Below are 144179 nucleotides of genomic sequence, written 5' to 3' on the forward strand. Positions count from 1 at the left end.
AAGAGCTGTCGTGTTACATCAGAAAATCCAAGTGATCCAAAAGACAATTCACCAAAAATGCTTCCAAGTTTTTCCTCTGAGAACGCCAACTCCACTAAATGCAAACTTGGAACATACTTCAGTGAAATTTAGCAGAATGCTACACAGTTTACATGGAATAAAAATTAGCCAGAAAAATACCTTAGAAAATATTTTTTCCCCCTGTGGATTTCAAGAAACTTTAAAGATATTATGGAATTCTCAATTATTATGTTCAAAGTACAGAGCCAACATCTGCTAATACTTTTTCTAATTCTATCTTTCTTAAAAGGAAAGAAGGTAAAAACCTGATTTTGAAATATTGATAGGATCCTCCAAAGTTAAGTATTAACATCTTTTCATCTCTCTTATGAGAACTTTACTGTAAACGTACCTTACAGAAATGAGATAATTATTCAGTACATGTTACAAAATGTTAAAACAAATCTCTTCTTAATCCAGATTCTTCATCCACAAAAGTTTAATGACTAAAATAACACAACAGAATGAACAAATGTTTTATTGGCATGTTCATTGTTGTAAACAGCATCTGGCATGAAAAAATTTTACCAAAACCTTTTTATTGACTTTTATAAATTAGATGGCATTTTCAAAATTTATGTAGGATTGTGTTCATTGAAGTCCTATTTAGCAAAGCTAAAACTTGCCAATTCTAATAGACTTTGCAATGAAATCATGTTGACTGCATCAGCCTGTGCAGTGACCTGACTTACTAGCAAGTTTTTTCAACACGATGTTAAGACGCTTCCGCAAAGTTAAACTACATGTAACTACAAATCAACTCCAAAAATTAAAGTGGGACTTACAAGGGTTCTAGAAGATTCAAACTTGAAGTAAACCTTCAAAAATAAATGTACAAAGAAAAAAAAAACTGAAGCTGCTGAACAGAAAAACCTCATTAACAAGGGCAAATACAATCGTATGGGACCCAGCACTGAGGAACCTCACTGAGGATTACATTTACACAGACTGCTATACTCCTCAATGTACACAAATGTACATCATGAATGATATGTGAAAAGAATAACGATGGGAAATAGTTGAACTGCAATTATGATAACTCAATAGGATCAATTTTATTTACATGCTAAATGAACGAGTGAAACGTATTCTCTACATCCATAACTTAAGTACAATCAGTTATAATTACAATATTGCAGCAATTTGAGCTGCTACCTGCTGGGAGAGGTCTAAGGGAAATGTTTTGATGTTCCAGAATAATGTTCTTAATACTTTGCAAAAAACGAAACAAAATAAAAACACAACTTCACAATTCTTTACTGGGTTATGGCTGGTTCTAAGAATTTCTTTCTTCAGCTCCTATTTTTGCTGCTTTCCAAAGGTCAACATACGTTGCATTTACTTCCGAATTGTCAATGAGGTAATGTGTGTATCAGTGAAATAAACAGAAAATTCATTCATTCATGGCCTTTGCACAGCTTTTATTATGAAGCTATGAGCATCCTGTCTGAGGCTAGTTTTACTAGCGGCTAGGTGCACATTTGTCCGCGATAAAAGAAGTACTCATTCCCCTTCCCCCTTTTCTAGTAGCAGGTTTTGCTTTTTTTTTTGTTTTATTTTTTTGCACATCCCTTTTCACTTTACAGTACATTTGACTATAGTGCACAACATGATTCCAAGTCAAAACAGTGGCCCATCGGGCCCTGAGCTTCTGATTGGTCAAGGGCTGTCCAATCAGTGCTGGTGTCACTGGGTTACCCCTAACCATGTCCGGCCATAATGGCACTACACAGTAGCAGTGAACCATCTAATTAAAACCAAAAATCCCCCAGGGAAAATGCTATACTAGCAGAGTCAGTCTTGAGTCAGATCTTTATTTGGTGCTCCATCCAGATATATTTTTAGTGCTTTCTCTTTCCGAGGTGAGTACGTTACACGATGTCCCGTCTTCTGGAGTCGACTGCTTTCTTTTTTCATCAGTTCATTTCTTTGCTCATCTGTTAACTCCATTAATTCTTCTGTCTTATCCCTGTTTAAAATATTAATTACGTATTAGATCAGTACAGCCATCTGCCTTTATTGACTTATGCTTGAATGTTATAATGCTCCTTGGTGAGAAAATGAAATGTGATTGTCACTGGTGAAGTTAACTAATCTCACACCTTAAGATGTCCTGGATTTCTAATATGTTTATTAACACAGCACTCACTTCTAAAAATGGCATAGAATAACTTCCATGCTATTATTGGTATAATAATAGCTATCACTTATTGAACATTTATATATAACAGGTACTATGCCAGTTTTTTTAAATGCAATAGCTCTAGTTCTCATAAAATCCTGCAAGGTTGACATCATTGTCACCATTTTACAGATGAGGAGCTAGGTAAATAACAAAGCCTAATCTGAACTCATATCTGTCACAGGCTCCAATGACTATTCTTTTCCTCTGTATCTGTGTTGGCTCATACGGTAACCTCCTCCTCCATGTGCCTACCGAATGCTTGAAACCTACTAAAAGTGTAACACACACTATTTCTAGGACTTACTATAAGAAAAAAGATGTAAAACATCTCATGAATGACTTTTTATATTGATTACATGTAATGATTAACATTTTGGACACAGTGGGTTAAAATACTTTATTAAAATTAATTTCACCAGTTTCTTTTTAAAAAGCTTTTTAAAGTGTGGCTACAAGAAAAATTCAAAATGTAATGGGTGCCTCTTGTATTAACTACTACTGATTAGGGCCGCTCTATATCATAAACATAGTAAAGGAAAAAAAAAAACATAGTAAAGGCATTTACAGAGAACAAGATACTATGCACACAAAAAAAATGTGACATCACTGGGAGTAACAAATACATTGTAAATGTACCTATAAAATATGACTGCACCATCATCACAGATATAAAGAGGCCAGACATTCAGGGTAGAAACTTTAGGATTCCAGTCCAAATCCTGATGAATATCAAGGACAGAAATATCACAGGGAAAAGTTCCTCTACCCTAGGGAAAAAATGAATGAATGAATAAATCATGCTGTTAGCCATGTTTATTGAGCACTAGTATGCAAATGCAAACATTCTCAGGGCTTTACCTTGGCAAATTCAATATCTTCCAAAGGAATTCCACTGATTTCAGAAAGCTGTAAAAGGAAACATTTTATATGAGTTCATTTAAAAAACTAAATTTGTTAAAATAAGTCATCCTTTTTTTAAATTTTATTATGTTATGTTAATCACCATACATGACATCATTAGCTTTTGATGTAGTGTTCCGTGATTCATTGTTTGCGTATAATACCCAGTGCTCAACCATCAACCTTTTAACCCACACAGAAATAGCTTGATTTTTTTTTCAAAGATGTAAAGTTTGCTATAAAATATTGGGGAAAAAAAAGCAGAAAGATGAATTGTCTCCCTTCTCCCCTGCAAATGCCATGTCCCAGAAATACCAATTTAGTATATTCCTTCCAGACCCTTTCCTATGCATATATAAACTACATCACATATTTCTAAAATACATAAAATTACATTTATGAAACATCTCTATAGAATAATTTTATACAGCCTATTTATAAGAACAGGATACAGAGTAACCTCATTCTCTTCAACAGCTTAATATACTATTTTATTCCCTCCTGAGGGACATCAAATCTGTTTTTAATTTTTCCCAGTTACAACGCTATACTATATACCTTCATGAATATCCTTGCATATTTCTGCAAGTATTTCTTTTCGGTTGAATTCTTAGATGTGGAACTGCATATCTGAAATGTTGCTAATGCCAAACTGAAGCCTGAAAAAACTGTATCAATTTAACTACTTATCAATGTTGTATGATATTGCCTGTTTTCCCCAAACCTTGATGATTCTAGGTATTTTTGATGTTCTAAATTTTCACCACTTTAAGAGGTAAAGAATGCTATTACTGTTTTAACTTGTATTTCTTCTTCAACAAACTGCCTAATCAAGTTCTTTGCCTATTTTAAAATTAGATTGTTCATCTTTTTTTTATTAATGCGGTAGCTCCTTATAAATACGGATGATCGTGTTTCATATCTGTTTTAAATATTTTTCCCCTTTCTTGTTTTTTATCTTTGTTTATGGGTTGTTTAAAAAAAAATGGGGAGGAGGCTGTGTATGAAAGGTTTATGCTTTTATGTGATCTCTTCTTTTTTTAGTTTCTGGTATTATGTTTACAAATATCTTTCCCTTTCCAGGATATAAAAATATTTTCAATATTTTCATCCAGTACATTTGTCATTTTATTTTTATATAAATTTAATATATTTAGAATTTATTTTTGTGTTTGGTGTGAATTATGGAAATAAAATTTTTTTCTCAAGATGCTAATTGTCCTAGTACTGCTTAGGAATAATTCACCCAATCCCCATAGAACTGTAGAATTCCCACCTTTAAAATGAATAATGCAAAAGAGAACTTCATCTGGATTCTTTATTCAATTCCACATTATTTGGCTTTTTAAAATATATACAGCAATTTACTCTAATAACTTCTAACTAATCCTAATTACTGAGGAAAAACTTGATCCAAGTAACTAAAAGTGAGGGTCCACTTCTGGATGGCCAAAAGCCAGTATAATTTTTCAAAGCACCAGGAACCTAAAGAACAAGGAGTGCGTGACAAAGTGTCACAAGATATGAAAGAGACAAAGAAAGAAAGGTTGCCACATTAGTGTTTGGCACTCATTTCCTAGGCCCTCTCTTAAGTAACACAGAGAAAAACACATGTTAGTTGATTCTGCTTTAAAATGAACTTACCTTCTCTCGCAGCTCATCAACACTACTGCTTTCCAACACAACCTCCTGGAAAGGATCCAGCTTCATCTCTGACGGTCTCCACCTTCTTGACAGAACTGCAAGCTGGGACATGGATTTCATCTTCTCCACCCCTATGAAGATACAAGATTACGTCACCTTTCTCTTTTCTCTAGAGGTTCGTACTTTGACTTTTTCTGGATTGCCTGACTACCCAAAAAGATTTACTTCAAGTGTTATGCTGAGATAGTGGATATAAAATAACCCAGTTATCCCAAGGAGTTTTTGAGAATACAATACTTCCTCTCTTCCCTCCAGTCTCTGAGGAGAATTCCTTACTCTTTTGCAAGCTCTCCTTTCACCAGGACTCCGAATTCTCCTTCCCGAGTCCTGCTGGACACTGCTCTACCAACTACTCTCTTCTCCGGATTGCCAATCTTTGCCTCTGTGTTGGCTACTACCCCCACAAATCATCTTCACTTCATCTTTCTTCACTCAGACTATCATTAATCCCTCTTTTCATTTACTCAACGCTTACTGATTCTTCGAAACCCAGCTCAATTGTCTCCTTTCTCTCTGACGTATACAAGAGCAAATGACTGATTTGGTCCTCAGGAACTAGGATTTGGGAATTACAGGTTTGCAGTTCTGGTTCTCTTATAGACTATGTATCTATAAGGGCAATCACTGGTTCTTATTCATTTCTGTAGCAACAGAGATTAGCAGTGTCTGGCAATTTACAGGTTAATAAATGTTTGAGATGTAATCACGTGATTTATTTCTTACTCAACTATTTTGATGCTAAAATATATACTGAAATGATACTGATGCAGGCACCCACCATCCAGTAACATCTCGCAGCTAATCCATCTCAATCCCTCCTAACAAGGGGAACTTCTATGTTCTTCATCATCTCTTCCTGGCCTACCAGACAAAGTGATTATTTTCTAAGGCCCGAGACACTCAGAGAAGGAATCACAGTCTGGAGCACCTGCCTACAGAGCATGGTAGACAGTGTCCTAGTTGTTCCTTGTCTCTCCCGTTTACCTGTCAATTAATCAGAGCTTTAACAACTGAAATTTAAAACTGGACCCAAAATATCCTGAAATAGGTGAGGTGTTAGTATTATTGAACCCTCTGAAAACTGTCACAATCTTATGATATTTTAATTTCTATGGGGGGGGGGGAAGGAAAATCGAAATCTTTCTAGGCGACAGCACTCACCAAAGAACACAGAACTAGTTGTTTCCTTGATATGATCTCCCCAAAGTCAACTTTTCTCCCATTACCTCCTCCAAAAAACCAGTACTTTAAATGTTTCAATGTTGAACATTAAAACCAGGAGGTGTGACAAACACAAGTCCTCTTCTAGGTTACTGTTACAGGTTGAACGTGTCTCCTCCAAGAGACATTTAAAGTCCTATACCCTAGTACCTCAGATTATGACCTACTTTGGAAATAAGGTTGTTATAGTGGTAATCAGGTTAAAATGAGGTCATTAGGGTGGGCCTTAATCCAGCATGACCGGGGGGGGGTCATGGGGAAATATGGGGGAAATTTGGAAACAGACACACAAGCCCACAGGGAGGACATTATGTGCAGATGAAAGCAGAGATCAGGAGATGCATTTCCAAACCAACAAACACCAAAGACTGCCAACCAACCACGAGAAGCTAGGAGAGGGACATGGAACAAATTTTCCCTCACAGCTCTCAGAAGAAACCAACCCTGCTGACACCTTGATCTCAGACTTCCAGCCTCCAAAACAGTGAAACAATTTCTGTTGTTTAAACCATCCAGTTTGTGGTACTTTGTTATGGCAGCCTAGGAAACTAATACAGTTATTGTTCTCAAAATCTCCGATCAATTATCAATACTACACCCTCTAACAAAAATAAGCCATAATGAAGAAAGAAACTAAATAACAAACCCAGGTAAGAAAACGTTAGCAGAATTTTCTTTAAAAAGTACTTAAAAATGCAACTTTGAAACTGCAACTTCCCTGTAAGGAGAAATTAATATTTTCAAAATTAGAGAAGAGAAATATTTAAAAGGTAACTGCAACCCAGACTAAAGACAGAAGAAAACTTGCTATGTGATAAAAAAAAAACAAACTATAGGCTTCTATTAGTGCCAGAGCATTTCTAACTGATATTTCCCCACAAAAACATAGATAATACCATCAAGAACTTCAAGGAAAACCTCCCAGTTGCTGGAGATATTAATATCTTCTTCATAAATATGATAATCCAAAAAGACAGTGCCAGGATTCTTCCATGTTTTTTTCCTTAGACGAAATCTACAAATGTGATAAGACATTTTAAATTACTGTATTTTGAGATTCTTAAAAAAATGACATGAATCTGACATCAAGGAAAAATGAACTATGTTTAAATACAAATGTCAAGTGGTTATTAATTAAAATTTTGGAAAAATATGAGATGCTGCTCAAACTTCAAATTTAGGGTCCTACAGAGGAAGTTCAAACAAATTCTAATAGTTTTGCTTAGTTCTACTAAAAATTAATCTGTAGTACTAAAATTCTGAATAGGACAGGAATTTTTAATTCTAGTTTGAGAAAATTATACCAATCCATATCAACTGACCACACAGTCTTTCTTCCTTCCAATTGCTGATGACACTGTAATTTTACTTTACCTGTCAATACTGAGCTCTAAACCACACTGCTCCCTGAGTTGAGGAATTAATTCCTCTTTTGATTGCCGTACAGTCATTCCTTTAGCAAACACAGCATCTAGCAGAAACTTGCATGGCTAGGAATATAAACATCATCAGAGAATTCAATTACACATTCAAATAGGGATATACGAGACATTTTATTTGCACTTTATAGTGTGACAATTACAGGCCTGAGTTTAGGAATCTATCTTCCTAGGTTCAAGTCTTGGCTCTACTACTGACTAACTCTGCTATCTTGAGCAAGTTTACTTAACACTTCTGTGCCCTTTTTTCATCTGTAAACTGGGGACAGTAAGTCTTCCTCACAGAGTCACTGTGGAGATTAAATAACATTTATATTTCTCTTCTTATAACAAAATGATCACAATTTTTAAAGTAAAAAGAATCCCTTTTATGGACTAAGATGAGGGATATGCATACTAATTCTCCAAATACATTTATTCATTGTCTCAGAAGGGACACTGTCTCTGCAAACCCCAACGCTGGAAGAAACATTCACATATAAGAGATATGACAGATGCTCAATAAAATACCTGTTGAACAAATGAAGGCATTTTAGGAAAAAATTATCCCCTTCCAGTAGTCTCTCTTTACCCATGGCTTCCCTTTCTGCATCTTTAGTTACTTGTAGCCACTTGGGGTCTGGAAGCAAATAATCCTCCTTCTGACAACTCGCCAGAAGGCCCGTAATAGCCCAATGGTACACTGTAATAATCAGTGCCTACGCCATGTACCTTCACTGCGCCTCATCACACAAGCATTTCATCATTTCATCACAAGAAGGTGACAGGAAATATAGCACAATAAGATATTATGAGAGACCACATTCACATACCTTTTATTATAGTATACTGTTAAAACTGTACTATTTAATTGGTAATTGTTAATCTCTTACTCTGCCTAATTTGGTAAATTAAACTTTATCAAGGTATGCAAGGAAAAAGCATAGTTTATGTAGGTGTGGTACTATCCGCGGTTTCAGGCATCCATGGGGGGGGGCGGGGTCTGGGAACATATCCCCTGTGGATAAGGGGGGAGCACTATTACATTTGCTGTTTGGTTTTCACACTTGTCTAGGTCTTCAATAAGATGTTATAAACACCCTGAAAACAGGGACTTTGCCTTTTTCTTCTGGCTTTTTTCCATTGCTTGGCATCTGTTGTATGACCTTGGGCAAATTGCATAATTTCTTTTTGCCTCAGTTTCTTTATCTATAAAATGGGAATAATAAATAGTACTCATATCATAGCTAACTGATGAGGATTACAGGAGTTAATATCTGCGAGCATATGGTAAATGCTACTAGGTCAATGCTTGCTAAAAACTAAAATGACTCTCTGAACACAAAAAGTCCGATATAAGGACTCTACAGATCAACTGCTGTCCTGTACTTCATGATCCTGCACTACACGATCATTTCTAGAAAACAAGCACAAACAATGCCCCTTTTAAATGCAGGAAATTTCTGCCTCACTCCAGCATTGGTATCAACACTTTAAAGCAGAGGGATGACAAAAAAAAAAGGCCTGAGAGCCACTTCATCTGCTGCCTGTTTTTGTAAATAAAATTTTACTGGGACATAGCTAATCCCACTGGTTTGTGTATCGTCTACGTCTGCTTTTGTGCTACAGTGGCAAAAATGAGCAGCTGCAACAGAGGCAGTATGGTCTACACAACTAAAATATTTTCTGGAAATAGTGTGCTGGCCTCTGCTTTAAAGAGATAAAAAGAAATGACTAGTCATAAAATCTCTGCACTCCATGTTTTCATTAACTGCCAAAAGTGACCTTACATTGCTCTGAAGGGTATTACTTACCTCTTGTTCATTGACCAGAAGCTGGTACACTTTAACTCTGTATTCTCCTTTTTTAAGTGCTCTCCCCAGTCTAATTGTAATCTATAAATTAAAACATTTTTTTTAGATGTATTATCTCAGCAGAATAAATAACCCATTCTCCCCACATTGTTTAGTTTGGTCTTCAAAAATTCTCTAGATTATGGACTCTTTGAGAACAGGTATATCTTTTACCTCTGATTCCCAGCACCTAGAATAGTAACTGACACAGAGTGAACATTTAACAAAGCTTTGTTAGATGAATGAAGAAAAACAACAACAACAACAAAAACAACCACTAAACATAAAAATAAAATTACCCTTTTAGGGTTATCTATTTCACCTTACTTGGAAACAGGGCAAGATGTTCTCAAATCTATCACTTAAAACAGACTCTAATTATTCAAAATTATTTTAATCAACCTTATTGTCATCTGAAAATGATGAAAGTGTCTCATTCAGTCGGACGCTCTCAAACTCTTGATTGCTGGCATACACTCGAAAGACCTTGAAGTGAGAGGACAAAACTCCAACAAAGGGCTCTAAATGTTGTTTGAAAGCGGCCAGAGTAATTCTTTTATCAACATGCACCATCAACCCTAAGTACAAAAAAACCAAAACAAAACAGAAACAAAAATGTAAAAGAAACCTCTTAGAATATAAATAAAACAGATCATATGCTTTTTATTATACTGTAAGCAGGAAAAAAGTACCCCCTTTCAGTTATTTGACTTTTAGCTCATACACAACATTGAATGGACAAAAAACATGGACACTGAGCATATGATAGACTCCAACAGCTTCAAATGTTCAGAGATATTTAAGTGCTTATTTATTTATTTAGGCTGCTGAATTCCAAACCAAGCTTCCAGGAATTCTTTTCCATTACATACATTTCTAGTTCTACACAGTAATAATGTGGCTCTGGCTGGGCTCCACCCCTATCTCTTCTGCTTCCTGACTAGCCATGTGACATGGAGCAAGCCCCCAGCCTCTGTATATCCACTTCTTCATTTAAACAATGGAGAGAATAGCACCTACCTCATGGGATTGCAGTGGGAATTCAATGGGGTTAATAGGTTTATCATGCTCTTAGCACAGTGCCAAATATCTAGTACTTATTTCAGAAAGTGTTAGTAAATCTAGTTCTGGGATTTCTACTAGAATAAAAATGTCAAGACTAGCATATGAAGATGTCTGTTTATCATGTGGTTGGACTGGAATAGGAAGAGTATCTAAATGGATCAGAAACTCCCACCATCCTCCAAACTTCTATAAAAGCTCTCTTGGCATTGTAATAGGATTATTTTTGGTGAGCTTTATTTTTTTTTAATACTTATTACTCTTTTGTCCTTTATAAGCCACTCATGAGCATACTTCTGGAATATTTCTATTTACTCGAGTCTTCATATTAAAAGAGCAACAACTACACTTTTTTCTCTTTCTCTTACAATAGGCAGTACAGAATACATGAGCTGCATGCTGTCGTAGGCCCATGAGGCCTCTGGAGCCATAGCCATAAGCCTCTCTCTAGGGTAGGCTTTGGTTTTCTGTGAAATTTACAACACTAGTCAAGGATGAGACCCTAAAACACGCCTGGTTTATGTTCTCAGGTCACCCCAACTTTTGGGTTGATGAATTTTTGAGTGGACTTCTTCAAATAAATTAATGTTCATTTACTGTTTTCCTGGTTATAAGATTCAGATAGACTACAGAAAAGGTGACAAGTATGAATTAGAATAGAAACATGGTGATGAACTTTTTTGTTATATATACCTTTTCAGGCGGCATTTAATTTCTTTAAAATGTCCATTTCTAAACTTTAAGGAGTGTCCCTAAATGTTAATAATCCAGCTTTTGGCAAATAAGCCTCTATTTATACTATCCAGGAGGTACATTTCTTGAGAAGGATATAACGAAAAAATTACTTGATTAGAAATCAGACGTCAATGACTAGATTTCAGCTTTGCTGCTGTTGCCTAGTAAATGACTATCAGTAAGTCATCCAATGTCTCTGAGCCTCAGTTTTCTCATGGGATCATTACACCAGTCTCGTTGATTGCTGTTACGACAAATGCAGCAAATTCTAAATCATTACTAAATAATAAGCTATTACTGCCATTTTGGTTTCTGTGATAACCTGTGGTAATGTATCACAGGAAGACACAAGTGTTCGTTGTTGCAGTGAAACAGCCTGGCCTGAATGAATTCCTGCCCCCTCCTTGTACATTACCATCATACCATTTTTCCTATTTACCTCTTCAAACAGAAGAGTTCAGTCTCTTCAGTGCAACCTCAAAATATCTTTAAAAAGGTTTTTCTTTTTCTTTCCTTTATGTATTTCTTGAATGAGGTGGTAACCAAAATTGTACAAAGAAATTTTCAGTGCAAACACACTGCCATTTTTATTACCTTGACCTCGCTGTCTATACCTGAATGCCTGCAGACTGCAACTAGGTCACAGTGGAACAGTATTTTCAGAGAAAGGTCTATAATTACTCCCTGAAACAATTCCTGGATTTTAACAAATAGCTTAAAGACCATCTCTTTAAGTGTATTTCAGTTATTACCTAAGTTAATTCCTATACTGTACATATAATGTCATTCTCCAGGTATCAAGTTGTCTATTATACCTTGCCATTTCATCCCTCTGCAGAATCTGTATTATATTATCTACGTTACCCAGGCACCTACGTTCAGATCACTGAGGAACTGTGATGAACCAGCCTTACTTAGTACAGACTCCTGAAACACCTGGCTGCTGGCTATCATCCCCACTCCTCTCCCTCTAAGCCAGTTTCCATGGTTTTCACTTTTTCTTTTCAAACACAAACAAGCTTTCTGTGTGGCTTCTGAAAGCTGAAATAAACTGTAGTATTTAAATGGGTCCTCTTGATCATGTTTACTATTTCAATAAATGCTAGTAAATTAGTCCACTATGAATTTCCAAAAAGGTGGAATGAGACTCTGCAGACTATAATTCTAAGTATTCCCATTAAATTCTTAAGGTTGAGACTCTCATGCAGTCAAATATCCAGCACATCATTACAAAACAAACCACTTAAATTTCTAACCCTCTTCCTAAGAGGAGCTACTTTTAATTTTTCCAATGCCCTAGAAGGGTTGAGGATGGTAAGAAACCAAGTAACCATAGCTACTAGCTATTTTTCCTTTACTATGATGTGAGGAAAGTAAGGGACAGTGGTACAAGTTAAGAAATAGAGAAATACATACCAGGCTTATAATCAGAATATATGAGTTTGATCCCAGCAATGTGACCCACTAGCTGTGTGACCTCTGGCAAATTATTTTAGCCAGTTTGAACCAGTTTCTTCATCAGTGAAAAGTGTCTAACAACGTCAATTTCACACAGTTGTTGAGAACTAAATGAAATAAAGTAAGTTACTGAGCCTTATGAAATAAAAACTCCATAGGAAGTTAAAGCATTAGTATAGAGTTTCTGTCTCCACTGTGGCTCACCATTCCGTATTTTCCCACTTGAGGTTTCTGCAAGATATGCATATGGATGTCACATGGTTTCAGTGTTATTTGGAACTAGTTAAAAACACAAATTTATGTATTTTTACACTGATTCCATAATTTCTACCACTTTTAAAAGACTAAATTTGAGACTATGAGCATCATAGCACTTAACTTTTATACTGGTTGTTTGTGTCTTCTCCCACCAGATGAAACATAAGGCCGCATCTTTGTCATCTCTACTTCTAAAATCTACGTAGGGCCTGGCATCTTGAATGGATCCAGGAATATTAATTGGGTGGGTGGATCAACGGATGGATAAAGAGTGGGACTCCCTCCCCATTATTACAAAGGTAACGGAGCAAAGGCATTCAATTCAGACTTAAATTCTAGTAATGGTTCCGCTACTTACTAGCTATACATGTACTTTTGGGCAAGTCATTCATCCTCTATGAGCTTCAGTTTTCTTATCAGTCAAATGAGAATATCAATATTTGCTTTATTAATCTCAGACAAGCTTCAAGTGAGAACAAACAAGTGTTTTGAAAACTAAAATATAAAAATATAAGGGGTAGTATTAATATTTGCATTGTTAAAGACTAATGCAAAGTATTTAGGTTTTTGAGCTATCCCTTATAAACCTGAAGAAAATTTTGTATATTGAACCTGGTTGTCCTGCTAATTCTCTGGCCTGTTTTTAGTCTGATGTTTTATAAAAAGTTGTTTTATTTTTTTTATTTTTTTAATTTTTTTAAGATTTTTTTTTTTTTTAATTTGAGAGAGAGAGAATGAGAGACAGAGAGCATGAGAGGGAGGAGGGTCAGAGGGAGAAGCAGACTCCCTGCCGAGCAGGGAGCCCGATGCGGGATTTGATCCCGGGACTCCAGGATCATGACCTGAGCCGAAGGCAGTCGCTTAACCAACTGAGCCACCCAGGCGCCCAAAAAAAGTTGTTTTATTTTAATATTGGTGTGTTTTTGTTGTTGTTGCTTATCCCAAAGGCCCGAACTGACAGATCTCTTCAATCTTTTTGTGATTATGCAATTGAGAATTTCTAGTTTATACTTTGCCTGGAGCTTACTTCATAGTATCAATTTTTTTTTCATAATATCAACTAAAAAAAAAAAAAAAAGCCCGTTTCCCTTTTTTGACTTTCCCAGTTAATTATGGACTATTTAAGGGGTGTGGGGAGGGAGTTCTCTGCATTGTGGGATAAAGAAAAGAGAGGGGATGCACAAATAAACAATTGTCTTGGGCAGTGAATATCAAATTTTCTTGTCTAGCCCTTTCTTTTTGGTGTATTATTTACTTTTTAAGCTATTCCTTAATTTTTTTACTTAGTACTTTTATCATAATTCTTTCCTTTACAAAATTCTTAATTCTTTTCTCTTTTTCACTTATCTTCCCCAAAGCTGTGGTATCACTGCTGTCACAGGTCTGATGTGTTGCAGAGGTCCAAGAACACTTGCTACTACAACTGCACCGAAAATGAGAGCAAACGCAACAGAAGACATTCTTACAATCTAGGAAGTTACAGGTGGTCTTAGAACAAAGTACCTAACTCTTAGCTGATTCTTTTCTTAACTAAAAATTTAAATAAACTGAGAAAACAAATGGTGCCGTTTCAAGGAGCCTTTTCTTTCTAAGTACATACATTTATGTCCTTCCCCAGAACCTTCGTCTGCAGCATAGGGTTCTGCTTTGAAATACATGTACTGTATTTCTCCCCTGCTCTTGCCACTCTCATCGTATTCACTATCAGTTCCAGAGTCTTCTTCTGCTGTATCCCATGTCTCTTTTTTCCCTTCATTTGCTTTAGTTCTTCTACTACTTGTGATGCTATGAGAGTCAAGTCCATTAGCCAAAGGAATCTGAGCATTATCTGCATTGCACAAAGTGTCACTGCTATGACTGGAGCTAAGAATGTCACTGTCCACTGAACTTGTACTCCTGTCATTATTCACATCTGAGTCTGACCGTTCTTCAGACTGAAAATTTTCAGGATCAGAAGTCTGAATGTGCTGTTCAAGTTCTCTATTGTCCACTGATGCTGAAGAGTCCCTCTCATTGAGAGGCGATTCTATGTTTTCAAAGTCACTTGTCTCAGTACTTTTGCTGCTGTCCCCATTATCACCATCTTGCTGCTGCTGTAGTGACAAGCTTTTGAGTTTTTCAGTGCTTTCTTCTAGAATAGCTTCCACAGACTTCAGGCTCCCCACAGGTCCTTTAACTCTTTCACAGTCATCATCCACATTACCAGAATCGCCCCCAGCTTTCTGGCCTGCTGTCCTTTTGGAGTAAGATCCTGGGGACTGTTCAGGTAACAAAACAAATAATCTGATCGTATTTGCATGACGATCCAGGAGTTTCCACAAATGAGAGTCTGTAAAGGCCATCTGGTAATCCAAAGTCTCAGAACTTTCAACAAACACCTACATAGTAAGCCAAAGAGTTACATTACATCATTAATTTTAGTGACATTCATTCTCGTTCATCATATCACCTCAATACAAAAAAGTGCATAGTAAGTTGTAAAATTTGGGATAATAACATTTCTAAAGGGAATGTGTACTGTTTTTGGAGACTAAATAAAATTGATATTATGTTCATATGTCTTTGTAATTAGCCATAAAACTGCTAAGACAGAAGGGACACACAGATGCACACACGCATACACAGATATCTTGTTTATTGGGTTGCCCATTTTCAGAATGTTTTTGTACTCCATTATCTTGCCCATTAGGAAAACGAGTTTAGCACGAATACAGATAGAGGAACATGTATAGACATGTTGGGAATGCAATACCAAAATCCAGATTATAGAAAAAAAATCCAATGGACAAATGACTTGATTCTAGAGCAAATAAATGGCAAGGAAATAAACACACATGGGGGAGCTTTAGATTAAAATAAACTTGAGAGGTATATCCTGGACTTTATTTGGATCCTATTTGAACAAACAAATCTTATCAGAAAAAAATTTTACAAGATAATCAGGGAAATGTGAATACTGACTAGATATCAGTTGATATTAAAGCATCTCTGTTAATTTTCTAGATGTAATAATATAATTATAGTTATTTTTTTTTAAAAGTTCTCACCTTTTAGAGATATATATTCAGATTATTTATAGATGAAATAATATTTCATCTGGGGATGTTTTTCAAATAATCTGAGGGAAGTAGGTGGTTAAATATAAATCAAACGAGAGCTGATAACTTTCAATAAATGTTACAATCAGGACTATTAGCTGACCATTTAAAGAAAAAAATAAAGTGTGATCCCTCCCACTTTTCACCCTACAACGGCATTAGGATGCATTAGAGATTTTAATGACACACACACAAGCACCGTGCAAAAGTATCCAAAGAAAACAGAGGTGAATAAAAATTACACATTGGGATTAGTATGACAAGAGCAAAAAAGGTTAAATGAGATAAAAGACTCGAGACTGCATTAAGATGAATGAGACTGGAAAAGGCAATAAATAAAACATGGCAAACAAGGAACATTTTGGATACAATTTATCTAGAGTAAACTGATGGCATTAGGAATAAACACACAGGAAAAATGATAAATGAATGATAGAACACATAATGGTATCAAGAGGTGAAACAAACAGATTAATGAGAGCTTTCTCTTTTCTATCAGAGATAACTAAGTAGAGAAAGGGAATAATGTTGGGTGAACCCAAAATGACAACCTTCTCTAGAGTAGGCATGTCTTTGACTTTCACCATGAAGTACTGCTTTATGGGAGAAGCTCAATAATGAACATAACATAATTCACAGAATCATAATTCAAGAATTCAGAGGACATGACTGTTGTGGATAGAAACAGTCATAAGGCTTCACCAGAGGCAGGACTAATCTGGGGCTTGAAAAATAAATGTAGGGAGAGGGGGAAGAACACTGCAGGTGAACAAGACATAAAGGAGAACCAGCAGGACTGACTGAGAAAAACGGAAAGAAGCCTGATCTGACCGATTACAAAGGAAGATAATTATTGAGAGAATGGGAGAATTCACAAGGTAAATTAAAGACAAATGGTGGAGAGCTCTAGAGGCCAGCCTTAAAATATAAAACTTAATTTACTATAACCAGCATAGAAAATAGTAATGAACAATTAAAAGACGTACCTTGTTACTTCTAAAAAACCCTTCAGCTTTCAGGGTCTTACTGGGCACAGTGAGAAGGCGGAGGTCATTGTAGCAGCGTTCCAGCACTATCCGCATTGTTTCAGCAGGTAAGTGGATGGCCTATAAGGGAAATGATTTGATAAAAAAAGGACTTGCAAGGATAATTCTTCTTGACTTGGAAATGTGGACAATGAGACACTGCTGAGTTCTTCTTAAAAACAGCAGAAAGAAAATTCAGAGAAAATTTTTGTAGAGGTTTACAAAATTTTTAGGGATCTGTGGAAAAATTTTAGTCTTATCCATTAATTATGTTCTAAATTAGGTGAACAAAGTATCACTTAACAAATGTATGCTCTGAAACTATTTTTAAGGTAACGATTTTTTACTAAAACTTCTATTCCTCTCATACTTGCAAAGTAAATGAGGTGATCTGGTTCCAACGAAACAGAATAACTGACTCTTTGAGAGTGGATGTCAAACCAATACCTGTTTAACTTCTGAACTTTTGATGGGTTATTTTGTATTCTGTGAACAGTTGTTAATACTTTTCTAAATCATTCTTCTTCTATGTAAAATGATATTAATTAATAAGTAAAATTTAAAGTTATTCTAAAATTACACATCCTTAATTTGAAGTGTCATTATAGGAATTTCAAGAAATGAACAAAAAAATTTGCATTTTAAAAAATACGATTTGTTTTCAATACAACTAATGATAACTAATTCTTAGGCAGTCTAGTTATACATTAACCACTGCATTTCTTGGCAAAATATTTTGTAACTGCCTTTATTCTCTACAGACATATTTTTCCCCAACAAAATTACTAGCTTTTTCAGGGAAAGGAACATCATGTGTTTCTTTTGTATTCTACCTCAGTGTTCATACTCTAGATTAAACTGTAATACAGAGCAAGTACACTAATGCAGTCCTTTTATGAACAATTTAATTGTAAAATATAACTCCAAAACGTGATTTGTCTCCTCCAGTTATTACTCAGGCAGAAGTGTTAGAAGTTGTTGCTTTGTTAATGTAGTAAGGAAACCCAACTTTTATGTAATACTTAACAATTTTTTTCCCCCACAAAGCATTTATTTATTCCATTAACATTCACAACAACCCTGTTAAAGTAGGCATTAAAAGACCCCAGATGAGATAAAAGCCAATACTGCCTTAAGATGAATGACTGGAAAGTAGATCAACTTCTTGCTTTGCTATTACTGAACAATTTCCAGTACACCAAGGCATCTGAACCTAGGGCTTAAGAACCCTGAACAATTTTACCTATGTTTGTGTGCTCAATGTTCTACAGAGTACGGTATAACAGTTTTATTTGGAGTGGACTAGCTTTTTGTCCAAGGAAATTTGAATGTTTTCATCATACTTTTCCAGCTCAAAAATTCTGAATGAGTTTGTTCTTTATCACTAACTCACCGAATGTGGTCAACATTTAATTCATCACCTTCCCTGTCAAATCTGCTCCCCCACCCTGCTCTTCTATTTCTTTTTTTCTTTTTTTAAGATTTTATTTATTTATTTGAGACAGAGAGAATGAGAGACAGAGAGCATGAGAGGGAGGAGGGTCAGAGGGAGAAGCAGACTCCCTGCCGAGCAGGGAGCCCGATGCGGGACTCGATCCCGGGACTCCAGGATCATGACCTGAGCCGAAGGCAGTCGCTTAACCAACTGAGCCACCCAGGCGCCCTGCTCTTCTATTTCTATCACTAGATCACTACACCTTTGTGGTTACCCAAGTTTGCAAGTCCTCAGGTCATCTGTGCTCCTTCCTGCCTTACTCCAACCAATCACAAGTCTGGCAGATTCTATTTATAGAATCATTCTAACAATCTACACCTCTCATTTCTGGTCCTATGCCATCACCTGCGTTATTTCAACAGCCTCCCCATGTACATTCCTGTCTCCCCCTCCATCCGTGTGGAACACTAGTCTAGTGTCACCAGACTTAACCATTCTACAGCACAGCTCTCAACATACCACTGCTGTTCTTAGGAAAACAAACAAATATCCTACTTCCTATTGCCTACATCAAGTAGAGCCCATCCTTTTGTGTTTACTACTTAAAGACCCTCCATGAAATAAACTACTTTCTATTTCTAGGCAGGTACTTGACAGAGATCCAGCCAAACACATGTGCTGTTGCTGTGTGCACTCGCCTCATCCTTCCTGACCTCCATACTTTGGTCAATTGGTGTCTTCCACTCAAAGTGTCCTTCTCTTCTAAATATACTTACCTCCTGCCAGGAAATATCAGTTTCTATACCTTACTCGTAACTATCACATAATGCTTTATATGGAGCAGGCACTCAAAAATACTCACTGACCAATTTTAAAACTTACCTTTGAAATAAGTTGTTTGAACTCTGTGACTGTTTGATTTAAGTAAGCACGAACTGTGACAGGAGCAGCTACAGATTCTGCCTTAAGATCAACAACGTGAACTTTCACCATCACTTCTGTCCCATTTGAAAAACATAAAAACATAACTGGAGGTTATTTTTAAGAATATATTTCACATGAGCACTGCACTTTTCATGTGTTTCCAATAGATGGCAAAGATAACATTTTTCTAATTATTAAGATGATAAACATACAATGTTATACACTGTATATAATAAAAGTCATAACTTCTCTTTCACAATTTATCACATTACAAACATCTACAAAGAAATGGAAATGAAGCTAATGAAAACGTTCTTGTACATCTCTTTAAAACAATGACAACAGTCAAAATATGATTTTTTTAAAATACATGCTTTGTTTCCTTATAAAACGTAACACACTGTCAAATTTATCAAGCATGTTAAAAATATCCAAAGTTCCAAAATACAGACCCAAACCACAACACTAAATAAATATAAATAACTACAGAATGCAAAGCAAATTCTAAAGGGGACACAGCAGCCCTACTTCATTTTATCACTCAAGACCTTGTTCATAACCAAACACTTCCTCTCTTCAAAATATTCTCTACATCCGGGGCACCTGGGTGGCTCAGTTGGTTAAAGCGACTGCCTTCGGCTCAGGTCATGATCCTGGAGTCCCTGGATCGAGTCCCGCATCGGGCTCCCTGCTCGGCGGGGAGTCTGCCTCTCCCTCTGACCCTCCCCCCTCTCATGTGCTCTCTCTCATTCTCTCTCTCTCAAATAAATAAATAAAATCTTTAAAATATATATATATATATATATATTCTCTACATCCTACAGAAAATTCTCCTGCTTTGGTTTACAAGGTTTGTTTTTTCTTCGCTTAAGTTCTTCATATTATAATTTAACCCTATGTCCTCCTCTTCTGTTTTCAGATTATATATAACTAAACTTTTAGTCACTAGAAAAGCAAATGATCTTCGAACACTACGATTAGTTATTCTCTGCCCTGTTTTAATTTCTTTTATGAAGTATACATAAATCCTCAGTTTTTGCCCTAAGTTGCTAATTTAAATCTAACAAAATATTCTGCTAAAATTATTAATGAACAAAGAGTACTTTATCTGTTAAGTTTTACAATCCACACTCACATTTAGAGTTCTCTTGTTAAAAAGTGGTTTTATTCTTGACTCATGTTACACTTTAATCATAATTTTTGCTATCTAGCCCAAAAATAATCTGCAAGGAAATACTCCAAAGGAACTCTTTACAAATAGAGCAGAGTCTGACTGATGGAGCCCTTTAAAGAATGCCATACTTAATCTACTTTGAATAGAGGAGCCTTGATTAAAAATAAATAAATAAATAAAAAGAGAGGTATATAGGATCCACAGAGGAAAAGAATTTGGAAGAGTAGAAGAAGGTTTTGTAAGTTAAATTTTTAGGAATAAAAGTAGAAAACGTAAGTCTGAATTCCGATTAACAACCGACGCAAGGGATTTAGGGTCACAACAACAGTAAGAATTCTCCAAGATTATTTAAACATTTTGACTGTCCCCTATTTGTTACAGTTTACATATAGTGATTACTAGAAGACTTTGGACATTAACTGTCTTTAGGGACCACCCTGGGTACAGGTGGGGCATGGTATTTTGCTTTCCAGATCAGTCTCAAACAAAGAAAGAAACTCCCAAGATATTGAGGAATGTGATGGATTTAATGAAAACAGAAAAAGCTAAAGTCCCTGGGATCTGTAGAAATGGAGAGGATGAAGAAAAAGTGTTGGCAGTGACGGTTTATGAAACCACCTCTTCAAGGAGACTCTGAAAAATACACTCTACTTCTGAGACTTTATGGGAATATATTTTTTTTGGACCAGGGTCTCCTCTCTAAGTAGAGGGAGCAGGGAACAGGAGGAGAGAAAGGAGGATGATTCAGTACTGAAAGAAAAATCCCACTGAAAACTACAAGCTAAAAAAACCAATTTTTAAAAAATTTTGTGTATAGCTCTTTAAAAGTAATCTAGAATTTTTTTTTTTTAAGATTTTATTTATTTATTTGAGACAGAGAGAATGAGAGACAGAGAGCATGAGAGGGAGGAGGGTCAGAGGGAGAAGCAGACTCCCTGCCGAGCAGGGAGCCCGATGCAGGACTCGATCCAGGGACTCCAGGATCATGACCTGAGCCGAAGGCAGTCGCTTAACCAACTGAGCCACCCAGGCGCCTGAAAGTAATCTAGAATTTAATCACAAGCTTGTTGCTGACTACTTCTTAACCTATCAAAACTATGTTGCATCTTGAGAATATATAAAAATTTAAAATTAAATTCATTTCTATTAACAAAAAACCTTCTCATGAAAATTTTAAGTTCCGTACAACTCAAAATACCATAAAATTCTTTACCTCCAGGTTTATAAGACTGGAAAACTTGATCAGGCTTTCTCGTCTCCAACAGCAGATCAAACATATATGTTGACTTGACTCCTCCTAGTAGAAGTCCCATTGGTGTATCTTCTTCTCCTTCATACGATCGCTCAAGATAATCATGAAACTCGTCATATTTAACAAGGCGACAGCAATCCAGGGGTATGACCTCTTCTAAATCCATCATCTAAACGAAAATGACGCCCAAGAAAAAAGAAAAAAATATATGTGGTATTTTAGTCTGATGTGTAATTGCACTACCAATATGTCCTAACAAACAATAAAAGCCATATATTTATGATTTGCATCAGAGCTCAAAGACATCAAAGTTAAAGGCGTAACTTCAATGCTACTTTTAAATAACCATTATTTCATTATCCCCAAATCATACAATTTATGCACCAACAAATTTTAAAGACAATTCTGCTTTTAAAGAAAGTTAACACTCTAAACTTCAGATGGACTCAAAATCAATGTCTTCTAAGCTGTGCTCTATAATCACTAAGTGGAACACCAGGGAGAATGACCAGTGAGAAGATGTGACTTCTGTTTATGAATTCAGTCTGGAGAAGAACTGGTGACTCACAAGCACAGGGGACAGCAAGCCTCGCGGAGTCACCACAGAGACCACAGCTTGTGTGTCTCCCATGCGCCACCCTGCAGCTAGCTCCCTTCCCAGATGAGCCTCCAGAGTACCTACAGCTCAGGGCACAGGAATTTCGATCATAAATTTCCCTCTAGCTCACGTCACTGGGGATGGCATACTCGGGATGCAACATCTCTTAAGTGAAAAATGAACTGCCTGGAGACACACAGGATTACTTCAAAGTATTTCATACTTATTTAAAGTTTGTGATTATGACTTTCAAGAAGAACAGTAAACCTGACCTCTACTTACCCCCCAGCCCTCCCCAAAGACAGAGCTCTCTTTCTGGTACATAAGACTGATTTATTTCTCTCTTCTCCTTGTCTGATTCTTTATATTTATGAACTTTTACTTTCTGTTTTTAAGACATTTTTTTTTTCCTTCCTGCATTAAAAACTGATGGAATATAAACGACCATTACTGCTATCACTAACTGTACAACTATTTAGGTAAGATGTTTTCTCCATTTCAGTCTCATTTGGTTTCACTACTGTTTGCAAAGATGATGCTTGGAGTCCACCACTGTGTTTAAAGGATTTTTACTTTTAGTGAGGTAAATCCAGAACCATCCATCCATTTTACTGTTTGGTCATTCATTTATTCATCCACATACCTATCCAAATTTGATTCTCCTGCATACCAGGTAAAGTACAGGAAATGCGATTATGAGCCACACCAGAACACTCTTTGCCTTTTTAAGTACTTACGGTTTAGTGAGGACCAGTGGCATTAATTAGAATAGTCACACAATCAAATATAGATCACACTTTGAGAAACAACGTCAGCCATTTTTAGTTCTCTCATTGGTTCTATATAAAAATTATAAATGAAATGACGCAGGATGCAATTTTTTCTCTAATGACTTTAAGTTTAGTTCAATGATATTAATATTTACATAGAAAGGGCAAAAATATTTTGTCAAGCGTTACAGATGACATTTAGAACAATCTGATTAAAGAATGCTTCCCTTTTCAATTTGCCTTTCAAAACCCACTAATAACTTTCCATTATTCTCAGAATTGCAAACTTCTACTCAAAGTCTCTAATTTTATTTTATGCTACTCTATTCTCTCTTTTTTTTTTTAAGATTTTATTTATTTGACAGAGAGACAGCGAGAGAGGGAACACAAGCAGGGGGAGTGGGAGAGGGTTTAAAAGCAGGCTTCCCTCGGAGCAGGAAGCCTGATGCAGGGCTCGACCCCAGGACCCTGGGATCATGGCCTGAGCCGAAGGCAGACACTTAACAACTGAGCCACTCAGGTGCCCCTATGCTACTCTACTCTCATTCAAGACAATCTGAACACAATGTTCCTTTTGTCAGTTTTCTGATCATGCCAGCCATGTCTTCATCTCAGTTTTTATATATGTTGTCATCTCTACTAAAATATTCTCCCCCAACTTTCTGCATAGCTGTCTCCTTCTCATGGTTAACATCTCAGGAGAAATAATCTCAACATATTACTGATTTACTTTATAGCATCTAAACAATAACATATTTGCAAATTGAGGAAGGCTCTCAATACATATCTGCTAAATAAATGAATAGAACAAATATTTTTGTTTCTAATTTTTTTTTTTTTAAGATTTTATTTGTTCATTTTGACAGAGAGAGAGAGACAGTGAGAGAGGGAACACAAGCGGGTGGAGTGGGAGAGGGAGAAGCAGGCTTCCCGCGGAGCAGGGAGCCCGACACGGGGCTCGATCACAGGACCCTGGGATCATGACCTGAACCAAAGACAGACAATTAACGACTGAGCCACCCAAGCGCCCCTTTTGTTTCTAATTCTAATTCTTGTTCTACAAAACTGAACTGGCTCTCAGAATGAGCAATTTCTCAAACTCAACTGAGTATGTTCCATAGGAGAGGTGTAAACTACACCCTTAAGAGAGACAGATGCTGTAAATGGACTATCAACATGACTGCAAGTGCTTGTATTATTACTGACTCTAATCACAATTTTGAAAGAGATGTTAATACTGTTACCTGAGATACTGATATTGTCCAACAGTGCAATTAAACGTACCTTATAAGCCATTTCTACTGCTTCCTTTAATGCCTTATCCTTATGAACCTCCAATTTATTTTCCATCATTACTTGTTTCACAGGATGCAAACAGAATAATTTTATCTAGAAAATGTAAAATATCATCATCACCTCAGCAGGTCATGAATCAAAACATAATTCTTTTGTAGACAGCATTTTTTTCCTAATAGTCAAAATACTGCAATTTTTAAAAGATTTATTTTAGAGAGAGTCAGAGGGCGAGAGAGAAAGTAAGCAGGAGAAAGAGAAGAGCAAGCAGGGGAGGGGCAGAGGGAGAGAGAGCACCTCCAGCAGACTCCCAGCTCAGAGCCCGACATGGAGCTTGATCCCACGACCCTGAATCAGAACCTGAGCTGAAATCAAGAGTCGGCTCAACAGACTGAGCCACCCAGGCACCACAAAATATTGTAAATTTTTTTAAAGATTTTATTTGAGAGTGAGTGAGAAAGAAAGAGAGAGAGACAGAGAAGGAGCAGGGGGAGGAGCAGAGGGAGAGGGAGAAGCAGACACCCCACTGAGCAGGGAGCCTGATATGGGGCTCGTTCCCGGAACTCTGGGATCATGACCTAAGCCAAAGGCAGACGCTTAACTGATTGAGCCACCCAGGTGCCCCAAATATTGTAATTTTTTAAAAAAACATAACTGAGATCATTCTCTCCCGTGTCTATTTTTCTCAGTAACTGATAGTGACTATGTCTCATAAAAAAAAATAATTCAAAAACATTAATTTTAACAACTGTACATTTCTTGATAAGCATGTATCACAATTTAAATAATCATTCTCCTACTGATATACATTCAGGTTGTTTCAAATTTTTTTCTAGTTTGGAAAATACCATGAATGTCCTTGTGATCAAAATTTTTATAGCATGTGTGGTTATCTCTAGGTATTTCCTTAAGAGAATTATATAAAAATACATAAATTTGCTTAAGGCTCTTGATAAATTCTACTCAATTTCTATGCAATAAGGTCTTTACCAGTTTATTATTCTTGTAGCAAAATGGACAATGTTAATATCACTGTAAACTTACCAGCACTAAGTATTATCACTACATGTTAGTGTTTTGTTTTGTTTTTTTTAAAGATTTTATTTATTTAACAGAGAGAGACATAGCAAGAGCAGGAACACAAGCAGGGGGAGTGGGAGAGGGAGAAGCAGGCTTCCCGCAGAGCGGGAAGCCCAATGTGGGACTCGATCCCAGGACCCTGGGATCATGACCTCAGCCGAAGGCAGACGCTTAACGACTGAGCCACCCAGGCGCCCGTTAGTGTTTTTTAATGCATAAAATAAAACCCTATCTTCCCTCAGTAATATAGTTGGTTACATTGCTTAACGATCATGATAGCATTAACTCTCTACAGAATCAACCCAATGAGTACGTTATGAGAACTGCAGTCAAGCAAACTTCAATAGCACTTTTTAATTAAAAGTACAATTATGAAATCTAACCTTGCATGTGTTGCGCTCAATTTCTCGTTGCCTTTTTTCTTGTTCTTCCAATTCTCTTTCTCTCTGTACCAAGTTTTTAATATGTTCTGGATATTCATCTACTTCTAGAAATTCTATTGTAATAAAAACAGGGTAAGACAGAGTCATTGGAAATTGGTCTTCCTTTACTTAATTTTGTTCCATTATGTGCCCATAGTATATACTTCTACAACAGCTCTCGTCAAAATGTATCTCAATTACATCACTCTCTCAACTTGGAACATCAACTTCTTCCAGACAAGGGTGAAGAGGTAGCTGATAATGGCATATGGTTAGGCCTCATATTTTAAAAAGCCATATATTTAATCCATAATATCTCTTGGCTCCAGGAAAACTCTAGTATGTAGATTAAGACTTCTAGAATTAAAAAGCCTCTCTGAAACTTGGAAATAAAATCATTTCTGATTTCAAACTGTGCTATCACCATCAAACCATATGACCCAGGGCAAGTTTACTTGTCCGGGCCTCAATTTCTTCAGCTTATTAGCAGCGCTTCCCCACAGAGTAATTACCTGGGATATAATAAAATGTAATAAATGCTGTTGGTGCTACTACTTATTATTGCCCACTAATACACTCATCTTTCCTTTGTTCTCAAAGCAATCTTTTAGCTACCTTCTATTTACAGAATTTTATATGTAACTCAAAGTATTAAAAGTGACAGTATGAAATTATGACACTATTTAGTAAACCAATGATTAGCAGGCATTAAATAGGGAGAACAACTTATATATATATAAAAATCACATCCCTGTGGAAGGTCAAAATCCACTATTTCTAGAAATGAGCTCTAATTGCAAAAATATTCCGTATCATACACAGAGCGCCCTCTGGTGCTTCATCACAAAACTACAGTTTAGGGAGTAGATAAAGGAAAACTGAGTTAATGCCCTAATGGAAACATCTGGAATGCTGGGTACCACAGAGGATACACGAACTACAAACCTGGCTCTGCCTCCAGGAAGCTATGACCTTGGACAAGTTAATCTTTGGGGTATCGTTCCTTTATCTGTAAAGTCAGAATGACTACTCTGAAATCTCTGTTCTGAAATGACTTCTTGTTACAATTTCCTTTCACTCCCATTAATTCTATGGAAAATTATTGAACAGCCACTATATGACAGACTCTGGACTCTGGATTATCAAAGATAAAAGTTTTAAGCCTTGTACCAACTGAATTCACAATTTAATGAGGGTTTCCAAAAATGTACACTATCCAAAACAGATTTTACAGTATGATAGTTGCTAAACAAAGGAAATATGTTGAAATCAAGGACAATGATTATAACAATTATGAAAAGAATGTGAGCAACATATCGGTTGTGTATATATCTATAGGTACACTCACACACCCCTACTTATTTGCAATACTGCTTCAGTCAGAGTCAGCATTAAGAAAAAAGGGGAACTGCAATTTTTTAAATTAATAATAAAAAAGAGAAAAAAAGACAAACTCGCATGCTTTGTATACAGGATTATTTTGGGGGTTCTCAATATAATGAGAACATAATAAAGGATGCAAACTAGAATCATAAAACTTTATTTGCTTTTTAAGCAAATAAGCAAAGATAATTAATTCTAGTTCTTAGAAACATTTCTGGAGTGGTAAGTCAGAAGTTTACTTCATTTAGGGTCCCTAGTCATAGCATTTAGATACTAAAAATACTCCAAAAACTTACAATAAAAAAAAGCAATAATAGCTAAATTTGAGTTTTTACTATGTGCTAGACATGATGGTAAATGCTAAAAATATGTTATCTTATTTAACTTTTCATTACAATCCTATAAAATACTGTAATTATCCCCATTTTACAGATGTGGAAAGTAAGATTTCAAAAAGTTAAATAAATTGCTCTAGGCCATCTAGATGGCGAGTTAGGACCGTTACACAGGTCTGGGGGTTATCACTGAATACAATCTCACTGCAAATAAATATCCAATCTTTTTATGTAGAGTAAATTTTGTCTTAGTGTATTAAAAAACATTTCAACTTTTTTCCAAGTGTTACCTCTTAGTATTATCTCATAACAGTCTTTATAATTAATTTTTCGGCATAAAAAAACTTAAGCATCCTATCATTTAAAAGTAGTTATCTGGGTTTGCAAAACTTGCAAAAGAAATTAGTACAGATTAAAATCAAATAACTACATGCTAACATACTTGCATTCCGTGCTGGATCCTTCAGTCTATATATCAGCATATATGCATTTGTGGAGCTAGGAGAAATATAAAAAAGATTAATGTCAACAAAAAGGAGATTGTAAAGGTTCCATTTCCTAGCACCAAATTTTTTTTTTTTTTATTTGACAGAGAGAGACATCGCGAGAGAGGGAACACAAGCAGGGGGAGTGGGAGAGGGAGAAGCAGGCTTCCCGCGGAGCAGGGAGCCCGATGCGGGGCTCGATCCCAGGACCCTGGGACCATGACCTGAGCCGAAGGCAGACGCTCAACGACTGAGCCACCCAGGCACCCCGAAATATTTTTTTTTAAATAGTTTTTTGTTGCTTCAAACAACTAGAAGACCACATAACTGTTCTTAGGTTCAAACTTAAAGTATTCTAGAAAATAAAAGGAGAATCTACTTTGCTCCTCCCAATGGATTTCTGAGAAAATTCCACATTTCCTCTTGGTAACACAGTTAAGTCTTCAAAAAACCTGTGTCCTAGAACAATTACTACAGTTAAGTCAGGAGTCAGCTCATTTTTTCTGGGCCATATTGTCTGTGTTTCAGTTACTTACCTGTTGTTAAGGGAAAAGATCAACACACAATACTTAAACAAATGAGTATAGTGGTGTTCCGATAAAGCTTTATTTCCAAAAACTGGAGGTGGGCAGGGTTTGATCCATGGGTTATAGTTTGCTGACCGCTGGGTTAAATCTCTTTAATGGTAAAAAAATGTTGAGAAGCTGTAATTGATTCTAATTTATAAACAGTACAAATTAGGAAGTTATTTACCTTGCAAAAGCACTTGAGTAATATCCTCTGCTTCCTGAAGATCCACCATGTGTTTTCTTAATGTCCTCTTGGGTTATCTAAAAAGTTGTTACATTATTTACCTTTTTGTAAAATCTGTAATACCATTACCTCTTTGTCAACAAGTAAGCCTGTTTTTAACCTCATAGGTAAATGGGCCATACAATTACCAATTCATAAAATTTAATCAGAGTCAGTGGCTGCTACTGGCCAATCAGTTCTAGTGCTCCTCAACAGACAGGCTGCATGATGGCTCAGGGTAAGAAAAAAACAAAAAAATTGGGAATCTGTCTCTGGAAACACTCAGCAAGCCTCAAACAAAACAAAACAAGTAACAAGGAAAACAAACTAGGAAGTTTACTGAAAGCAAAAACAAAAGACTGACTTAGCATGTGTCTTAAAATGCTTCACTGGACAAACTAAGTCTCCCATTTTTAATAAACTCTGCTGTTGATTAGAAACATCTCTACTCCTGTCTTTGAGAATAATCTTAACCCCTCCTTACCCTGCTGACATGTTGATCATTGAAGCTGTACCACTGTTCATCACTGAATGACTTTATACAAGCATAGTAATGGCCACCAGCAGCACTCCCTGAATGAACCATAACGGAGAAGAGCTCATAGATCAAGGAATTCTAAGGGGGAAAAATAAAAGTAACTCAGAGAAGAGGAAAAATAAAAAAGCCCCTTTTTGTATATTTCCTATTCTCTATTAATACAGAATAAAATAACATGTTAGTTGTCCTAGATAGTTATTGTAGGTACACTTTCCTCCAAGATAATTAAAATGGCAAGTCACCACATAGTTTTATATATCACAGTTTTGTTCAGTACATTCCTTCACATTTTAATTATGTTCTAACCTCTGGAACTATGCATATCTGAAATACAATGTTATTTATGTAAGAAAATAACAGTCTGAAATTTTAGAAGCAGGTGCTAAACAGAAGACTGTTCTGATATGCATAGGCAAGATCAAGAAGTCCCAAAAAACATAGTGGTTTTCATTCAAGTACAATTATTCTATTTCCTTTACAAAAGAGCTGAGGGATATAATGATTTGGAACATCTTCTAATGTATTTATATAGTATCTGTGATACAGTGATCTCCTGATTTGACATCTCTCAAGTATGCAAAGACGGTTCAACATTAGAAAATCAATCTATGTGATACAGGCTAAAAAAGAAAAATTGCATGATCCTATCAACTGATTCAGAAAAAGCATGTCATGAAATCCAATACTCATTCATGATAAAAACTCTCAACAAACTAGGAAGAGGGAGACCTCCTCAACTTGATAAAGAACACCTACAAAAAACCCCTAGAACCAACATCATACTAAATGGTGAGAAATAGAACACTTTCCTCCTGAGACTGGGAACAAGGCAAGAATGTCCTTTCTTACCACTCTTACTCAACCCTGTGTAAGAAGTCCTACTTAGTGTAGTAAGACCAAAAAAAAAAAAAAAAAAAATTGTTTATGTAGGAAAACAGGCAGGGAACCCTTTGCCAACCCATGCCTGAATCCAATGTTCTTTAGACTAAGTTATAATGTATCCACTACATTATTCATTACATAGCAATTCATGATCATCTATCTGCCCTGAAACAGGTAATTTTAAAAGGTAAAGGATAATGATGATAGTGATTAGAATAACGGTCTTGGCCTAAAAATTGATTCATGCAAGAGAAACTCCATTCTTAAATACGGTCTAAAAAAACTCTGTATTTAATATGACTCTGCAAGACTTGAATTACTGATTAGTCTTCAGGCTAGTGACTCATAACTCACACATGCTGAAGCCATTTGACCTATAATTCTCCCCTCAATAAAGCAGATTATATGAATGTGGAAGAAACAGTTTGATAAAATCTTAAAAACTACTGACACAGTGACATAAAAGATTTTATGATAGAAATTATCAAAGCCAGTAGTTGTCAAATTATAACCCTTGAAACTATATCATTTTTTTAAGTGCCTTAAGGGCTTCATGGTGAGGGGAGGGGGAGGCTGAGGGCTCTGGCTTTCCCCTATCTCTAACAGATTGGTTCTATAACTATTTCATAAAGTTCACAGCCAAAATTTTTTAAATCAACAGATCTAGCCGAAAACTTTCATTTTGCTATATGAGAAAACTATGATATAAGATTTAGGGGCCTGGTGCAACTTTAAAGGCAGAAGTGGTTTCCTGACCACTAGGCACCCTTTCCACACCACCACCCAGCTTGGTTACATAGCTACAGCAGTTCAGCCTCCCAGCAATTCATGTTCCTGTCTAAAAGTACCTTCTCCTAAAGTTTAATTATGATCACATATATGCATAAAAACGGCTTTAAAAAAGTCTTTACTTTTCAAAAATCACTTCTCCTAAAGAGAATTTACTGGTCACAATAGCTACAGAATTATATAGCAGCTCGGAGATTATTTTATTCTTTATATTTATATTTATTATTTATTATTATTTATTTATTTATTTATTTATTTATTTAATTCTTTCAACTAAACCCCACAAACTTTATAGGTACCTTCTCAAGTCCAGGTTTTGAAATCTTTTCAGTTCCACTATTACTTTCAAGGCAGATCCCTTCATCAACACCATCATCATTCGAGAAATCATTGCTCATCTGATCACTGTGACAACTGCCTTCATTTTCTGCCCCGCTGTCAGTGCAACTTTCAGTCTGAGGGGATTTCTTAATAAAACATAATTATCTTACAATTACAAGCTAAATAAAACGAAAACATATACTCTAAAATTTTTTATCTAGTGATGTTCCGATAAAAGTGTTAATTCTTTCACATTAAGTTCAGATATTATTAATAAAAGTATTTATTTTAAATAAATTTACTTTTTAGTGAGTCCTTAAATAAAATTAAACCAGTGTATTTAAAAGTATCTCTATTAATTTCCTTAAAATTCAAATACAATTAATTAGTGATTCAGAATTCAAATTAAACCCCAATTATGTTTATAGTTGCAAAGTAATATAAATTACCATTTCTTTCACCAAGATCTATAAAAGCAGAGAACCTAAGTGCCAAAATGAGCTTTTGTTCTCAAATCCCAAAAGAGTATCATTTCTTTTCTTGAACAAAAAAGTTCAATTTAATTTATCATTGTGCTAGGTATTATAGACAATTAGAAAGAAAAACAACATTGTATCTATCCTCAAGAACTTTACATTCTAGTGCACAAGAGGTGGAATTATAACAAAAAAATCATACTCTTTCATGCTTTTAAGATTTTTAAATCCCTCTCATGCAAATTTTATTTGAAGGAATCTACTTCTTAGAAATCCCCAACTTCTTGCCCCCTTTTCCTTTAATATTTAATACACGTACCTAAAAATATTTTTATTTAAATAGTTTGAGAATTCTTCTCTAAGATGCAGGCTCTTGTAAGTTGTACAGAAGTTCCTAAATTAATTAAGCAATATATAATAATAAGCACCAACATTTGCCAAGAACTTTGTTGTAGGGACTGCATCTTCATCCCTCAAGAAAGTTCAGTTCAAAGTGAAAACCAACTCTAGAACTCTACACTAAGTTCAAAAAGGTCATTCCTGACATTCCTTTAGGTTGGAACATCTCTTCTCCCAACAAATGGACCTAGAACTTCCTAAAAGTTCCTGTCAAATTATATCTAGGTTTTCTTTATTTGTAAAAGATCTGCTTTTACAAGAAATATATTAGGTATATACAGAAAACCAATCCAATACTGACTGATCTCTGTTTGTGTAGGACTCTTGTAAAGACTATGTCCACTTTGTTTTTTTTTTTAAGATTTTATTTATTTATTTGAGAGAGAGAGAGAGAGAGCATGAGCTGGGGGAGAGGCAGATGGAGAGGGAGAGACAGACTCCCCGCTGAGCAGGGGACCCGATGTGGCATTCAATCCCAGGACCCTGGGATCACGACCTGAGCCGAAGACAGACGCTTAACTGACTAAGCCACCCAGGCACCCCCGAAAATACTATTTTAAATTAAACCTTTTAAAATGTAACCTGGGGCGCCTGGGTGGCTCAGATGGTTAAGCGTCTGCCTTCGGCTCAGGTCATGATCTCAGGGTCCTGGGATCGAGTCCCGCATCGGGTTCCCTGCTCAGTGCAAAGCCTGCTTCTCCCTCTCCCTCTGCCACTCCCTCTGCTTGTGCTCTTCTGTCTATCTCTCTGTCAAATAAATAAATAAAATCTTAAAAAAAATAAATAAATAAATAAATAAAATGTAACCTGGTCATAGGTACCATTCCATGAACATCTACTTTATCTAAAACGCTTTTTATAAAAGCCATAAAAAGCAATTATTGCCCTTACTGAACAGAGAAAGTAAGGCTCAGAAAAGCTGCTCTTCTATACCACATTCTCTCTTAATACTTAAGAGCACTAACTAAAACCTACTGTTTAAAATCATTTTTGAGCTTTTGAGAAAAGGCATTTTTATAACTACAGTGATGAGTTCCAATCAGAAAAAAATGATTCATGGTAGTTTTGAAAAAAAATAAAGATCTATCACTCTCTAATAACTATGTCCAGTGATTATAAATAACCCCTATAATGAAATCAGAAGTTTCCAAAAGAAAAGAGTGGGACATTAAGAATTCCTAACTGAATCAAGGTTAGGAGAACCAGAGAATTTGAAGGGGGGTCAATGAGTGGAAAAAAATGATAAGCATTGCTGGTGTCCTTCAAAGTCCCATTCTCAAACTATTTAAATAAAGTTTTAACTAAAAAACTAACTTAAAAAGGGAAAACAGATAAAATGCCTTTATTTTCTAGCTTTCTAGCCTCGCCTATTTTAAAGGTGCTAAATTTTAACTGAGAATAACCCAGAAACCTTAATCCTTGAAAAAGAGACTAAGACAAATACAAAAAATTAAGGCCATACTACCCAATTTGCTCATTTTTTCACTTAACATATTTGTTCTGTGTTTATTATGTACCAGAAACACAATGCAGCCCACCTCTAGATTGGTTTGTTTTGCTAAGAAAGTTATGAAACATAAGATTATTGCTCAAATTAAAGAAATAATTCCAGAGTCTGAGATTCTTTTTGTTTTTTTCAAAGAATATCATAAGTTATTCCGATCAAAAAAGAATATCTGAAATACAATTTACGGTGGACAAAAAAAGCTTATACAAATCTAGATCTTTTAATAGAACTTGGCATTACAAAATACGGGAAGAAAGGAATACCTTCTATCACAAAGACAGTCTAAAAACCACCAGTGTTGTTACCCCAAATAGCTGTCTTAAACACATGACCAAAATGAATTGACTAGTATCTTTTAACAAAAAAATATGAATAAATATTTTACCTCATCTTCAACATCAATAAATGTACTCATATCTAGCTCTTCAGGAAATGTCATCCGATCATTCAATTTAATCCTGTGCATTGTTGTATAATCAAAATCAAACCTTTTCAACTGTAAGGTCAGCAGATAAGGGAAATGCAAAAACCGAAGACCCTAAAAAGAAAGGGACCTATTGAATATGGAATATAATCTCAGATAATTTAGTATTAATTTCTACATGGCATCTACCTTTCGTGCATCACATTTCTTCTTACAACGTTCACAAAAATATTGATTTGGGCCATCCAGGATCTCTGGCTGAATAAACGCATGCAATGCTTCTTCCTAGTAGGAAAAAAAATAATTGTTTTATAATTACTTAAAGATGTTATAATGTTAATGACAAAGCCCTGAATATAAAAACTTTGCAATTACCAAAACAGGAGTAGAATGGCTATAAAATGAGGAACTCAAAATGCAAAGAGAAAAAAAAAATTATCAACAGCAATATAATGTCATTATAAAAACTGAGGGACAAAATAATTGTTTTAATTCTGCATGAAATCTGGCTTTCCTAGTATTGCACATCACAGTTAGTCACTTCTACCTAATTTTTACACTGACTTTACATTGTGGAATTCGGCTAAATAATCTAATAAAAATCCTGTCTTTAAAAATTCCATATTTCTTAGAAAAGTACATGCATCACTTCAATCTTCTTGTAAAAGGAGACATTCATAAACTGTACAGTAAATAACAGAACTCTGAAGAATTCGCACTATCCATACACTAAAGAATCTAGTAACCATCATTTACCACTATATTTAGCGTCAATCCTTAATTCGCCACTGCACTAAAGATTGGAGAGCACTGGGCAACTTTCTCCCTGCATGTCAGATACTGCTCCATCTGAAAATGTATGAGAGCTCCTGGAGTGTTCACCTAGTGGAACCATATGGTTCTCTTTTCTCCATACAGCCTTAAGACAGAAGCAAGAAACTTAGTATGAATATTCGTGAAGAATCAGGGGACATAAAATTTTTAATTTTTAATCACCGATTTTTTACAATAAAAAATAAATTGTAGTTAATACAACATATAAGATTGGACGGCATAATCTCAAGTTTCTTTTGTTGTGATCTCTTCACACATGGTCTAATCAGAACTACTGATCATATTTACTATATGCAAAGAAAAAATTTGTACCATTAAGACAAAATATCTTCAAACATTTTTCTTTTAATTCAGAACATGTTGTTGCTCAAAAGATAAAGGGGCTTGATCTGGCAAAATGTAAAACAGTTGACAACAAACTACTATCCACATACTGTTTCGTATAGCTCATTTTGGGATAAGAATAAAAAATAAAAAGATTTAAAATGCCTCTAACCTCATCCATCTCCTATTTTGTTCTCAGAAACCCAAGAAAGCAAGGGAGCTGAGGGTGGGGCGGAGAACCAAATAGTGGGTTTTTTCCCACATGACCAAGCATTTTACTGGACGTCACGGAAAGGGGCACATTCAGAATTTTTTTTTTCTTTAAAGTATATTTTAAGCATGAAAAAGGCAAATCCTGTAAAAGCATAACACAGAAAAAGGAGCCATATATATTAGCTTAGCATAGGCTGATATTAGTCAAGCTTTCCAAATAGAAACTGAACTGTAAAACACTCAATACTTTAACAAAAAAAGGGAAGGTACGTAGAGTGAGAAAATGATATAACTCAAATTCTACTTTACTAAACCATGTCTCTGGCTAGAGTTCATAGCTAGCGCTATCTTTTTCTATTTTTTTAAGTTAAAACTCAGAGAAAAGTTTAAAGCACAGAAGAGTCCCATAATTTATTCAGACTCACCAACTTTTAGTATTTTGCTACCCCTGCTTTATCATTCTCCCACCCTCACACACATTATGTATTTTTCTGAAGCATCTGAGTGTAAGTTTACATATCATGCTTTCCCTCTTAATAGTTTTATGTGACTTTTTTTAAGAATAACAATATTCTTACATAAACAAGAGTTCTCAAACTCAGGAAAATTTAAGACTGATAAAGTACGTTCACCATATTCCAATTTTGTCAATTGTCCCAATCCTAAAAATGCATTTCTCCCCATCCAGTACAGAATTGAATCCAGATCATAGATTACATTTGGCTGTCTCTTCAGATTCATTTTGTCTGGAACAGTTCCAAAGCCTTTCTTCCTTTCAGGACATAAATGGTTTTTGAAGGAGGCTGGTTATTTTATAAAATGTCTGCAATTTGGGTTTGTCTGATGTTCCTTATCATTAGGTTCCAGTTCTAGGTATTCTTTACTAGACTACCACTTAAGTTATGAAGTGTCCTAAGGATATCACGGTCACAGGCCATGATATTGCCAACCTCCCTACTGGTGAAATGAACTTTAATTACCTGGTCAAAGTGTTATCCAGCTTCTCCACTACATAGTTACTGTTTTATCCCCTTGCAGCTAATATGTAATCTGTAAGGAGATACTTGGAGACCATGCAAAGCGCCTGTATCTTATTAAACTTTCCACCCTGGATTTAACATCCACTACTGGATTCTTGCTTAAACCAAATTATAAAATGTTTATGAGCCAACTTAAAAATCTTTTTTTAGTAGGCAACTTAAGTCCATTCATATTTGATATGACAATGTTTTGTTTCATCTAAATTAGTTTAATTACTGTGTGTACTAGTAGTATTTACTGTGTTCTCTCCAAGTGGCGTGTTTTGCTATCTTTTACATTTTCCTTTGGTATTTAGGAAGGTAATTTTGTTTTAGTGCATTTAGACGTTTGTTAATGCCCTTAATCTCCCTTTTTCTTACTTAAGCCTTTCATGTCTTGTTTGCTAGTTTTATGTTATCCTTTGTCTCCTACCCATTCAGCCATCTATGATCTCATTCTACTTTCCCTTATTTCTCCCTTCCCCTTTTTTGAGTGGTATTCCTTTTACTCCATCTAACATATAATATGCTATTCTTCTACCTATGTCCCCACCCTTGTTTCATTTAGTCCTTATTTCTATAATTTAATATATTAAGTGCTCATAATCCTTTTGCTGAAGCTGCCCTGGGCTGGGGATCTCTTCATTGGATAGAGCTTATCCCCTAATAAACTCAAGAAGGGCTCATGGATACAATATTCAGTAATTTCTTCAATGTTCAAGAATGGAATTACTCACTGCCATCATAACAGAAGAAAAACTTGGCTAGATGTCAAATCTTTGGCCTGTACTTTCTTTCCTTGAGTTTTTGGAAATTGCTATTCTGTTGCCATGATTTGCATGCTGCTCTTCATAAGTATGATGCCAGCTCAATTTACCTTAAAGTTTAACAGTTTACCAAAATATGTCTGAGTTGATTATTCTAGGTCAGTTTTTCCAAGTACATGGTAGGTCCTTCAAAAGTAGACTTAAATTTCCCTGACTCCCAGAAAGTTTTCTTGGCTTGTAGTTCCTAAGTTTTGTTCTACTGTGTTGTTTTTATTCTTCACAGACTCCCAGTTATGTTGGACATCCTTTGCCAGTCTTTCATTTTCTCTGAGATCCTTTTTACTTCCTTTCATTTTCATTCTCCGTCCCTCTTTAGATTTCCATTCCATTCTATTCTCTTGCACATTTTATAGTTTATTCTTTACTTTGAACATAGTTTGGTCTTTTTCTTCAATTTCTTTCCTGAGTTTTATCAATTCATATTACATTTCCTGTTGTGTTTTGTTTTTTAAATTCATTTCTCTCCTTTAATTCTTGGATACCAGGTTTTTGAGAATATTTCATTTAGCCTGGGGTACTGTGTTACAGCATTCTACCGTGTGGTTATTTTCCTGAGGGCTTTTTTTTGGCAGGGTGGATTTTCATCAGCTGAAATGCTTTAATACATATTTTCTGTTTTCTTCTAACAGTGGTGCTGTGTAAATTTGATTCCCAACCCCCACCCACCCACCCCATCATTCTGTGGACAGCATTCTTTAGTTTGAGAGTACCTCAAACTTAGCTTTGCGCAGTGGCAGTATCGTAGCCAATGAGGTTTATCCGAGGCGCGATTATTGCTAATTGAGAGTACCTCAAACTTTTGTCAACTTAGTGAAGTGCAGTTTCTTAAACGGGTGATGGGAGTGCAGAGCTTGAGGTCGTCTTTCATTCTGCAGGACACTTAATTTCTCTCTTTCTCCTTGTTTTCTCTTCTCTTCACTACTAGGTCAGATGCATCATGCTTCTCTATTTCTCTCCCAGAGGCAAAATTCTTCTAAGGATGCCACTTCTCACTCTAGAATTCCTTCCCTGTGGTGCTATAAACTACTCAAGTCCTATTCGGCACTCTCTCTTTTGGCACGTACTGTTGTACTTTCTCCTTCTGAGGGTGACTTTTGTCTTTATTTTGTTACATCTTTCAATCTCTTCTCTGTTTCATAGCCTTGAAGGCTTTCCACTGCATCCTCTCCACACATACAGACTTGTAGCGCAGTAGAAGCTCTGTTGGAATTTGGTGATTATTTTGCTACTTTCAAGTAATTTGAGGTTTAGGGTGTTCGGTCTCCTAGTAATGCAGAATTTATGGGTTACCTGGGTTCTACCTGTGTTCCTTTTAGTCTATGGTTTTGGGGGAGAATGTGTAGAGATAAACAGAATCTGGCGGCTACCATTATCCTCCAAACTCAGAAACCAGTTAAAACTATATTATAATAATTTTCTATAGCTTCCGTATTCACTTTTTAACAAGTTGTCTCCAGGTTAATCATAAATAAGATTAGACAATTATAAAAATTAGCTTCATCTATCTACTGAAGAAATAAATTATGTAAATGATGGGCTAATGGGGCTATATACAATTATCTTCACCTTAATGTGATGTAGATTATGAAAAATCATGCCAAACTGTATTTTACATATTAAAAAATAAGCTATGGATCATAAAAATGGAACAAAATACTACAAATACTGTACCATTATTAATACACACAAAAAATTTTGCTCTGGTTACCAACAGCTGTCCTCTTTAAGTATGTTAAATTACTCATGTATCATGCTTCTAAACTAGCTTTGGGTTGACTATGGTTGTTTTTCATCACCCCAGAGTGAATATAATAGATTTATTTTCTAGAGCTTAACCCTCACTGTTATACAAAATATAATTTGCACATTTTTTAGATTGTAATTTTCAGAGTTCAGAACAGGAGAATTCTTACATCATTAGTTATTACAATTTTATAGTTAATGCAGAAAATCTAGGCACAATGCAATTATAAGGTATATCCAAGGAATGACACTGCCTATGAATTCTCTCATTTCTTTTTACTCTTACCCTATATATAAAATTCTTTTCTCATCATTCAATGTCTATTTTATTTTGAATGAAGAAATGGGTGCCAAAATAGGATACTTTATTTTTCAGATCGAGCAAAAAAAGATAAATCTGAACTACCACTTGGTAACTATTTCCTAAGATTTTAATGTACTTAGCAATCCTGTGCTACTGATATATAGTGACATGTCTTCCTTACAGATATATTCAACTATCTTTCCCAGGATATATACTTTGTTTTTGTTTTGTTTTGACTAGGAAAAGAACTTTCTCCTAAGCCACCCACTTTTTCTAACTGCAATTTTTGAGATAATTGTAGATTCACAATGATAAGAAGTAATACAACAGAGTCCCTTGTACACCAGTTTCCTTCAACAGTAACATTTTGCAAAACTATAGTATGATATTACAATGAGGATATTGACACTGATACAATCTACATAACTTATTCAGGTTTTCCCAGTTTTAGTGTCTACATGTGTGTATTAAGTTCTATACAATTTTATCACCCGTATAGGTTCATTATCCACCACCATAGTCAAGAGACTGAACACAGATCCTATACAAGGAGCCCTCATTGTTGCCCTTTTATAGTAATCACCTTCCCATCCTTCCCCTGGCCCCACCAAACTTATAAGCTTTGATTAATCTGCCCCCAATTCTAAAATTTTGTCCATCAAAAATGTTATATAAATGGAGTCATATCACATGAAACCTTTGGGACTGGCTTTTTTTCACTCAGCATAATTCCCTAGAGATTCATTCCGGTTTTAGTGTGTATCAATAGTTTGTTTCTTTTTGTTGCTGAGTAGTATTCTATGGTTTGTATGTATCACAGTTTGTGGAAGTACTCGCTAAAGGGCATCTAGGCTGATTCCAGTTTGTCGATATTAAAAATAAAGGTGCTATGGACATTCGTTTACATATTTTTATGTGAACATAAATTTACATAAGTTATCATGACTCTGACGTAAGTAACCAAGAGTACAATTGCTGGGGTTTACAGTAATTGTATAGTTTTACAAAAAATTTCCTGTAACATCTCACATTTTCATCAAGAATTTATGAGTGATCCATTTTCTTCACATTGTTACCAGCTTTCTGTGCTGTCATTATTTTTTATTTTAGACATTCTGTAGGTAGAGTATTACCTTCATTGTGGCTTGATTTTGTGACTAGTGATACTGAACACATTTTCTTTTTTTGACATCTGTATATCCTCTTTGATGAAATGTTGTCTTTTGCCAGCTGTCTAAATGGAATTTTTTTTTTTTTTACACTATTCTATTTTGGGGCTTCTTTATATATTCTAGATATCAGTCCCTTGTCAGATACGTGGTTTGCAGGTATGTTCTCCCAGTCTGTAGCTTCCCTTTTCTCCTCTTTGCCTGGGCTTTCAGAGAGTAAATGTTTTAATTTTGATGAGATGCAACTTATCAATTACTCCCTTTGTGGACTATTTTTGGTATCAAATCTAAGAACTCACTGCTTAACCCTCGATCTGGAAGATTTTTTTCCTATTTTTTTAAATAAAAGTTTATAACTTTACATTTTACATTTAAATCTATGATCCATTTTGAGCAAATTTTTGTACAAGGTGTAAGGTTTAAGTAGAGGTTCATTTTTATGTGTATGGATGCCCAATTATTCCATCACCATTTGTTGAAAAGGCCATCCTTCCTCCACTGAAACACTTCTGTGCCTTTCTCAAAAATCAGTTGGGAAAAAAAAAAATCAGTTGGGGCATACTAGTGCAAATCTATTTCTGGGTTTTCTGTTCTGTCCCATTTATCTGTGTGTCTATCCCTCCACCAACACCACCCAGTCTTGGTTACTGTAACTCTATAATAAGTCTTATCAGGTAGACTGATTTCTCCGGCTTTATTCTTATTTTCCCAAAACTCTCTTAAGTCTAGCTATTTTTATTCCTTTACCTTCTACATAAATTTTAGAATGAGCTTGTCTATATCATCAAAAAATCTTGCAGATTTTGAGAAGAAGGCTTATTAAATGATAATCTTGGAGAAAACTGACATTTTTACTATGTTGAATCTTGTAATTAATGAGCACATTATCTATTTATTGAAATATTTTTTTCAGAATTAGTAGTTTCTTGTACATAGGTCCTGTACATATTTTGTTGGATTTACACCTAAGGCGTTTTTTCCCCATGTTTGTAAATGGTATTGTATTTGAATTCCACTTTCTACATGTTATTTGCTAGTATCCTGAAGTACAACTGATTTTTGAATGTTTATCTCATACCCTGCTATCTTGCAAAACTCACCTATTAGTTCTACAGGTTTTTGGTAGGTGCCTTGGGATGTTCTACATTAAAAAATCATGTTGGGGCGCCTGGGTGGCTCAGCTGGTTAAGCGACTGCCTTCAGCTGAGGTCTTGATCCTGGAGTCCCTGGATCGGGTCCCGCATCGAGCTCCCTGCTTGGCGGGGAGTCTGCTTCTCCCTCTGACCCTCCCCCCTCTCATGTGCTCTCTCTCATTCTCTCTCTCAAAAAAAAAAAAAAAAAAATCATGTTACCTAAAAAGGGGTGGGGGGGCAAATTTACTTCTTCCTTTAATTGGAATGCTTTTTTATTCCCACTTCTTGCCTTATTGTCTGACTAGGACTTCCAGTACTACACTGAGTAAGAGTGGTGAAAGCAGACAGACATCCTCACTTAGAAACAACCTTGACATTCTAGGGGGAAAGCATTCAGTTTTTCATCATGAAATATTACGTTAGCTGTAAGGTTTTTTTTTTTTTACCATGTTCTTTACTAAGTTGAGAAAATTACCCTCTATTCCCAGTTTTGTGAGTTTTTTTATTGTGAGTAGATACTGAATTTTTTCAAGTGTTTTTCCTGAGTCAAATGATGTGATGGTGTGAATTTTCTTCTTTTGCCTATTAATATGGTAGATTACTCTAATTGATTTTTAAATATTGACCAGTTCTGAATCCCTGAAATGAACCCTACTTGGTCATAGTATCTAATTCTTTTTACATATTGCTTAATTCTACCTACTAATATTTTGGTAAGAATTTTCTTACCTATATGAATTAAGCATACTGGCTTGAAGTTTTGCTTTGTTTTAACTTTGGTTTAGTATCAGGATAAGACTAACTTCATAAAATAAATTGGGAAGGGTTCCTTCCATTTCTTTTTATTGAAAGAGATTGTGTACACTTGGTGCTCACTGTTCTAAAATGTTTGATACAAGGCTCCAGTGAAACCATCTCAACTTGGGAGACTTCATTTTTGAGAAATTTTTAATTATGTGTTTAATACCTTAACAGGGCTATTTAAATTATCTAACTCATACTGGATTAATTATAGCTTGTGCTTTTTGAAGTACTGATTCATCTAAGTTATCAAATTTATGCGTGCAGAATGGTTTGTTGTAGTCCCTTATTATCCTCTTGACACATGCACGATCTGTAGTGGTACTCATTTCATTCCTAATACTGTAAATTTTTGTCTTTTTTTTTTTTCCTGTCAGTCTTACTACAGGTATGTCCACTGTATTGATCTTTCCAAAACATTAGCTCTGTGTTTCATGATTTTCTCGTTTTTCTGTTTTCAGTTTCACGGATTCTGCTCTTTTCTTTATTATGTCCTTCCCTCTGCTTGCTTTACGTTACTTTTTTCTTCTTTTTCCAGGTTAGCTGGAAGCTCAGATTACTGATTCAAAACTTCTCTTTTTTACCAACACAAGCATTTTACTAAAGGTGACCATTTAATGCTGTTAAGTTTCCCTCTCAGTACTGTTTTAGAGCTGTGTCTCAAAATTTTTTATATATTTTCATTTTAATTCCTTTCAAAGTGTTTTGTTATTATTTTTATTAATTTTCCTTGACGTCTCCTCTTAGACTCTTGGATTATTTAAGTGTGCTGTGTATTTTGCAAGTGTTTGGTGGTTTTCCAGTTATGTTACTGTTACTGATTTCCAACTTGATTCTATCATTGTTGAAAAACACACAATGATTTTAATTTAAATTTGTTGAGATTTGTTTCATGGTCTGAGGTATAGTCTTTCTTGATATATAGTCCATTAAAAAGAGTATACTCTGCTGTTGTTGAGTGCAACGTTTTATGTTTATTAGATCCTGTTGTTGATGGCACTGTTATCTGCTAATTTTCTGTCTAGAGGTTCTACCTATTAATTACTGACAGAGAAGCATTAAAGTCTCCAACTATAATTATAGATTTGTCAATTTCTCTTTTCTTTTTGGACAATTTTTCCTCATATATTTTCAGCTCTGTTATTTGGTAAATACACATTTAGCATTGCTGTCTTCTTGATGAACTAACCCTTTTATTTTTTAAAGATTTTATTTATTTATTTGACGGAGAGAGACACAGCGAGAGAGGGAACACAAGCAGGGGGAGTGGGAGAGGGAGCAGGCTCTCCACTGAGCAGGGAGCCCGATGCGGGGCTCGATCCCAGGACCCTGGGATCATGACCCGAGCTGAAGGCAGACGCTTATTGACTGAGCCACCCAGGCGCCCCTGAACTAATAACCTTTTATTATAATGACCCTATTTCTAGTAATTTTCTTTGCTCTAATGTCTACCTTATCTGATATTAATATGGCCACTTGCCTCGATTAATGTTTACATGATATAACATTTTTTTCATCCTTTTACATTTCAGCCTGTTTATGCCAATATATTTTAAAGGGAGTTTTTTGTAGCAAGCATACACAATTGGGTCATGTTTTTAAATCTGATATGCGAACTCTACCTTTTATTTGGTACAATTAGACCATTTACATGTAACTAAGCCTGCTATTTTAGTTTTTTGTGTCTCTCTCCTGCTTTCCTGTGGATTACCTGAACATATTTGTTTAAATTCTATTTTATCTAGTTTTTTGGAGTGTTTCGGTGGCTGCTCTAGGTATATTATATACACATAACTTATCATTCTACTGGTGTCATCCTTTTACCAGTTCAAGTGAAGTACAGACTTTACCTCCCTTTATGTCCTTTTACCATCTCCTGTTTATAAAGTAATTGTCTTAAATATTTCTTCTGCATACATTTACAACCACATCAAACAATGTTATGGTTTTGGCTCAACCATCAAATATAATTTTGGAAACTTAGGAGGAGAAGGAAAGCCTATTTAGTAGTTACCCAGATTTTGAGCGGTATGTTCTTTCTTCATTCCTACCATTCCTAGATGCCTTCTTTTTTATTATTTCCTTTCTGTTTAGAGAATTTTCTTTAGCCATTTTTTAAGGTGGGTCTACTGGTGGCAAATTCCCTTAGTGTTCCCTCACCCAGGGTGGGTCTTGATTTCCTCTTCATTTCTGAAGAGTATTTTCACTGGGTATAAGACTCTAGTTGACAGTGCTTTTTTCTTTCAACACTTGAAAAATGTGCCACTTTCTTCTGGTCTCCATAGTTTTTGACAACAAATTTGCTTATGAGAAATCAGAGTAATTTTACCCTGTAAGAAAATGTATCTTTCTCACTTGCTGCTTTTAAGATATTTCTTTGTCTTCAGTTTTCAGAAGCTTGACTATAATTGGATGTAGAGTGATTCTGGCTTATCCTGTTTGAGATGTACTCAGCTTCTTGGATCTATAGCTTTATACCTTCTGCCAGATTTGGGAAATTTCTAGCATTATTTCTTCAAGTATTTTTCCAGCTCTGCCTTCCTTTTCCTCTCCTTCCAGGACTCCAATGACATACATCTTAGGTCTTTTATTATAGTTCCAAAGGTCCTGAGAACTTTTTAAAAACTTCCTCCAGTCTATTTTCTCTCTGCTGCTTACAGTGGGCAATTTCTATTATTCTACCTTCAAGTTCACGGATTCTTTCTGCTGTCTCCTCGGTTCCACTATTGAGTCTATCCATCAGGTTTTTCACTTTGGTATTCCATTTTTCAGTTCTAAATTCCCATTTCACTTTCCTTTTTATCTGTTATTTCTTCCCTGAGAATTTCTATTTTCTCATTTGTTTCGAATGGGCTTAGGATCTCCCACTGAAGTATTTCTATGATGACTGCTTTAAAATATTTGTCATAAATTCTAAGTGGTCACTTTGGTGTTTATATCTGTTGATTGTCTCTTCTTTCATTCAAAATAAGACTTTCCTGGTTCTTAATATAGAGAGCGGTTTTTTTCTTTTTTTCTATTGAAACCTGGACATTTCAGGTATTATGAGATTCTGGACCCTATTTGAATCTTCTGGTTTACTGGCTTCCTTTGACACTGCTCCAGGGAGAGAAAAGATTCCTGCTTCATTACTGCCAGTGGGAGGAAAAGTCCAAGTCTCCCACTCGGCCTTTGCTGGCACCTGGGATGAGGAGCTCTTCATTACTGTTGGGCAAGGGCTGACGTTCTGGCTGCTCAGTAAGCCTCTGCTGATATCTTGGTTGTGAGGGGCAGAAATGTTTCCTAAGAGCTCCCCTGATAGCCTCCATTGACACCATAGGTAGGTGGGGGCTAGTCTCCTTACTGTTCAAAGATGGCAAAAATCCTGACTCTTCACTAGGTCTCTTCTGACATCAATGGGGACAGAAAGAAGCATTTCCTTCCTATGGAGGTGGGAGTGAAGGCTAGGCTCCCCGTGTGTCTCTAATGACAGTGAACCAGGAGAACAGGAGAGAAGTAGTGGGAAGGTTTGTTACTGCCCAGCAGGGATGAAACTCCTGGCTATCTACTCAGTCTTCTCTTTCTAACCACCCAGGCAGGGGGCTAGAAAGCCTAGTTATAACTTCATGAGAATAGAAGTCTAGGCTCCCCACTCAGCCTCGGCTGGTATGGGTTGAGACAGGGGCCACAGTCTTTCTGTGGTCTTTGGCTAGAACAGAATGGGTACCATCTAAAAGTTTTCTGCCTTGCTAGGCTGTCCCTTTCCTGGTCTTTTGGCTGGAGACAGCAGGCTTTTCAGTCTATGCCTGTTGCTGTTTCCAGGATGCCAGCTTCTTCAGCTCCAAGTTTGGGCTATATTAGGCAAAAAGAAAACCCAGGGAACTCACCCCATGTCATTCCTTGAGTCCTGAGGTCCCTAGTCTTTATGCCTTTTCTCCACCTTTCAGAGTCTTCTTATGTTTTATTTTATATATAATGTTCAAGACTTTTAGTTGTTTTAGCAGGAGAAATAGGGCAATGTACATCTACTCCATCTTCCTGAAAGCAGAAGTCCCCACTTTTTAAACTGGTTCCCACTATGTCCAACCACACAAATTCCTGGAAAAATGAGGGTAGAGTCTGTGGAAGAGATTTTTCTTTATGTGATGCTTACATATTTGGACAAATATGGACCACTCCACCATCCAAATGAGTTATGTGGCTAAGCCAGACATTTAAGAATGTCCAAATCATCTGTTAATTCAGGGAAGAACCTATGATACAAACTTGTGCATACCAAACACTTGAAATGCTTATGATTTTATAAATACTTATGAATTTAACAATTTTTCATTCAGAACTTTAAAATAATCATTAAGCCATGTTTACTTAGGGAACAGAAGTCTTTCACATACTCTGGTTTTTCCAAAGACACTAAATGGAACGATACAGCTAAACTCAATTTCAGACTTTTGAACACATTTTGTGATAATAAAGATATTTAAGTGTACTTACCTAATAGGATTAAAAATATACAAAGAAAAAATGGCCTATTACAGTGCCCACTGCACAGAGAAGGCAACTCAATAAATGTTATATGACAAAAGATACCAATAAAAAGATAGTGTCTAAAATTTACTGTTAAATAGAAATGCTCCTCCCTAGTTAATGTCAAACATGAGATCCTATCATTTTTAATTTGTGAAATATAATTTCATAGTTAACTGATAAAAATTATACTTCCAATTTTTATGTATCACTAGCATGTATTTAGGACTATCTCATTATAAAAATATATACTCAAATGTGCTCGGCAATAAGCAGATTCAAGGTTTCTTTGATTATGAAATTCAGAGAGACTGGTTTAGACAGCTCTAATCAATGAAAATAAAAGGTTCCAGTTACCTCACAAGTCACTAGGAACAAATTTTTTTAAAAGGTTAGTAAAAGGAATTTTTCAGCTGATATTATTTTTTCAGGATTAAGGAGATATGTAAAACAAAAGTAAATTATAACACATATTTCAGTATTCTCACTCCCCCTCAACATCCCAAGGACATAAACAGTGATGTAACAAAGTAGAGATAATCCTTAAATCACCTTATTCTAGTGCAGAGCTTCCCAAATACATTCCTCAGAATCCTAGGATCCCTTAAAATATTCACAAATATCCCACAGAGAAAGAAAATGTTAGGTTAAGCAAAGTTAAGCAAATTTCTCTACTACAGGAATCCTCAGGGCATTTAAAATAAAATATGCACAGTGAACTTCCAAAGAGGATTACAGTTGCACCATTTCCCAAATTTAATCAAGGAAGCCTTCTCCTAACCTTTTATTAAATCCTGTTGGAGATGAGTGTTAAACAGAACTCAGTCTGAGAGGTAAGAGAGTGGCAAAAGAGCCCTTAAATGTGGCCAGGTAAAATGAAGGCCAGAAATTTACTAAATAGCATAGCTGTAATGACTAAAAAATAATTCAATGAACAAATTATGAAAAGTTTTAAAAACTGTAGGCAATTCCTAGCACTCATTAAAAAAGTAGTCTATCAATCATGCTGAAAGATGACCCTAAACATTTATTATGTCATAATGACAAATTAGCTAAATGCTATTTCCATTCATATTTTTATCTTAAATATTACTCTCAAGTTAATTTATTTGAACACAGAGATAAAATAACTCTAGGAATCGGATGTCTCAGACGAAGGTTAATAAAAACTTTAATTTTTAATAGAACCTTGCACTTAACTGCCTGAAATTAAGCATCACTTGTTAACCTCACTGTATACACATATCTATTATACTGTAGCTCACTGAAAGAATGTACAGTAAACAGAACAAAGAATTATCAATGTTGTGTATGTACGTACATGTGTTTATGTGTGTGCATATATCCAATAAGACAAATATACCAGAGTCCGTGAATAAAAGTAGGAAAATAAATTTAAAAAGAGTTCAATTCAAATTAAGCCAAATATTATATAAGTCTGAATGAGACTCAACTAGATTTTTACAATTCACATTTATACCTAATTCTTTTTAAAACACATAGAATTAACAAAATACACAATGGCAAACAGTGATATAAAACTAATTTTAGATGCTGTGTGATGATTTCTATAGATTAAGAAATGTAGGTTATAGGTTTTGAATTCAGAAAATAATGGGAATTTACTTACCTCTAACCAAAGTTCTCTGAAGGTAGTATCCTCCTTAGAACCCCTATCTTGGGTAGTTCACCTGCTGTAATTTCCCTAAAGAGATTCCAGCAAAGTCTAGCAAGTTTTAAGTTCCCTTCTGCAAGCCCTATTAGCGCATGTGTGTTATATAAACTTGCTCACATACTGCTTCATAGCTGTAGCCTCCAATTCCCACTGAATCACCACCACCACCACTACCACCACTATCCATGTATCAATGGAGGACACTACCTTTGGAGAATTCCATTTGGAAATGTGTCTTTTTTCACTTCTCCAAAAGTATCCTCCAAAGTGCCCCACTGCTGAATCTATAATGTACTTGAGGAGTGGTGGTAATCAGCAGGCAAGAAAATGAGGACACAAAGATTTAGCTAAGCAATTGGACTTGCTGACTACTCAAATACAATATTCCAACATAACAAAACAAATAACACTAGCTTCCTCAACACTCAATTAATATGTAAAAACACTGAACTGTGCAAAAGCTTTCATAAAAAATACTTTTCATAACCAAAGCAGAAAACGTCGTCTTTATCACCTGGGACTACCAAATATTTCCCTAGTGTATTTTACTAAAGAAGTGCCAATATTTAAAAATGAGTTAGGAAATAAGTCATTGAAAGACAAATGTTCAAAATTTTTTAGTATGCCACTCCTACCTTAAACTACAAGGAAAAAAAAAAAGAGAGAGAGAGAGAAAGTAAAAATTGTTCAACCAAAAATGGAAAACAAAACGAGCCACTCACATGAAGGCCAATCTCATATACTTAGGATGGCAGTTTACAAAGGGTACTATTAACAAAATTTTTCAAATCTATTCAGGAAACTGACTGAAACATAGTACAGGAAAGAAGACTCGATCTTATACTATCCAGAAAAGGTCTTCTACTTGGATTCCCACCGATTGATTCTGTAACTTCTTATCGATTATTTCTTGATAGCCATATGAGAGTAGGAGAAAAAAGCAAAGGGAAACAACTGTCCTAGAGGCCAGAGGACCCAACCATATTTGAAGCACTATTTTAGAGGATAAAGTATGGAGTAGCTTTAAAAACACTGATTTTAGGGGCGCCTGGGTAGCTCAGTCATTAAGCATCTGCCTTCGGCTCAGGTCATGATCCCAGGGTCCTGGGATCGAGCCCCGCATTGGGCTCCCTGCTCCGCGGGAGGCCTGCTTCTCTCTCTCCCACTCCCCCGCTTGTGTTCCTGCTCTCGCTATCTCTCTGTCAAATGAATAAATAAAATCTTAAAAATAAATAAATAAAAACACTGATTTTAGCTACAAGCCACCATCAGCTTGGTAGCAACATAAATAAGGCCCAAAACAATATAGCTCTTAAAGTTTCCCCTGGCTCATAACAGGTTCAGAATAAATCTTTCTGAACACTCTAATTTTAAAAATCAACTTAACTCGCCATGGCTCTCCTTTTGTATCAGTAAACACAATAAAATGCAATAATAAAATTATCAAAAAGCAATTGAAAAATGGATAAGACCTTAGAAACAGATGAAAAATGAGAAAACCTTAGAAAATCTCCCAGTTGGATTCTCAGTATATAAATAATTAAGCTAACTTTTAATTAATCAATTAACTAATTTATATCAGATTCTTCAAACTCCTCTGCTTCTACGATGCATGGTTTTTAAATTAAATTTTAGAATAAGGATGTTCCTTTAAAAAATGTAGCCTCTATTTATCATAAAAACCAGGGGTTATTTTTCCAATTTTGAAAATATATGGAACAGGGGCATCTGGGTGGCTTAGTCGGTTAAGCATCTGCCTTTAGCTCAGGGCATGATCTCAGGGTTCTGGTATCAAGCCCCTCATTGGGATCCTTGCTCAGCGGGGAGTTTGCTTCTCCCTCTCCCCACCTCCACCCCCCCTCCACGTGTGCTCTTTCTAATAAATAAAATCTTAAAAAGATATATATATATATATATGGAACAATGTACACAAAAGAAAAAGTACTTTCTGATACAAAAAATGGTCACAAAAAGAACATTTATAAAACAGACTGTTTAGAGGTAAAAAAAGGATAAAGTGAAATAATCTAGTCATCGATCAGAAGAATAAAATACTGAACCATGAGGCAGCACATTTGAATTCACTTTTCCCTTTTATACATGCACTATTAGGACTCACTGAAGGGTCAAAAATCTTCTAGATCTTGCTAGTTTAAGAGCAGGAATTACTAACAACCCAAGAAGGTGTATCTAGGATGATACTTACCTTACAACAGATTATACCACTGTGCTATTATGTATTCTGTGTATGGATACACAAGCAGTCAGCTGAAAGGTACACACCACACTAGCAAATGCTTGACTGGACCCATAAGGCCGGATCACCAATGGAATATCAAGATATGTGTCGATTCTCCAGCCCTCATAACCACATTCCAGACACCTCACGTAGTCCTTCAGCTTGCCTTGATATAGTTCGTTTATAAGATCAGCCTGAAAATAAGAACATTAAAAAGTATTCCTTAAAATTTATTTTTAAAATACACAAAAATTCCTGCTTTTAAAAATAAGCTTCAAAGGATATTCATTCTTTACTGCTGAAGTTTTAGAAAGCTTTAAGATTTATCTAAAATTCTATTAAAAAAATGAAGGCTTGACAAAAATTAACTAAAAATCAATAAAATTAGATTAACACTAATTTAAGAATCAATGTGCAAAAATTAACTAGTTCAATTCTCTTATCACTAAAAGCTCTACTACTAAGATGTTTTGTTGAAATCAGTTACCAATTTATTATACGATTAAGCTTCATATTATCTTTTCATTAGGTTGAGAATACACCTAATCTATCACTTTAGGCATGTTGATAATTACATAACTAAACAGCCAGCTAGTTTTATAGCTTTACATATGTATACCACCACTCTCACAATACTATATTCTGATTCCTAAAATCCTATCTTCTAGCTCAAGGTGCAAATAAAACTTTTTAACTTTCAGTAATATACATAAAACAATTTTAAGGGGAAACATATGGCAAATTTCCTTTAAAAATGTATAGAATTTTTAAAAAATTCCATCTCCATCAAAATATCCTCATTTAAAAGAATGGATCTCTCACTAAGTCCCCAAACTTAGCCAACTGGGGCTTCTGTCCCAAAAAAGGCAGGTAATTCCTTTAGTAAGGACCCTCCAAATGAATGTCTTGCCTCAAAATTCTCATACCAAAATTTAGGTATGCAGCAGGAATGCCTCAGTTGATCTCTTAGTGGAAGCATTGACCCAAAGAGGGATATAAAAAGGGGAAGAGTAACTTCAGACCTATGAAGAAGAAACAGCCCCTAACACCATATAAATGAAGTTACTAAAATACAATAGGACTAGGTAGAGAAACTGGATCACTAAGTAAACTTAATTTTTTTTTCAGTATCTCTTAAGGAAGAATGGAAAAGAAGGAAAGTGTATTACAATTTATCTCTTTCATAAATTTGTATCTCTTCAAATGTCTAGGGCTTATAAGCCTTCAAACTAGGACCCATCATCATTGTCTATACTAACGCCATTTATTTAATGAAGCCTTCTTCATTCACCTGCCTCAGTCATAACTGATATATATCTTCTGCATCTGAGAGGGCATTTCTAAATGCTTCAAACCAGTGTTTTTCAAACAGTTTTGATAACAACCCACAGTAAGAAAATAATGTATATCTCAACCCAGTACATCCAACTATAACAAAATTTGCACAAAATAATACCCTTACTTTTGTGCTACTCTCTTACACTTTTCTATACTAGTCCATTTTTTTAAGTGCGGATGTAGATTCACTAAACTGATTTTATAACACACGAATAGATCACAACCTACAGTCTGAAAACTCTGGCCCAAGCCATCATCATAATTCCAGTCAGACAGCAGACTCTCCAGGCTATCTTCCAGAATCTTCCTCCTTTTTCATCCCTGTGATCCCTCCCCAACCACCCCCCCTCCCCACCCCCACCATTAGAGTTCTCTTTCCTGAGTTCTGAGCCCCACCCAATTCAGCCTTACCATCCCACAATGATATATCGAATGCTCTTCCCACCTCTAACCTGTTCTTTTTCTACTGGAAGAAGAACAGAGTCAGATTAAGAGGAATCCTAAGTGTTAAAAGCATACCTCCTTGGTCAAAATGAAGGTAATACTCAACTATACTTTAATCTGCTATAGATTATAATACATGTAATTTACTTAGTAAATATCTGAAAATACTGTTCAAATATCATCCCCAAAAAACTACACATACACATGTATGTATTTATATATGAATTATACAGTTTTCAGTTAAAAAGAGACCATCTAGATCATAGAAACTAACTTCCTTATTTTAAAGATGAGGAAACTGAGGTCTAGCATGGTTTAATGAGGATCTGTATGACTCAGTTAATGGCCAAATGAGAACCTAGTACTTTCAATTCCCCATTTAATACTTTAACAACTGAACTAATGCCAGAGTTTTAAAACATTTCAATAGAATAGAAGTCACTTATGAATGATTTATTATAAAACATTCCTTTCAACCTGAGATGAATTACCTGTTCTGTTTGTTTCCATTTCTGTTCCAATGCATCAAACATGACTCTGCACAGTTCTTGTACATCATGCTGCTGCCAAGCTATTTTAAGATAAAATTTAATTAAAAACAGCAATAAATTTAGTGTAATGAAACATTAATTTGTTGTTTAAAAGCAAACTGTTAAAAGTATGGAAAAGTCTACACAAAATAATTCTAAATTTAAAAAAGAACAAAAACTATACATTACAGTTAAGTCATGAAAAGGTAATCACAAGGAAAAGAATCAAGCGAACTTTAAGTAACATATGCTTTACGGTATGATATTTGCTATTTTTGCTATGTTTCACTGTAGAGTTAAGAAATATGTTAAGAAAAATCTAGAACAAACTAAAAATTTTAGTTTAAGTACATAAAAACAGAGTTTAATCAAACTTACTTTACAAGAAAATTTTAATTGATCAAAATTTATGCCTAGTGCTTAAATTCTAAAAATAAGTTTTGTTTTGGGTTTTTTAAAAGATTTTATTTATTTATTTGACAGAGAGAGACACAGCAAGAGAGGGAACACAAGCAGGGGGAGTGGGAGAGGGAGAAGCAGGCTTACCGCCGGGCAGGGAGCCCGATGCGGGGCTCGATCCCAGGACCCTGGGATCATGACCTGAGCCGAAGGCAGACGCTTAACGACTGAGCCACCCAGGCGCCCCAAAAATAAACCCCAGCAAAAGGCAATGAGAAGACTTATCATAAAGTCAATTAAGCTATTAACATATTTTGTTTATAATATTGTCTCCCAGAATTCCTTTGAATATTAGAAACACTTATCATTACAAGAGAATTAATACCCTCACTACTATCCCATCCAAAGCTCCTTGTAACATCTGTGGTTTCAATTGCTCTCTTTTTGCTGGTCTGTAACAAAACAAAAAGCCTTTGAAGTTGGTATGGAATACTTGTCACTGGATCTTCTTCAGATTCTTCAAATTCCCACCTATTGAAATAAAATATTTGAAAATCATTTACAAAATATTTTTATTCTTTAAAGCATCATTAATATTAACATAATAATATAAGACTGTAACTCTTGGGGTATACAGAATTTGGATATTAACTGAAGCTATTATTATCTAATGAAATAGTAGCCTTTCCCTAATTCATAAATTCAGAAGAAATTTAGACTTTAACAAGAAAAGACATAAGAAGGCAACACTAATGAAAGGCAAAGCTCATCTAAAAGTAATCATAGAATCTGAATCTGATCAAGACTCTTGTCCTAATTATTAATTCAAAAAAATACAGAGAACAGAACAATATTAAATGACACTATGGCATTTAACTATCAAAATCCAAACTGTGGAAAACTACAGGAGAAAGGACATCAGTTTTCAATATATGGAATAAACTGCAAGGGGAAAAAAAGGTGGAAGGGAATTAAAAATAGATTAAATAGATTAATAATCTTATCAGTCAGTTGCACTGTATGGCTCTTGTTTGGATCCTGATTTGAACAGATTGTTAAAAAAAAATTATGAGCTATCAGGGAAACCTTATTAGCACTGACCGGTGATATGTTTACAGATGACACAATGGGAGTGTGCTTCCAAATAATGAGAATAGAGGGTATTAGATAAAAAAGACTGATCATGAGTTGATAATATTCAAAGCTGGGTGACGGGTACAAAGGGATTCATTACAATGTCTACGTTCAGAAGTAAATTCAGATGATGAGCTTCCATATGAATGGAATGATAATGTTTGAGCAACACAACCAATATTAAAAGTTCCAAAAATACTTTACATATTTACAGTAATTTCAAAGATGTTATTCAAGAGTAACACACAAGGAAAAATCAGTTAATCTGTACTTTAAAATGTCTTAAAAAAATAAGTTATGCATACCTTAAAGAAAATATACAAGAGTATATTAAATGTATTACAATAAGATATTCATAAAAATAACTTTCTGACTTTTAGGGTTTATTTAAATATGGATTTCCTTCATAGAGCATTTTAAAGTACCGGTGGTATATATACCATCTTTTACACACTTAGACACTTACACACACACACACACACACACACCCCCCAAAAGGACAGCTGCAGTATATTTTAATTAGAAACAAAGTTCGAAAGTTTAAAAAGACAACTTTGTTTCTTAAATTGAGAAGTAAAAGGAAAGAATATGGTTTACATATTCAGATTATCTCAAAAAGCAGATAACATATTTCTTTATAAAGATGTTAAAGCTGTAAGTGAGGGAAAGCTTTAATACAGTAATTTATCCCAAATGTAAATCTTCTTAATTTTATCTTTTGCTGGTCTACACACTTCTGGTTCTCTCTCTCCACAAATTTTTCATACGTCAATCTCTCATAAGATCTTTTTCTTATATACTATTCAAGACATCTTATGAAGTGAGAAATACCCCAAAATACAAGAAGGTAAATTAGATTTTATTAGTTAAAACCTATACTTTCATTCTTAAATCAGTTTTATTTATAAATTTTTTTTGAATACTCACTTATATAATGCATTCCTAAATTCAGGAGTCATAAAAAGTGTCTGCAAAAGGCTATTCAAATAGCAAGTCATTGCTTGGTTTACTAATCCCACATATCCTTTAAAAAGAAAACACAAATATACATAAATCAGCATCTACATTAAAAATAACAAAAAGAAAACTTAGTAAGAATTTACTGCACAGTAAAAATTGAGAGGTTAAGGTTACTTGGAAATTATTTTAGTTTTTTCAACAGCAATAAGAAAGACCCCTTTTTCTAAAATGTTCACTATGTAAACCTTGTTTCTCAGAAAAAGGGAGGATATCTTGTTAAGTGTCCAGAGATATGCATGGATGTTACATAGCATTTAATAAAATTTAAATAATACTTCAGTACAGTATGTTTACTTGATATAAAAATAATCTTTGTTCCCCAAGTTGATAAGTTGTTGATTAAAATGGAAAAGTATAAACATATTTACTTATCACAGACCCAAAATAGGAAGACTGAACTGAACCAGCTATCCATGCTATCAGGCTCTATAAACCAATTTGTGCCAAGAATTAATAATATATGAGATAAATTCATTATATAAAACTCAGAATGACTTCCTCTATTTTAACAAGCCCATTAAGTATGAGATTCTATAATACATTAGCACACTATGCAAAGACTATAAAGTAAGAAGAGAAGTCAGAAATAGGAAAGAATAGAGAGAGGGAGTGGGGAAGGGAGGAAGGAAAAAAGAAGCTTATAGGAACTTAAAATTCAAGTGAATGATTAAAATTACTTAGCTTTATATATCTGATTGGATATGGCTACCATTGTTGAGAACATTTTTGGAATTCCTCTTTTGAAGTAGGCTTCAGGCCCCATTTATGAGATACACATACACCAAAAAAATCAGTCTCATCGTATTAGTTATACCTCATTACATGAGCAAAATGTGGTAAACACTTTGCTTAATAATTAAACTTATTTACTCCCACTTAATACTGAATGACTTGGGTGTTTCCAAAAAAAAAACACTTAAATCTTTTCTCAGCAGACACTGAAGGTGTTCACTGAAGCTTTTCAAAATACTTTTTCAATTCCCCAATTATCAAAATGTCTTGAGAAATGGTAGGCTCTGCAGATAATTATACTGCCAAAAGTGATGAAAGGACAAACAAATATGCATGATAAGCCTTGGTCAGTTGTGGAAGAGAGGAACAAACTCCACATTATCTATGGTTCTAAGAAGAGATCAAGTAGCTACCCACTTTTCACTCTGGACTAAGGTTCAAGTTTTAATTTCTAATGCCTTTCATATTTAAGAATACTGTGTTTATAGGGGCGCCTGGGTGGCTCAGTCAGTTAGGTGTCCGACTTTTGCTTTTGGCACAGGTCATGATCTCAGGGTTGTGAGATGAAACCCTGCATCGGGCTCCACGCTAGACGTGGAGCCTGCTTAAGATTCTCTCTCCCTGGGGCACCTCGGTGGCTCAGTCATTAAGCGTCTGCCTTCGGCTCAGGCCATGATCTCAGGGTCCTGGGATAGAGCCCCACATCGGGCTCTCTGCCCAACGGGGAGCCTGCTTCTCCCTCTCCCACTCCCCCTGCTTGTGTTCCCTCTCCTGCTGTGTCTCTCTCTGTCAAATAAATAAAATCTTAAAAAAAAAAAAAGATTCTTTCTCCCTCTCTCTCTCAAAAAAAAAAAAGTACTGTGTATATTCTGCTGTACATTGTTATAGAATTATAAACTATGTCAATTCCTAACCATCCCTCACCTGAGCTGTTCTCATAGCACCCTGTCTTTAATCCACATTGGAGCCTTCAGCTCACTGTTCTGTAATAACCTATTATATGTCTTCCCCATCAGCTGTGAGGGGAGGGGTCAAATCTGACTTAGCTCTCTATCACATAGAAAAAACTATGGTCATGTGTACTTGATTTGGCACCATATCTGCACAGAATGAACAGTGTCTTACATAAAGATACTATTTGCCAAAACTATGAAGATTTCAGTGATACTAATAAAAGTGCTACTGAATAACAGAAATCTTTTGTCATTAAGCGTTGTCTAAATCAAAAAAACTTCAAAAGACAACTGTTATCAAATGGGTACTATATCTGAAATAGCTGTGAACCAATACTGTAAGTGTGAGCCTCTAAGGGAGAAGAAGGTGAAAACATGTCATTCTGTGAGGGGCACATGTGGAAAGAAATCCTGAACGGAACCACCAGGTAATGAAGTAAAAGCATCAAATAGGCCAAATGAAGAATGCAGAATGCAACAGGCCAACTCCTGGGGCTGGTAAAATAAAAGAATTTTTTTTTTTTTTTAAGACTTTATTTACTAGGGGCGCCTGGGTGGCTCAGTCGTTTAAGTGTCTGCCTTCGGTTCACTTCGCCTCACAATAAATAAAACCTTTTTTTTTTTTTTTTTAAAGATTTTATTTATTTGACAGAGAGAGAGGGAACACAAGCAGGGGAAATGGGAGAGGGAGAAGCAGGCTTCCCGCCAAGCAAAGAGCCCGATGTGGGGCTCGATCCCAGTCATGACCTGAGCCGAAGGCAGCCGTTTAATGACTGAGCCACCCAGGTGCCCCAAATAAAAGAATTGTTAAAGAAACTGGCCAAGGACAGTTATCATGGATTCAGATAATGGAAACACCCTAGTTACATACTTTCTAATCACTTACAAGTCCACATTAGCCTTCAATCTGCTCCTTATCCCTTAGTGTTCACATACACAATACCCCACCCCTACCCGCCCCCACCACCTCTTATCAACAGTGGCTGGCTACCCCAGGGGGTGTTGGTACTCAAGGGAGACAGGAAAGAAATCCCCAAACCTCGCGCATTATAGAGAAATGTGTTCCTAGAGCCCTGAGTCTAAATCATGATAGCATCTTCCAATAAAAACATTCTGTATATGGTGCCAAGATTTACAATAATTTAAGGAAAATGCAAATTCAACAGTCACTAACAAAATTATGCTTAAACTACAACTCCTTTGGATGCTTATAGACTATTTTAAATTCAGAAAGGCAGTACCCCTAGAAAACTGGAGGAAAACGTACAGGTAAGAAAAAGGAGTGGAGTAGAGGTGTATAAGAAACAATAATTGGGAATGAAGGCTGCGATTACATGGCAATTTAGAACAAAGGCCTCTAAAAATTGTTTTAAATAAACTTCAACTTAGTAATTCAATTTGAGAACTTATCCTAAGGAAATAGTTAAAGATAAAAAATAAAAACTTATATACAAGAATGTTCATAATATCAGTAATTATTTGCTTAAATATCTGAACTATACAATGAAATACTGTTTTCAGTCATTCAAAACCTTATATTAAAATACTATTTAATAGCATTGAAAAATGCTTATCATATAGTATTAAGGAAAAAACACATAGTAAAAAATGCTTAAAACATGTGATACCCCCATTTTCTTAAAAACATACCTATGGAGGAAAGATAAAACAGAAATAAGCCAAATCACTATTAAGTAGTTTCTGCTAGTAGTACTGCCAGTGATTTTCACTTTCTTCATTTTAAAGTATGACAATGAGCATGTATTAAATACTTTTTTTAAAGTATGAGTCAGTCTCTAGGAATTTATAGGCATCATAGAGCCATAGAGTATATAGTACAAAGTAGGAGTTTTATAAATACCCCTACATAAAGGACTGAATTGGTCGTCAGAATACAAAGCAAATAGTTCAAGAATCCTGATTTGTTAAAACTGGAACTTTCTCAAAGTATTCCAACTATCTCAGAATAATCTAGGGTGCTTATTTAAAACAAAATGCAATTTATCCAACCAGTATTTTGGGAAGTAATGCCTCAGAACCCGTATTTTTAACAAGTATCCCCAAATGACTTTTTTTTTTTTTTTTAAGATTTTATTTATTTATTTGACAGAGACACAGCGAGAAAGGGAACACAAGCAGGGGGAGAGTGAGAGGGAGAAGCAGAGTTCCCCACTGAGCAGGGAGCCCGATGCGGGGCTCAATCCCAGGACCCTGGGATCATGACCTGAGCTGAAGGCAGATGATTAACGACTGAGCCACCCACGTGCCCCCACCAAATGACTTTTAAAGAAATAAAAATTTGAGAATCACTACTCTAGACAGATAGTGTAATGATGAGCAGCTTTAGGGCGCCTGGGTGGCTCAGTTGGTTAAGCGACTGCCTTTGGCTCAGGTCATGATCCTGGAGTCCTGGGATCGAGTCCCGCATCGGGCTCCCTGCTCGGCAGGGAGCCTGCTTCTCCCTCTGACCCTCCCCCCTCTCATGTGCTCTCTCTCTCTCTCATTCTCTCTGTCTCAAATAAATAAATAAAATCTTTAAAAAAAAAAATGATGAGCAGCTTTATTATCTCCTATTATCTGAAATAGAAGATAATTTTGCATTCTCTTTTATTTCTGGTACTTGACTGCCAAAAGTTCTATTAATATAAATGATCCTAAATACCAAACATGACCAGCTTTTACTGGTATTTCCAAAACAAACACACTGGTAAGCCTGTACAAATGTTCAACTATGAGGAAATTATCTACATTTTAATTACAAAATATAGTAAATAGAATATTACAGATCACATTACGACAAAATTTGCAATGTAATGTTATAGTTTTCTTTTTATACTAAATACCTGCATATAATATTTAAAACCATCTCTATTTTGAAGTTCTAAAAGCAGAGGTTCTGTAGTCGCACCTAGAAGTACCAGCTGTGCAACTGAAGGCTTCTCAGAACCCAGGTTCCACTTCTTTTAACATGAATAAAACACTATCGACTGCAAACGTTTGCTGTGAGATCAAATGTTATATACAAGTATCCAGATTATATTTAGGCAAGTAACCAATCTTACATGTAAAGAAATAAACCTTTACATAAATAAAGCAATTTCACTGCTCAATAAATTGAAAAAATTCAAGCATCTAAGTTTAATAATGTTCAGAAAAAAGTTAACAGGAATATTAAAATCACATGATTAGTTTCAAACATATGATTAGATTAAACTAAAAGATGACACAGTAGGTGTCTGTTTCAAAATGGAAGTATCCCTCACAGTCTATCCTAATCCAAAAACATATAATGGAAACATTCCTTTCCAAACAAAGTCAACTTCAGAAATTTAAGAATAAATTCAAAATAGAAAATTACCAAAGAGAAAAGTCTTCCTTCAAAATACAATAGTCAATATTTTTTACTTTATTATGAAATAGTGGCAGTAACAATATAGTGAAAACAACGACTTGAGGGAAAGAAAAACCACATTATTGTCCTATTTCTGTTAACTAGTGACCTTGCTCTGGGTCTCCGTTTTCTAATCCATAAAATGAGGTGATTAGGCTTGAGATCTCTCAGATTACTCAGGGTCTAACACCCTGTGATTTTATGAAAATACAACCACCACAGTAATAATAATAAATCTTACCTGTTTCTGATTTATTCAAAATAGATGAATAGGAGTAGTTTTGGCTGACATAATCACTGGTAGAGCCCACAGAACCTTCTCTTGGAAGTGGACCTATAAATCGGTCATGGGCACTATCATCCCCGGCACTGGAATCCTCCTAAAATGCAGCATAACCAATATTTACTGGTTGCTGAAACAATGGGGGAAAAAAAAAACAAAACCAAAACACATACTAATTGCTGAGGCAATGAAAAAAACAAGGCATTACTATTACCACCAAGACATTTAAAGGAATGTACACCCTCACCATTTCCTATAGGAAGGCTCAAAAGATGCCCAATGTAAAACACTTTGGAGAGGTGCTCATGTCTCCTTTCAAAGTTCTTACTTTTGCAATTTCCCTTAATTCTCTTTCAAATTTTGTTTATATGAGAGAAGGAGAAAGTTCCATTGTGAACTCTTTGATGACAGGGTCTGTCATTCATTTTTACACCATCCTTGCCAAGTAGACGTGGCAGGTAGGGCACACTTAAGTATTGGATAAAATGGATCGTTTCCTACTGTCTCTAATAAGAAACTTCCTATTAATGAGGAAGATGTCAAAAAGGATTCAGGGATATAAAATTAGCTTAAGCAATTAAGACCGAGCTGAAGAGTAATTACTATGCATTTTAAAACATGAATTCCCAAACCACAGATCTAGAGTTCCCTAAATTAATAACTAATTTATATTTCAATGTCATTCAGATTAATCAAGATCTTCTCATGATGTCATAAAAAAATGATGAGATGGAGCATCTTCTAGTACTGCTTCAGTATGGATGTTCTGTGTTTAATTATTGTCTACTGTCCAGACAGCTATTCTAATTCACAAGAGACTTCTACATGAAAAGCATCAAATAGAAGAATTTCTGTGAGTGAAGTTACATTGAAAGAAGGATTCTGAAAAAGTCCCTAACCTCTGTGAGCCTTAGTCTCCTCAGCCTGTAAAACAACAAGGTAAAGCAGACCAGGTTTTCTCGATCTTTTTTAGGAAGGACCCTCAAATTGGGAGTTACTGGATTAGACGATCTCTAGGGCCACTGGACCAGACAGGAAAGCCTACTGAAATATGAACTTAGGCAAATACTACAAGAATAGAAATAAAGCACGTAACTTGAAAAACTGGAATAGTTATTCCAGAAAGAGGGGGGTGGGAGCAAAAATGTCAGAATAGAGAATTCTGGGGGTCTGTGCCTACCCTAAAATACAGAAAAATCTAGGCATAACTGCCAAGGACTTACAACAACCAAGCAAATGCTTAACCAAAGGAAGGCCACTGAAACGCAGTAGATCTCTCCGGTGTTTTAACTTATCCTAGATCTACCCCATCCCTGTCATGGTGATAGTTTTGAAGATGGCAACCCCTATTTCCAGCGCAGCAACAGACTATATACACAAGCAACAGTGCTATGGATGCCCACTGTTACCATGTTAACATATACACTTATAAAAAGCCAACATAAAATAGAAAAATAATTTATTATACATAAATCACAAATTATATCTCTCCTCCTTCCTTTGGAATACTGCTTCCCAACAGTGACAGTACACAAAAATTATGAATACAAGGCTTCTAAACAGTTTACCAGCAGTATTTGAGGCTGTTCACCATCTTTATCTGTCAAATGCAGAAAGTTCTTCTTTCCTGGCTCAAAATTAGCATCAAGAAGTGACTTGTCACTGGTATGGTCCAGTGGAGCCTATGGGCATAAAATAAAATATCTCAGATTATGAGAAACATTAATTATAATAATAAAATAAAACAAGTAATACATAAATGAATCTACAATTCTCAGGCTCAAACACTATTTTTTTTAAATAAAGATTCTGGTAAATTCTGTTAATCTAGACTTGGAATTAACTCATTTACTCATGTATTAGGATGGCTAAGCCCAGTGACAGTGCATATACTGACAGTTATCCCAGATGTGCACATTTCCCAACATCTAAAAAAAAAAAAACTGGAGAGAAAAAAGGTGAAGAAGTAATGTTAAGTACTACGCAAAAAAATAATTATAAACATCTGGGTTTCTATGTCCTCTAAAATGTATTTGCTAACAATCATTTCACATAAATAACTGTAAAAACATGTTTTGATATATGAATGAGAGTTCCCTGATAAGCAACACACTAAGCAGCCCAACCAAACCAATTATGTAATATACCAAAATGGTCACTTTCAGAAAGACTCCTTGAGGAACAGCCTGCCCTAGGTAAATGATAAGCTATTTAAAGTCAACTGCCAGGATCCAGAGGACTCTAGAGACAGAAGTCATCACTCCTCTGAGAATCAAACATCTCAGATACGTAGTCTCTACCTAACTCTTTGATTTGGTAAGGCAATTTCTTTCTGCTCCACTCCTGGTGGTGGATGAGAGATGGAGCCCTATGTGCTCCAAGTCTACTGCAGGGACTCACCCACACGCTAGTCCACTGCTGAGAAAAACGAGAGATGAAATGAACACCCCATTCTTTTGCTTTAAAATCATTCTGTTATACTAAAGAATGTTTTAATGCTTCCGAGATATGAGGAATGCCTCCTTCGGGGACTTATTTTATGGAAATGCCTTTCTTAGGAACTTAACATTATATATTAAAAAAACGTGTAAATACTAACAACAAAAAAACAAAAAAAACCCTAACTGTAAAAAATGTTGCCACTTGCTATTTGTGTGACTTTGGGCAAGTTAACTCCATTTCCCCATGACTCAGTTTCTTTACCTATGACATGAGGCTGTACTAGAACCTACCTCGTACAGTGGTTATTAAGGACTAAATGAAGTTATACTTGTATAGAACCTCATACCAGAACAATACTAAGCACATAGTAAGTTTAAACTAAGTGTTAAGTAAATAAAATAACAAACACATGATCCCTCTTAACTGGCTCACATCTAGAAATCCATGAGAAAAATGGGATATAGAAAATGAGAAGCTGGGAGGTGGGGGAGGGGGCAACTGGATGATGGACATTAAGGAGGGCACATGATGTAATGAGCACTGGGTATTATACAGGACTGATGAATCACTGAAATCTAATAATATACTATATTGTAATTAATTGAATTTAAATTAAAAAAGAAAATCAGAAGTGAAGAGAAGTCACATGAGAGGAAAGGTATGTTTGGGTCCTTTACATTCTGATAAGAAATCAGATAATATAGCAGGAATACATAGGTGTTTTACCTCAACAAATGTATGTATCTATGTGTATGAGGTGGTGGGTAGCTAAATGGGTTAGGTTTTCACAAAGCATACATGCAGCACTGTGCAGTAAGCAGGTGAAAGAGTATACTTACAGAAATGTACAATAAGCAAATAAATATACAGAAGTCAAGTACTTGAGAACAGTCATAGCTAAAGAAAGAGAAATAGGTAATCCTGATATAGAGCTATTCTTTTTAAAGATTTTATTTATTTGAGCATGAGTGGGGAGAGAGGCAGAGGGAGAGGGAGAAGCAGACTCCCCGCTGAGCAGGGAGCTCGATGTGGGGCTCGATCCCAGGACCCTGGGATCATGACCTGAGACGAAGGCAGATATTAACCGACTGAGCTACCCAGGCGCACCATGACATAGATCTATTATCCATAAATGTTAATTTATTTATTTTTTATTTTTTATTTTTTAAATTTTATTTTATTTTTTATTTATTTGCGAGAAAGAGAATGAGAGACAGAGAGCATGAGAGGGGAGTGCGTCAGAGGGAGAAACAGACTCCCTGCTGAGCAGGGAGCCTGATGTGGGACTCGATCCCGGGACTCCAGGATCATGACCTGAGCCGAAGGCAGTCGCTTAACCAACTGAGCCACCCAGGCGCCCCATAAATGTTAATTTAAAACACATCTTTGAAGTGCCTAGGGAGACTATCTATGGAGGATGCAAAATTAATACTATGAGGTCCCAGCCACCAAAATACACGCATTCAACCACATGGAAAAGACACAAATGAGTAACTATAATAAAAGAATGCTATGATAAGTGGCACAGCAGAAGAAACAGTACCACTGGGGGACAAAGAGATTACTTTTAAAGTGGCATGAAGAAACATCATGTAAGGTTTCTTAAAAGTAAAAAATAAATAAGACTCGGGGAGACATACATGACAATATAGAACTATCCTTTAAAAAAGAGGCAGGGGTGCCTGGGTGACTCAGTCGTTAAGCGCCTGCCTTCAGCTCAGGTCATGATCCCGGGGTCCTGGGATCAAGCCCTGCATCGGGCTCCCTGCTCACCGAGAAGCCTGCTTCTCCCTCTTCCACTCCCCCTGCTTGTGTTCCCTCTCTCGCTGTCTCTCTCTCTGTCAATAAATAAAATCTTTAAAAAAAAAAAAAAAAGAGGCAACATTAGAAGTTACATGGTGATGTAACAGGGAGTATTCAAAGTTTGAGATTAAATATTATTTCTCTTTGCATATTCTGTTGGACTACCAATTTTACTAATCAATTTCAGAGGGGGGAAAAGTTGGTTAATGTAAAGCATTAGTTCCACATTTTAAAAATGTAAATATATTATGGAATAGAAAGCAAAATGTCATGGATTTTAAGGGCAAATCATGCAACATCAAACATCTGTGATTCTTCCCTAGACCCAATTAAAACTCTGCCCTCTAAATATCACAGAGGTAATACACATTCAATTTCATTTCCCATCAGAGGTATTTTCCTGGAAAACTTACGAGTAGCAATGACATAGGACAGAAAAAGGTAATATAAGCAAAAACATGGAGATAGAAAAGCATGGAAATTTGTGTTAAGAAAATAAGTTAGTCCAGTATCTGTGAGTTGAGATTACAAAAGTCTTAAAGGACCCACTGTAGTTTGTCTACAAGCTTGCTAACCTAAGGAATCTGATTTTTAATTTCTGGGTAGTGAGTACTCATGAAAGGCTTTTGAACTGGAAGGTGACCTAAGAGCTACAATTTAAGATGACTGGGAACAATTCCAACAGTAATATGCAGGGTAATTTGGACAGAGAGACAGGAAATAAAAAATACTCTTTCCAGTACTATTCTAATAGTGCAGATGAGATCCAACTCAATGGTGTCCTTTGCCACTCTCCCATGCAAAAGTGATCAATGCCTTCTCTTTGCACTCAGAACAAACTTACAATATAGTATTTCAAACATATTAATGAAATTATTTGTCAGTACAATCGTTTCTACAACAGGACTGTGAGATCTCTGACACAAAAGTCATGATACCACCAACCTTCTTGATCATGTGCCTACCACTGTATCTGGTACATAATCTCTATTAACATGACTGTATATCCTTCCTTTCCTTTTTCTTTCTATATAAATTTTTCTCTTTTCTAAAAATTAGATTATAAAATACACATGATTCCATATCCTGCTTTTTCTGCTTAAAAATATAAGATGAACAGGGGCACCTGGGTAGCTCAGTCGGTTAACCGTGTAACTCTTGATTTCGGCTCAGGTTATGATCTCAGGGTCAAGAGATCAAGCCCCATGAATGGCTCCGCACTGAGTCTGCTTGAGATTCTCTCCCTGTCTGCCTTTCCCTCCACTCATGCACGTGCTCTCCCACTCTCTCTCCCAAATAAATAAATCTTAAAATATACATATATTATACATTTACATATATCACATATATGATGAATAACATTCCATGCAGTAAATGTTGGAAAATTTTCCATAGTTGACACAATATGCTAGTCCTCTTACATGAGCAAAAAAACTGATAAAATGTCCTTATACGAACTTTAGGATAAGCAAATGCTGAATCTGGAATGAAGGCAAAGGGATGAAGAAGGATCCAATTATTGAGTTGCACCTAGGCTCTTAAATTATTCATTATAGTTTTGCTTATGATATTAAAAAAGTTTCCAGGATTTAATATATTCGTTAATAACAACAATAATAATGACTATCATATTATTAGCAGCTTAAGAGAACATGCTTTAAGTCTAAGGTTTTACCATATCAGCAGTATTGATTCCATTTCCCCACACTAAATCAAAGGTTCCATTTATGTAGCCTACTTTGTTGGCCACATCTTCAAAGAGCTTCCTGAGTGGAGTAGAAGCTGGTAAATTTAAAGTGATCCGTTCATTCACTGTCTTTGAATTAGTAGTATCCTGTATTATACATAAAACTCTAGGTTCTTCAGCAGCATTTTCTATCTGAAATTAAAACAAACATTATTTATCTTTAAAGAAAAACAAAACAATTACAATTAGCCATATTTTCTATGATTAAATATAAAAATATCCCTCAAAATATTATTTTCTCCTAGCTAGTATTACTGTTTGGTTATGTCTGAAATACACTGGATGTATTTTGACATGGATATGTCAAACACAGAAAGTACCATATGTGCTTGTTTTGGAAAAACAGTGGCGTATTTAAGAATCAACATTCTTGTGGGTATTTGCTTTCACTGTACATCAATGGTCAACAAGCCATGAAGACAGTATACTTGAGTCATTTTCAGCTGAAAATAATAAAATCTGATCCTTAAAAATGTATCATTACCACACTAGCACAGTCAAATCAAGCACTTCTGGATTTCCTGAAGAAACAGAAAGGGAACTGAGAGGATTATCTCAACTTGCAAATCCCTAACTAAGGGACACAGGCAACCAGGCCTCCTGATCTTTATGCTACCGTACCTATAGACATGTCTAAAGGCCCCATTTATCAATGTGTTGGGAGCTGACAAGCTTATTTAAACAGATCAGTCAGCAGAGGCAGGTAAGGAAAAGCAAGGGAAAAAAACTTTTCAATTACCAATGTAGAAGGAAGTTAGGGTCACAAACTCTCCTTCCTTCTTTTTCATCTAGCAGTAACTCAGTAATTATCAAGACAAAAAGTTCTCAAAGGGACTTTCTCAGAGAGGCTCTGCCCTCCCTTCCAAGCTGTTGAAGGACACTGCTTTTCTTTTCAACTTTCCACAGTGGTAGCAGGCTGCATCAGATACTTGAATGCAAAAAATTCTTTCCCTCTTTCTCCTTAATGTCAAACTCTATGAATGGCACCATTATCCACTGACTTTTGCTGAAACTAAAGTTCTGAGCATCTTCCTCATCTCCTTCCTCTTCTTCACCTCACACAATCACCAAAATTCTATCAATTCCACCTTTCTTGAATATTTCTTGAGCCATCCCCTTTCTCTTTATTCCTGCCCGCAGCAATCAAAATCTTACACAAGATTATGGCAATAGCTTCATGAGAAGTTTAACATTTTCTAATCTTATCTTCCTTCAGTCCAGAATAACACACAAATCTGATTACATAAATCTCTCGCTTTCCCTCAAAAATCAAGTGCAGCAGTCATTTAACTGGGGTTATGTCTCACCATCCCCATAATAGGCTTTACAGAAATATGAACTGTACAACCTGTGCTGTATACAATAATTTATTTCTTTCCTTCTCTTTTACAATAATATCAACTCCAGCCTTTTGTTGCTTCTATATAACCCATTTTTAAATATAATTATCATTGACTAGTGCTGAAGACAGGATAGCCCCAAGGTTTTTTTGTTTGGTGGAGTAATACAATTATAATTTGTTTCTGCTATATATAATTTTGGGTTTGTAAGAGATTATTTAAATTAAGATTAATCCAAGTAGTTTAGGACAGAAATAAATTTCTATAAAAGAAGTATAATGTTTAAAACAGATTGGCTACCATGATATTTCAGATAAATCAAAATATTTAATTACAAATAATAATCATTTAAAAATGAAAAGAAGGAAAATACATTTCTATAAAATAAACAGGATAACAAAAAAGAGCATTACTAATATGCTTCTCAGGAGAAAAAAAGCCTTCACCTAAAAACTTAAGGTGTTATATCAACACATGTAATTAATTGTTTTACACCTTTTAATCCCAAACTGAGAAACATAAAGTGGACCTTTTTAAACTCTGGTTTATAGTAAAAGAATGAACAATTCAAAATAAATTTCAAATACAAAAGATCCACTTTCATAGTTTCAACAGTATACTTCAAAAGTAGATTCAAATTTTCCAGATATAAAATACCAAAGGGCCAGATTTTAAACCCTCGGATGGCTGGAATTGATGGTGCAAGGAAGATTACCTCACCAAAGAACTCAGAAATCTGAAGTGTTGATTTACATCAGAATACATCAGTATACATCAGAATGGTGATGTAGCAACATCATATGGCCAGATATTAGCTGTTCCTCGTTCTTTCCCCAAATATATCAGCACAAAGTATAGGCACTCCTATACCTCCTCTCTTTCCACCCAAAAATGTGGGGAAATTATCCCCAAAGAAATCTCATCTGAAAACTAAATGTACCACAGTAAACACAAAATTTAATCTCATGTGTGCCTTTTATTCTTTTGAATGAAAATGGCTTTCTTTTCTGTATACTGCATATAAATAATTTTTTAATAGGAGGTGTAAAAGGAAAAAGTGGAAACCATCTGTAATGCCCTAACACACAGATACAATTAACATTGTGGAGCACATCCTTCCAAATATTTTGCCCACATACACACACACGCGCACATATACATGCACACTCTCGAACACACACACTGGGTTAGAATATACATGCTGTTTTGTCATTTCTTTCTTTACTTATAAATATATCATGTAATCTTTTCCTGTCAAAGTTGTTCTAACTTTTCATTTTTAACAGCTGAATGGTATTTTATTACATGGATTAATAATAATTTGTTCTATCAGTTCCATTTTATTGGCTCAAGCAGACTTTATTACACTTTGGTAATAATACTGTGATGAACACCTACATACAACTTTGTGCACTTTTCCACTTCCTTAAAATTCCTATAAGCAGAATTTCTGGGCCAATCACATTTTATTCTTGAATTCAATTCTAAAATAACTGAAACAAACAAAAAGCTCTGCTCTTCTTTAAGGCTCTAAGCTAGCCACTTACAAATCTTAATTACTTAAGATTACTTAAATTACTTAAGTTACTTAAATACTCTACATTCTGGCCCATTATTTCAAATTTAATCTAATATATGGCTATCATCCATGGGCTACATTTAAATTTTTCATAGCACTACTGCCAACACTAATCCCACACTCATATGTAGTCTCTCTCCTCCCCCGCCATGTCCCCCCAATCTGGGAACTAATAAGAAAAAAATTTTTCTTTCAATTCTCAGATATCAATAAGTATAACAATAACTTTACAACAGTTTTCCAAGAAAGAAGAAAAAAAAAACTCTACAAGGTTATATTAAACATGCAGATTTACAAAACATTTAAATGTAAAAGGTGTTTCTTAGAATTAGGAAAATAGGGTAGCTACCTTTCTTCTTTTCTTTGGAGCTCTGCCCCTGGCTGATCCCACTTACGCCCAAAGGAAAAAGCAGTATCACCTTGAGGTAAATGATAAATGGCTACAAATTCCTTGCCACTCAATTTCTTTTTCCTTTTCCCATGAATCTGGACGGGCCTAGTGACCAGCCAGGACCAACAGAATGTACTACAAGTGACACTGTGTGATTTAAGGCAGGACCTTAAAAAATCAGCAGCTTCTGCTTTTGTACCTCTTGGAAGATTCCCTCTTATGAGTTAAAAAAAAAAAAAAATCCACTTACCCTGGGACCACCATGCTACAGGGAAGCCCTAACAATCCACACAGAGAGAAATCGGCCACTTAGTGGAGCACTGGAATGCCTAATAATGGAGAAAAGCCTTCTTGGACATTCTATCCAAAGCCACCCACCAGCTAAATGCAGCCAAGTAATGATCCTCAATGATGCCACATGGAGCACAGAAACTAACCAGCTGAGCCCTTGCCCAAATCCCATCCCTCTGAATTATGAACAAATAAACTAGTTGTCCTAAGCCACTAAGTTTTCGTGTAGGCTGTTCCAAAGCAAAAGATAATAAAAATACAGTTAGGCACATTGAAACATACTTGAGCACTAGCTGGAAAGGATGTTGTAATGGTAGTGTTGGTAGTAGGAGGGAGGGTGTCCATTTAAATACTACACCCGACATTAAGGTAAGGCATCTGAGGATATGTCATAATTTAGGGAACAGAGCACAATTTTTGAGTTCAAAGAGCTTTATGATGAATAAGGGAAAATGAGAGGAAATAAATGCAGAGTTTTAGAAAAGCCCAAAGCATGTTCCACTTGGGAAAATATTTAATATATCTTAGGTGTGCTATTACAGGGGCACAAAGTTCCCTACACAGAAAATCTAGCCAGTTAAAAAAAAGACATAAAATATAAAATTAAAACTATTTATTTTATGGACAACTCATAGCAATATTACACTTGTGAGAATAAGGGGAAAGTCAACAGCAGTTACAATAACACTGTGCATGCTGAGAGAGTGTTCTGTCTGTGCCTATCTATGCTCACTGCAGAAACAAAGCTAGATTTCCTAACAAAGTCTGAAGAAAGAATCCCTGAAAAGAGTAAAAAAAATTACACCACAGTCTTATTTATAAAAGATAAAACATAGTGGGATAAAAACACTCTAAACATATTTTCTTCCAAAGATAGGTTCGCTGCTAGGGACATCCTGTAGAGGTCGACATGAGATAGTTCTGAGGGGTCGCAGAGCCTGCTTGAAGGCATGTTCACCTCTTAAGTCATGTCATCTCCTTTTCTTGACATTCCTAATAGTTCTAAATTCAATCTGCGTTCTCTGAAATTAACACCATAATTTTTGTTTCATAAAAGACACTTCCTAGGTAGGCGTTTCTTATTTAAAAGGCAAGGTGTATAATTGATGGCATATATTCAGAATGGTATTAGCATGTAGAAAACAATATCAACCCAAATTCAAAGTTACCAAGATTCAGATTTTTTTAAGAAAAAAAATTAATATAAAAACTTTTAAAACATTACAAAGCGACCTCTTTACCTCTAAATTTAATAGTCAACCCATTTTCTTTTAAGACCGCCTTCTTTTCAATGTTATTACAAAGATTAACATTATGGTTGCAAACTTACACGTACGCACAAAGGTCTATCTGCTTCTTGTACAGGAGCTGCTATGAGCTAAAAAGACAGGCCTTACTTATTAGCACATTACCCTTCTGGGCATCCACAGTTAATACTGGCATAGGTTAAAAAAGAGAACTAAAGAATGTGAATATTTTTGCTGAATGAAATTTGTTAAATTTATCAACGCCATTCAGATTTGCATTTTTACTTTAACAAGTGACAATAACTGGGGCAGTGATGGAGGCCCTAACTTATATTTTTTAAAAATTTATTTTTAAGATCCTCCCTCCACTCCATTCTACTACCTCCCCCCGCCCAGCAAACTCCACAATGTTATATGATGTTTTCCTAAGTGGTCTCTTGCCACAGATCACTTAGAGAAGGCAAGAGATTAAAGGAAGCACCCTGAAGAAAGAACTATAGAGTTCAAGGGACCCGAGGAAAATGAGGTATTAAGTAAAAGTTAGAATGGGATGGTACATCACAAGAAAGTTTAGGTTTATAGTGCATTCAGGCTGCTGGAAAAGTAATAGTTTTAATTATTCAAATAAGATTTCTGGGATTTGACTCTGTAAATTATTAAATGATTTCGTCCCAGCACTATTAATACTTCAGAAAATGAAATATATCTGTATAAAAAACAGACAACCATACCATAAAGTCAAAACAAAGGGTTCTATAGTTGTTATATGTTTTCCCCCTCACTCACATGTTAAAAACAAGGGACTATCTAGACACATATTCAGTTAAGGTGGCTTTCTTCTTATTAAAACCAGGTAGAAATAAGATAAGCCAAACAAGCACAAAACTTAAGACATGCCTTGTTATTAAATAAAAATGCTAACATGCTGTTACTTGTTCTGCTGATTATCATACTAAAGCAATTACATCAGCAGTCTACCTGTAAAAATTTCTTCTTCATTTCATCAAAGATATTTTGTCTGCATCTCCAAAACACATCCTATGGTATATAAGAACAAAATGAATTACAAATTATTTCTTTAAAATAAAGAAGACCGTGAAATGAGAACAATGAAGCTAAAGACATTTTTGCAACAAAATACGTATTAAAGTAGTACACCAGCTAGGATTTCATTCATAAATTGCATTCGTAATTTTTACCTTAGTCCTCAATTACTCTTGTAAGGTTACTGAAAACCTGTGCCACAGTGATAAAGATTAACATTAGCACGGAAAAATACCAACCACATTTTAACAAAGAGTAGTAGCTTTAGAATTAGGTGTAAATCAAATGTTCTAAGCCACATAATATTTTTTCCAGTTTTACTGAGATATAATTAACATCTAACATTGTAATAATTTAAAGTGTACAACATAAGGATCTGATCTATGCATACACTGCAAAATGATTACCCAATTAGTTTAGTTAACACCCATCATTCCACACAGTGACAATGTTTTTCTCCTAGTGATGACAACTTTTAAGATCTACTCTCTTGGCAGCTTTCAAACACACAGTGCAGTAATGCTACTGTAGTCACACGCTGCACAAGACATCCCCAGCACTTGCTTATCTCACAACTGGGAGTCTGTGCATTTGGACCACCTTCACCTATTTCCTCTACCCTCTTCCTCTGACAACCACCAATTTGTTTCCATGAGCTCTTTTTTTTAGATTCCACATGTAAGTGAGATCAGACAGTATTTGTCTTCCTCTTCCTAAGTCACATAATATTTAGAGTCCATTAAAGGAATTTTGTGGGGAAACCTAGAAATCTCTGATTTAGGTGGTTTATAAATTTGGATTTTTTCACATGATAAATAATCTTCAAGTAAGGCTGCTTAACACTACTACCTACAGCTATTTTCTTTCAATGTAAATCTTTTCCTTATTATGAGACAAGCTTATTTTTCCAATTAAGGAAATATAGAAATATGCAAAAGGAAAAAAAAGATGAAGAGATAATCTCCTGAAAAATCTCGGTTTTACATCATTTCACACTTTTTCTGTACAAATCTTGTTTTCCCTCACCTTAATTAATAAAAAGACAGACCAATGTATTATTTCAAAGGGTGGTTTTTATTACTCACAGTGACTTGTACGCTATTCTCTATCAATAAAAAAATTTACATTATTTGCTTTTATAATAGAAATACATTATAATAGCAGTACATAATTTTTAACAAGCAACTCTAAAATAACCCCTATAGCAACTGTTAACAATTTGATATACATCCTATCAGATCCCTCTCCATTCTATGCAAATATTATGGAGATTGTTAATTATTAACCAAATAAGATCATTCTGTACACCAACATTTGAATTCTGCTCCAAAAGTGTTTTTAGTAAATGAAATGTTTAGTTTTTAGTTTCTACATAGTCTTCCACTACAAAGGAAACCATAATTTATTTAATCAATTGGCTATTAATGGGCATTTAGACACCTTCACATTTCCACTACAGCTTTGCTTATCTGTACAATTTTTTTCCTAAAGATAATTTTCCAAAGAAAGAATTATTAGATCAAAAGCGATATACTTGTTTTTAGGATTTTTAATACATGGTGTCAAAAGGCTATCTCTTCCACAAATAAAAACTGAACTACAACTATCTGTCAACTACTAGGTGCTCAGAAAATAGCAGTAAACAAAGCCCTGCCCTCAAGGAGCTGCCATTTTACAGTGGGAACTCAACCATAAACAAATCTAAGCCATCAGGTATCCACCAACCTCAGAGTCTGCATTTCTGTCCATTCTACCTGGAATGTTCTTCCTTACTTCCTTTGCTCAAATACCATTGTGGTGGCTTCAAAGTATGTCCACAGATTCTTTGACATGCCTCCCAGCAAGAACAGGAGTCTAATTCCAGTCCCTTAATTATGGGTCAGCCTTAGTGACTTCCTGTGATATACAACATGACTTTCAAGACCAGGGTAGAAAGGGCAATACAGTTTCTTCCTGGCTCTCTCTCAGATGCTTGCCCTTGGAACACAGCCACTATGCTGTGTGAGAGCCAAGCAGCCACACAGAAAGGTCATGTGTAGATGTTCTAGCCACAGCCCAAATGAGATCCCAGCTGGCAACCAGCATGAACCATCATACATGTGAGGAAATACTCAGATGATTCCAGTCCCCAGCCTTTCAGCTGCCCAGGTGATGCCTAGCTGAGCAGAAATGAGCTGTCCCAGCCCAGCCTTTCCTAAATTGCGTATCCATGAACAAAAGTCACTAAGTTTGGGGGCAGGCTGTTATAGAGCAAAAGATAATCAGAACAGTCAATTTCTCAATCTGGTCTTTTTTTCATCATCCTTTTAAAATTACAATCCTCTTGATAGTTTACATCTCCCTTCCTTTCTCCAGGTTTCCCCACAGTACTTTTGGCCACTTGATATATTTGTTTATATTTTACTTGTTTATTGTCTATCTCCAGGAAACTTCTACTATGAGCCAAGATGAAGTAACAGACTGGATTTACCCTCCCCATCTTAAACAACTAAAAAACTACACAAAATATATGAAAAAAATAACTTTCGATAGTATTAAACAACAAGCAATGCAGGACAGTGATCACTGTGAAGGTGAAACAAACATGATGAGCTACCTTCCAGACTACAGTGCAGGGAGGGAGAATCCAGGTAGAGTCCAGCAATTTCCTGAGTTGAAGAGATGAGGTGGGAGTTTGAGGGGGCCCATTCAGCTAAAATTTACAGAGCAGAATACTGAAGGAAGGAAAGCTGTGCAAACAGTAAGCTCCAGAGGTCTATAGCAGGGCCTTCCTTGAGTATTTGCCTGAGCACTCATCAGCAAGTAGGAGCCATAGGAAAGAACCCTTACAGCTCGTTTCAGTGCCAACCAGCCAGAATGAAAAAACTATAATACACAAGGCATCAGATAAGAGTACTCAAGGAGTATTGTCTCAGTAGTCGGACCAAATTTGACTTAGTCTAAAGGCTACTCTGACCCAGTCTTACAAAGCTGAAAGGCAAGCCTCAAAAAGATCAAACTGTTCACAAGTAAATTAAGTGCATTCAAGAACAAAGCTCAAGAACACTTATGGGAATAAAAAATACCCAGCACCCATCAAGGTCTAATTCACAATGTCTGATATCCAATCAAACATAAACAGGCATGTAAAAAAGCAGGAAACTATGACCCATAATAATAAGAAAAATCAATCAATGAAAACCAACCCAGAAATGATACAGATGATAGAACTGGTAGACAAGGATATAAAAAGTTTATAACTATATTCTGTATTTCAAGATGGCAGATAAGGGGGACGCCTGGCTGGCTCAGTCAGTAGAGCAAGTGACTCTTGATCTCAGGGTCATGAGTTCAAGCCCACATTGGGTGGTTATTTAAAATAAATCTTTAAAAAAAAAAAAAGGTAGATGAGTATCTTAAGAAAAAAGATGGAAGCTATTAAAAAGAGCCAACTCAAATTCCTGAAAAGTACAAAATCTGAGATGAACTATATAAGGGATAGGATTAACAGATTAGGTACACTGAATAAAAAATTAATAAACTTGAAGACAACAATAGAAACTATCAAAAATGAGACCCAGATTTCATCTTTTTTATGGTTTCATAATATTCCTGTATACACACACACACGCACGCACACACACCCCCCACATCTTCCTTATCCATTCATCTACTGATGGGCACTTATGTTGCTTCCATACCTTGGCTAATGTAAATAATGCTGCAATAAACATAGGGATGCACATATCTTTTTGAATTAGTGTCTTGTTTTCTTTGGGTAAATAAAGAAGATATTGCATCATTTGAGACAACATGCATAAATCTAGAGCATTATGCTAAGTGAAATAAGTCAAACTAAGAAAGACAAAGTGGAATCTTAAAAAATAAACAAGCAAAAAGCAGAATCAGACCTAAAAATACAGAGAACTAACTGATGGTTGACAGAGGGGAGGGTGGGAGAGTAGGCAAAATGGGTAAAGGGGAGTGGAAGATACAGGCTTCCAGTTATGGAATGAGTAAATCACAGGAATACAAAGCACAGCATAAGGAATACAGTCAATGATATCGTAACAGCAATGCATGGGGACAGATGGTAGCTACACTTCTGGTGATACAGCATAATGCATCAACTTGTCAAAATCACTATGTTGTACACCTGGAACTAAAGTAACACTGTGTGTCAACTACACTTAAATTAAAAAAAAAAAAAAGAGAGAGAGAGAAAGAGAAACACAAAGGGGAAAAAAATCACACACACACACACACACACGTGTGGAACAGAAACCATAAAGGCCAGAAGGAAGTTGCACAATATTTTTCAGGTGTTTATAGAAAATAATGGTTAACCCAGAATCTTAAAATGAAAAAAAAAATGTCCTTCAGGAATGACCCAGAAATGGCTTCAGTAATCAATCAGAATTCAAGACACTCTTAAAAGGAAAACTAAAAGAATTCGTCTCCAGTAAAACTACTCTAAAGGAATGGATAAAGGAATTTCTCTAAACAAAAAGGAAATGATCAAAGAAAGAACCTTAGAACATCAGGTAGGAAGAAAGGAGATAGTATGCAAAATAAGGCTAACTACAATACACTTTCCTTCTCCTCTTGAGTTTTATTAAATGTTTGAAAGTTGACATAAAAATGAAAAAACTGCTTGATATGCTTACAGATGTGTAGAAGAAATATCTGACACCATTATATTATAAACAAGGAAATGTAAAGGGACATAAAGGAGTAAGGATTCTGCATTTCAACTGAACTGATAAAATAATGACACCAGTAGACTGTGATAAGTTGGAATATATAAAGTAATAACCAGAGGAATCACTAAAAAAGCTCATGAATGATACAATCAAAATCACTATAGATAAATCAAAATGGAATTTTAAAAAATGTTCAAACAATGCATAGGAATCTAAGTAAAAGACAACAGGAAAAAAAAAGAAAAGACAACAGAAAAACGAAACCCAGAGAACAGAAAACACAAAATAAAATGGGTGACTTAAGCTCTAACATATTAATCATTACATTAAATATAAATTATCTAGGGGCACCTGGGTGGGTCAGTTGTTGGGTGTCTGCCTATGGCTTGGGTTGTGGTCCCAGAGTCCTGGGATCGAGCCCCGCATCGGGGTCCCTGCTCCGCAGGAAGCCTGCTTCCCCCTCTCCCACTCCCCCTGCTTGTGTTCCTGCTCTTGCTATCTCTCTGTCAAATAAATAAATAAAATCTCTAAAAATAAATAAATAAATAAATATTATCTAAATACATCAACTAAAAGATAGATATTGGCAGAGTGGATTAAAAAACATGACCCAACAATATGCTATCTCTAAAAACTCACTATCCCTACACACACATATATATACACATATATGTAATACATATTATGTCAAACATATGATATATAAAATATTTTTAAATACTTATATATGATATAAATTTCATATAAAATACTTTAGATGAAAGTGAAAGAATAGAAACCACATACCATACAATCATTAATCGAAAGCAGGAGTTAATTTTAAAAGTTAATATCAGATAAAGTAGACTTCAGAACAAAGAAAATTATCAGAGACAGAAAAAAAATTACATAATTATGATAAAAGGGTCTGTGCACCAAGAAGACATAGCAATCCTAAATGTGTATGAACTAAACAACAGAGCAGCAAAATGTGTGAAGCCAAAACCGGTAAAAGTGAAAGAAGAATTAAGTAAATCTACAATTATAGTTAGGAGACTTCAACACCTCTCTCTTAACAATTGCTAGAACTACACAGAAAATCAGCAAAGACATAGAAAAAAATAATACCATCAACAAGATCTAATCAACATTTATAAACTATTCCAACTAACAAGGACAGAATATACTTTCTCTTCAGATGTACATGGGATACATACCAAGACAGACCACATTCTGGACCATAAAACAAACTTAAATGTAAAAGAACTGAAATCCTATAGAGTGTGTTCTCTGCTCACAATGGGATTAACAGAAAATCTGAATATAAATAGAGACATAGAATGTCTTCTTAAATTAGAAGATTCAACATACTAAAAATTTCAATTCTCCCCAAACAGATAAACAGTTTCAAAACAAGTCCTATCAAAATGCCAGTAAGAGTGTTTGAAGATACAGACAAGATTATTCTAAAATTTACGTGGAAAGGCAAAGAAACTAAAATAGCCAAAAGAATAAAGTGGGAGAAATCAGTCTACCCAATTTCAATACTCATTATATAACTATAGTACTATAGATCAATAGAACACAATAGAGATCGATACAAATATGCCCAGCTGATTTCTGAGTAGATACAAAAACGACTCAATGGAGGAAAGATAGTCTTTTTAATTAGCTTTTTTTTTTTTTTTAAAGATTTTATTTATTTTTTAGAGAGCGAGCGAGAGAGAAACAGCATGAGAGGGGAGAGGGTCAGAGGGAGAAGCAGGCTCCCCGCTGAGCCAGGAGCCCGATGTGGGATCTGATCCCAGGACCCTGGGATCATGACCTGAGCCGAAGGCAGACGCTTAACCATCTGAGCCACCCAGGCGCCCGGAAAGATGGTCTTTTTAATAAATGGTACTGGAACAACTGGACATCCATATGCAAAAAATAATAACAACAATCCTCAACCTGTCTCTTACCTTATACAAAAATTAACTGAGTATGGATCATAAACTTAAATGAAAAATATAAAACTATAAAACTTTTAGGGGGGAAAAAAAAAACGAGAAAATCTTCCAGAGCTAAGGTTAGGCAGAGTTCTCAGATGACATCAAAAGCGTGATCTATAAAAGGAAAATTTGATAAATTAAATTTCATCAAAATTGAAAAAGTCTATTTTACAAAGACCCTGTAAGGATGAAAAGACAAGTTACAGACTGGGAAGAAATATTTCAAACAACATAATTGACAAAGAACTAGTATCTAGACTATAAAGGACGCTGAGCACCTAACAAAAAAAAAAATCTAACTGGAACCTAAGCAAAAATCATGAGACATTTCAACAAAGGGCATAAGCAGATGACAAGTAAGCACGTGAAAAGATGGTCAATATCACTAGCCATTAGGGAAATGCAAATTAAAATAATGAGGTATTACCACACACTTACCAGAATGGCTAAAATTAAAAATAGTCACTAGGATGCAGAAAAACTGGATCTTGCATACTTTTCCTGGTGGGAATATAAAATTGTATAGCTACTCTAGAAAAGTTTGGTAATTTCTTAAAAACTAATGATGGAACTACTATACAACCAGCAATTGCCCTCCTCAACAATTATCACAGAGAAATGAAGAATTACATTCAAACAAAAACCTATACATCAGTTTTTACAGCAGTTTTATTCATCATAGCCAAAAACTGCGAACAATCCAGAAGTCCTTTAACAGCTACATGGCTAAACAAACTGTGGTACATCCATACCATGGATATTACTAAACAATTAAAAGGAATAAACTATCGATACATGCAATAATCTGGATGAAACTCCTGAGAAAATATTAAGTCTAAAAAGCCAAGTCCAAAGGTTTGTATACAGTAAGATTTCATTTATACAACATTTTTTAAATGACCAAGTACAAAATGGAGAACAAATTACAGACTGCACAAGATTAAAGAAAGGTTGGCAGTGGGAAAGAAGTGGGTGAGGTTATAAAAGGGCAACATGAGAGATCCTTATGAAGATGAAAATGTTCTGTATCTTGGCTGTATCAATGTCAATGTCTTAGTTGTGATATTGTACTATAGTTTTATAAGATGCTACTAATGGGGGAAATGGGTTAAAGAGAACAGTTATCTCAATTATCTATAATTGAGTCTACAATTATCTCAAAATTAAAAGTTTAATTTAAAAAATAATTAAGTCTTACTTATTAGTAGTAGTATACCACTACTCTCTCTTCTAGAGACTAAGAGAGAATTGCCTATTTTAAACCTTGAAGCTGAATGGAGGTGGAATGTGGAGTGGGTACTCCAGAGAATGTGTAGCCACAAGTTGGCCTTCGTGCTGATTTGCAGTTCCAATTCACACTGCCTCGGTGGTACGAAAAACCCCAAGCCATGAATTACATTGAAAATGGTTCTAGAATAGTAGTATTCCCAAATACATAACAGAAACAATCACATTTCTTTTTTCTGGAGAACCGACCTGGTTCCCAAAGCTCAAATAATTTCATAAAAATTATTTTCATAATTCTAAAAAAAGAACAGCTCAAAATTTTTTTTAAAAAATCACTAATTACATGAGGAAAAATGCACCATGAGTGAGAGTCAGCAAAGAATAAACTACAGCAGATGACACACATAAAAGTTTCAATATTGAAACTATCACATTATATAAGATTATGTTTAATATGCTTCAAGAAATAAGAGAGCTTTGAAATTTTAAGTAAATGTTAGCAATTAGCAGGCTTTTAAAAGTACTGAACAAGATTCCTAGAAAAGAATAGATATTAAAAACACAAAGTCTAACAGTGTATTTAAAATATTTGAAAAAACAATTAATGAACTCTACAATAGAACTAAAATTTCCTAAACTTCTATTGACATAGAGATGTAAAACACTAGGGCATTAAGAGACATGAAGGATATAGTAAGAAGATCTAATATACATTCAGGAGAAAAAAGAATGTAAGTAGAGGAAATATTTAATTAGATAATGGCTAAGAACTTACAAGAACTGATCACCAAATCAGACTGAAGAAACCCAACAAATGTCAAGCAAAATAAATAAAATAGTTTAAATGCAGCCAGAAAAATGGCAGATTATCTTAAAATAAACAGTAATGAGACTGACAGCTGAATTCTCAACAGAAGAAATGGAAACCAGAACTTAAGCATACCTTTACTGTTCTGGAGGAGAAAAACAAAGACAGAACTGTTAGTCCAGAATGCTATATATAGCAAAAGTGTCTGTCAGGAATGCAAAAGCAGAGATTTTTGTGACCAGTAGATCCTTGTTAAAGAAACTTTAAAAAAGGTATTCTCTTCTTTCTTCACTAGTTGCTTTGCCAAAGTAATCAATGTTTTTTTCTCACCCAAGAATCTTTTCTAAGGGCTAAAATCCCAGTGAACATCTGACTGCAACCACATTAGAGACCCCCAGTGAGAATCACTCACTTGAGGCAGGTCAATTCAAAGACGCTTAGATCCTCATCATCACAAAAGGCTATAAAAGCCTGAGGCATCATATACTTTTAGAATTTTATTGAAAGACATGAAGAAAGACAAGATGTTTCCTCTCTTTCTATTTATAATACGGAGAATTACATTTCACAGTAACCTCTCAAAAAAAAAAAAAAATGTAAACAACTACCGTAGTGCCATAATCTAATGTGGCACCATAATCATGTTCATCATGAAAACAATTTTCTGGAAAAACCACCACAAACTCAATAAATATACAATGCTAAACAGTTAGCTCATATATTGCCAGCAAATCACAGGCATGGAGAGACTTTGCTTATCTAATATGGGATACAAACTATTCATGGATTTTAGCCTTAAAAAACCTGCCATTTTCACTCTCCTAAGCAAGCCTTGAGTCTTATCCTCACTCCCACCTCCTATACTGGATCTGGTTCCCTTCTGGGCAGTACAATTTTTACTCAATGTTTACACTTTGGTCCCAGAGTTATTTTCTCTTTAACAAAGGAGTAAAATATAAAAAGAAATGAATACCTACCAAAATTAACTCAAAATGGATCAAAGAACCAAATGTAAGAACTAAAACTATAAAACTCTTATAAGAAAACAACAGAAAAGCTTCATAACTTTGGAGTTGGCAATGATTTGTTGGCTATGATACCAAAAGCAGAGACAACAACAAAAATAGATAAACTGGACTTCATCAAAATTTAACTTTTGTGTATCAAAGGACAACAGAGCGAAAAGTCAATGCATGGAATAGTAGAAAATATATGCAAATCAACATATCTGAAAACATAATAAAATGGATAAATTCCCTGAAATGAAGAAAACCTCAATAGTCCTAAGCCATTAAACACATTGAATCAGTAGTTAAGACTCTCTTAATAACAACAAAAAAATTCCAGACCTGGATATTTCCCAAATACTCAAAGATAATTCAACTTTTACAGAAAATGTTCATAGTTACAGAAGATGAGGGATGCTCCCTAAATCATATGAGGCTAGAATGACAGTAAACTTTAAAAAGACTAATATAAGAAAGAAAAATTATAAACCATATCACTCATGAAAACTACAAAAAGTCTGAAACAAAGTTTTAGGAAATTAAATCCAGCAACATATTAAAGCTTAATATATCATAACTATGGTCCTTTAACATTGGAAATATCAAATTACAGAATGCCACAGAGTAAAAGATTGAGAGAAAATCATGTAAATACATACAATACAGAAAAGCCATTTAAAAAAAATTAACCATCTTTCATGGACATCTTTTCATGATAATGCATAACAAGAGAGAAGGAGAATCTTCTTGATAAAGTGCATCTACAAAATTTTACAGCAAACATATTTAATTATGAAATGCTGAAAGCTTTCAGTTTAGGAGGAAAACAAGGTTGCACACTGGTCACTACTTCTGATCAACATTGTACTGGAGGGACAGTACAATTAAGCAAGAAAATGAAAAACAACCTAAATGGATTAGAAAGAAAGAATATGGTCATTATACACCTAGAAAACCCAAAGAATTTACATATAAATTATTACTATCAATAATAGCTTATGAAAGTTTCTGTCATTAAAAAAACAGTATGTCAGCAATAAATTTAAAATCCAATAAAAGTATCATTTACAATAGCATCTTAAAATACAAAGTCCTCAGAAATAGAGGTAACCAAAACTTTTAAAGATTTTTATGGAAAAAATATAAAATCTCTTTGTAAGAAATTAATAAGATCTGAATAAATGGTAAGATTAATGAAACATGTATCATGTTTATCAATTGGAAGACTCAATATTGTAAAGAATTCAACTTTCCCTAAACTGATCTATAGGTTCAATGTAATTCCAATCAAAATTCCAACTCTGTGTGTGTGTTTACTGGAGGTGTAGGGGTGACTAAGTCTGAAATCTATATGAATGTGCAAAGTTACAAGAATAGCCAAGACACTCCTGTACAACAAGGTTGGGGTACTTGTCCAACCAGATACTAAAAATTAAAAATTACTAAGAAACTATAGGAATGAGGATAGTGGTATTGGTGCAGCATGTTATCTCTGAAACAGAGCCATATACATGTATGTATGTGTATGTGTGTGTGTATAAACTTGACTAAAGAAAGAATAACCTTTTCAGTCAATGATCTTGGGATACATAGGTATACACAGAAAAAGGAACCCACAGAAATCTGATGCATACCTCACATCACACATTTAAAAAAATAATTGCATGTGAATTAAAAGCCCAAATAAGAAAGCCAAAACTATAAATCCTTTATTTACTTATTTGGGGGGGGTATGGGGGGGGAGGAGGATGAGGGAGAAAGAGAGAATCCCAAGCAGGCTCCATGCCCAACGTGGAGCCCAACAGGGGACTCAATCTCACGATCCTGAGATTATGACCTGAGCTGAAATCAAGAGATGCTTAACCGACTAAGCCAGTCAGGCACCCCACGATACATCCTTTAAAAGGTAATATTATTTTTAAAAACTTAGGATAGGAAAGAAAATTTTTAAGTATATAAAAAGCACAAAAAGAATAAGACTGATTAAAATCAATTATGGACTTAATGATTTTAAAAAATTAAAAGGGCGAAAAAATAAACAACCACTTGGGAAAGGACATTTATAACAAATATAACAAGAATTGGTATCCCAGGATAATAATAAATTCCACAAATCAATACGGAAAGACAATCCAATAGAAAAATGGCCAAAGACACAAACAGATTCTCAGAAAAGAATTAGCTCACAAAGAAATTTTTTCAATGCACAATATTATTAGTAAGTAAAAGAGACTATGAACTAAGAACTCTCACTCACTCTTAGTGGGGATGTAAACTGATATAACCCTTTGGGAAAACAGTTTTGACATTACTTATAAATCTGAAAATATGTTTATCCTACAATCCATCAATCTCATCACTAGGAGCATCTATCTATCTATCTATCTGGCCCACCACCAGCCAGCCAGCCATCATCTATCTCCTAAAAAAAACTCTTGCCCCAAGTAACAGGAGCTATGTGCAGAAATGTTTATAGTACCATTTCTCACAATAGCACAAAACTGTAAACATCCTAAATGTCCTTCAATGATAAACTGTAGTATATTCATAGAACAGAAGACTATGTAACAGTGAAAATTAATGAACTGCTATTATGTATATCAACATAGATGTATCTCAAAAACATAAAGTGAAAGAAACTCACAGGAAAATATATGCCACAGACTAACAGCCACAAAATCATTCTAATTCACATTAAGCTCAAAAAGATACAAAGTAGCCATTTTATTGTTTACTGACATAGCATGTGGTGAAACAAAAAGAAAAACATGGTTATCAAAAATTTAGAATGGCGGTAGAGGCAGGGACCCAACCAAGGACGAAGTCATACAGGATTTCCATGGTACCAGTAATGTTTTATATCCTGAAAAAGATGCCCGGGTATTTTATTATTATTCTTTACACTGTACTTAATATATTCGTTTTTTGTATCCTATTCTTCATAATAAAATGAAATCAAAATGGGAACAAAACACAGATGACTAAGTTTAAATTAATTTACCATGAACAATGAACATCTTATTTTATTTTTTTTAACATTTAGAGGGGGGATGGGTGGGGGATGGGGTAACTGGGTAATGAGCATTAGAGAGGGCACATGATGTGATGAGCACTGGGTGTTATATGCAATTGATGAATTACCGAACTCTACATCTGTAACTAATGATGTTCTATATGTTGGCTAACTGAATCTAAATTAAAAAATAAAATATTTTATTTATTTTGAGAGAGCACACACCTGCAAGGGGGGGGGCAGAGGGAGATAGGGGAAGATAGGCAGAGGGAGATAAGAGAGAGAATCTTTTTTTTTTTTTAAGATTTTATTTATTTATTTGAGACAGAGAGAATGAGAGAGACAGAGAGCACATGAGAGGGGGGAGGGTCAGAGGGAGAAGCAGGCTCCCTGCCAAGCAGGGAGCCCGATGCGGGATTCGACCCAGGGACTCCAGGACCATGACCTGAGCCGAAGGCAGTCGCTTAACCAACTGAGCCACCCAGGCGCCCAAGAGAGAGAATCTTAAGCAGGCTCCATGCTCGATCTCACGACCCTAAGATCATGACCTGAGCCAAAAACAAGAGTCAGACACTTAACCAACTGATCCACCCAGGCGCCCCACATCTTACTTATTTTGGATAGTAGGACTGATAAATCACAAATATGAAAGGCACAAAATATCTTGACCTTAGAAAAGCACATCTAACAAAGTCACCCATAACGCCAATATGCATAAAATGACAAAATATGCCTTAACAATTATAACTCTTAATTGAACCACAACTAAAAAATTATGCCAAAAGATTATCTTTGGTCCTGTTGTATTCAATATTTTAAATAATTACCTAGACAAAGCCATGAAAAAAAATGATCAAATTTAAAGAAAAATCTAAGGAATAGTTAATACAATAAAAAGTATCAATTTCAAACCTATCTCAATAGCTATGGCCAAAACAAAAATTTTAAATAGAAATAAAACCCATTATTTTCATTCAAAAAATAAACTAGACGTAGGTGATAATCCACCAATTCTACCTTTAAGAATTCATCCAAGGGTAGAGTCAATGAATGTACAGATGTGAATATAAAAGGATCCTCAGCAAAACATTACTATAAATATAAGAAAAACCTACCAAAAGCTGTCTAGCCAAAAAAGAAAATATAAGAAAATTATAATAAACATATGCAATGGGATACCATGCAGTCTTTAAAAATAACATTATATGAGATATGCAGAAAAGGGAAAATAACCAATAGATATTGCTAAGAAACAATGCTAGCCTTAAAACATGAAATATAATAGCATTTTTTAAGAGTCTATATTGGTTAGGAGAAGGAAAGAAAAATTTCAGAATAAAAGAATCGTATTAAACTATTAACAGTATTGTCTCTGAGGGGTAGAGCTAGAGGTGTTTTTTCCCTTTATGTTTTTTGGGGTTTCCAAATTGTTAGCACTGCACATGTACTTGTTTTTACAATTTATATGTAAATCATAAGAAATAAGCTTGGCAAATTTAGTCAACTTATATATTAAGTAAAATTTTTAAAGTGTTAGCCTACTCCTACCCTCTCAAACAAAAGAGACAAAACATTTACCCCCTCAATCATAAATGCACAATAAGAAAACAAAAGCAATTTGCCTAGGCAAAATTACACATGGAAAAGATATCTAGGGAGATTTCAAGAACTACACTCAGTGTGTACAACAAACAGAATGATGTGTCTACAGAAAACAAACAAATAATAAAAACTAGCACAATCAAGATCAGGTACCATTAACAGACAATAAGCAGACTGTCCACGATGTGAGGGTACTACACAGGAAAAGTTAAAGGAACTAAAGATATCTAAAATACAGAAGACTTATGATAATAAACTACTAAGATTCTTCTACTTCAAGTAATATATCTGGAAAAATAGAGGCCACAAGGAAGGGTGGAAGCCTCTTAAAAGGAAATTAAAAAGAAAATAGTATTCATTTAGACAGTGGTTTAAAAAAATGAATGTCACTTATAGTCTTAAAGCCACACATAACATTCTACACATTAAAATATCTAATACTTCTGTTTCTGGGACAAGAGGGAGTAGATACACTTCTTATTCCACCTGCTAAATACAACTAAAAGCATTATGTATTAAAGATAAGAAAACACTGAAAGGTGAAGATGAAGCCGACTGGCTAGGGACCTCAGGACCCAAAGAATGAAGGACATGGTGGTTAATTCCCTGGATTTCTTTTTGCCTAATACATCCTGGTCTGAGTAGCCACAGACTGAAAATGCCCCAAGACAAGACTGCCTTTCTCTAGCTAAACGATTAGAAAAGGGATAGTCTCACAAAACAGGAAATTTTTAGACACTAATCACACTATAGCCAAACATTACAGGGGGAGAAAAAAAATAAATAACTTGCTCTGCCTCCACTCCCATCATCAAAGTTCAAGAGATTTCCACTCTCGGGGCGCCTGGGTGGCTCAGTCATTAAGCGTCTGCCTTCGGCTCAGGTCATGATCCCAGGGTCCTGGGATCGAGCCCCGCCTGGGGCTCCCTGTTCAGCGGGAAGCCTGCTTCTCCCTCTCCCACTCCCCCTGCGTTGTGTTCCCTCTCTCGCTGTCTCTCTGTCAAATAAATAAATAAAATCTTTAAAAAAGAGAGAGAGAGATTTCCACTCTCATCTAGCTAAAACAAGGCACTCCCTTCCCTCCCACACTCTTCCACCAGAGCGACATTACAGAAGACCAAGTGGGCAGTGGGACTTTCATCACAGCCCAGTGGTAAGAAGTACCTCCTCACTTCGCTATCAGTGAAAGCCTCATTGCAGGAATAACAAAGTGCCTCTCCCTGTCCCAGCCAAGCAGGTATCTACAGAAGTTTAAGGGGAATCTGAACTTCATCCCCACCCGGAGTAACAAGGCACCACTCCCACCCCAGACTGTTAAAGAAAGGTGGGAGGAGGAACCTGGACTTCTACCCCGCCCCCCAGTAATGAAGGTACGAGTACCCCCTTTCTCCTGTTGGCATGGTGTCAGACAAGATCTGTTAAAACAGACATGTAAGTAAGATTCAGAGTTTCGTAATACACTATCCCAAATGTCCAGGATAAATTGAAGTCACTTGTTATACCAAGAACCAGGAAAATTTCAACTTGAATGAGAAAAGAGAATCCACAGATGCCAACACAAAGATGACACAAACGTTGGAACTGTCTGACAAGGATTTTAAAGCAGCTGTCATAAAAATGTTCAACAATTATAAATACACATAAACAAATGAAAAAACAGAAAGTCTCAGCAAAGAAATAGCAGACAAAATAACTAAAATTAAAACTCACTAAGTGGGCTCAATAGCAGAATGAAGATGACGAGGGAAAGGATCAGTGACCCTGAAGATAAGAACAACAGAAATCTTTATCTGAACAATAAAGAAAAAAAAGACCAAAAAAAAAAAAAAATCATTCTCAACATCCATAGGACCATAAAAAAAGACCTAACTAACATTCCTGTGAACCAAGTCCTGGAGGGAAAGGGGAAAGGGGGGTGGACGTGAAAAACTAATTGAAGAAATAATGCCTGAAAACTCCCCAAATTTGGCAAGAGGCATAAGCCTACATATTCAGGAAGCTGAATGAATCCCAAACAGATTAAATCCAAAGCAATTCATGCCAAGACATATCATCAAGACAAATCCTTGAAAACTAAAGACAAAGAGAAAGTTTTTGAAAATAGAAACACCTTATCTATAAGGGCAAAAAACAATTCAAATGTAGCAGATTTCTCATCAAACATCACAAAAGTAGGTGTTTTCCACAATATTTTCCAAGAGCTGAAAGAAAAGAATTGTCGGCCTAGAATTCTATAGTCAGTGAAAATATACTTCAGGAATGAAGGGGAAATAAAGACATTTTCAGATGAAGGAAAACTAAAACATTTGTTGTCAGTGGACCTACCCTAGAAGAATGGCTAAAGTTCTCTAAACAGAAATGATAATAATGGAAAGAAACCATTTTGTATTAAAAATGATATATTCTATGATAATGTATAAATGCTATTTTATATAAGTAATTATAGCACTGCTCAATTAACACACTGCAAAACTCTATACTATAAAATAATTTAGAGTTGACTCAACGTGATGTTTGGGTTATTTCCACAAAAAGCTAGACATCATGAATTTTTAGTCAAGTCTACAACTATGCTGCAAACTACAATTTAACTTACATCATTTCAGCCTACAGTGTTCCAAATATATGACCTGCTGTGAGTGCTAGAACTGTCCACTGATCTGGCAATTTCTCTTCTAGGTATATAACCAAAAGAACTGAAAGCAGGGATTCATAGATAGCTGCACACCCATGTTCACAGGAGCATTATTCACAACAGCCAAAAGATGGAAGCAAGTATTTACACAGATATAGATATATTAAATGATTAAATATAAGGGAACATAAGGGTGTTATGTATGTTTGTGTGTGTGTATAGTGTGTGTGTGTGTGTGTGTCTATATATATACATATATATAATGGTGTATTATTCAGCCTTAAAAAGGATGGCAGTACTGACACAAACTACAACATGGATGAACTTTGAGGAAATGATACTAAATGAAATAAGCCTGTCACAAAAAAAACAAATACTGTAGGATTCCACTTATATGAGGTACCTAGAGTAGTCAAATTCAGACAGAATGGTAGTTGCCAGAGGTTGAGGGGTGGGGGGTGGGAGGGTAGGAGAATAGGGAGTTATTGCTAATGGGTACAGTTTTGCAAGATGAAAAGATTTCTGTGGATGGATGACGGTGAGTAGCACAACAATGCAAATGTACTTAATGCTAACAAACTGTACACTTAAAACTGGTTAAGTAAATTTTATGTGTATTTTACCAAAATTTAAAAAGTTTTTAAATTAAATACAGAATTTATGACCCTAAATCTGTGGAAGTAGCAAAACTGTCTGCAAACTGGGTTTCCAATGCTGCTACATTACAAACACATAATACCTAAGAACATATTATGGATATATGTAAATATATGTATAAGCATGGAATACATTTTGGTGTTCTCCGGTAATTCAAAAAATATAAAATCTGCCTAGTAAGGGCTTTCATATGATTTGAGTGTATATATGCATATATAGAGAGAAATGATATAGAAATAAATGCAAATTTCACATTTATATTTGTGAGTGTGCATATTTTCTAGCTCCTTTCACTGAAAAGACCTAGAAGCAACGATATCCCTGTAACAATAAACACATCTAGTCCCCAGATCATGATTTCTGAATACCATTCTCTACCAAAAGGACTCAGAGGTCTTTGTACAAATGACTGATCTTAGTGTTAGGGCTGGAAAAGTACAATAGCTTGGAATATCCTGCACTGCCAGAAAGTAAGGTAGTACTCCAAGAATGGTGAGATGTGTCAAAAAGACACAGGAGCCAGCTGAAAGGGTTCTCACTGGCCAAGCCTGGAGTAATTTGAACATCAAAATAAATAGATTATTTATTCAACTTAAAAGTTAACATTAAAAGATTACTGTATCAAATAGGAAGTAATCAAATGACTAAAAATATATACATAGGTAAGCTGAAAATATTTCCTATTCCCTGAATAATATTAAAATACTGATTGGGCAGTAAGCCATTCGAGAATGGCTATAATTGACCTAGTACTCCTTATGAAGCCCTTAGAACAAAATTTATTTTTAGAATCTAAATCTCACTTTGTTCACTTAAAAACTAAAATGTTAACTACAGAAGTTAACTGCCAAGAAGCTCAGTTCCCAAATATAAAAATTTTAATAATTTTTAAAAAACTAATCATAAACTTTTTATTCAGTGTATTTTCAGTATTTAATTTAGGAATGAGTATATAAATAGAAAAGAATTAAGGGTAAAGACATTATCAAATTTGGTGTGAATCAAGTTATAATTTTTTAGCCATTTTTTCAATTTTTAACTTCTCAAGAATTAAATCATTTCCTGTTTCCATTTTAACGTGGGTGAAAACTGAAGTTAAAGTAAATCATTCAAATCTATTACATTCCTCTTGCTATTCAGTATTCCTAAACAGTTAAGCTGTTCTAACAAAACATCTCTATGAATCATTATAATCAGAAAATGATACACACTCCATTTACTAACAAAAATACAAGACTTTCATAGATCAAATTATCCTCAACTCCATTCCCACCAGTATCCCTCTACAACTACCCCCAAATGGTTCCGTCTTCTTAACCCCACCTTTTCACCAGTATGAAATTATACTCTAGGCTCAAATTTCTCAAAAGAAATCTTTCATATCTAGGATTTGTTTCAGTTTTTTTAAAAAAAGAATTTTGCTCCTCTTGTTAATATACTCAAAGAAAACAAATATGTCCACAGATTAGAGAAGATTGGTCAGGAATATATAAATACTTCAGAAAATCATAAAGATTCAATATGAACATGAATAAAGACCAACAAGGATATAGGAACAAACACAAGCAGATTCATAGGCAAGATTCTACTTAGCTAAAAATGGAAATGTCCAATTTATAATCTTTACTACTGAAAATTAACCACAAAAGAGGAAAGTCTAAGTCTTTAGGGAATTTGCTAAACAAAATATATTCAGGAAATTAAATTCAGGAAAATAATTTCATAATACATAGCTTCTGCTGTTGGAAGCATAAAGTATGGCCTTAAAACTTTTAAATAAATCTCTAAAAATTGATTTTGAAAGTTTTAAACTTTTCCAAACTGATTTTAAATTTTGAAAATTTTTTAGTGCAAGGGCTTTTACTATTTACTAAAGGAAGTTTGATGATAATCACTCTCTACTTTAACCTGCTTTTTAAATTCAAATCTTCATATAGGAATTTTCTAAAAGACAATTTTGTGCCTATTATAAAAGCTCAGTTCAAAGCATAAAAAATTATAACTACATTCTACATTACTATTTTAGTTAAATACAAATTCTGTGATAAACTAATCTGCATTATTAACAGGTGCCTATTCAGTTTATCAGGATATGCATTTTCTGAATTTAAACTAATACTGAGTAAGATATAACATCAATTGTTGTCAATTTATGACATTTGTTTCCAAATCATATAGCACACTCAAGTAATAAAGTATGACTTACAGTATGTGCTGTAATATTACAGTGTGCCCTTCCAATAACTGTATTCTATTTTCTTTTAAAATACTCATAAAACAAGCTCCCAAAACCCATATATTATAATCAGAAAACCAAATGTATGAAACTCTGAATTCTATATAACCTATTTTTACTTGTAACAATTACATCAAGTACTCATTCAATTAGTAGAAAATTAATAACAAAGTTTCAGAACTTTAAAAAAAGTTAAAATCTAACTATGAGCAATATATTTTACTTGACAGTTAAGAAACCATCAATCAGGTAACTTATCACACATGACATAGAACTCTAATCTTTAAAGCTGGATGGACGTTTAGACATCTGATCAAGCTCCTTATTTTACAGATGAATGAAAAGAAATTCTGGGACCTGAAGTGACTTGCCTTGAGGTCACATATGAATATAGATTTCCTAAGAAATACAGGCTTTCTGATGACTTTATAATGTTATAAAATGTTATGTTATAAAATATAACATATTTGTGGCAAAAAAGTTATAATGACATTATTTTTCCCCTTACTTCTATCCTAATACTCTTCCCACTTCTGCCTTATTCCTTTTAATAGTTGTTCTACTACTGGTAATGGGTAACCCACTAATAATATACTGTGGGTATCTATCTAAACTTAGAAACTAAACAAACTACTCTCAGGAGAGGCAATGATAAGCCCTTTACTATTCCTGTTATCTTTATTTTTGATTACAGCTAAGTTTTCTTCTGTGAGTAGGCTGTTGTTGACAAGCAGTGACTCAGCTTGTGATCCAACTGACTTATTTACAGGTCTTGAATGTTCTACTGCATTATTACTAAACCAAAGAAGCTTGTTTATTATATTATCTATCTGTTACCATGCGCTTACTTAGAAGCATGGATAATAATTTTAATGTAAAAATATTACGTTCTTATAATACTCTCATCATGAAATTGTACAATTGAAAAAAATGTATAGGTTACTTAAAAACTATTAGGAGACTGTTTATTTCCTATTGGAGTGGCCTGTAGTGCAAAGAGCAATGTACTGCACAGGGCAAAAGATCAAGGCTAGAACCCTCCAGTCAAGGTGGCTACTTTTCTTTTAGCTGTATAATCCTATGCAAGTCATTTAGTTTTCAACATCCACAAAGAGTTTTTCCAAAGATCAAAAGAAAGTATCTTGAAAATACCGTACAAGTTATAATAATATCACACAGAAGGTATTATTATAGAACTACCAGTTACTATCCTTATATTTAAAAAATATAATCCCTTACTATAATAGAATTTATATTATAATTTATGATATTTAAAATTGCAAAAGGAGGGCGCCTGGGTAGCTCAGTCGTTGGGTGTCTGCCTTCGGCTCAGGGTGTGATCCCGAGATCCTGGGATCAAGCCCCATATCGGGCTCCCTGCTCAGTGGGAGGCCTGCTTCTCCTTCTCCCACTCCCCCTGCTTGTGTTCCCTCTTTCGCTGTGTCTCTCAAATAAATAAAATCTTTTAAAAAATAAAATAATAAAATAAAAAAATAAATTATTTTTAAAAATTGCAAAATGTTATTTTTTGGAGATAATATGAATTTCATCAGACAGGAAAAACCTACAGCCTTCTCACAAAGGTTAAAAACCTACTACTGTGAAAGTAGTAAAAACACCCACTACTTTAAAAGTTCCTGTAGGCCTATAATTTATAGACAAATCTTATTCCTTATCTGGTCCAAGTCCCTCACTTGAAGGAAGATAAAAAAGAAAGACTCAGAAGGGTTAAGTGACTGCGGCGAAGTCAAACCACTGAATTTTCTGATTCCCAAACCATTTCTTTTCACCAGACCAGGGACATGTGACCTGGGTTCTCAAATACCACCACCATTTAACACAATTACCAGTTTTCCCTATGTAAATCATAAACTCCTTGGGAACAGGTACTCTTTTGCCTTCTCTCTCTCCTATCAGTACCTGGCAAATGTAATATTGCATAAAGTATGTTTTCTGGTTCAGGCTTAATAAAAATCCTCAAGCACATGAGAAGATGCTCTACATCAACAGTCATTAAAGAAATGCATATTAAAATCACAAAAATCACTATACACTTACTAGAATGGCTAAAAAAAAAAAAAAAAGCAAAAACTACAAAAAAAACTGACATTGCCAAGTACCAACAAGGAGGATGCAGAGCAACTAAGATGCTCATACATTGCTGATCAGAATGCAAAACAGTACAACAATTTCAGAAAAGTTCAGAAGTTTCTTACAAAGTTAAACATGCACTAACTGCCCAAAAAACAAGTATGCAAATACTTGTAGCAGCTTTATTCAGAATCATCAAATACTGAAAACAAATGTCCATTAGCTGGTGAATGGAGAAACAACTGTTGCACTCAGCACTAAGAAGGAAGACTATTGAGACATGAAACAATATGGATGAATCTCACAGTTTTATACTAGAGGAAGGAAGTCAGACTCAAAATACTACATACTATATGAAGTCTATATACATGACATTCTAGAAAGGCAAAATATGAGGACAGAAAACAGATCAGTGGTTGCAGAGCCCTGAGTGTGTGGGTGATAGCGGGAGGGGAGAGTGGTGGGGAGTTGTCTACAAGGGGCCTGAGAACACTCTTACCATAATGGAGATATTCTGCATCTTGGTGGTTATACAACCGTTCTAAGTTTGTCAAAATTCACAAAGCTGTATACCAAAAAAGGGCAAATTTTACTATCCAAATTATACCTCAGTAAACCTGACTTTTAAAAATAAGGTTTCAGGGGCGCCTGGGTGGCTCATTCGTTAAGCGTCTGCCTTCGGCTCAGGTCATGATCCCAGGGTCCTGGGATAGAGCCCTACATCCGGCTCCCTGCTCCGCGGGAAGCCTGCTTCTCCCTCTCCCACTCCCCCTGCTTATGTTCCCTCTCTCACTGTCTCTCTCTCTGTCAAATAAATAAATAAATAAAATCTTAAAATAATAAATAAAAATAAGGTTTCATTCAAGCTCTTCCACGAGCTGAGACCTTGAGTAAGTTATTGAGCTTTTATGGCCTTTATGTTTTTCTGATCTAAAACTAAAGGGGGGAAAAATGAAGGGACTGTAATACCTGACTACTACATCCCTTCCAGTATTAAATCCTATTACTGAATTGTAGAAACATTTTGTGTGTTTCCTTCTGTGTCTATACTGGTCTGTATGTGTGCTATGTTAATGGTAAATAATTGAATGGCAAATAAATATCACAAGGCATGTGATATAAAACAGCAAAATTAAGGCAATAATATTTCTCAAATGCCTTTTAATAAGATACTTCATTGTTAGGTATCTAATTTCTCACCAATTCCCTTCCATTATCACAAAGTACTATAAATAAACATAATGTAATAAATTATACAACTTGGTATAAACTTAAAATTAAAGGCAATAAAATTAAAACACCTAAGCACATAAAATGGTAGACATTTTATATCAATAAAATGGAATAAATGTATATAAACTCATAGTTTATTTATATGTAGTAAAACAATACCTATCTTTTAGGAGAGGAGTCCCACAAAAATTCTACTTTTTAATGCAACCTAGAACTGGGGCTATAATCAAGAGCTCCTTGTGGCTAAATATTAAAGTCACCTTAATTTTACTTGGAACATTAGAGATTTCCTCGGGAAGATTTCATTAATCCCCCAATTAAAAACATTCCTTGTGGTGTTCTCAGTTGTGCGGCTACCACCATAGAGGCACCATGAGAGTCATCATTCTCCAGTACCAGTGCCACCTCTAGACTGCTGAGCTTCAGCCAACAGGAAAGGGGGGTAAACACTGGAGTTCTCTATACTAGGGCCCTTACAATCCTAATGCCTGTAAACAAATCAGCGGTAAAACACTTAGGAAGCAACAAACTACAAAAGTCACTCACAAGAATGTCCTTATGTGAAGAAACCACACCATTATAAGCCTTGTACTGTCAGTGAAAATCAGAAGTACTAAACTTCCCACTTGCAAATTTCCCTTCTAGCGTCAAGTCTAAGAAATTGCTCAGGACTTCAAAACAGATCTACACTCCCCAGGAGTGCAGCTCCTGGCACTTTTCTGGACGCAAATGAGGCCTACCTACTTAGCATATTTGAAGACACCTACTTGTGTGTTATCCATATAAAAATGTAACAATTATGCCAAAAGAGATTCTGTCAGCACAACTCTTATGTGGGAAATGCACTTAAGATGTATTAAGATGGGAAACATTCCATTCTTAAAAAACAAAAAAGTATTGGGGCGCCTGGGTGGCTCAGTTGGTTAAGCGACTGCCTTCGGCTCAGGTCATGATCCTGGAGTCCCGGAATCGAGTCCCACATCGGGCTCCCTGCTCAGCAGGGAGTCTGCTTCTCCCTCTGACCCTCCCCCCTGTCATGTGCTCTCTCTCTCTCTCTCTCTCTCTCTCATTCTCTCTCTCAAATAAATAAAATCTAAAAAAAATTAAAAAACAAAAAAAACAAAAAAGTACCTAATTAAATGATTGCAAATGAAAAAAAAACGAAACCAGTGAGAGAATAACGTATTCGTAAGTTCCTCCTTTCCCATTTTCATTTGTGTGTAGATTTTTAATATTAATGTAGGGACATAAAACATTCATGGCAAGTAAAAAATGTTTCAGTGAAAAAGTTTCAGGAATTAAACTTTATAAATATTAAACACAAACTTGTTAACTTTTTCTGGGAAAAACTTTTTCAAGCCCCCTAATGCCTACACAATAAAAAAATCTAAACTCCTTATAGGTATACAGAGCCTTCAGCACTTTTAAGACACAACCTTCCAGAACCATCTTCTCCTACTCAACCCCAGACAACCCATGCATCTATACTAAACTTCTGTCATTTCCTAAAATGCATTACAAACTTTTGTGTTTAAATGCTATTCCTTCTGACTAAATTAATTGGACTAGCATCTAGAACTAGAACTAGAACTAGGTCAGATTCCTTATTTATCTTTGAATCTCAGATTCCTAGCAGCTACTAACTCAATGTTTAACTGAATGAATGAATTCTACTGCATCAGAAACTATAGAAACCTACACTAAGAAAAAAGATGTTTATGATTAAATAAAAATAGCTAAGTATGATTTGAAACAGGAAAATATCATCTGTATAGCGAAACTACAATGCTTTGGTTATACCAGAAACTTTCACTTAAATCATAAATGAGGTCCATGGTCTTCCTAAAGCTAAACCTATACTCTTAGCAAAGGTATTAGATTCACAATATACAGAAAAGTTTAAATTCCAGACTTTTTCTTTTTTTTTTTTTTTTTTTTTAAGATTTTATTTATTTGACAGAGAGAGACACAGCAAGAGAGGGAACACAAGCAGGGAGAGTGGGAGAGGGAGAGAGAGAAGCAGGCTTCCTGCTGAGTAGGGAACCTGATGCGGGGCTCGATCCCAGGACCCTGGGATCATGACCTGAGCTGAAGGCAGACGCTTAACCATCTGAGCCACCCAGGTGCTCCCAGACTTTTTCTTAATTATGTTACTTAACAGCCCTTAATTTTTCTCTACTGGAAAGCCACTATATTTATTGAATATAGCATGTTGTGCTTGTTAGGCTAATATTTAAAAGACTCTGCAAGTCTTATGTCAGTCAACTAACTACACAGCAACAAATCTAGAGCACAATGTACAACTGACAGGGACAGAGTCTCTTCCATCCATGTCAATTGGTTCTACTCTAGAGTTATAGAAAATCAGAATTATCACATACATAAAGTTCTTTCAGAAACAAACTATTCTTAACATGGATCCTGCTTTAAAATAGCATTTCACACTGAATCTTACAAAGCAGTAATTTGTTAATCTCATAAGGTATCTTGACAAATATCTATACATAACGAACCAATTTTTCTCAGAACCTCATTAGACTCAAAAATGTATTTTTAACATTTGTACTCTTACATGTTCTAGTTCTCAATTAAAGCAGTAAGAATAACAGTATGTTTATATGAGCAATATTTGAGGATATAAAAGAATCTGTCAAATCCCACAATCATTTAGGATTTATGCAAACACAAAGATATTTAGCTGACAAGTCATAATCAGAACTGCAACTGTAATGACTAGCATATTTAATAACTAAATATGCCTTCATTTTCATTTAATCGATAAATATTTATTGGACAACAATGCATAGCACATTGCGCTGGTCCCTAGAAAGAATATAGAATGAAAGTAATAACAAAGGGGTATGCTAACATTTATAGAGTGCTTATTATGTACAAAACACCTTATATGTATTAACTCACTTCATGTTCCCAACAACCCTAGGACATAGTTACTAGTATTCTCATTTAATTAAGGTACCAAAAAGTTAAGTAACTTGCCCAAGGTCACAAAGCTACTATTTGAACCCAGGCACTCTGGCTGTCATGTCCTGACTTTGAAGATTTTCTAATCTCATAAAGGTTTAATGTAACTTATAATAAGGGGGTATAATTTTTCAAATGTCAAAAGATACAGTGCAATGGGTTTCAGGGTTAGGGAAATGTAATCAGGTTGAAACAGGAGAATCAGAAATGGTTTCTTGTGGGAAGTTAAGAGGAGCTAGATTTTGCTGGTTGGATAATATTTTAAGAGCATGTTTTTAAAAAAACATCAAAATTCAAAAAAAAAAACCCCACACATCAAAATTCAAGACCTATATCTCAGTAATTTTTACAAGAACAGTAATCTCTCAACAGTGGGTTATAGCAACAGTTTTGTTTTTTTTTTTTAAGATTTTTATTTATTTATTTGAGAGAGAGAGAATGAGAGAGAGCAAGCACATGAGAGGGGGGAGGATCAGAGGGAGAAGCAGACTCCCCGCCAAGCAGGGAGCCCGATGCGGGACTCGATCCAGGGACTCCGGGATCATGACCTGAGCCAAAGGCAGTCGCTTAACCAACTGAGCCACCCAGGCGCCCGCAACAGTTTTATATAAATAAAAATGTTCATATCCATGGCTACTTTATACATGCATGGTTCAGTTTAGTTCTATTAAACAAAAGAATAATTATTGCTCCCATGCCTACAGACAAAGTAAACGTAAGTATATAAGGCAGAGAGGAGACCTCTGTACTTAAACTACACTTACAGCCACCCCTTCTTCCACTATACCAATAGCAAATCATGCTCAGGAGAAATGCGTGCTCTTTAAGAATCTTAATTACATCAGTTTTGCCAATCATTTGCCATCACTGCCAATCACAATCATTTTGCCCCAAAGACTTTGTACAATGGAGAATGTTTGTACAAAAGTAGATTTTAAGCCAACAGTACCTGGACAGAACACTTTAAAATCTGTGTAATAAACCTCATAAAAAATATGCCTCTACATATCAGGACACCTAAACATGTTGCCTGAACTGAAGAAGATCCTTAAAAACAAATGAATCAATTTTAAAAGTAGATATCTTCTGGAATCTTAATTGAGAATAGATATTTAAATATATATATTTAGTGATATTTTTTTCCCTGCCCCCTATTTTCAATACAATCTTTTCTTTCCAAGTTGGGCTACCATGGTACTTTAGTACCCTGGAAATGTACTAACCCAGTCCCTTCAATTTCAGCAAAAAATTAGAGTACCTCGATACTAAGATGCAAAAACTACGTGACTAATCAAAAAACTAGAAAATAAAAAAGAGGCAATCCTAAGAAAGTACTTAAGAAAGTACTTAAATAATAATTTTCATGCAAAATCAAAGTTCACCCATTTAAAGCTCCCTAGAAACCAGATGATAAAAAGTAGTTCATATTATTCACTCAGGGCAAGGGCATAAAATGACACTTGAAAGCATAGAGCACATCTGGGAACAGCAACTAATGTAGCCAAATGTGACTAAAACAAAACTGGCCTGGGGCAGGAGACATACACATTAAGTTAGGAATTTCTGGTTAAAGAGGATAGACTGAATACAGCATTTAGCTCTAAAGCTTCCCAAGGTATCTTTGAAACAAGAGTGAAGACATTTTTTAAAGAGCATAAACCCATAAGAAACCAGAAACATTTCAAAAGCTGGAAAGCAGATCAAATGGTAAGGACAATTACATCTGAAGAGGTTGAATTCTGTATAGGCTTAGAAGAAAACCAAAGACACCTGGTTTATACAACATTTACAATTACACCAAAAGACTCCCTATACTCCCTGGAGAAGTGGTTGCTTCCAGGGTTGGGGCAGAGAAAATAAGCCATAGGCTGAAGCACAATGTGGTGCCAGAAAGTAAGTTCTCAAAAAGCAAGGATGAACACACAGATGCCAACCAGAAAGAGCTCCCCTGGCCAAGATTGGAACAGCCTGAAAAACAAAATAAATAATAATAGTTTTGGGTTAGGGGCGCCTGGGTGGCTCAGTCGTTAAGCATCTGCCTTCAGCTCAGGTCATGATCCCAGGCTTCTGGGATCGAGCCCCACATTGGGCTCCCTGCTCAGCGGGAAGCCTGCTTCTCCCTCTCCCACTCCCCCTGCTTGTGTTCCCTCTCTCGCTGTCTCTCTCTGTGAAATAAATAAATAAAATCTTTAAAAAAAAAATAGTTTTGGGTTATAATCCAAAGAATAACATAAATATCCAAAGTCTATGCTGATATAATTAATTATGTAAATAAATGGGCAAGAAGGGATAACTCTTCCTCACAGAATTCCAATTAATAAATGCAGAAATAATGAGGAAAATAGAAAATCACTATTAGAATGCACCAGTAATAAGACAAGATCCATAGACGGATGCTAAAACTAGTGGGCAGAAGTTTAAGCCTAAACAAGGTATCCGCATAGTCTCAAAGTATTTAGTAATTATTAACAAGGAAAACAGTAACTTTATAGTGGAGAAACCTATCAGACAGCACCATACCCAAGTGATCAAGGTTAGCATCACTAGCAGTACATCACATTCCCCACACCTTCCAAATGATGTACTGAGAAGGACACATCATATCTGTAATACCACTCTAATTCCCAACCTCATGAGAGAGGTCATAAATCATGAGAAAATGTCAGTCAAACCCAAATTGAGGGCCATTATACAAAATAACTGTTCAAAAGTGTCAAGGTCATGAAAGAGAAGGAAAGGGTGAGGGCTGTCACAAATAAAAAGAAACTAAGGAGACAAGACAACTAAATGCATTGTAGGATCCTGAATTTGGATCTTGGAACAAAAAGGGCCATTTGTGGAGAAACTGGTAAAGTATGATTAATTTCTTACTTTTGATAAGTGTTTTATAGTTATAGAAGATGTTAACATGAGGAGAAGTTCGGTGAAGGGTATACGACAAAATTCTCTATTCTTTTTGCAACTCTTCCACAAGAAAATTTTAAAGGATAATGGGGGGGGGGGCTAAAAAGCTCAGAAACTGTCAGCTTCAGACGCTGGGAGTAAGGGTGGAGTCCAAACTAGGAGAAGAGACTGAAGTTTGTTTAAGAAGCAGTTATAACTCCCAGACCTCTCTTCTACTCCTTGACCCTTTCTGGCAAAAGGCTAAATGACCTCTGAGAGGGTGAAACAGGGTATCTCTGCACTAGAGGATGCCAGGCTCAAATGAATGTGAGGAATGCTATACTGAACACTGGAGAACACATGAAAATGTACCTGCATACTTAATGAGGAAACCCAAATCCCTTTTTCCTACTCAGCTCCCAAGCTTATTCTCTCCCGGCATAAGATAGAAATCTTTTCTGGGAAATCAATCCAGCACAAGAGAAAAGATGTGTCACTGGGAGTCTGCAAGGAAATTATTCAGCCATATCATTCTATAGGGAAAACCAAAACCACTTGTAGGGCTTCTAAGCTTTTTAAGGCACCTCTTTAAAGTAAGACTTGACTTCTTCAAAGGATCACCAGACATCCAAGGAAAGCATCTCATATGAAAGACACAGCCCAAGCAAATAAACACAAAAAGGAAATTTGGAGGAAAGAGGGAGTACGTAGAGAAGAAAACGACCACTAATTTCCTAAGACAGATAAGACAAGATATTGATTGTATCCACAAGACAGAAACAGGACATTTAAAATTTTTTCAGAAAAAGAGTGCTTGGTAATCATAAATATGATGGCAGAAATAAAACTGTAGAAGAAGAACCGGAAGATAAAAGTTGAGAAAAATTTCCCAGAAAGGGGGAAAGGAATGGAAAATAGATTAAAACAGATAAGAAAATTAGAGAAACCAGTCAGTAGGCCCAACACCTAAACCATAGGAACTCAAGAGAGAGAAGAGAGGATACCAAAGGAAGAAATTAAAAAAAAAATATATATATATATATATATATACTTAAGGAAACTTCCCAGAACTGATGAAATGAATTTCTAAGTAAGACTACCCTGAACTCAACAGAAATGGATTTTAAAAAAGACCTATACCAAGGCACATAATATAGGAATTTCAGAACTTTGGGGGAAAAGATTCTCTAAGCTTCCAGAAAGGAAAAAAAAGTTTCAAAATAGTGGAAAAGAATCTTCTAGGCATCTGATGTCTCAACAACACTACTGAAAAAAAGAAAACAATGGAGCAATGTTAGCAAAATTCTGAGAGAAAATTATTTCTGACCAAGAATTCTCTGCCCAGCCAAATAATCTATAAAACAAGAGGATAAAAACATTTTCAGACATGTGAGGTCTGGAAAAAATTATATCCCATCCAGAAAGCTATTGAAAGTGGTCCTCCAAAACGAGAAAACAAGCAAAGAAAGAAGACATCAGATATAGAACCAAGAGCCCCAATACAACAGAGATCTGAGGGGGGCTACTAAGATGATAGTAAAGGCAAATCTAAGACAACAGCTGCAATTCAAGAAAACTTAAAGAAAAAATTAGTAGGTTTGAACCTAGTAAGAGGAGATTTATATACTTGAGAGAGATTTGGACTAAATCATGGCTTCTCAACAGTGCCACTATTGACATTTTGGACCACATAATTCTTTGTTGTGGGAGTCTGTCCTGTGCAGCGTAGGATGACGTTTGGCAGCATAGTTTGCTTCCACCACTAGGCATCAGTAGCATACTCCCAGTCCTCCCAACAGTGCCAAATGTCTACTGGTTTGCCCCCTGGTGAGAACCTCTTGGCAAAAATGGTTAAGTACACAGAAAACTAAACAAAAGCAAATCTTTTAAAAAAACAACACAGGGAAAACAAAATGTATAGGAAAGGAAAACAATTACAATAAACTACAGGACTCAACTATGAATAGCTTATAGTCATATTGATACACACTCTGAGTATTGGTATAACCAAACTACTTGCAATATGACAATACTGGGAAGACTGAGCAGGACTGAGAAGTGTGTCTGGGTATGGCTGGGGATAGCGGTAAACCTTATCTTCTACTGTAATAAGTCAGTAGATAATGCCTTAAACTGAAAACTCAAGAAAGAACATTACAAACATGCCATTTTGAGATACGGAGATAAGTATCAAAGAAATGAGTTGAAAGTGGTTGTCTCTGAAGAGCCCGAAATCAAAGGAAGAGGGAATCTGCAGAGGACTACTGTTTTGTCAAAAGTCCTGCAGAACTATTCAACTCTTTCAAATGTGTGCATGTATAACTTTGATAAAAATTAAACTTAAAAAAAAATCAACTGAAGCTAGGTTATGAAGTACTTTCACTGGTTAAGGCCATACTGACTTAGAACCACACAGCTTTACAACTTTGAGGAAGGTCCTCAACCTCTTTAAGCCTTACCTTCTTCATCTATAAGATAATCAAACATAATAGCTGCCTTAAAGGGGCATGATAGGAATTAAGTAAGATAATGTATGTAAAAGGTTTACCACAGTGTCTGGCACGCAGTGCTTATAAATAGTACCTATTACTCAATTTGCAATCAGAGGGTAATAACTATAAACTTTAAAGTAAGTAAATCATAATCTCACCTGTTTTAGAAAGTTAACTGACAGTTGTAGAGAGGATGGCTTCGGAAAGAGCCTACAAGTCAGAGACCTTTTAGCAGGGCTACATTTGAATGAGAAAAGAGGCAAGCTGCAAAGTGAAGGTAAAGGTACAAGAGATATTTTCCAAGTGATGAACTAATTTGAGTATGAGAAAAAGGAAAACGAAGGAGTCAAAAAAAACCTCCTAACTTAAGCAAATAAATAGACACTGACAACACTAACTGAACAGAACACGGAAAGAATTATGTTGAGAAGAGAATATGAGGAAAGAGAAGAGATATGAGCTTGATACTATCTACATGTAATCTGTGGGTCCTAGCATACAACCAAATAGAGAAGGTGGAAATCTGAATCTAGAAGAAGAGAGGTCAGGGCTGGAGACAGAAATGGGTATATTACAATCAAAGGCTGAAGCCATACAAGTGGATCAGATTACTCTGTGGCAAACTCAAAGCAAGAAGAGAGGGGAAAGATAAAAATCATGAACATAAAAAAAAAAACACTGTAACACGATACCAATAATTACCTCAAAAACTACAATTAGATCATCTAAGTTTCTTTTTTTTAGTAATGTACATGCCCATTGTTGAAATAAGTAAAGAAAATTTAAACATAGCCCAATGATCCAGATATCCAGAAACAACAATTGTTAATATTTTAGAGTATTCCTTCTAATCTTTCAAGGCATAGAACTTTAAATTGTCCATTTTTTCCCTGACAAATTTAGAATCATATACAACTGCACTCAGCTTTTTTGCTTTATTAAGTCAACATTTCCAATGGTATCTTAAATACTAATGATTTTTTATTAAACACTTCAATTTATGTAAACCACTGATGAGTATTACTGACATAACTGCCATACTTGCCTCTTACCAGTAAAAGAGAATCAACACTGCAATTTTTTTTAAAGGCTAATTTTTAAAGAATGACCAAAAACAAGAAAGACCATTGCAGCACATTTCCTCAAGTAATTTAATTAGGAGACATAAAATTAAAAGAATATTCATTTGATATGGACCATAATAAATATTGATGGATTTTATTAAAAAACAGACAATAGAGATAAACAAGTTACTTTAATGTTTTGGGAGTTCTCAACATCAATGGTCTTTATATACTTGTGAGGTCACTGTGAAGCTCAAATGAGTTAATATACACGAAGCACATTTAACAGTATCTGACATATAATAAAGCTTAATAAATATTGGTTATTACTCTCATCACCATTAGTTTCATGTGGAAACTGTTTAATGCATGGAAAAGAGGCAGAAAGAAACATGAGATATGAAACTACTCTTTTGTCTTTTCTTCCATTTTTCCATCTTCTCTACATTTATATATTCTTTGGACATCACTTTAAGTACTATTTTAAAACCATTTGATATATACCTTATCCCTAATTATACTCTAAGATGCTTGAGGGAAGAAAGAACTTTTGCTATTTCCTCGAAGTGTTCCTTACATGGCGGAGTACAGTAATATGTACAGTGAAGACTCAATAAATATTAGTGTCACAAATCTTTATAAAGAGAATAAAAACAACAAAGCAATAAATAAAAATTGGGATGACAGTTAAAACAAGAGATCTGAAAGCCAATATCAATACAATTCAAAGACACAGAGTAGAATGAAAAAATGAGGTGAAAAGCTTTGTTGTTAACCACAATGAACAGACCACACTCCCTTTGCTCTTCTCTGAGTATAACAATTTAGGAGGAATACTAAAAACACTGGATTATGTCTAAAAGAGAGCAACTGAAAAACAAGTAAAGAACTAAGGATCCTCAGATAGTAGAACAGAGGGGGTTGGCCCTCCTACTCCCTTCTCCCATTTTCAACAATAAGAAAAAGCTGTCCTGGGCGCCTGGGTGGCTCTGTCGTTAAGCGTCTGCCTTCAGCTCAAGTCATGATCCCAGGGTCCTGGGATCAAGCCCCGTATTGGGCTCCCTGCTCAGCGGGAAGCCTGCTTCTCCCTCTCCCCCTGCTTGTGTTCCGTCTCTCTCTCTCTCTCTCTCTGTCAAATAAATAAATAAATAAAATCTTTAAAAAGAAAAAAAAAAAAAGCTGTCCTATGGGAAATGATTTAAGATTTCTCTGTTGTCCAAGGCAATTATCAAAAGATGGTGGGTACAGAGGTCTAGACTTCTCTCAACTCAAAAACTTAAAATGTGATCTTTTCTAAGGCAAAGATATTATCAGAGATTAGTCATGAAGCTGTTCAAGCAAGGGTTAGAAAACAGCTTGTCAACAAACTGTGCTACAGAAAACATCCAAGTAGGGGATAATTGGTTAGAATTCTAAGTTTCTTCACACCCAGTAATAAATATTACTGAATATATGCTCCAGAAAAGATACTGTCCTAGACCTATAATGTATACAAAAACAGAAAACTAAGAAAAAGAGAAAAACAAAGATCTCTGCTGCCAAGGAATTCATAACAAATAATATATAAAATGTATATTACAGCTTGAGACCATAATAGATGTCACCAAGCCCTACTTATTAATTACCAAATGAATTCTGGTCATATAAAAGGTCTTCTAAGAAGAAATCCCTAAGGTTAAAATGATCATAAAAAGATTTTTAGAAAAAACAACGTATGGGGTACTTATGGAAAAATGTATATGAAGGTTCTGAACAAAGAAGTAGAAAGAGGGGATAGTACAAAAAGAAGTGAAAAGCAAGTTAGAGAGAAACCCATTTGGCTGCATTAAAAACGTGTTTCATGGGAGAAGAGATAAGCTGAAAAGGGAGGTTGTGGCCAGAATCAGTTGTACTAGGGCCTTGAATACAAAGCTAAGTAGTTTCAAATTTATCCTGTATACAGCATCTGTAGCAACTACTCAACTCTGCTATGGCCACAGACAACAGTAAATAAATGGGCATGGCTGTGTTCCAATAAAACCTTTTTTATGAATACTGAAATTTGAATTTCATATATTTTCATGTATCACGGAATATTATTCTACTTATCTTTTACAATTTGGAAGTGTAAAAGTCATTCTTAACTCATGGGCCATGTAAAAACAGGCTACAAGTAGGCTGGGTTTGGCCCACAGGGTTTGCCAATACCCATAGTACACTAAGCGGCCTTCTTTGGAGTCCTCTAAGATGTATCTGTCCTTGAGCTTCAGGGACCAAAATAATATGTTATTCATTCAACAACTACACACATGCATGAATGCACACACCTAACTAAGATCTAAATCTAGTAGGGGTCAGGGGTTCCCTATACAAAGGTCCTAAACAAACAAAAAACAACAACAAAACCCTCTAGATTGTTGATAATAAGCTATTGGAACAGAAGCAAATCTTTGTTTCAATTTTGCAATCTATTTGCACATAGTAAATGTACTTAGTTATAAACCCTCCAGGTTATATGGAGGTAACTAAAAAATACAGTATAGTCAAGGAATAGCGAAGGGATGTGAGTTCCAGTCCTTATATTGTCATTTACTCATTATGTGACCCTAAACAAGTCACTTTCAATCCTCTGGCCCTATCTTCCTCATCTGTAAAGTGGAAAGGGTTAAGTTACTAGATGATCACTATACTCTCCCTTTAGCACTTAACTTAAAAAGACAGGGAATGACAAAGACCAAAGTGATAATTAAGGACACAGAAGAGAAGACATTGACTAAATGAGCAGGCAGATACGACAAACAGGTAGGAAAAAAGACCAAAAAAAAGAAAAGACATTGACTAAATAGCAGGCAGATATGACAAACAGGTAGGAAAAAAGACCAAAAAAGTACAATATTACTAAACTCAAGGATTTTTTTTTTTTTAAGTATTAAATGCAACAGAAAACCCAAGGAAGAGAAGTAAGAATAATTCAGGAAGAGGAGTATGGCCATCAAAAAAGAACGAACTAGTTAACAAGCTAAAAAGGCAAAAACTTAAGTGAGTCTTCAAGACTGGAGACTACTGTGCATGCTTCCAGGAACCATGAGAAGAGCCAGGGGAAAAGAACAGCCTGAAGATCAATCTAGAGAATAGAAAAAAAAAGGCCTATGTTCCCAAAAATGTAAAAGAAAAAAAAAGTTGGGATGTGCTTGAAGCCTCAGGTAAGGGAGTTAGTCTTAAAAGAGAGGCAATTAATCTTTAAAATCCAAAAGGTAAAAGCAACATTACAGCATTGGTTTTTACACAACGATACTTTCCTGCAAAGTTGCCTATCCATATCATGGGGTTTTTTTTAAGACATCAAATTATTAGGGAAATAAATCTGATGTTGCATTTTCTTAAAGCAGAGTTTCACCTATACTGTATTTTTCTAACGGTCAAAAAATTGAGAAAGGACTAACTTTGCTTTTTGTAAGAATGAAAACCAGCAGTATGTAGCTCTCAAAGAAAATGCATGTTTCTTTCTCACAGCACCTATGTCCTTGTATAAGAGTTACTTATTTAGTAAAATACCTCTCCCTTAAATGAAGCTCAAGGTGTATTACCAGCACTCTTTCTTAGTAGCTTTGAAAGCTCCCAAGGCAAGAACTCTGATTAATTTCATCTGTTTATCTGCTCTGCACAGAGTTGGTGATGCTCCATGAATAAATACTGACACATGATAACTAAGTTTAAAAAAAAAAACAAAACTGTCCTTGCAAAACAACTACCATCTGATAATGTAGGAAAAATATTTTATCATAGCTACATAACTCCAGTATCACTTCTGCAGTGTCAGAGCTTGCTTAAGTAGCAACAAATTGCTACAAAGCAACTAAAAAAGCAAAAATAAGAATTTTTAATGAATATCACTTACAAACATCAAGATTCTACACAGTTCAACAGGACACTGCCTCTATTTAAGGTATATGAGAAATAAAAATCCAAAGCATTAGCCTGATGATCAACCAGTTAAAAATACACATTTGGATACGCTGAAGATATTTATAAAGCCAACAGGGATACTATTAATATATTGAAATTCATGGCCAGCGCTGGATTCTACCATTAATCTTCTACTACTACTATTCAAGAGAAGCCAAGAAGGCAAGGCTTCTCGTATCACTCGCTTTTAAGAATTCGAGAAGTCACCCAAACTAGCATACACAACCCAACTACAAAAGGCAGTTCAGCTCTCCATATGGTAATGTTTAGCTATCTCTTACCTTTACGTGAAAGTCACATTTACTTTTTCAGCGATCTTCCATAGGCCCCATTTAGGCACGCCAACAGTATTACCAAGTAGCAGGAGTTCAAAAAAGTCGTAACAGTTAACTCTGCCCTCCCACAGATCTCCAGTTGGGTGTAGATTTCACAAGCCCTGAAAGCTACACACTGCCACTGTCAAACCAGAAGCAGCACCGTCACCCTGTCGTGCCCATCGATAACTGTTACAGAATTTTTTCTTTGAAATTATCTTGGCTCAACATGTTCAATAAGTACTTAAAAGGCCACCTTCTCCCCCAAAGCTGGACCTGATTCCTTCCAGTCCGCTCCTTTACTCGTCCAGCCCGACAAACCCGAGAGGGGAGGTCTCGGCTCCCTCAGGCCCCTAGATCCAGTCGGGTCTCCCAACTGCTCGCCGCACCCACCGTGCAGCCCCCACCACACGCCTCCTCCTTCCCCCACAGCCGCGCCCGCACGCGAGCTGGGCCCGCAGCCGGCCCCTCGCCCGGGCCTGCATGGCCTCGAGTGGACGCAGGCCTCGGGCCTAGCCTCCTCCGCTGGCCCCTCACCTCTTTCGGGACCAGTTGGTTCTCCTCGCCAGGCACCATGGCTCAGACTCCGCCGCTCCTCTCCGCCCTGCCGGGGGAGGGGGCAGGGTGGTGGCGGCTCTCTATCTCAGGAAAGAACGGCAGCGGCAGTCATCCTCTCCACCGCCTGCGCTCCGGCAACCGCGGAGGCCTCAACCTGGGCCTCAGACACCAGCGCGCAGACACCGACCCAGCGCTGCTGCTTCGCCGCCGCCGCCGCCGCCGCCGTCGCCGTCGCCTTCGTCGTCGGCCCCTCCCCCAGCTCGCTGCAATCAATGGAAAAATGGCGGCGGCCGCTCTCGCGAGAATTCGAGCCGTCGGGCTCCGAGCCCGGCGCCAAGCGGCAAAGGTGCCGAGGCAGCTGTCGCTCGCGTCTAATTACCTCAGCTCTTACGCAGCCCCGGGATGTACAAAATTGGTTGAGCGGCCGTGCAAACACCTTTCTTGGGAGGGGTTCTGGACCGTCCATTTCGGGACTCCCTCTGCTGGCAGGGAAAGGACCAGGCCTCAGAAGCCCCCATGCCTTCTTGGGCTCTTCGGACTCTGCCCTCCAGGGCAAGACTGGAGCCGAAAGCTCCTTCTCTGACCCTACCCCCAACCAACACTGCCCTCCCTTCCCGCTGGAAAAGCGTCTTAACTCCATCCCCTCTTCACAAAGCCCTGGCTTCTCCTGGAAGAGAAAGCGTCACGGGCGGTCTCCCGGCCTCCGCCCTCGGACACGGCCCCAGCCAGAGGGAACTGCCTTTTCTTTTTCCCCTCTCCCTCCACTCCTGACGGCCCCGGCTCCAGGGATCGCAAGGCCGTCTCCTGCGAGGGGGCGCGGCGGCCTTCGCTTCAGAGAAACGGTGTCACATCTCCAACCCCCCCCGCCTCCCGCACGCACACACCGTCCATTAGAGCGGCACTCTCTTGCCCCCTTTATGGGAACTTCCTTCTCCAGCAGGTTCCAGTCTGGGACTGAGAGCGCTTCCGAGAGTAGGCTGCGGTTTGAACTTTACCATCCTCCTTAAGAACGTTTTCAGAGTACTTAAATTCCCAATGACTGTAAGCATTGTGCTGTTTTATACGAAACAAATTACGCAATAGTTATTTTTCCAAATCTCACTCATTAAACCTTCCTTTATGAAGACTCGATGGGGTGTCCCTCCTGAAGACTTCCTTGGGTATGGTGATTTCACACCATGCTGAGATAAAATAATCCTTCCATATTCCTAACACCCACGGTATCAACTACCTATCAAACTTTTTTTGATTGCAAGCCCCTATTAGCAAAAGAAAGAAAAAAAGCTCTGTAAGTCTATATACTTACGTAAGTTATATACACGTCTTGCTACATGTGACATAGAACATTTTTAAAATGTAAAAAGGGTAAGATAAAAAATAAACATTGAAAAGGAACTGTAAGAGTTCTTTCTTATATTAATGGTATAAAGAATTGTTACTCTCACCAAAAATATTTAGTGAAAGAAATATGACTGAGTAGGTTTCAGTGGTTTTTAAAATCTTTAACACTTTGCGAAGCAGTTATTAAATTATCTGATTCAACATTCAGGTTATTTCTGTACCTCATTTTAATAGCTGTCATAAGCTGAAAAAGATAACTCACAAAGATATGTAGATCCTAATGGAAGAAGTACGTCTTTGGCTGCTCTTACTAATGCAAGTATCCATTTTTATCTCCTCCATCCACCAATCATGAAAAGTTTTTATTGAAATTCAACTACTAACTTTCTATCTTCCCTGATGTCAGCCAGAAAATGTTGCGTTTTTATATTTTTAACAAATGGGTTCAGAACTCTTTGGAATGCATTGCTTGGAAGAGTTTTCAATAGCTTGGAAAAATTCTGCCTTCAAGTTTTAGTGTACATGTGTAAGTTTTTTTAGGGCACTGATCTTGTCTTTATTTAAGATTTTGATATTTTGTTCATAGATTTTTGAATTAATTTTGAATCTTTAAAATATGGTGTTTAGATATTCTTTATCTTGATTACTGAGTTTTGGCTGCCCCCTTAAATTTTGTACCCAAGGTGAATGCCTCACTTACCTTACCATTGTCTCAGCCTTAGGTAGCACACAAATATCATTTTTGCATCAAAATCCCGTAATAGAAATATTTCCAAATCTCTGATTTAAGTGTTATCCCCACTACTTAATAAGATGGTTTCTGTACAGCTCATGCTAGAAGTAGACATGTCATCTCTCCTATCACCTCTTCAGTTTATGTTTGCATTATTATCTCCAACTCATGTTTTCTTTCCAGAAATCTTTTTTAGCTACTTTCATTTTAGTAAGCGATCAGTTTAATGAAATAATAATGTAACTGGTAAATCTACTTAACCCAGCACACATAAATTGGAATAAATCACAGTATATTAAGGTGAAAGAAAATGAAGACATCCCTGAATTGTTCCCCACATTGCATGACTCACACTTTTCACTCATTAATAGTGAGATGCCAGTGTCAATCTATACGTTAAATATTTGCAAGACTTAGTTTTTTTCTGTTTTTAGATAAAAATAAATATTTTTTTAAGGTTCTGATGTTTTCTTCCCATGATCCACCTTCTCTGATTGTATTCTTCTCTTTGGAGGCCATTGGTGTGGCTGTACTAAAGCCTGATAGGTTTGTCATTCTGCAATAAATAATTTGTGGAATAAGTATATGAATCAATGAATTGATTAATATATAAATGAACAAATATTGATAGAAGGCTATTCTTAGTAAATTAAGTTACTAATATTACATCCACATGGATCTATCTTGTATATGGATTTTATGTCTTCAGCCCTGACTTCTCCCGTGGATGCCAAACGTACATCTACCTTTTTGATGACCTGAAAAATCTCAAACTTAACTTGATCTGAACAGATCATTTTTGATTTCTGAGCCTCCCCCATCTTCCTTCTGCAACATAGGCTCTGCCAGTTCTCTCCATCTCAATAAATTGCACCATCATCAATTCAGTTTATCCAGCTGAAATTTGAGAATCTTTATCTCACATTTAATTCATTACCAAGTGCTGTTGCTTCATCCTCTGAAACATATCCAATTCCAAACAGTTTTCTTTGTATCCACTACTTCCCATCCTACTCCAACCATCATCTTTTCTTGCCTGGACTATTGTGATTGTCTCCTAACAGGGCTCCTAGCTTCTACTCTTATCACCCAAATTTCATACTCCACAAAGCATCCAGAGTGATCATTTTAAAGTATATGAGATTATATATAATTATTAGTTAAAATCTTCTCTTAGTTAAAACCTTTCAAAGATTTTCTGTCCCACTCAGCATAACATCCATATTCCTTGCCATGGCCTACAAAGTCCAGTGCAAGCTAGCACCTGGCCACTTTGCTCATCTCATCTACCACTCTTCCTCTTATACCAATGACCCACTCACTCTGCCCTTATTGAAGCTTTTTAAATACATTAAGTTTACCCTGTGTTACAAAGGCTTTGCACTAGTTACCCCTTTCCCTAAATGTTCTTCTCCCAAATCTTTGCTTTTATCTAGCTCCATTTTGTCATTTGGGCCTTTCAAATGTTTACTCCTCAAAGAGGCCTTTCATGACCATTTAATCTAGGCTGGTTGTCCTTAATGTATCCTCTGTGCCTGGAATAGTGTCTAGTACATAGTAGGTGCTTAATAAATTTTTGTTGAATTAATGACCTTTTTAAGGTGAGATTCACATTTTTAAAAATTACCAGGACTGGTGTAGGTCAGAAGCTTGTTGCTTTTCCTTATACATTTTTTTTTAAGATTGTATTTATTTATTTGACAGAGAGAGACACAGCAAGAAAAGGAACACAAGCAGGGGGAGTGGGAGAGGGAGAAGCAGGCTTCCCGCCGAGCAGGGAGACGGATGCAGGGCTCCATCCCAGGAACCTGGGATCATGACCTGAGCTGAAGGCAGATGCTTAACGACTGAGCCACCCAGGAGCCCCCCCCTTACACATTTTTTTGGATTATTTTTCTTTATCCCTTCACTTTAAAATGCTCATGATATAACCCCAGTCAAAACATGAAAAAAACTTCAGGCAAACTCAGACGGGGGGACATTCTATAGGATACCTGGCTAGTATTCTTCAACATAATTAAGCTCAAGAAAAACAATGAAAGATTGAGAAACTGTCACAGACCAGAAGAGACTGGAGAGACATGACAACTAAATGCAGTGTGGCAGCCTGGATTGGATCTTGGAACAGAAAGAGAACACTAATGAAAACACTGGTGAAATACAAATAAAATCAGTCATTTTGTTACCAATAATATTCCAAAGTCAGTTTCTCAGTTTTGATAAATGTATGATGATAATGTACACTGGCAATGTAAGGGGGAACAGGGAGGGATACATGTAGACTCTCTTTTATCTTAGCAACTTTTCTGCAAACCTAAAATTTTTCCAAAATAAAAAGTGTATTTGTCCAAGGGGCACCTGGGTGCCTCAGTCAGTTGAGCATCCGACTCTTGATTTCAGCTCAGGTCATGATCTCAGGGTCCTGAGATCGAGCCCCTCATCAGGGTCCAAGCTCAGTGCAGAGTTTGCTTGTCTCTCTCCATCCCCCTGTTTCTCTCATGCTCTCTCAAATAAATAAATAAATAAATAAATAAATAAATAAAATCTTTAGAAATGTCCATTGTGATACTTAAGGCATTTATTTTTTTCTTTTTCTTTTTTTACATTTCAAGACCCTTCACAAAACATTTCTATATTTTAAACTATTTTTAAAGCCATGTAGTCAAAGTCATATGATATAATTTAAGAGCTAGTGATGATATTCGCCCCTATAACTGTAACTATTCATAATACTGTTAAGTGTATTCCATAAATGTGAATAGAATTTTTCACCATGACTATGTTTTAATAAAGTTAAAAAGATCTTTAGTCAGTGTGATATGGATTTGGACCTCTGTTTTGAGATCTAAGCTCAGACAATTTTTCCATATAAGACCTCTCTAAACCTCTTTTTTTCTCAACTAAAAAATGGGTGTAATAAAGTAGACCCTTAGCATTTATCAACTTAATATTTGCAGTTTTGACCAGAAAAGTCCATGATATGTACAACCATCCATAAGTGTGCTAGAGAGGAAGTTTAAATTTTATACATTAGCCAGAGTATAGGAGACTGGAAAGCTGAGTGGTTGAAAGAATAAGCTGAGAATTGGTTACCTGAATTTGAACCTACCTCTGTTATTATTAACTGTGTAGTCTTCCTTGAATAGATTTCTTAAATTCACTAAGCTTCAATTTTCTTTTCTGTAAATGAGAATAATAATAGCCCAACTTTACAAGGTGTGTTAAATAGCAAAGAAAATAATAATACTCATAAAACTATAACAAGATATGTGTATATATTTATATATTCAGCCTTGTTCTAGGAGCTTTACACATACTATTTCATTCAATTCTTTCAACTTTTTATGTATAACTATGACTATTATCCCCATCTTGCAAGTGAGGAACTTGATATAGAGTCTTTGAAGCATGCAATACACTGCCCAGCACATACTAAACAATCAATATATACTGGCTATAATTATCCCAGCACTTGACTGAGCTCCATGAGGGCTTATGCAGCCCTAACAATCCCTGGCATAGATTAGGTGCTTTTAAATATTTGTGGAATAAATGAATAAATAAACCAGTCATTTAGCTACTGAATAATCTTGTTAATCACCCAACAACTGTACTTTGACATAGTTTCTTTATTACTTACTCTTCTCCACTTATGTAGTATCTCCATGAAAATGCCTAAAGTGTTCTTTTTTTTAAAGGGCTCTGAAACGAAATGCAATATTAGCGATGAGATTGAAGAAATGAATAAAGTGATGGATCTTTGTCATGAGATAGTCTGTTTGATTGAGTCAGAGAGTGGAATGTAAAATTAGTTGAAGGCTTATATTTGTGATGGAAATGACATCATCAACAAAGAAGCAAGAAAAAACAATTTGGGAAACTATATTAAGTGAGTGCTTCCACCACTGGAATAAAAAAAAAATTGGCAGCAGCTGAGTAAAAAACCTATTAAACACTAAAAAGATGGCTAACTCTTGGTGTAAAGAATAGGAAACATGATGCTCAAGAAAATGTAACCTAGGAGAAACTTAGGAACATATACATGTATTTCTATGAAGCATTTAATGAGGACATTAGTGAAGCTCCAACCCACTTTAGCCTCAAGAAAGATCGGTTCAAGGACGTGACATAGCATTTTCTATTGACATAAACAACAACAACAACAACAAATCATTGCCATGGAAGTGCATGTCACCTCTTTCTGAGCTGAAGAAGTTCATGAAAGGGTTTATGGGTCAGTATGTTCAACAGCATAAAGAGTCTCACACCAATAAAAAAATGCCTTGCAAATATATCAAAGGAAGAGACACAAATATCAGAGTTTAATGCAACCAAAGACAAACTGACCATGATTCACCCTAGCTTTCTCAGGGTTTCTGCAAACACTTCAATGTCAAGGTCCAAAATAAGGAGGAATCCAATAAAACAAAGTTGGAGTCAAGGTGTTAATCTTTAGAAATGATTTCAAAAGATCTTTGTAATACAGTAGTACTTATAAAGTTAGTATCTAAAGACATCTCGTATTCCTTGAGCATGTCAAGTGTTCTTTGTAATAATTACTTTATAAAATTATGAGGATTAGAAATAATGTATACAGAGGTGAATATTTTATAATAATATTGTCATGGAACAAAAATAAAACCCAGAGTATAAAAGGAAAGATGGTAATTAAATCTTTTCAACTTGTGTGTAGCAAAATATTGATATAAATAAAGTCAAAAGACAAAATATCAGCTGGAAGAATATTTGCAATAAATATAACAAATGGCTAATTTCCTTAATATAAAAGAGCTCTCATAAATCAATAAGGAAAAGATGAACAACTTCTGCATAAAGGAGAAAAGTTGGCACTTCATACAAAAATGAAGTACAAATTGCCAATAAACATCTGAAAAGATGTTCTACTTTACTCATTATTAAAGAACTGCAAATGAAAAAAAATGTCATTTTCACTCTCAGATCAGCATGAGTTATGGGGAAATAAGAACTCATTTAAATTTTGTAGAATATGAATTAGTGTAAACTTCTTTGAAGGCAATATGGTAAATGTACATCAAAATTATACACAAAATGTACACCTCTTTCAACCCAGCAGTTCTATTTCTAAGATTATCTTACTGTACAAGTGAACAAAGATATACAAGCGTACCTCAGAGATACTACAGACCTCAGACCACCACAATAAATTGAACATCTCAATAAAGTAGGTGAAATGAATTTTTTGGTTTCCCAGTGCATATAAAAGTTGTTTCCACTATACTGTAGTCTATTAAGTGTGCAGCAGCATTATGTCCAAAAAATCAATGTGCATGCCTTATTTAAAAACACTTCATTGGGCGCCTGGGTGGCTCAGTTGGTTAAGCGACTGCCTTCGGCTCAGGTCATGATCCTGGAGTCCCGGGATCGAGTCCCACATCGGGCTCCCTGCTCGGCGGGGGGTCTGCTTCTCCCTCTGACCCTCTCCCCTCTCGTGCTCTCTGTCTCTCATTCTCTCTCTCAAATAAATAAATAAAATCTTAAAAAAATAAAAATAAAAAATAAAAAATAAAAAAATAAAAACACTTCATTGCTATAAAATGCTAACCATCATTTGAGCTTTCAGTGAGCCATAATCTTTTTACTGCTGGAGGGTCTTGCCTTGATGTTGACGGCTGCTGACTGATCTGGTGGTGGTTGCTGAAGGTTGGGGTGGCTGTGGCAATTTGTTAAAATAAGGTAACAATGAAGTTTGCTGCACTGATTGACTCTTCCTTTCATGAGTGATTTCTCTGTAGCATATAATGTTGTTTGATAGCATTTTACCCACAGTGAACTTTTCAAAATTGGAGTTAATCCTCTCAAGCCCCGCCTCTGCTTTATCAACTAAGTTTGTGTAACATTCTAGATCCTCTGTTGCCATTTCAACAATCTTTATAGCCTCTGTGCCAGGAATAGATTCCATCTCAAGAAAACCCCCTATTTTTTTCTTCTCAGGAAGCAAGTTTTCATCCATTAAAGTATTATCATGAGACTGTAGCAATTCGGTCCCATCTTCAGGTTCCATTTCTCACTCTTGTTCTCTTGCTTTTCCACCACCTTTGCAGTTATCTCCGCCCCTGAAATCTTGAACCCCTCAAAGTCATCCATGAGGGTAGAATCATCTTCTCCCAAATTCCTGTTAATGCTGATATTTTGACTTCTTCCCATGACACACAAATGTTTAATGGCATCTAGAATGGTGAATCCTTTCCAAAAGGTTTCAATTTCCTTTGCCCAGATCCATCAGAGGAATCACTATCTATGGCAGCTATAGCCTTATGAAATGCATTTATTAAACAACAGGGCTTGAAAGATGAAATTACTCCTTGATCCAAGGGCTGCAGAATGGATGTTAGCAGGCATGAAAACAACATTTGTCTCATTGTACATCTCCATCAGAGCTTTTGGGTGACCAGGTGCATTGTCAATGAGCAGTAATGATTTGAAAGTAATCTTTTTTTTCTCAACAGTAGCTCTCAACAGTGGGCTTAAAATATTCAGTAGACCATGTGGTAAACAGATGTGCTGTCACCCAGGCTTCGTTGTTCCATTTACAGAGCACAGGCAGAGTAGATTAAGTCCAATTCCTGAGGGCCCCAGGATTTTCAGAATGGTCAATGAGCATTGGCTTCAATTCAAAGTCATTAGCTGCATTAGCCTCTAACAAGAGAGTCCGTCTGGCTTTTTTTTTTTTTTAAGATTTTATTTATTTATTTATTTGAGAGAGAGAGAGAGAGAAACAGCATGAGAGGGGAGAGGGTCAGAGGGAGAAGCAGGCTCCCCGCTGAGCCAGGAGCCCGATGTGGGACTCGATCCCAGGACTCTGGGACCATGACCTGAGCCGAAGGCAGTCGCTTAACCAACTGAGCCACCCAGGCGCCCCCCGTCTGCCCTTTGAAGCTTTGAGGCTGGGCATTGACTTCTCCTCTCTAGCTATGAAAGTCCTAGAGGACATCTTCTTCCAACAAAAGGCTGCTTCACCTACACTGAAAGTCTATTGTTTAGTGTAGCCACCTTCATGACTAATCTGAGCTAGATCTTCCAGATAACTCGCTGCAACTTCTATATCAGGGACTTGCTGCTTCACCTTGCATGTTAATATTATAGAGATAGCCTTTTTCCTTAAACCTCATGAACCAACCTCTGCTACCTTCAAACTTTTCTTCTGCAGCTTCCTCACCTTTCTTGGCCTTCCTAGAATTAGAGAGTTAGGGCCCTGCTCTGGATCAGGCTTTGGCTAAAAGGAATGGTGTGGTTGGTTCCATCTTCTATCCAGACCACGAAAACTTTCTTCATATCAGCAGTAAGGTTGTTTTGCTTTCTTATCATTCATGTGTTCCCTGGAGTAACACTTTGAATTTCCTTCAAGGACTTTTCCTTTGTATTCACAACTTGGGTAACTGTTACAAGAGGCCTAATTTTTGGCTTATCTTGACTTTTGACAGGCCTTCCTCACTAAGCTTAATTATTTCTAGCTTTTGATTTAAAGTGAGAGGCGTGACACTTCCTTTCACTTGAACACTTAGAACCCATTGTATAGTTATTAATTGGCCTAATATCAATATTGTTGTGTCTCAGGGAATAGGGAGGCCAGGGAATAGCTGGTCGGTGGAGCAGTCAGAACACACAACATTTATCAATTAAATTCACTGTCTTATATGGGCACGGTTCATGGTGCCCCCAAAACAATTACAATAGCAACATCAAAGATCACTGATCAATCATTGTCATAATTAATATAATAATGAAAGAGTTTGAAATATTGCAAGAATTACCAAAATCTGATGCAAAGACATGAAGTGAGCAAATGCTGCTGGAAAAATGGTGCCAATAGACTTCCTAGGTGCAGGGTTGTCACAACCATTCAATTGGTAAAAATTCAGGGCTGTGAAGTGCAATAAAGCAAAGGGCAATAAAATGAGGCATGCTTGTACACAAATTGATGTTCATTACAGTACTGTTTGCAATAACCAAAACTAGAAACAATATGAAAATTTGTCAATAGGATTATGTAAATTATGGAACACCTATACTATATAATACTATGCAGTTATTAAAATAGAGTGAGATAGAAAAATAAAACTTGATGTGAACTAAATGCAGCATGGTGTGCTGGCTTGCATCCTGGAACAGGAAAAGGACACTAGCAGAGAAGTTAGTGAAATCTGAACGAAGTCCAGAGTTTAGTTAATACTAATGTACCAGTATTTAATTCTTATGGATGACAAATGTACCTTCGTTATGTAATGTGTTCATATTTCATGTCTCATATTATTTGTAAGTTCATATTACAACTTGCTGTAAGTCCAAAATTATTCCAGCAGGAAAATTTTATTTTTAAAAAAATTTTTTTAAAGATTTTATTCATTTATTTGAGAGAGAGAATGAGAGAGAGAGAGCACATGAGAGTGGGGAGGGTCAGAGGGAGAAGCAGACTCCCCGCTGAGCAGGGAGCCCGATGCAGGACTTGATCCAGGGACTCCAGGATCATGACCTGAGCCGAAGGCAGTCGCTTAACCGACTGAGCCCCCCAGGCGCCCAGGAAAATTTTATTTTTAGAAAGTGATATTGAAAGAAAATCAAGATACAATAAATGGAAAAAAGCAAGTTGCAGGATGGCATGGATAACAATTTGTGTACTAAAAGATGAGGGTTATATATGTATATAGTAGTATAGGCATAGAAATCTCTAGGAGCACATGATCTTATTCCACCCAAAAGAAAGTTTACAGTAGTTATCTCTGAGTCCTTGGAATAGAGATTGTCAACTTCAATATCGGTATAGGCTGGGATCTTCTAATTTTCACTTTCACATTAAATCATGCAGTGTTCTTTTAATTCTTTTTTTTTTTTTAAAGATTTTATCCATTCATCTGAGACACAGAGATACAGAGAGAGAGAGAGCATGAGCAGTGGGAGAGGCAGAGGGAGAGGAAGAAGCAGACTCCCCGCTGAGTCAGGAGCCGGATGTGGGGCTCGATCCCAGGACCCTGGGATCATGACCCGAGCCGAAGGCAGACGCTCAACCATCTGAGCCATTTAATTCTTTTTTAATTCATTTTAATTCTTTTGCCATTGGGGCATGTGTGTCTTATGTAATTTAAAAACTAATTAAAAAAATAAGGTACAGAAATTGACTAACATGGGGACTGATACATCGTAGATGTTCAGTATTTGAAAACTTTTGGTTTTTTATTATCAGCTTTGGTTCATACGTTTTTTATTATATCTCTAATGACAATCATACATTTTTGTTGAGTATTTACTATGCCCCAGGCCCTGTGTTAAATATTTTACACATATTATTTCACTGCTGCCCCCCCAACAACATTCTGAGTTGAGTACATTTATTATCCCCATTTTACAGAATGGAGAAGGTAAGTAACTTGCCAAGGTTATGAGACTAATAAATGGTGTAGCCAGGATTGGAACCCAAGCAGTCTGACTCCATAGTCTACAATTATAGGGAAAGCCTTGTTTGCTTCTATAGATACTATAGAAAATATTTTAACATATAGAATATATTTTCATAGGATATATTTTAACTTCCTTAATGATCAAGTGATGAGTGTAATTCACATTCAGTGGAGGAAAGCAATGATTAATAACTTTTAATTTTTAACTAAGTTGGGTGATTAAAAATCTCTGGACCTTTCTTTTAAACTTCAGCACATAAGCTTTGCGGTTTGATCCTTTGCTTCTTAAATGTTCAAACTAGTCTTTGATTATCTGATGGTTTTCACTAAATTATCCCATTTTTTTTTTATCATTTTAAAAAGATTTCATTATTTAATCCTTCGGGCACCTGGCTGCCTCAATTGGTGAAGTATGCAAATCTTGATCTTGGGGTTGTGAGTTCAAGCCCCCATTGGGTGTAGAGCTTATTTAAAAAAAAACAAAAAACCAAAAACCCTTCAGTTATTTAATCCTCATAATTGCTCTTTTCTGGAAGATTATGAATCTCTACATGCCCTGAAAGTGAATCTTTTCTTTTTTTTTTAAGATTTATTTATTTTAGAGAGAGTGTGCATTAAACATTTATTTATTTATTTATTTATTTATTTATTTATTTATTTATTTATTTATTTATTTTAGAGAGAGAGCTCATGTTTGAGGCGGGTGGGTGGCAGCTGGTGCAGAGGGAGAGGGAGAGAATCTCAAGCAGACTCTGTGCTGAGCCGGACTTGGGGCTCAACCCTGAGATCATGACCTGAGCCAAAACCAAGAGTTGGATGTTCAACCAACTGAGCCACCCAGGCGTCCCAAACCTTTTCTTTAAAAAGATAAATAGCAGTTGTTATTCCTTTCCTCCTCCTCTTCTTCTTCCTCCCTCTTTTTATAGAGTAGGTAGGGTTTTTTTTGTTGTTGTTGATGTTGTTGTTTGTTTTTTTATTTTGCATAACATCATCTAAATTTGTCTATCAAGACCTTTCAGGGGCGCCTGGGTGGCTCAGTTGGTTAAGCGACTGCCTTCGGCTCAGGTCATGATCCTGGAGTCCCAGGATCGAGTCCCGCATCGAGCTCCCTGCTCGGCGGGGAGTCTGCTCCCTCTGACCCTCCCCCCTCTCATGTGCTCTCTCTCTCTCTCATTCTCTCTCTTTCAAATAAATAAATAAAATATTTTTAAAAAAAAAGACCTTTCAATAGACCAATACACGTGAGTAAAGGAATAGTTTCTCATTGGTTTACATGAGACCTCTAGTAGAAAACCAATGAAATGAACACTTGTTAGTTGTTGATAGAATTTTCTACATGCATAGGTAATTAGGCCATTTTTTTTTTAAAGATTTTATTTATTTATTTGTGTGAGAGAGAATGAGAGAGAGCACATGAGAGGGGGGAGGGTCAGAGGGAGAAGCAGACTCCCTGCCGAGCAGGGAGCCCGATGTGGGACTCGATCCAGGGACTCCGGGATCATGACCTGAGCCGAAGGCAGTCGCTTAACCAACTGAGCCACCCAGGCGCCCAATTAGGCCATTTTTTAATTTAAAAATTTTTTGGGATCTTCAACTATGATTTCATTTTGTCAATAATCAAATTTATTGGATTCCTGCTGTGTATACGGCACTGTCGTTTATGAGGAATCATAAATTCTTAGCCAGATTCAATGTCTCATTTGATTTAACTACAAAAACTTCAAAATTTATTATGTGTGTGAGCATTATAATCATGTAAGTCTCTTTGGAAGATAAAACATAAGAAATAAACCTTAGAAAGTAGATTATAAAATAAATAAGAAAATGTGATGAAAAGAGCAGAAAATGAGCAAGGGTCATTTATCATAATAAATTAATCTCCACTAAATATCCCTAGGGTGTTTGACACTGTGATAGATGCTTAAAAGAGCATAAAGTCAGTGTGGTGGCTGATTTCCTGCATAACTGAATAAAGAAGATTAAACATGATGGAGCATGTAGGAGCTTTATGTCTGAAAATGTACCCTGAAATTCAATTCAACAGGTATTTATTGAGAGTCTTTTGATAAGGCATGTTGCCAGGAACTGTGCCAGATAGATGAACAAGAATGTTCTCTACTCTTAGGGAATTTACCATCTAGTTAGATCAGCATTATCCAATGTGTGAATTAGGAGAAGATGCCTCTAAGTTTACAGCCTGGTGAACAGTGCTTGGGCTAGACTCCAGACTTCATCCACACTCAGGTGGGCACCTGTGTGCATTTCACAACATGCACACTCACATGTGGAAGCCCCAGCCGTAATTGAAACGAATGTTTCAAATATATAAAAGATCTATAACTAAAGTCCTGAGTGTGTAGAGAAGTTGGTTCTGGCAAGATATGATATTTGAGCCTCAGGTAACTGGAAAGATGTGTAATAGTGAGGAAAAGGGGTCCCTTTTGGGGCACATGCCTAATGCAATGGCCAAGACTCAACCAAATACTGACAGCCCAATAGAGACACTCTGGAGAAGAGATTGGTGGAAAGCAAAAGTAGCCTGGGAATTCTAAGAGCTGGAGAAGAGGGTCACAAACATCATGGAAGATCCTAAATGCCATGCTAAGAAGTCAGGCACTTTAGGGTTGTTAGCAGAGACATTGGAAGTAAATTTTGTTCTTCAAATTTTCCTTATAAAATGTTTCATGGGAGTTTGGAAAATTCCAACACTATTTGAATCTAAAGGTAATAAGTGGAAATTTTATCTTAACACTATTTCTTGATACAATCTCAGTTCCCCCAAATAACCACAACAAACAATTTGTAGTGCAAGGTTCTGAACCCTCATAGAAAGTTGTTTAGCTATCCGTTAATCTCTGGGGGAGTGGTCTCCAAATTGTTCTGACCTGGTGCTTATTTAAGAAAGGACTAACACATATCAATTTATTTATTTATTAATTCAACACATGTCCTACTATTATTGGCTGGTATCCCAAGATGTAATAAACAAGGAAAAGTTCATCATTAAGGATAATGAATACAAATCCATATTTCAAATACCTTCTTGATAGTTTCATTAAAATTTGTTTGACCGTCACACGGGTCAAAACTTTAACTTCCTGAGATGTATGACTGAGGTGTTGTAGCAAGAGGAAGAGAAGTGTTTGCTCTGCCATTTTCTTGTTTCCTTGTCCTTATAAGGAGTGTCATTTGTACTTAAAAGCACTGAGCAGAGACAGGCTGCCTGGGCTGGATTAAGAACTAGAAACAGGGTGTCTGGGTGGCTCAGTTGGTTAAACGACTGCCTTCAGCTCAGGTCATGATCCTGGAGTCCCGGGATCGAGTCCCACATCGGGCTCCCTGCTCAGCGGGGAGTCTGCTTCTCCCTCTGACCCTCCCCCTCTCATGCTCTCTCTGTGCCTCATTCTTTCTCTCTCAAATAAATACATAAAATCTTAAAAAAAAAAAAAAAGAACTAGAAACAAACTCTCTATGGCCCAGTTTCCTCATGTTTAAAATGGGAATAGAAGGGGGCACCTGGGTGGCTCCATCAGTTAAGCATTGGACTCTTGATCTCAGCTCAGGTCTTGATCTCAGGGTTGTGAGGTCAAGCCCTGCACTGGGTTCTACACCGGGCGTGGAGCCTACTTTAAAAAAGGGGCGGGGTAGTAAAAATAATCCTTTCCTCACTGGGTTTTTGTGAAGGTTAAATGAATTAATAGAGACAATGCACTTAGGACAATGACTGGTGTGTAGTAAACGCCATGTAAGTATTCCATATATCATTGGCATTATGTTCCAACTGTCATTTTTTGGGGTAAGAATCTTTTAAAGCCACCTTTTCATTTTGTGAGGGCAAGTTAGTTAAAACCAGATAACGGAGTCTGTAAATCTACTTCACCAAACCGTCAGTGACCCTGTCTTTACTGTGGGAACGCCCCTTACCCCTTTCCCTTAACGTGACCTGGGTACAGTGTGCACTGAGAGGCCATCAGACCTGCATGCCTGGTGTGGGTGCTGGTGTCAAGCCATATATACAATGTAAGTAAAGCTTAACTTTTCCTCTTTTTTTTTTGAATAAAATTTTTTTGTGTGTGTGTGTGTGTGTGTGTTCTAATATTGTCTTCTCATACCTCAGTGCATTTCTAGGGTACTTGCTGTGATGTGCCCACCCCACCTGGGAGGCCCAAGTGCTGGAAAGCACTGCTGGGAATCGATCCACGGTCTGCCGTGGAGAACTGACTGACAGCTGTGAAAGCAGGACCTGAGCAAGCCTGAGCTGTGGGTTGGGAAAGAAACCCCCGGGGGCGAGAAAGGGCGAGAAGAGCAAAGTAAACCTGGCTAGAGCCCATGAGTCGGGTTTTAGCTGTAGGTGTAATCCTGCTCCCAGGGCACTTCCTGGGCAAGTCAGTGAGGTTGTGGGGTTTCAGCTCCAAGGCATTCCCACAGCGTAGAGCTGTTCAGCCAGTGTGCACAGGGCACCGAGCACCGCCCAGCACTGTGCTATGGGTCTGAGAGGGAGTGGTCACTTCTGCAAGGCCTTTATAGTCTGACTGAGATGACTAACACCAATATCAAATTTCATTGATATGTCTATTTGTCTATTAATTTGTAAACATATATATGATTTATGAATAAATCCCACAGCACAGAATGCTATAACTTACAGAAGAAGGAACTACCTCATCCTACTTGGTCTTCAGAGGGATGGGCTCCTGAAGGAAGGAGATGCTGCCTATGATGAAAAGTGTTGAAAGAACAAACTTTCTCTGACTAGTGTTAAAAAAAGAAACAAAAAACATCTTCCTTTAACTGCTTATTAAAGATACCAGAGTTTGAATAGAGCCACTGCCAACACGAGTATGTAAGTCCCATGAGGATGTTTGTCTGTCTGTGTTCATTACTGTGTGCCTGATGCCTACGGTAATACTTGGCACACAGTGGTTCTCATTTGTCAAATGAATTAATGATTAGAGAAACCAGGGGCGCCTGGGTGGCTCAGTTGGTTAAGTGGCTGCCTTCAGCTCGGGTCATGATTCCAGGGTCCTGGGATTGAGCCCCACATCGGGCTCCCTGCTCAGCCAGGAGCGGGCTTCTCCCTCTCCCCCTGCTTGTGTTCCCTCTCTGTCTCTCTCTCTCTGTCAAAATAAATAAATAAAATCTTAAAAAAATGATTAGAGAAACCATATCTGTGAACTATTAGGTAGGAGACTTGGAATCATAGAATGAGTACTATGGGGATCCCAGATGCAATCTAGTTCAAATTCTCCTTCTGAAAACCCAAGGCTCAAAGAGTCAAGTAATCTGCTCAAGGCAATCCAGGAAGCCAGGTCTAGAATGGGAGGTAGAGCTCCTATTTCCTAACTCCTCACTCACCCACCGTTTTCTTCATGATCCAATGGCACCTCGCCAGAAGTACCAGATGGCCACAACTCATCTCTCACTCGTCAGACCTTCTCAAGTGCCAGGAATGAATCTGATTCCAGACGGTTGAAAGAAATGGAGATGCTAGAGATTTTTCTCTCCAACTGCTCTATCTGTGTCTGGCTTCCCTGGGAACACATAGCTTTAGTTCTTACAGGTCCTTCTTCTTCAAGGAATGAGGAAGAAACAAAGTAGCAATAAATATGCAAATACAATTTAAGATATGTAATATAAACACATTCTTTATTTCCATTATTTCTCAAGTACACTAATCAGGCTGAGTATCCCAATCACTGTAGCCCAATGTTCAAGAGAAATGTGACCGGAACATCATCTCAGAGTTCCCCATTGTTCTTAAGGGGTACATTTTGAATACACAGATATTCATAAATATATATATAATATGAATATGTATACATATAATATATGAATATTTATGGAATGAATGTATAATATATAAATTAATACACTTTATGTGACATAAAGGATAGATAAATCCAACAACCCTGAATTTTAGGTTTTAGGCATAAAATCTAACTTTGCCATAACACCCCCTAGTCTTTGCATAAATGTTATTATCTCAAAGTAAACTTTGCCACCCTTTCTAAATAAGGACATTCCTCAACCTTACCAAGCTTTTTCCTTTTTTAAACTTAAATTCATGTCTACTAGTTTGAAGTTTCAGGCCCTAGTTGTTTGTGAATTCTACCTCCTAAACACATCTTAGAACTGCTCAATTTTCTCCAACTCTACTGCCACAAGTTAGGCCAACCCAGTATCACCTCTTAGTTAAGACTAATGAAGTAACTTAATTCTATTCCCTCCCTCCAATACTTTTCCCACAGAGCAGTTAGAATCATCTCTTAAGAAAAGAATCATATTGCTTTTTTGCTTGCAGTCTTCCAATTCTTCCCATAGCTCATAAGGTAAAGACCAGAGTCTTTGGTGTGGTGAACAAGACCCCTCGGGATCTGCTTCTGCCTGTTCACCAGCTTCCTCTTGGGCAAGTTCCTCCTGAATCTTTGCATTTCAGTCACATTCTTTCAGTTCCTGAGAGTCATCATTGTTTCCCTTCCCCAGGGCCTTTGCACCTGTTGTTTCAACTTCCTGCAGTGTTCTCTATTATGGTGCTTTCCTCCACTCCACACACGTCCTTTGCCCAATTATTTTCTACCTACCCCTCAGAGTTCAACTCAGTCAGCACCCCCTCTAGGAAGCCTTTCTCCCTCTTTGGATAAGGCAGGTGCCTTGTCATATCCTCTCTTAGCAATTCACTTTCCTCTTTTTTAGCACTTAACATAATTGTAATTTAAAGAATTTAAAGTATTAGTTCTTCAACGTTCTTTCTAACCCAATAGAATATAAGTTCTATTAGAGCTGGCTTATTCATCACTGTGACGCATTGGCAGGAATAAATCTCTCTTGAATGAATAAAGAAAATAAGAATAAGAATAATTCCTTAAACCAAAGGTGTTTGTTACAAAGGGAAAAGTCAATCAGGAAAGTGAGTCCTTTTTTAAGTAAACGTAAATATATATCGAGAAACAGTATGAGACACTGACCTAAATGAAAATCCACACACAGACACACATCCTCACACTCATATTCAGTACCTCTCAAAAAAAGGATAAAAGGAAAATATCTGCAGCTCTAATGAGAGAAATCTTGCTAGAGCAGGAAGGAAGCAGGAGGTGCAGGAGGTCTCAGATCAGGTGACTGGTAGTTGAGGGCTTGGTCACCAACTGAGGGAGTCACAGGCTTTTCCTAGCCAGGTGCACTGGGGCTCACCTCCTCTGGAGGGTCTTTCATGCTGCTTTTCAGTGAACTTGGCTGATGCCAGAGAGGCAAAAAGGCAGATAAAGCTTCCTGGGGCACACAGGGTCCTGGGGCTAAAGACAGGTAGAAGGAAGTCTGAGGTTCTCTCTAGATTAGGTACATGGGTGGGGAATGAGTGATTTCAGCAGCTGAGCCTCAATCAGAGGCCCAGGATTCGGCCTCAGAGTAGCATTGCTGTGGAGGAAGTGGCCGTGGACTTCAGGCAAATGCAACATGTGGTGTCTTTGGTGGTTGTCAGTGCCCGGGGGCGGAGCAAGCAAAGTGCAGGAAACACCCTTCCCTCAACTCCTAGTAGTTCATCAAGAAGCTCAATGGATTAGTGAGGTAGAACCTTTAGCCCCAAGCTCCTTTGATGCTCTTGGTTTTCTAGGGCTTATAGCCATTACACTCAGGATGGTGGCTTGGGAGGACCTAATCTAATCCCATTGAAAATATTTCAATAATTTATAGCTATGTTATAAACTATTATGTATATTTATTATCTATAGGATATCGGAAATTATACAATAGAAAAGTATATGGGTAATTATTTATTAGGAACTCACATCTAAAAAATACCAACTATCTTTTCTATGGTATTTGATGTCATTTTTTCTTTTTAAAGATTTTATTTATTTATTTGACACAGAGAGACACAGCGAGAGAGGGAACACAAGCAGGGGGAGTGGGAGAGGGAGAAGTAGGCCTCTTGCCGAGCAGGGAGCCCTGGATTGATCCCAAGACCCTGGGATTATGACCTGAGCCGAAGGCAGATGCTTAACAGCTGAGCCACCCAGGCACCCCAGAACTTACTGTCTTCTATATTGACAAGTCATGAAAGGAGATATAGAGCTAGGATCAGACCCAGTTTTCCTGATACTAATTTGCATGCTGTGTTCTCATGTCTCCTGGGTGACAGCATTTGTTATGTCAAAGTGTGTATTAGTCAGTGTGGGCTGCCATAACAAAATACCATTGACTAGGTGGCTTAAATAATAGAAATTAATTTTTTCACAGTTCTGGAGGCTGGAAGGTTGAGATCAGGGTGCCAGCACGGTCAGGCTCTGGTGAGAGCTCTCTTCTTCACTTGCCTTCTTGCTGTGCCCTCACATGGTAGAGAGAGAGAGATCTCTCTTCCTCTTCTTATAAGGGCATAGTCCTTTGGAATTAGGCCCTACCTTTATTACCTCATTTAACTTTAATTACTTCCTAAAAACCCTACCCAGATACAGTCATATTGGGGGTTAGGGCTTCAAAATATTATTTTTTGAGGGGAGGGAACACATTTCAGCTCATAGCAAAGTGTCACTAAAGAGCCACAGTCTAATGGTCAAAGAGAATGGGACATGATTCAAGCTTACCAGGTTTCTAAAATTTAATGGTTTGCTTTCCTGGGGGACCCCACACACATTTTCTCTTTTCTTTTTACAGTCATGTCAGGTTACCAAGTTTCCCTTTGAGCCTCAATACCAGGGAGCCCAGATCTCTGACCTTATCCCAGGGACTATAATGGCACCTATTATTAGAATAGTTGTAGTCTGCCTTTTTTTCCGTGATTATTTCCCCATTACTGCATTTGTCTTTTTGTTAGCCAATTCATATTTTTTTTCAGGAAGATATAAAGTAGAAATTAAAGAAACAGACAATGATTCCAGCAATCGTGAGCTTTTGGTTTCCTTTTTTTTTTTTTTTTAATATACTATCAGCTTATACTGGTAGCGTATGTATTTTTCACTGGAACATATTGTACTTAATAATAAAGAGTGGCTGAACAATGTTTCTTCCTCCAGGGGCTTAATATTTTCCCCATATAATATGTATTACTCTGTGTCTGAGGATTTTCTCTCTAACATTTAAATAACCTTAAGGACTGATTAAGTTTTATCCAATTTAAGACATTCGTAGGAAGCCAATATGAATATAATCAATTTGCCAAAAGCGAATGTTGAACTAAGTTAAGTTGCAAGGTCCTGAGTATAATGAAAATATCTCCTTAACCATGACTTCAGTGGTTAAAATTTAATGCAACATTAACGGTGAAGTATGGCCCTCCTAATGGTCTCTACTCCTGCTTTCTAAAAGCTAAGGGAGGATTTATGTTACAAACAGGACTCTATATTCATGGAAATATGCAGCTTGGTTTTTAAATATCTCCAGTACATAAAAAGGCCATTTGCTCTGTTTTATGTTTTCATGTATTTATTAGTTTGTAATAATAACCGTGACCTCTGGAGGCTGGACATTTTCTGGGAGCTAATGATCTGTCAGGGTTAGAGGCCCAAAGCTTCATGCTGAGGCCATTAATCAGCCCACAAGCCTTTAACTTAACGGGCAACACCCTCTTCCATCAATCATTGTGACACGGAAAGCCTACGCTGTGGGCCGGCTTCACTGAACACCACAGCACACTGCTAATCATACATGTGTAAACCATTGTCAGAAAATTCACACTGCAGGGGACATATCTTCTATGATTCTCACTCTTCTAAAGCCTGGAGCCTGTATTTCTAAAGTTCAACGTTCAGAACATGGGACAGATCATCATTAACTACCTTTTCAAGCCATTGGCCAAGCAGCATTAAAAATACTGCAAAATGTTTTCATATAATTGAACCCAATTAAAAATAAGTACTTTTAATAATTTTAAAACGATGGATTTTGTAAAGAGGAAAATCACAAAGGAGCCCAATATTTCATTAGTTTTGTTTACAACTGTATTAAGATTAACTGAACTGTATCTAGAGCAGGTGGTCTGCTGATAGCTTTCCATACTCCTCCATCTCTCTCCCTGGCGTCTTTTCAGAACACTGATGCAGGAAAACACCAAGGCTGCTCTCTCTGGTTCTAGCTCAACCCTCAGGGGCCTCTTTAGAGATCTCACTGTCAACAACCTCTCTGTGGCATGTTGACCACTTCCTCCCTGTAGACGCTGCTCATTTAGTCATTCAACAAGAATTTATTTGGCATCCACAACGCACCTGGCACTAGTCTCTCCACTTGGCTTCGGTGCCATCTCTCTTTCTTACTTCTCACATCTCTCCTACTTCTCTCCACCTTTCCTGTTTCCTCTCTATCCTTGGTGTTATCCAGAGTTCTTTTTTTGTCCCTCTTTCTTCCTTCTCTCTTTTTTTTTTTTTGCAGTGTTTTGAGGTACATTGTACATACCACAAAGACCACCCATTTGAAGCGTACAGCTTGATACATTTGGGTAAGTGTACACAGCTGTGCAACCACCATCACAATAAAGTTTTGGAACATATCCATCACCCCCAAAAGTTCCTTCCTGCCCCATCTCTGGCCCCAGGCAACCACTGGTCTGCTTATTGTCGCTATTGATTTGCCTTGTCTAGAATTTCATGTGCATGGAATTACGTGTTTTCTTTTGTGTCTGGGTTCTTTCTCTTAGCATGATGTTTTTGGGATTCATCCAAGTTCTGGAACATATCAGCAGTTGGCTCCTTTTTACTGCTCACTAATATTCCATTGTATGGATGGCCACTTTCCCATTTATCCATCAGTCTTAAACTTTTTTTTTTTAAAGATTTTATTTATTCATTTGAGACACAGAGATACAGAGAGAGAGAGAGCATGAACAGTGGGAGAGGCAGAGGGAGAGGGAGAAGCAGACTCCCGGCTGAGCCAGGAGCCCGATGTGGGGTTCGATCCCAGGACCCTGGGATCACGACCTGAGCTGAAGGCAGACGCTTAACCATCTGAGCCACCCAGGCGCCCCAGTCTTAAACTTTTTAATCAACCTGTACCTCAGTCTTCCAATTTGTAAAATGGGCACAATACTGGTAACTTACTTGGAACAAATCCTGGCACTTACTACGTTCTCTGTTAGCTCATATTATTACATTTAATTGTCCACTCTTGGGTGGTACGAATGCTTACCACATGGGGGCTCAAACCGAGAGCATCTAGGACAGAATCTGACTTCTTGCCAGGGGGTATACTGCCTTAACGGTGGGGTCTCCGCGCCCCTCTGGGCGGGGCCTGGAAGCGGGAGCGGAGGGCGGAAGTGCGCAGTCCCTGAGGAGTGCGGGGCGGTGCGGGGAGAGAGAGGCACACGGCCCGGGAGGAAGGGGGGAGGGGCGGAAGGGTGGAAGAACCCGACCGCCGAGTGAAGAGGGAGCAGGGAGGGCGCGCGCGCAGGCGGGGGCCTGGGGGCGTGGCCTGTGGTGGGGGCGTGGCCCGGAGCGTGGTGCGGGACACGGCGCGTTCATGTCGGGCTCCGGGCTTCCGCTCAGTCCCTGCCGGCGTGGACTGCTGCCCAGGTCCGCTTCCTGCGCGGGCAGAAGGCACGGAGCCCAGGCCGCCGGCGGGTCCGGGCGCGCCCCGGGGGGAGTCCGAACCCCGAGGATCACTCGGGAGCGAGAGCGCCCCCCTCTTCCGGGGAAGGCCCGGCCGGGTAAGCGGGGCGGGGCCTGGCCGCCCGAGTCGCCGCAGCTTTGCCCCACCCCTCTCTTCGGCCTGGTGCTAGGGCGTGCGAGCCCGGGCCGTGCGAAGGCCCCGAGGAGCGAAAATCCAGTACAGCCGAGTCCTGCGCTTCGAATCCTCGCCCTCTGCCGGAGGAATGTGGGAGACGAGCGCTCTGACAGGCAGTTAGCACCGAGGCGACATTATCTTCTGTACCGTGTGGTGGGCATTGAGTTTTTAGACTTCTTTCTTAAGATATTGAGAGGACGAGCTAGAGTCACATCCACTTCCAGGCTGATACTTCAAAACAGGAAGTGTTTAGATTTTAAAAACGACCTCCCTCGGAAGGGGCCCTGAGCCGGGAAATCAAGATAGTATACACGCTATCACACGAGGGTCCCTCTGTTACCTCAAAGGGATCAGTTAACTTTCTGGACTTCGCTCATTTTGTCAGCTGTAGAACGAATGAGCTCCAGGGCTTTCGGTTCTGGATTCTGTAGAAGTCTGGTATAGCTGAACAGCCTCAGGGTGTGTGTCCTTACTGGTGGCTGCAAACAGTGACGAGGGCAAAGGGAATGCAAGGTGTTGGGGACTCTGATAGGTAGACAAGCCCTGTGCTCAGGACCTGCCGGTCAGCAGGAACTGGGGGAGTCCACCTCAGGGTCAGGGAGAATGGAAATACATGTGTAGTAGCAGGGGATCTGGGCCGACGAAGGAGGAGAAGGCTGTGTTTTGAGAAGAGGGGAGAGCTCTCAGACTGGGAAGAGCGGGTACAGTGTACAAGAGCGAGGCTGGTGTGATGAGAGTGTCAATGGGACCCGTGATGGAAACATATTAAATACTCCTGTGGTCCAAGGGAACAGACGTTAACACCTTTTCTGGGGTTAGGTCAAGCTCATCTTCCTGAGAGGGTCTTTAGCCCCAACCAGGTGCTCTGACATGGATGAGTACCTCAAGCCTGCCTTATCAAAAAGACCTGTGTGATTGTGATTTGCATGAAGAGGAGGGGATAAGGGGCAGAGGATGGGTTTGTGGGATGCTTTCAGGGCTGTATCTTACTCATTTGTTTTTCCAAAAATCCCTAGCAGAGAGCATTGCACACAGCTGCTTCTCATTTGTGTGGTAAAATCTAATTCCAAAATCACAGAATGAAAAGCATGGCGAGTTCTCTTTCCCACCTTCCTGCCACCCACCCCCCAGTCTGATAATAATAGAAACCCTTTTCTTGTTCATTCTATCCTTGGTGCTGGCAATTATTTTAATGGCCGATAAAGGCTTTCATTCCTTATTTAGGCCATTCCTACAATATTTTCTTTCATTCTGGGCAAGAGGGACTCCCTGCAATATTGTCTTCCATACTTTTGAAGAGGGACTTTATTGAACTGCAGCATGTCCAAGAGAGGGTGGGTGAGATGGTTAGGAGTCTATAAATCATGTCATATGAAGAGCAGTTGGGCATATTTGAACTGCAGGGACATGGTACTCAGTGGGGGAGGTGACAGATGTCTTCAAATAAAGCGAAGGGCTGCCAGGAGGAGAAGGACTTGTTTTATATTTCTCAAGTGAGCAGAAACTGTAGGGAGCTAATTTTGTTTAGCATGACTGAAAACCTTTTAATGGTTAGAACAGTCCAGAAATGGAATGGGCTCTCCCCAGGAAGCCTTGATTTACAATCAGAGGAGGTGTTTGCTCGGACTGGATTCCATGTGTGAAGATTATTATAGGAGAATTGATGCAGGGGGTGAAAAATTAAGGAAAAGAGACTTCTAAGGTCACTTCCAGACATCTGATATTATATGTTAAATTTTGGTTAGGAATATCTGACCTCATCCCACTCACACTGAAGCTTTTTTCTTGTTTCCAAGGCTTGAGAGTGGAGGGTTGAGGAGTATAACTGTCAGGTGGGGGGACTAATAAATTGTAATAGGGAGGTAGTAGACAAGGTGAGAAATAGCCCAAGAAAGGGGGCTCTCCTAAAGGAAGACTGCCTAGCCACTTCACAGTTTTGTTTTCTGGGGTCATTATGTTTAGCTTCGGAGAAGTGCCATGTGGTTTAGTGAGTATATTGGTGCATAACTTTTTCTCTCTTTCCTACTAGGTCCTTTCTGTAAACCACACTCTATTTCCTTGTTGCCAACCCTGATCAAAGTGGCAGATTTAAAGATGAAATGACAAGCAGTTTAAATTAACCCGTGGAATCTAGATCTGCATTCTATTTTTGTTCCTTCCCTGTTGTTGTGTAGGTCAGTAGGTAGATGTTTGATTCACATACCCAATGTGCTTCTCTTGCCTTGGCTTTTAGGTGGTTTTGTCAGCCTTATTTGATTTTGTTTGATTGGAGCCCAGTTTCATAGTCTGGAGTTTATCTTGACATAATACAATGTACAAAAGACAAAGCTATCGTGCCTGCAACCACTGCCTAATGGTCCAGATGTTTTCCCTCTTAGTTTACATTACAGCTGTATATGGCACATCACATAACATCCTTTTTCATTAAATTATTGATATGGGATGTGAAAACATTTTGAAAGCAGAAACAGTGTACAAGTGTAAATTACTATTCTAGATAATACGCTAGTCTTAGGGGGGACTTTATGTAGATATTTGCTAGTACCTTCCAGCAGAACATGGCTTTGTTGGTTTTATGACATGTTATTAGATGACTACAGCTGCTATTGTAAATTGGCATCTTTGATTTTTGGTGATTTGATGTGTCTGGTTTTAAAATGATGTTTCTTCTAGATGCGCGATCCCCAGTTGAAGTTTCATCTTTGATCCTCTCCTTTCTTACTCAAAACATCACATACCTCTTTGATACACTTTATCAAACAGAAATATTCTCTTCTTTAAACTTCACTAAATTGGCAAGTTGGAAACAAAATTTTTTTTCTGCTTAAAAATCAATTCACAGCCTGTACTTTGTTTAGGGAGCACATGCTCAGGAAAGTAATCATTTCTACCTAAAGTACATCAAGTCACTGAATTATCTTACAGTGTTGCTAAACATATCCAACACTACTTGTATTGAAATCAAAGCATTGTCATATGTACTACCTGTAGTATTACTAAAAGAATATTTATTGCATAGTTACTCTTAGATATAACCATCTTCAGTCTTACCACCTATTATGGACTTGCTCATATAGTGGCTTAATTTTTTTTCTTTTCAGGGACCTATATCTCCCCGTCTCCAATGAACCTTCTTGAGTTATGACCATAGATAACACCTAGTGTTGGTTTGTGTGCAGATAGTGATGACTTAAATGTTTATTATGTGGAGGAATTGAGCTTACTTTTGTATGTCTTAAGTATCATCAGTTGTAACCAGATGAGCACCAGTTTGAAAACTCTGATGGCTATAAAGGAAAATTCAGAACATATCATTTTGGAGTATTTTGAAAAACATCTCATGTATTTTCATACCTTGTCTTGTAGAAAGAATAAAACTCCTAAAAACAAACATTCTAAACATGACAAAAGGGTGTAGGCAATATCAAGCCAACCAAAGATGACACTTATCGGGATCAAGCCTTTTCTCTTTCATCTTTATTCTTGTCAATTTGACAAAAAGGAAAGAAGACAAGAAAAACACATCCAAAAAGTCTTCGGCAAGACCCATTGTCAGACATAACTTATAAAAGATTTTACAGAAACCTCATCTCTCCCCAGGAAAGTAAATCAAGACGAGACCAAGAGAGCTGTGTAAGTATATATGTGTGCTTGTCAAGATGAACACAGTGAACACCAGATAACCAGTACTTCTAGAGAGAATTGCAATGAAGATCTTAAAACTGCTTCCTACTATTTTGATGGTAGGATCCTAGCAGATTCCGAAAAACAGAAAAGGGCACACAAAGGCAATCATTGTTGGCCTTGTATTAGGAGTTGCCATCCCTGAAATAAACAGCTGTCCTCATAGCATAGAGCTTCCTTTGTCATCCAGTCCATCTGTGCTGGAATTGAAAACATGTAACTCAGAAGATGAATTTTGGGTGGAGAGTCTGAAAGATAAGCGGGTTTCTCAAATGGGCACAGCAAGCACTAGAAAAATAGGCAATAGTTTTGATCATAGTCAAGAGATATTTCTGACTCAGAAGACTTTTTTTTTTTTTAAGATTTTATTTATTTATTTGACAGAGACAGCCAGAGGGGGAACACAAGCAGGGGGAGTGGGAGAGGGAGAAGCAGGCTCCCCATGGAGCGGGAGCCCGACACGGGGCTCAATCCCAGGACCCCGGGATCATGACCTGAGCCGAAGGCAGACGCTTAATGACTGAGCCACCCAGGCTCCCCAGAAGTCTTTTTTTTTTTTTTAATTGAGACTTTTCCCCAGTTATCATAGTAGTCACTGCAGTTATTTGTCTTTAGCAAGTCCCAAACATTTTAGGGACGGAAGTAGGGAAGGTAGAAGTAGAGAAGGGAGTCATCATTTTGTGATTCTGCAGAAGTTTAGCAGAGATCTTTAAGTGGAGAAAAGCTCAAGAGTGCAGCCACCTCACTCAGAGCAACTTAAGATCCTTTAAGAGAATCAGAAGTCACGTGGGCACCCAAGAGGGGTCCAGTCAGATTTCTTGCGTTCTTCAGCCATAGCTACCTCCTTGCTCTTCAGAAAGAAAGTAGATTTGGAGGAAAGCCTCTGGATTCGAGTTGGACTGGAGGAAGCAGGATTTGGTTAAAAGGGGCTGAGTGTATTTTGTAACATGTTGGATGCTTGTGATGGAGTATGCAGGACTCCTAAAAATGTTTTGGAGACCGTGGGCCTTATAGAAGATAATAATGAAGACTCAGGTATCATGACTTAATGGCAAGATGGAATTAATCATTTTTCTTAAAAAGTGACCATGATACAAATATTCCTAGAAAGCTGTTAGTGAAAATAACCAAGACAAAAGTTTAAGCCTAGAAATTGCACAGGAATATGAGCAAATCCAAATTTAAAGCAGAGTTTTTTGTTTTTATGTTTCGGTGTTCTTTTTTCTATTAAGAAAATTAAAAATCCAGGGGTGGCTGGGTGGCTCAGTCTGTTAAGCGTCTGACTCTTGATTTCGGCTCAGGTCATGATCTCAGGGTCATTATATCAAGCTGTGAGTCAGCTCTGTGCTGGGTGTGGAGCCTGATGCCTGCTTAAGATTCTCTCTCCCTTTCCTTCTGCCCCTTCCTCCCTGCTATCTCTCTTTCTCAAAAAAGAATAAAAAAAAGAAAAAAATTTAGCATGATACACACACATGTGTGCACATACATACATATGTGAATTTGAATTTTAGCATTTTTTTTATTGCTGTAGATTGAAGAAAATGGGCTGGAGAAGTGGGGCAACAGTAATTTCTTGGGATGTTAACATCGAGTTACCAACAAATACATAAAGCAATGTTATTTGACCTCCATTTTGAATAAGAATACAAAATAGTAGTGTTAGCGGTGCACCTTTCCAGAAAAAAAAGTTTAAAAAAATGTAGTTATCCTCAGTGGAACTATATTTATAGGAAACAGCTGAATAGTAAAAAAATTTGGTCACTGATGGTTTATAAAGAGGGATTTTTGGCAAATGTAAAAATGACCATATATTAATTTTTTCCCCAGAAGTTTTGATGTCTTGTAAACAGCCTGTGTTTAGGTTTCCTTACCATATGAGAAATACTTATTTAAACAAAACCTAGAGTTTGATCCTTAGCTATTAAATTAAAACTGTGCTTATTCTAAAACATTCAGTTTGGAAACATGAGTACGTTTGTGCAAATAGATGATTGCTTAAATTCCCAATTACATCACCTAGTCTTTTTTGCTGTTGTTTAAGCAGTAAAATTTATATTACTCCAAATACTATTTTTGAGGTTCAAAGCTTACTATTTGGGAACTTGGGATCTTAAATATTATTTGTACATTGTTCCTGTGTTGTAATAAAATCACGCTGTATAATATTTTATAGATACTTTTGACCAGTGTGAGAATAGATATGACATCATAGTATATGGTGCAACTTTTGAAAGGTTATTTGTACTTTTAAAATACTGTTTTTATGTTTCCCACAATACAATATTTTTCTCAGTTTGCATGTATAAATACTAAGACAATTAGAGGCGTGTGCAAATGTTCCTTGTCTGAGCTTACTGAAAACTGACTTAAGTATTTTCAATTTGTAGAATATATTACTTGCCAGATGTTTTTGGTTCTTCATACAATTTAGAAGCAACTCTCTGATTATGCTAACTATTAATTTACAAAAATTGGCAAATGACTTTAGTTGTCATACCTCATTTGAAATCAAGCTGGTGAAAGAAATAAAGTTATAGGTCTTGCCTTTTTCTTTACAGTCATTCCAAGATCGAAATACTTCATATGTCTGGATTTCTATTTATACACAGAATCTTTGATCCCTTTGATATATGTAAGAATTCAATGGCTGCAATCAGTGTAGAGCATTTTAGAAGGGGGTACTTGGTTATATGTGTTTGTGCCATGAACACTGAACAGTAGCACCAAGACAGTCTATGCATAGTGAGTTGACCAATGCCAAAAAAAAAAAGAGTAATGCTACACTCTTCAAAGCCCCTCTTCCCTTTGTGAGATGATTAGGTCTTATCCTTCTCTTTTGTTTTGCAGGCAGGGGCCATCCACATAACTGCCACAGGAATCTTCAATATGCAGGGACAAGATAAACACCTGTTCCTCATCAGGCCCTGGGACACCCTCTGGCTATATACTCAGGTGAGTGGTCATTGGGATTGCCCTATCTGGAGCACTGCTGCAATGATGGCCTGATTGCATTCCCCTATCTGGAGATTGGCATGAGGACTTTGAAGTTTTTCTCCAATCATTCCCAGAGACTTGCTGAACAGCCTGGCTTCAGGGACATGCTGGAGCCTCCTAGTGGTGGCCTCTGGGCTTGGGAATGCTCATAACAACAGGGTGAATGGGACCTGCCAAGTTCAAAGTACTTCGGCAAGAGTTACTATCACTGCAAAGGGGTCTAGGCACCTACCCAGCATCTTGTAGACTGAAACATGAAGGATAATGACATATTCTGACCTTCCAGGGTGTGGTGGGAGTGAGGAGAAAAGGGCTTTGGTGCCAGTGGATGGTTTAGCCTGGAGTGTTCCACAGGAACAAAAAAGCAGGATTGCTGTGCATAATGACAACCTTTGACAGGATCAGAATGGGTCTCAGGTGAATCAGATCTCCTGGCGATTTTGGTGATTTGAATCTACTTTGAAGGTTTTGCTGCTCTGAGCTCTGTGGATTTCAAATGGTCTAATAGTCACGTTGGCTAATACATTAATTTACTTAGAGACTTTACAAATTAAGCCAGTCAATACCTGCTAAGCACCTACCATGTGCTAGATATTGTGTAAGGCCTGTGGCAAATTCTGAGATGAATCACAGTTCCTACCCTGTAGGAGCTCATAGTTTGGTGGGGGATATAAGACATGTAGACCAATCACTGGAATAGAGGGTGGGAAGTGGTAATGATTCAAGATGAATAGAAATAGACAATAAAGTGAGTTCAGAGGCGATTTGGGGATGGTTCAGGCAGGAAAGGGGCTTTGAAGAGTGTAGCATTACTACAAGTGGGCAACTTAGTTCTGGAGTAAAATTAACACAACTTGATTATAAACTGATTATAAAAAGGGGCCAGGGGCAGAGAGAATCAAAAATACTATGATGTGGGCGCCTGGGTGGCTCAGATGGTTAAGCTTCTGCCTTTGGCTCAGGTCATGATCCCAGGGTCCTGGGATCGAGTCCCACATCGGGCTCCCTGAGTAGGGAGCCCGCTTCTCCCTCTGCCTCTCTCTATCTCTTATGAATAAATAAAATCTTTTAAAAAAATGCTATGATGTTTATAAGCATGGGTGGCAGAGGAGATTGTGGAATCAACAGGGGGTGCAGAAGGCAAAGCATATATGGAAGGATATGGGAGGCGTGCAGTTTTGGACAAGAGGAGTTCAAGGTGGAAATTCAGACTTGGAGTATGGGAGGGGAAATGGCTCTGGAGATACACAATACAGGCTCATTTGCATTGGAAAGAAAACAAAGCAGCAGAATTCTGTAAGGTTTCAGAGGCCAGGTAGAGAGAGATCTGTTCTCTGTGGAGAAAGAGTGAGAGACAATATGGGAGTGAGTCTGTGTTCAGGAGTCAGACAGACCTGAGTTTGAATTTCAGCTCTGCCACATACTGTTTGTGGCTGTGGGCAAGTTACCGAACCTCTCTAAGCCTCAGTTTCCTCATCTACAAAATGGGATAGAAAATAGCGTTTTTCTCAGAGTAGATGTGAGAATTCAGTAAGATGGTATATGTAAAATATTTAGGATGATGTCTGGCATATGCTCAATAAAAGTGAATTATTTCAAAAAATGTATTACCACTAATAATAGAAATGACTGTGGACGGCAACCTGGGGGTACTGACATTTTGGAGGGTTGGAGGAAGAGAAATCAGAGAAGAAGGTAAGAAAAATCAACAGAAGAGGATCAACAGACTATAGTTTTGCAGTGTTAGGAGAGAATTTTACAAGGACGTGGTGACCACTGTTATCAGTTAAAGTGATAAGTTAATGTGGATGAGTGTAGATCAAATACCATTACATTTGGGGAATATGTTAGTTTGTTAGGGCTTCCATAACAAAGTACCACGGATTGGGTGGTTTAAATAGCAGGCAGGTATTGTCTCACACTTCTGGAGGCTAGGAGTCTGAAATCGAGGTGTCAGCAGAGTTGGTTCCTTCAGAGAGTATGAGGATGAATATGTTCCATGCCTCTCCCCTAGCTTATGGTGGTTTGCTGGCCATCTTGGCATTCCTTGGCATGTTCTGATCCCTGCCTTTGTAAATCACATGGCACTCTCCTTTCCTTGTGTGTTTGTCTGTGCCAAATTTCCTCTTCATAATAAGGACACCAGTCATATTGGATTGGGGGCCCTCCCTACTCCAGTATGACTTCATCTTAACTAATTTTATCTGCAATGGCCCTATTTCCAAATTTCCAAATAATGTCACATACTGAGGTACTGGGGTTAGGACTTCAACATATGAATTTTGTGGGTATGCAATTAAACTCATAACAAGGAAGGGAGATGGAAGAATCGTTTAGGCACAGATCAGATTATACATACAGCAAGAAAATAAGAAAGTGGAATTCTAAGATGGAAGTAAAACAGAGGAACATGGGACAAATTGAAGTATACTGACCATGAGGGCAGAGAAGATGTTTAAAATGAGGAGAAGGCAAGATGGATGGATGAATAATAGTCTGAGTCTATATCTAAGTCCAGAGGATGGTCTTTTCTGTACCCTTCTGTCAGGCCCTATGCTCTTTTCTTTTGTTTTTGCCTCAATTATATGGAGAATTGGTTTATCTCTCCAGTTTTCTCAAAAAAAAAAAAAAACAAAAACAGTTGTTAAGAAATTGTCATCAAGAGAGAAAGAAAGCAACACATGCAAGCAGCCCTGATTGATATTGTACTATAGAAATATAATGAGGGAGGGAGAAAGGGAGTCCTCCTTTGGATACAACCAGAGTGTATCTATCTGTAGAATTTCAGGATTTCTTAAAAAAAATTTTTTTTTTGAAAGGAAGATATGTAGCTTAGAATGAAGAACATTTCCTTTGAGAAAAAGCTTTAAAGATAGTAATAATCTTAATTAGTGTTTCATATTCAGAAGGGAACAAAATTATAAATGTACATACAACTATCTCAACCATATGTTCTTTTAATGATATTAATATATCCCTAGAGATAATAGTAAAGCTTCTTCCTAATTAGGTAGTATTTTATTAAACTGAAAGAAATCTCATGTTAGTTTGAATACCATTTTCAAGAATTAAATAACATTTATAGTCTTAAATAAAGAGGATTTTGCTTTCTTCCATAGAAATTATTGGTGCTGGTTAAAAACCAATTTTAGAATGAGGGAAAACAAGAGGTCTGCTTGCTAATTGAAGACAATTCAAATTCTCCCAAGATTTTGCCAAGCATGCATATATTATTGCTGATTCTATTTGTGCCAAGATAGCTATTTTAAGGAAAAATTAGGATAATTTAAACTTCATACAAATCTGATTTCTGCAGTTGACTAATCTCTTCAATCAAATCAGTCAAAATAATTTACATTTATAAATTCAGCCTAAATTAACCTTAAGGGTATATAGTATGGAACAAGGGGCTGGAAACAGAAAGACTAGAGTTCAAACCCTGGTTCTATGATTAAAGAAAAAACAGGGAGAACAGAAAGTATATAAAATTGAAATGACAGAGATTAAACTAATTGTAAGGAATACTACATGTATCTCTATGGCAGTATGTTTGAAAACAGGAAAAAAAAGGGTTGATTTCCCCCCAAAATATAAATCCCCCAAGGGAATAAGCCGATGTGGAAAATATGAATGTACTAGTTACTATACAACATGTTGGAAAGGTGATTAAAAGGCTATGATTGAAGAAGACAACAGGCCCAGACAGAGTCACAATTGTTTTTCTCATTTTTAAAGGA

At 36.5% G+C, this 144179-nt stretch overlaps 2 protein-coding genes and 1 pseudogene across 5 annotated transcripts in view; 2 read left to right on the plus strand and 1 right to left on the minus strand.

Annotated features, from left to right (window-relative positions):
• Positions 1 to 1085: 1085 nt before the first annotated feature.
• Positions 1086 to 110791, minus strand: USP47 (ubiquitin specific peptidase 47). 3 transcript variants are annotated; one of them, XM_034995339.1, is made up of 29 exons: positions 110530 to 110790; positions 73086 to 73145; positions 67188 to 67391; positions 62836 to 62949; positions 61226 to 61364; positions 55816 to 55912; positions 54140 to 54285; positions 53317 to 53396; positions 51088 to 51237; positions 34446 to 34541; positions 34218 to 34370; positions 31429 to 31596; positions 29405 to 29536; positions 28882 to 28958; positions 28086 to 28141; positions 25887 to 25999; positions 24415 to 24519; positions 21724 to 21931; positions 19295 to 19410; positions 16939 to 17058; positions 14455 to 15232; positions 9744 to 9919; positions 9303 to 9383; positions 7445 to 7560; positions 6967 to 7085; positions 4790 to 4920; positions 3104 to 3151; positions 2882 to 3012; positions 1086 to 2029 (listed from the first exon to the last, which is right to left on the minus strand). In XM_034995339.1, the coding sequence occupies exons 1-29, from the start codon at positions 110566 to 110568 to the stop codon at positions 1855 to 1857; spliced, it is 4128 nt and encodes a 1375-aa protein (XP_034851230.1). In that variant the 5' UTR covers positions 110569 to 110790; the 3' UTR covers positions 1086 to 1854. The 3 variants fall into 3 exon arrangements, with proteins under 3 accessions (XP_034851230.1, XP_034851232.1, XP_034851231.1); XM_034995340.1 differs by having other exon boundaries at positions 1617 to 2029; positions 19295 to 19407; positions 110530 to 110791; XM_034995341.1 differs by lacking the exon at positions 73086 to 73145 and having other exon boundaries at positions 1091 to 2029; positions 110530 to 110764.
• Positions 38193 to 38290, plus strand: LOC118004340 (annotated as a pseudogene).
• A 22399-nt stretch (positions 110792 to 133190) lies between the features above and the next one.
• The window catches only part of LOC118004223, a 188831-nt gene continuing 177842 nt past the window's right edge, over positions 133191 to 144179 (plus strand). Inside the window, exons 1-3 of one of the 2 annotated variants that reach the window (XM_034995455.1) lie at positions 133191 to 133687; positions 137267 to 137397; positions 140296 to 140400. In XM_034995455.1, coding sequence (XP_034851346.1) covers positions 133501 to 133687; positions 137267 to 137397; positions 140296 to 140400 — 423 coding nt within the window. In that variant the 5' untranslated portion in view covers positions 133191 to 133500. The remainder of the gene's footprint in view (positions 133688 to 137266; positions 137398 to 140295; positions 140401 to 144179) is intronic. The other variant, XM_034995456.1, reaches the window with a different exon arrangement.

This window comes from Mirounga leonina, unplaced genomic scaffold (assembly GCF_011800145.1).
Source record: "Mirounga leonina isolate KUSES-001 unplaced genomic scaffold, KU_Mleo_1.0 Mir_92, whole genome shotgun sequence".
In the NCBI taxonomy this organism is placed as follows: domain Eukaryota; kingdom Metazoa; phylum Chordata; class Mammalia; order Carnivora; family Phocidae; genus Mirounga; species Mirounga leonina.

Coding starts and splice junctions, on each gene's coding strand:
- USP47 (XM_034995339.1), bottom strand. CDS start 110,568: ATGGTGCCTGGCGAGGAGAACCAACTGGTCCCGAAAGAG. Junction 67,392..73,085: donor TGAAGAAGAAATTTTTACAG/GTAGACTGCTGA, acceptor TTTTAATTTCAG/ATAGAAAATGCTGCTGAAGA. Junction 9,384..9,743: donor CATTTTCAGATGACAATAAG/GTTGATTAAAAT, acceptor TTTAATTTATAG/ATTACAATTAGACTGGGGAG.